This window comes from Peromyscus eremicus, chromosome 14 (genome assembly GCF_949786415.1).
Source record: "Peromyscus eremicus chromosome 14, PerEre_H2_v1, whole genome shotgun sequence".
NCBI classification, from domain to species: domain Eukaryota; kingdom Metazoa; phylum Chordata; class Mammalia; order Rodentia; family Cricetidae; genus Peromyscus; species Peromyscus eremicus.
The window spans coordinates 70,128,294-70,252,552 of record NC_081430.1 but is presented as its reverse complement, the minus strand read 5'-3'; the positions used below and the strand labels follow the sequence as shown (position 1 = coordinate 70,252,552).

General features: G+C 43.0%; 4 protein-coding genes and 1 long non-coding RNA gene across 5 annotated transcripts; 3 read left to right on the top strand and 2 right to left on the bottom strand.

The window, feature by feature from the left end:
* Positions 1–7,617: 7,617 nt before the first annotated feature.
* On the top strand, positions 7,618–72,621 carry Ccdc175 (coiled-coil domain containing 175). Its single transcript, XM_059279237.1, has 21 exons — positions 7,618–7,819; positions 8,385–8,470; positions 11,140–11,251; positions 15,250–15,385; positions 18,267–18,495; positions 22,792–22,914; positions 24,793–24,902; positions 34,032–34,113; positions 38,663–38,799; positions 41,631–41,741; positions 46,622–46,693; positions 47,697–47,832; positions 48,511–48,642; positions 56,420–56,558; positions 60,006–60,085; positions 62,018–62,170; positions 64,965–65,067; positions 67,721–67,764; positions 68,400–68,586; positions 71,830–71,958; positions 72,494–72,621. The coding sequence occupies exons 1-20, from the start codon at positions 7,660–7,662 to the stop codon at positions 71,913–71,915; spliced, it is 2,418 nt and encodes an 805-aa protein (XP_059135220.1). The 5' UTR covers positions 7,618–7,659; the 3' UTR covers positions 71,916–71,958; positions 72,494–72,621.
* Positions 72,295–91,243, bottom strand: Jkamp (JNK1/MAPK8 associated membrane protein). Its single transcript, XM_059279238.1, has 7 exons — positions 90,840–91,243; positions 87,990–88,084; positions 87,286–87,440; positions 84,607–84,813; positions 80,602–80,783; positions 76,078–76,154; positions 72,295–73,409 (listed from the first exon to the last, which is right to left on the bottom strand). The coding sequence occupies exons 1-7, from the start codon at positions 90,841–90,843 to the stop codon at positions 73,191–73,193; spliced, it is 939 nt and encodes a 312-aa protein (XP_059135221.1). The 5' UTR covers positions 90,844–91,243; the 3' UTR covers positions 72,295–73,190.
* A 299-nt stretch (positions 91,244–91,542) lies between these two features.
* On the top strand, positions 91,543–102,676 carry L3hypdh (trans-L-3-hydroxyproline dehydratase). Its single transcript, XM_059279469.1, has 5 exons — positions 91,543–92,221; positions 96,647–96,816; positions 98,880–99,002; positions 99,089–99,226; positions 102,285–102,676. Exons 1-5 carry the CDS (start codon positions 91,714–91,716, stop codon positions 102,408–102,410), a joined length of 1,065 nt encoding a protein of 354 aa, XP_059135452.1. The 5' UTR covers positions 91,543–91,713; the 3' UTR covers positions 102,411–102,676.
* LOC131924218 (uncharacterized) lies at positions 98,853–107,389 on the bottom strand. Its single transcript, XR_009382820.1, has 2 exons — positions 107,202–107,389; positions 98,853–99,519 (listed from the first exon to the last, which is right to left on the bottom strand). It is a non-coding gene; the product is annotated as an uncharacterized LOC131924218 (long non-coding RNA).
* Positions 107,390–107,466: 77 nt separating this feature from the next.
* Gpr135 (G protein-coupled receptor 135) lies at positions 107,467–109,784 on the top strand. Its single transcript, XM_059279935.1, has one exon. It carries the CDS (start codon positions 107,566–107,568, stop codon positions 108,937–108,939), a length of 1,374 nt encoding a protein of 457 aa, XP_059135918.1. The 5' UTR covers positions 107,467–107,565; the 3' UTR covers positions 108,940–109,784.
* The last annotated feature ends 14,475 nt before the right edge of the window (positions 109,785–124,259 follow it).

Sequence of the window (124,259 nt, the reverse complement as noted above, 5' to 3'; positions counted from 1 at the left end):
TGAGCCACCATGTGGGTGCTGGGAATTGAACTCGGGACCTCTGGAAGAGCAGTCGGTGCTCTTAGCCTCTGAGCCATCTCTCCAGCCCCGAGTTTTTGTTTTTAATTGATGGCTATAGTGATATTTTGGAGGCTGGGCTTTACTCTGTAGCCAAAGCTGGCCTCAAATTCACTCTTCCTGCCTCAGCCTCCCAAGTGCTGGGATTACAATTGTGACCCTCACTTTTCACCTCCATATTTTCTGTGTGCACAGTTTTATGTCAACTTGACACGAGCTAAAGATATCCGAGGGCAGGGATCCTCAGTTGGGAAAATGCCTCTACAAGATCCAGTTGTAGGGCGTTTTCTTAATTAGGGATTTACAGGGGAGGGCCCATTCCATTGTAGGTGGTGCCAGTGGTCCTGGGTGCTATTAAGAAAGCAGGCTGAGCAAGCCATGAAGAGCAAGCCAGTAAGTAACACCCCTCCATGGCCTCTGCATCAGCTCCTGCCTCCAGGTTCCTGCCCTGTGTGAGTTCCTGTCCTGACTTCCTTCAGTGATGGACTACAATGTGGAACTTTAAGCCAAATAAACCCTTCCCTCCCCCAAATTGGTTTTGGTCATGGAGTTTCATCACAGAAAGAGTAACTATAGTTAGGACATTGGCTTAGAAATGATATTAGTGTGGTAGATCTTGAGAGATGCCTTTTGTGTGTGTGTTTTTCCATTTCTAATAATACCTGAATTGTAGATTTTGAACTCTATGCTTTTAAAAATTACACATTAGGAATTTTTCTATCATCTCTTCAATAATATTTTAAGTATTATGATGCCTGCCTTTAACATTAACTTGTCACAAATTAGAACCACCCAAGTAGGAAACCTCCATCAGGGAGCTATTGTGATTGCCTTAAATAATTGTGGAAAGCCCACTCCAGATGTGGACAGCACCTTCTGGTTGCAGCCCAAAAAGAAAAGGTCAGGGCAGAAGGAAGGTTACACACCCTTTCCTCCTTTAGACTCCCTGTCACAGCTGATTTAATTTACTACTGCTGCTACTACTGATGCTGCTGCTGGTGGTGGGGGTGGGGGTGGGGGTGATGGTGGTGGTGGTGGTGATGTTGGTGATGATGATGGTGATGGTGGTGATGTTGGTGATGTTGGTGGTGATGGTGATGATGGTGATGTTGGTGATGATGGTGATGATGGTGATGATAGCGTTGATGGTGATGATTATGCTACTGCTGCTGCTTCCATAGAACCAGGATTTCTGGGCTTCCATCATCAACCGAGGACCAGTGGCTCTCTTGGAAACCTCTGAGTTCTGCACCAGATTGGGACTGTTGGAGGTACCTGACCTCCTAAACTGAGCAACTATGGGTTTCTCAGACTCTTCAGTGTGATTCAGCTGTTGTTACTATTTCCACATAAACTGATTTAATAAATTTTATACACACATGTATGGATATATCCATTTTATTGGTTCTATCCCTCTAGAGAACCCTGACTAATACATGCATCTATTACATGAAGTTTGATCCTGAGCACCTGTGTGGAAAAGCCAGACCAGTGGTACACACTTGTAATCCCAGTGCAGAAGAGACAGACAAGAGGTCCCCTAAGGCTTGCTGGCCAACCAAGTCTAGCTGAACTGACAAGCTCCAGGTTCAGCGAGAACCCCTGTTTCAAAAATTAAGGACAAAATCAATTGGGAAGATACCCAATGTTAACCTCTGACTTCCATACCCATGTACACACACACACACACACACACACACACACACACACACACACACACACACTGAAGATGAAGAAGAGGCAAATTAGGTTCAAAGTGAAGGGACATACCATAGTTAATATATAGATCACTCTTTTAAAAAGTTTCTGTGCTTGGCTACTTTTCATTGCTAGAATGAAATGCCCAAGGCTGGGTATTCATGACGAAGAAGTCTCACCAATAATTTTGGAGGCCCTGAGTCCACACAGCACAGCATCGGTCCTATTTGAGGGCAGGTGTTCTTGACTATCCCATCACAGCACATGTCCCTACCATAGCAGAAGCACAAGAGGGGAACGTCTCATCACCAGGAAGAAGGGAGGGACCTGTCTTGCCACCTTACCAGAGGTCCCACTTGTTAAAAGATTCACCTCTTCATTTCTACCACACAGAAACTAAACATCTGTTGGCGAATCCTTGAAGGTTAAGCCATATCCAAACCACAGCATTTGGTAAGGAAGGGAAGGTGAGGCACAGATTGAAGTAGAGCAAGCTAGGTCTGAGGTCAGAGGTTCACACGGGTGGACAGGGAGCTGACTGAGGAAGGCTCCTGAGGGGGTGGGGAGGAGTGTGAACCAGAGCTTGTTTGTGTTTCCACTCTCCTCCCAAGGGAGCTGCAGAGACAGTCAACTGCATCCACCCATGGTGGTCCTCCTGTGTTTCCTGGCATTTCGTAAGTTTTAAAAAGAAAGAGAGACTTTTAAAGTCAAGTGGGAAGTTTATTTTATAACTTTACTGGGTTACCTTCGTATGAATAATCCAGTCTGGTACACATTTTAAGAATAAGAATTCAGAGAAAATACAAAATAAAGAAAACTGAGAATCCTTTATACTTAAGAGTCTGAGCATTGGAAACTTTGGTGAGACTGGGAAGGAATGTTTAAAATACCATTACTCACCTTTCTCAACGAGGATGCCGCCTGATTCACGAGCCGCTTCAGACAGGGATTGTTGCTCACTGCAACACTGGCTGTTTCTGGCCCAGTTTAATTGCTGATTACTTGGCAAGTATATTTGACAAAGGTCCTAATCCCTGTAGTGGACACTTTATCCTACCCTGAAAATGTTATCTACGCCAGAAACAAGCAGCTGCCGGCAGGGGGCAGCTCCCATTTTCCCCGTGGAGGAAGCCACTGTGGGTATGTCTGCAGCGGAAAACCTACCCTCTTGGTTTGAACTCAAGGAAGGCTCTTCCCAGTGAGTGAATAGTGAACCTCGCACAGCTCTGGCTGGGAATCCCACTTCCCCTCTCATTAGCCACATGTTAAATTTAATGTAATTTTCTTTTCAAGAAATCATTGTATCAAGTACCCCACAGAGCTGTGATGGGGCCATGGAAGTTGCTGTTGTGTGAGAATGTGACCCTCTCTGCAGGCACATGCAGTAGGTATGGCTCGGCCCTGCTTGCACGAAAGACAGTGGGTTGAAAGGAGTGCACCTTTCCCCACCTCAAGGCCATTTTCTCAAGGACAGGAACCAAATCCACCCATGCGTTTACTTAAAGGGCTAGTTAGAATATTTCGTGTACGGTAAAACCCAACATATTGTCACTGAATGTGTCAGAACTGAACTTTTAGAGAAAGCCAAGTTGCTCAGTTCTTAGTTGCTGGACTAGGGAAAGCTCTAGAGAAGAGAGACCCAAAGGACAGACAGTTGACATCTCCAGGTGCCCACCTTTTCTTTCTCCTCTTTCTCATATTTTTCCTCTTCCTGACCCCTCTAGGGTTCCGTCTGACCTCCTTCAAGGTCCCATCCCTGGTACCACCAATAGATAGGTCTTTTTTGGCACATAAATGCTCTGTGCTGGACATAATACCCAGCCTTGCAGACACACAGCGAGGGTCAGAACCAATGAGTCTGGTGCCGGTTCGGGTGTGGCCAGGCCCGTGTCTGATAGCAGAGCAGCGTATTGTCTTTCTGTGCTGAGACTCACCTTGCAGGCAGTGACCACCACCCAGGAGAAATGGCATGGACATAAACCAATTTCCCATTTGTGTTACCGCAGCTGTTGGCTGACAAAATTGTCCCTGAGGTTTGAATAACAAATCAAGACATGGCGGAAAGTACAGTAGCATTTGCATCTCAGAAAACACTTATTTTTCCATTAACAGAAGGCAAAAATGGGAAATGCGTGAGGTGGGAAATCCTTGGCAAGTGTTCTGTGGTCAGGACGTCTTTCATTCTGCTTCGTGTTCACAATCCCAGGATACAAATTTCCACTTTACTCAGGAAGAATGAATGCAAAGGGGCAAATTACCTAAAACCATTAACAATTATGTGGCCCATGGTTGTTCCAAATCCACTGGGTCACTGAAAACAAATACTCATGAGAGAAAATTGAAGCAAGTCTCCTAGCTGAGTGTTATGAACACCGTCATAGCCTGTCCTTCCTTAGAAGCACCTGGCTTTCCTCTCTTGGCATAATTCTGTTGGGGTGCTCCTGTTTGCTTCACTGTTAACCATCTGGGACCACCTAGGGCACATGTTTCCTCTGCCATTTTGCCACAAATAACCACATGCTAGAGTCACTGTAACGGAGAACTGAAGATAGGCATTTTTTTCATGAACTTGTTTTAATTGACAAATTAGAGGGTTCCGTTAGAGCGTCTTCATACATATACGTCGCTACACTCTGGTCTAATTTGTGTCAGCTCCCATGCCTCCTGCCCCAGTTCTTGTTCACCTCCTTCCACCCCCAAATAGGTCTTCCTTCTGATTTCATGTCAAATCAATCAAAACACCTCAGATGCTACCAGAAATCCCAGGAGCAGGGATATTCAAATATATAAACATCCTACAGAGACCTGCCAGACGTGAAGCCAACAAGAAGGCTTAAATTTGGGAGATACACTAGACACAAACTCCCTTTCTATTCAGCCTGAGAAACTTCATTGATTCCTTCTCAGTTCTGAGGGAGCCATGAAGTCACAGCTAGCTTGGAGTTGACCTTGAGGTTAAATGTGAACTTGGTTGACTCCTGTAGAGATCCTCCAGCTCCCAGTTTGCCTGAAGCCTCTTGATTCCTGTCATGTCTGTGGAGATGACAGTGAGAACTCATTATTCTAACTCCCCTCCTGGGTGGCCTCGTGATTCCATTCTGGACACCGAGACAAGGAAACATGTGAGATGCTGGGCAGATATCCTTCCCCTGAAGAGAGGAACGTGGGACTTTCACACCTGAGAATTTTCTATTTCCCTGCATTGTACAAGTGCAGACCATTGTACATGGGCTGCAGCAATCATCGATGATCACGAAGGGAATAGGCCTGAAGATGAGACAACATGCAGATAGATAGATAGATAGATAGATAGATAGATAGATAGATAGATAGAATAGAACAGATAGATAGATAGAATAGATAGAACAGATAGATAGATAGAGACAGAATAGATAGAATAGAATAGAATAGAATAGATAGATAGATAGATAGATAGATAGATAGATAGATAGATAGATAAACAGAAAGATAAAAACACTGATGGCGCACAGGCCGATGTGCTAGACTTGCAGGACTTGGAGTGCGGATGGCAGAAACTTAGTTTGCTACAGTTCTTACTTCCCATGAAGACCTTGTACCTGTGCATGTTGTGTGTATGTGGGGGGGAGGACGCGGATAGTCCCTTAGGGATCAGCCTGGATTTGTAGACAGTGCAGAGCAGTGACATAAATGGGGTGATGAGAAGGAAGAATATAAAGGTTGGATCAGAATGGTCCAATGTGCACGTGTCCTGAGGGAGCTGTCAAAGGAAATGTGCCACAAGGATAATGTAGACCAAGGGGAAAATGTCAGAAAACCACCACAATCTGTATGGTTTTCACATGTCCAACACCATGACCCTGGATGGTATTCACGTGTCCACCACCATGACCCTATATGTTACCCACATGCCCACCACCATGACCCTGGATGATACCCACATGCCGATCACCATGACCCTGGATGGTACCCACATGCCCACCACCATGACCCTGGATGGTACTCACATGTCCACCACCATGACCCTGGAAGGTACTCACATGTCCACCACCATGAACCTGAATGGTACTCACATGCCCACCACCATGACCCTGAATGGTACTCACATGCCAACCACCATAACCCTGGATGGTACCCACATGCCCATCACCATGAACCTGGATGGTACTCACATGCCCACCACCATGACCCTGAATGGTACCCACATGCCCATCACCATGAACCTGGATGGTACTCACATGCCCACCACCATGACCCTGAATGGTACTCACATGCCCACTACCATGACCCTGGATGGTACTCACATGCCCACTACCATGACCCTGGATGGTACTCACATGCCCACTACCATGACCCTGAATGGTACTCACATGCCCACCACCATGACCCTGGATGGTACTCACATGCCCACTACCATGACCCTGAATGGTACTCACATGCCCACCACCATGACCCTGGATGGTACTCACATGCCCACCACCATGACCCTGGATGGTACTCACATGCCCACCACCATGACCCTGAATGGTACTCACATGCCCACCACCATGACCCTGGATGGTACTCACATGCCCACTACCATGACCCTGGATGGTACTCACATGCCCACTACCATGACCCTGAATGGTACTCACATGCCCACCACCATGACCCTATATGGTACCCACATGCCCACCACCATGACCCTGGATGGTACTCACATGCCCATATTTTCTGCTGAGCTACTGGAAACTGCTAGAATTCTGGAAACATCTCCTGCAAGGTCTCGGGTTCCAAACCTGAAGACCTGAGGTCCATTGCTGCTGGAAATGACTCCACCTCTAAACAGAAAGCGTGGCTTCTCCACCCTCTAATCTCTTCCTAGTGTCTCCTATTGGTTGAACTTACCCAGAAATCCAAGATCACAAGAGAGTTTGGGAAACAGGCCTCCCAGGCTTCTTGTATCCATCAAAGAGGAGATCGCAGAGACGCAAGAACAGAGCTGAATATAATTAGATTAACTCCAGCAAAAAGAAAGGACCCAAGACAGTGCCCACAGCCAGGATAAGGCTCTCCTGGATGGAGAAAGTCTAGGTTCTGGAGCTGGTTCAGCTGTTGTTGATATGCTGAGGCCTCCACCAGATACTGTAGCGTGATGGCGGATGGCAGGCTCAGGGCCCTCCCCTGGAAAGTGGGCCCAGACACCCGTCTCAAAGGATTACAGTGGTTATGTGGGTCACTGGAGGGGAAAGTATTCAGAACAGGGTCTGAAACATAGTAAGCACCACATAGTTGGCAGCTAACGACATTACAGTCAGTAAGACGTCAGTTTCAACACCTGCAAAGAAACCTTAGGAATGGAACTTAAATCGCTTCGCTTGTCTCTAGCCAGGCAGAATTGATCGTTACATTCAACGCTGAGCCTGATCTGTGTCCCTGTCATCAAATAGCTCACGCAAGGATAAAAGAACTACGGTTCAAGGCAAAACGTTTTCAGAAACAGTCCTGGGAGGATAGAAACCAAGTGTAACGATTCAGTGGACTCCTCTTTAGATCCAGAGTTGTCTTCCTATGGCCTCGGAAATTTCACTTTTTCGCCCATGCCTCAGTTTCTACCTCGGGATAAAATGGATATAGTAAGTCTGCCACATGAAGTCACCGTGTAGGTTAAGGAAACTACTATATGGAGAGGCCTGAGGCGTTCCAACGTGGTCCTGTGGTTCCTCAAAGCCTTGTGTAAGAAAGATATTGGAAACGGAACACAAAGGAGTAGCTGAAGAATCATTTAACCAGGAACTCTTATAAGGGGGGTTGGTGGTAAAGAGAACCGGAGAAGGCGCCCACTACAGGTGAGGGCCACAAGGGGGCGCATGGAGATGTTAGCGTCATCGTTGCCCCTGGCAACCGTGGTCCTCGGTCTTCGCCAGCGTTGGCCCCAGCAGCAAGATGGCTTTGCGCTCCTGGACCCCCGATAAGGGGTTTATCAGCGAGAAGATGGTGCGGCCAGCCTCGGTCTCCACCAGCCTCTCCCTGGAGCTGTGCACCTTCCCTGCCACCCTGGGCTCCTCGGTAGCGACCGCCGCGTTAGAGCAGCTCCTAGTTGTGGGTGAGAGTTCTACAGACTCCGGGAGTCACATCCTACCTGGAGATAGTGATCTGCTCCACTCTTGGCAGGAGCCTGGGCAGGCATTCTTCTGAAACTATAGCATCCCTGGCCAGGGTCTAGCCTTCTGTTCCTCGTTGGTTGGGGAGATGGGAGACAAGGAGGGGCTAAGTGTTCGGCACACTTGCCCAAGTGCATTTAGGGTGAACTAAAGTGATTTGGTGTGTGTGTGTGTGTGTGTGTGTGTGTGTGTGTGTGTGTGTGTGTGTACATATGAAACCTTTTAAACCCACATTACAGACATCTCAGCTTTTTCTCATTTGTAAATGCTTATTGCTATTTCATCTATTTGAAATCTCTTCTTCCTGTCATAAGATGAATTTAGTGAGAGATTTTCTTTAGGGATAATAAAACAATAGGAAACATATTCAAAGGAAATTCATAACGTTCACTAGACATTCAAAATAGTGTAAGGTTCAGCATTTGAACCAGATCATAGAGGCTGGACCAAGCAGGATTGGAGCAAATCCGTTAAGAGATCTTAATATTCTAATCTTTTCTTTTCCAGAAAAATCTCTGCAAGGTGACTATTTCACTTGCAATGAAGAAATTAAAACCTTCCTTAAGGACATTATTGTGGCTGTTAAAAAACTGGTACTGTATTATCTTTAAGATCTTTTTCAGACTTTCCCTTACACCCGCATTAACCCTTAACTGAGGAGCGACTCTGCTCAAGTTGCCTAAATACGTAAACAGAGAAAATATTTACCCGGAGTTAAAAATATTCTTTCTTCAATTTGCCAACCAATATCAGTACAGACTCCTGCTCAATTTTTTATGCAGAAAACTGAGTTATGAGGCCTGTGTCAGAGATGAAGACAAGCCCAATTAGGAAAAGCCACATGAGTGCTGAGAGAGCTCAATTAATAGGTGGGCCATGTGGTCAAAAGCTTGGACATTATATGTAAGCAAGGTTACAACCAACCAACCAAAAATATCAATCAGCCTAACAACCTACTACCAACCACCATCACCACTAGGCAGGGGTGGGGAGTGGGGGATGGAGGGGTGGGGAAATCATTTGTATGGTTACTACCATCACTAGACAGGTTGGGGTGGGGGTTGGGGAGATCACTTGTATAGTAACCACCATCACTAAGTGGGGAGGTGGGGTGGAGGGATCACTTGTATGTTTACCACCATAACTAAGCAGGATGGGGGTGGGGATCATGTGTATGGTTACCACCATCACTAGGCAGGGTGGTGGGAATCAGCTACCTGTAGCAATTCCCTTCACAACTGGTAAATGATTTCTTAACATCTGCTTCACTGAAGCAGACATCTGTGTCGTGAAAATGTCAGAAATTCTATCTTTATGTAGACCTTCCCCTAGAGAAGCCAGATAAAGAAACGTTCTAAAATTTCCTTCCGAAGTATCACAGACACACCTATTCATCATCTTTAGATGATGCTTAAAATGCTGTCTCGGCTGAAATAGTAGAGTCTTTATTTGATTTTTAAAAGTAGTGAATACAAATGGATTATTTCACAAATGTCCAAGAAGGCAGAAAGGGTGTGAAGTAAGTGACCTCAAGTCCACAGATGGGCAGCTTATTATTATAATAAAAATTTATATTTTATATAAACATATAATCACAACACAGAGCCACATTTCATTATCCCTCAAGTGGACCCATAAGAGCTTTGCTGCCCAGCATCACTGATAACCCTCCTGATTGCTTCTTCCTTTCAGTTACATTTTTCTTAGTATATATAGAAGTCAAGATTTTCATTGTGGCTAATTAAAGAATCTAGTCTCCATCTACTCAATACCTGAGCCATGAAATCTCTCAAGTAGCAGACATAAATCCCTCCACTTAAAAAACTGACCAATACTTATTATAAAAGTAATACACGTTTACCCTAGGCATTTTACAAAATAAATAAATAAGCAAAAGTAAAAAACTAAAAACCATCATCAATTCTACTACCTTCAAATATTCGCAATTAACTCTTTTACTTTTAGAGTACAGGTGGTACCTGCATTGAATTTTATTTTTTGCAGAAAATGTCCTGCAGCTTGATCTTATGGAGGCATTTTCTCAACTGAGATTCCCTCCATTCAGATAACTCTAGCTTGTGTCTAGTTGACATAAAACTACCCAACATGCCGCCACCCACCATACCCCTCTCCTCCACAGTTGACATGAGGTTGAGCTTTGGCAGTGAAGGATACTGGGAAGTATGGTAGAGAAAGAAGATTCTTTCTAGGTCCCAATGTTCAGCCTGGCAGGCTCCTCTCCTGTGCATGATAGTGTATACAATTATGCAATCTCATTTTCAGTTGGTAAAATGCAATAGAAGTTTCTCTGGATCCAAATTAGCTCTGTCTTTATTTACTTAAAAGATGGTTTTTGAATGTGTCTCTTCCTTTAAATGCATTTGTACCTAAAAACAAATGAATCATCACTCACAATACTGTTTAGATTTATAGATATAAGAAAAGATGTGCTGTTGTTGGTTGTTTTCTTTACTCTTTTTTGGGGGCCCTCCACCCAGCTCCCAAATAAATCACTCAAAGAGGCTTATTCTTTATTAATTATAAATTGTCCAGCCTCAGCTTGGCTCATTTCTAGCCACCTTTTTTTAACTTAACTTATCCCGTCTACCTTTTGCCTCTGGGCTTTTCCCATTCTCTTACTTCTGTAAATCTCACACTTACTCCGTGGCTTGCTGTGTAGCTGGGTGGCTGGCCACTGGAGTCCTCCTCCTTCTCTGGCTACTTCTCTCCTTTCTTCTTCCCAGATTTCTCCTTCTCTGCCTACCAGCCCCTCCTATCCTTTCTCTTGCCTTGCTATTGGCCATTCAGTTATATATATATATATATATATATATATATATATATATATATATATATATATATGTATGTATGTAGAAAGCATTGTTCTCTTTACTCCTGCATGGGTATTTATAGGGAAATTTTATTTTTGTAGTGAGTGACCTTCCTGGTATTGCCCTTCTTGGTGGAATCTTTCCATTTAGATGAATTGAAACTGGATATAGGAAACAGGTACACATAAGGAGGACAGTTCTGAGTGAAAGAACCAACAGGAATTAAGAAATACATCATTAGTGACAGATTAAAATCTGATTGCAGGTCCTCATCTTTCCCGGCCATTTCTACCATGTAAAAATGGCAGCAGGCAATGTCCGGTAGAAATGACGTTTCAAACCCCCAAAACAGAGAGACCCTTTCTTAGGAAAGAAGCATTGTTTTCATGCATTACCCATTTAACAATGTAGTTTAATATATTTTTTTCCAGGTGGAAATGAGAAAAAAGACAATTGAGCTTCTGGAAATTGAAAGCATGGAGCTGAGCAGACTCTACTTTCTGCTGGAGACTGTGCCTGACAGCATCAACAGGGAGCTGGAAGGTACTTCTGAGGTCATGAGCTGCAGGGCTTCAGGGTCTCCCATGGAAAAAGAGAGCCAAGTGCTTTTGAAACAAGGATTTAGTAGTTGTGCTAATATAAGCATCAAAAGAGAGATTCCCTGACATGAACATTGTGATCCGTAGCAACTCCCCATTTTATTTTAAGTGGAATAATATACTCTTTAGAAATTTAATTTGCATAATTTTGCTGTTAAATTGACTAAGAGATGGGTCAACCCAATTTCTGATGAATAGCTACACACATAAGTTAGGTACCATGGATATCCTCACCCACATTCTACTTTTTGTTTATGTGACGTTGGCAACTCTAGGTTCTTCAAATAAGCAGTCTTGTTATGACTGGCTTATTTCACTTAATGAATGTCTTCAAGATTTAGTCATATGGGAGTCTGAGTTGGGATTCTTTCCTTTTTGAGGTTGAATAACATTTCATGGTATATTATATACCCACCACACTTTGCTTATGTTTTGTGTGCTTCTTCTGACTTCTGGCCGCTGTGAGTAATGGTATTTATGAACCATGTCTGAATGCACAGATGAACTCCACTTTTAATTCTTTTGGCTCTATATCAAGAAAGGGAATCGCTGGATTGCGTGATAACTCTACATGTAGTTATAACAAGCCAACCATTACGTGTAGCCACCAGCCATGCACATGGCTTCATTTCTTCCACATCCTTGCCAACACTTGTTATTTTGTGCTTTTGTTTGTTTTAATGAGACCTATTCTATCAGCATTAATTAGAATCTCACTGTGGTTTTAATTTGAACTTTTCCAGTGATTAACGTCTTTGAGTGCCTTTTCCTGTGTTTGTTGGTTATCGCTGTATTTTCTGGAGAGGACTATCTACGCAGGCCCTTTGTCTTTATAGTAATTAATTGTCGTTGTTGTCATTGTTGGGCTGTGGAGTTTTTATTCCTCACAATGTTAACCTCTTACTAGATATATCACTTACAAATACCTACTCCAGAGCTTGCCTTGACCCTCTGTGGATGGCGACCTTTGAGGTAACCTTTTTGTTTGATGGTCTAACTTATCTATTTTTTCCTATGGCTATGCTTTGGGTGTTGTATCAAAGAAATCATTCTCAAATCCAATGACATAAAGATTTTAACTGAGCCTGGAGAGATGGTTCAGTAGTTGAGATCACTTGCTGCTCTTGCAGAGGACCTGGGTTCACTTCCTAGTTCCTGCACGGCAGCTCACAACCATTTCCAACTTCAGTTCCAGGGCATCCGATGCCCTCTTCTGGCCTCTATTGGCACCAGGCACTCACAAGGTTCACATAAACTCCCACAGGCTCACACATATACACATAAATAAAAAGAAATACATGAATTAAAAAAACTGACCGTAGCCCATCCTTTCCTCTGAGAGTGGCTCTTAAATGTTTGATTTGGACTTTATGGTACTGGAGATCAGCCCCCCCCCCCCCACACACACACGTGAGGAGCATCCCGTTGCCAAGCCACACTTCCAGCCCCTGAAAAATGTAAACCTTTAGCTCCTACATTCAGCTCTTGGAATCATTTTCACTTAAATGTTTGGTGTCAGGCCAGGATCCAACTTTATTTTTCCAGCTGCAAGAAGTGTCAGCCAAGACTCGTGACTGAGTTCCTCTCTAATAATCAATCACCTTGAGCAGGGAGAGCAGGCCCCACCACGTGACAGCCCCTCCCTGGGTCAGAGTTTGTCCAGTGATCAGCCAGTATGGCCCTCTTCTGTCACCCAGTTTGACTTCCCCTCTGCAGTCTCTCCACCTCCAGCCCACCAGAGATACCGCTGAAAGCATTACACATCTTCTACACACAAACCTTAGACTCTGTTTCCCAAGGAGCCATCTTGAAAGAACAATTCAAATAAGAAAATAATGTTTTGTTTGTTTGCATTTTATCTTTTAGCTTTGGTTGCATTTGTTAGTTTTAAATCAGGGTTCCATGAACCCCAAGCTGGCTGTTCTACTTCCCCAGTGCTGGGGTTATAGGCAAGTGACATCTCCCCTGGCATAAAACATCTATTTTTAAGACAGATGTACCAATTATCCACTTACTGATGCTCAATTCTAAATCTGTATTTTGATGTCCACTTGACAATAAGGGAGCTGAACCTTATAGATCTTTTATCATTAAAAGCAGTGGGGACAGGAACTCAAGCCAGATAGGAACCTGGAGGCAGGAGCTGATGCAGAGACCATGGAGGGGTGCTGCTTACTGGCTTGCTCATCATGGCTTGCTCAGCCTGCTTGCTTGCTTGCTTGCTTTTTTAAAAATGTATTTATTTATTATGTATACAGTGTTCTGTTTGCATATATCCCTTCAGGCCAGAAGAGGGAGCCAGATCTCATTACAAATGATTGTGAGCCACCATGTGGGTGCTGGGAATTGAACTCAGGACCTCTGGAAGGACAACCAGTGCTCTTAACCTCTGGGTCTCTCCAGCCCTCAGCCTGCTTTCTTATAGAACCCAGGACCACCAGCCCAGGGATGTCACCACCCACAATGGGTTGGGCCCTCCCCAATCCTAGTAAGAAAACGCCCTACATTTGGATCTTATGAAGGCATTTTCTCAATTGAGTTTCCCTTCTTTCAGATAACTCCAGCTTACACCAAGTTGACATAAAACTAGCCAACATCCTGCCACCCCTTGCTAAGTGACTGATGTTCAGCTTTGGCAGTAGAGGACACTGGGAAGTATGGTAGAGAACGAAGAGAGGTTTTGTTTGGGTTCCAGTGTCCTGCCTGGCAGATTCCCTCCACTGCACATGACATTGGCAAGCCTCAATCCTACAAGGACCCACTGCTTTCAATGCCCAACACATCCCCATTACCGGAACCCTTTGGACGGTTTCACAGCAGTGCCAAAGAGAGACATAACCCTGTGGAGAGCTTCCCTCGACTTTCCTTGAGCAATTATGCCCCATTTGTGTGAACAAGTCCTCTAGCACTCTAGAGAGATTTCCAGAAAATTCCAGCAGCCCAGCATTTCCTGCATCTCTTGGCCATCCCACAGAGCACAGCTTTCTAGAGAGGGCTGTCCCATCTGACTAGAGCTACTACTTCTTTGTTACATTAATCTTCGGCTGTCAATAGCAGCACTTTTAAAGAAACTTTTGTTGCTGAATTTTCTTTGAGAGTTCTGTCCTCCAACTGTATCCTAACTGGTACTGTGGGTTATATAATAAAGCAATAATATACTTAGTGTTACATTAGTTGAGAAGGAAAAAACAATAATACATGTGCACAGGGGGAAAAAAAGACTTATCAGAATCTGTATCAAAGGGAGAGCTAGAAAAACGTTGCTGGTTTACTTTCTTTAGTTGTCTTTCTTATTTTCTGGATTGGGTTATATTTACATAAACAGAAAAAAATACCTTCATAGGATTAATACACATCACATTAGCATGTAAGGCCCTTGCTGCAGGCTATCTGTGTAACTGAGAAAGTTTAACTGGCTTAATAGCAGCATCAGAAGCAGCAAGGGAAGATTTGATAGAAAACTCAGAATCTCCAGGCATCCTCCAGACACGCTGGCCCTGGCGATGTGTATTTGAGACCCAAATTTGAGACACTTTGTTAACAAAAACAATTTAACTAGTGACCTAGAGAAAAAGATACACTGGGGGTGAGGGTAATAGCCTCAATCTCTAAGGGGAGCTATCAACTAGTTGCTAGGGAAGTTGTTATGTAAGTGTGTTGACCCTTGGCCAACACCTGGAATAAGCCTCTAAAGCAGTGGTTTTCAACCTTCCTAATGCTGTGACCCTTAAATACAGTCCCTCATGTTGTAGTGACCTTCAACCATAAAATTATTTTCATTGCTGACTTATAACTGTAATTTTGCTACTGTTATGAATTGTAATGTAACTATTATTTAATAATAATAATAATATTTCAATGAAAGGCAATTCTCTTCGGGATAGGGCAAGCATCTACTGTTCCTCTTCCTCAATAACAGTCACATTTCCACTTGCTTTTAAGAATGTGTCCGAGACGCTCGCAAACTCAATATTTTGGAAGTGAATCAAATGAGAACCAAGGTGGAGAGGATGGATAATGAAGTTGAGTTTCTAAAGAAGAGAATAAGCGATCTGAAGGAGGTGAATGAAGCTCTGGGGTAGGTCACTCTTAATTCAGGTTTTGAGAGATTGGGAATGTTCATTGGTGAACTATACACTTACTTCCAAGGCACCTCCCAAGGTCAAAGCTGACGTTGCTTTTAGTTTCTGCTTTTATAGAATTAAGAATGCAACCCCACCCTGCTCCAAGGCAAGCCCTCTTGTTGGAATTATAAGTACATATCAATCCAGTTCTGTTCTCTCCAGTGCATTTCCTTAAAGGTCTTGCCTATAATCTACCAGAAGTTAGTTCTAGGGTTTATAGAGTTAATGGAGACCATGTGTGTAACTCCCTGCAGTCTGAGATCTCCCAGCACCTTTTCTTTATTCCCGAGCTGTTGCCTTGAACCAATACTTCATCCCATGGGCCTCATTTGCTCCATCTGTAAAACAGGATTCAGAACTCCTGACCTAACCTAGCTCAGAAGAGGAAATTTATTCTAGAAGGAGAAAACAATAAAAGATTTGCAGAATAACTCATCACTGAGCAAATTTGCAGGGCTAATTCATAAGTATCTGAATGCTGGTATTCCATATTGAGAAATTTTTAAAAAACCCCTCATAGCATGGAAGTTGGTTCACGGGGACTGGTAAGATCTCAATGTCCACAGGCTTGCTTCCAAACTAGGGCCTCAGAGCACTTGCCCTGGGAGATACGTTATGAATGAGGCTCATAATTATATGATTGGAGAATACTGAATACTGACTATTCTTACTCCTCCAAAGGATTCACAATGCATTTTATGCATGGACTGTACTAGGCACCATTTCCAGAGATAGCTACAAACTAGACTATTTCTAAACCAACAACCAGAAATAAAAGACGCAGCCAGATACACCTGCTCCAGTAATTTTGGGGCTTGAGTGAGCATCAGGATCCTGAGAAGGCTTGTTAAAACACAGACCTCTGGGATTTGGTAGGTCTGGCTGGTAGTAGGGTTGGGATAAAGATCAACACTTCTAATAGATTCCAGGTGATGCTCATCCTGCAGTTCCATCATGATAGGGGAATCTCTGCTGTAGATAAATCTTCAGGGAGAGAGAAGTGCAAGTAGAGGGTGGTGGATTGATGAGACAAGACTATAAAGCTATAATCACAAGCTGTTCTTCTACTTTTCAAAGGAAGAGCCATTATCCAGGTCCTCACAGACTCTGGTGAGCGACGGTGAGACCCTACTGGCTCCTGCTCACTGCTGGGAAACTATAGACTATGGAGGTCTTTGGGTGTGTTTTCCCTGGGCCTGCATTCTGTCTGTGAGTGCCTACTTCTCAAATCGCCACCACCACCACCACCACTTCTAACACCACCACCACCTCTACTACCACCAAAACCACCATCACCACCATCACCACCATCAATCACCACCACCACTACCACCACCACCACCACCTCCACCACCTCCACCTCCACCACCACCTCCTCTTCCTCCTCCACCATCACCACCTCTACCACCTCTATTATCACCAACAGTAGGTTTTTAGGTTGACTTGGTTTCTTCCCTAAAGAGCTGCAATCCTTGGACTGATTCTCTTTCTGGATTTCACATGCTCTAACTACAAAACACCCAGATTCACTCCCCCACCAAGCCTCCCACTCAGGCTGCATTTTATTTATCTCTCTTGTGATGTTTGGCCTCTGCCAAATTAATCTCCAAACAGCCTATGTCTAGTTTCCTGAGGCTTCAAGTTCCTTTCCCCCCACCCAAAGTCTCTAACCTGGACACTAAACAGTAGGAGAGGACTTTATGTTACAAGCGCTTTTAAATAATGAAACAGAAATGGTATCGATCTTTCCTTCTTCCAACCTCTTCATTATCTCCGTGCTAAATGTTTCTCCCAGAATTCAGATCTCCCTCAGGGAGATGCGGCCCACAGTGCATGTGTGAGACACATGACACATTTTGTGCTCAGGTCAGGGCGACAAGGTGAGAATCAGGTCTCAAACATCGTCCGAGCAGTAGAGTTGGTGGCGGCCTCATCTTTCCCTGGGTTCTGCCTAGGAAGGCTAGATTTCTCTTGGGCCTACCCCATAGGGCTATGGTATCAGGGGAAATAGAGACAGGATGGAATGATTGTCTTTCTTTGATTCAATGACCTGCCTCGAAACACTCATCTGGCCAGATTCCATTCACTCATTCAAAATGACTTTTGAATTATTTTATTCTTTAAGCAAAATCCCTTAATATCCTGGCACATGGGGCTAGGTGGGGGGGGGGGTTGCTGGTGGGGCCACATGACTGACATTTTAGCAGTGGCTAAAAAAGTTGCAAAGTGGACACTCGTCCTGTTTCCTTATATGCTTATCAAGTTTGAATTTAAACCACAAAGATGATTAGAAAATGAGTATGCCTTACAACATCCCTCTTTGTGAGGGCTCCTGCCACCAGAGTCTCTACATTCCTTCTTTCCTAAATGTAGACGAATTTCTACACCGTCGTATTAAATAAGAAACACAGAGCCAAATACAGGGGTGAAAGCCTTAGAGATCAGGGAAACAGTGAGAGCCACCAGCCAGCCTTAGCTCACCATGCTGCCGAAGCCTACGCCGCCATAGCTTCCCAAGAGAGCTACTACCCAGGCTTTTATTGCCTTGCTCTTCTGCCCTCTCATTGGCTCCTAGCCCAGCTTCCTCACTTCCTTGTCACTGTCTGTCTGTACAGACCTCCAGATCTCTGGTTGGTAGTGGGATTAAAGGCATGTGTCACCACACTTGGCTCTGCTCCCTAGTATGGCCTTGACATACGCAGAGACCCTGCCTATTCTTCTTGGCTTGTTGATGGCTTCATCTCAGTGTCCCATTCTTCTCGGTTTGTGGGTGGCTTCACCTAAATGCCGTCCTTTTATACTGAGGCTCGTTCTCCCCCCACTCCCCGCCCCCAGTGTAAAGCAAGAAGAGCTGGCAAAGCAGCATGCACAGTTTGTCCTGTTGCTGAACCAAACCCTGGAAGAAAAAGCCACAGCTACCATTTATATCAACGACACCTATACCAGAATAAACTTCGAGAAAGAAGAAATAGTACTCCAAAACCAATGTATGCAAGAGGCAAGTGACTTAATGGAAAAACACAAAATAGAGTATTATGAAAAGAAAGACCAGTTGGCTACCCAGGTAAGTGGTAGGATTTATTCTTTTTAAATTCAGAATTGTCTTGAATCTGAGGCAGGAAATGGGATTTTTTTTTTCTTCTGAACAAGAGTGGAGTGTTGTTGGTTGTTTTTGCTCTTTTAGGGGTATTGTGGGGATTTATTAAGGCAACTCCACGTAGTTAAAAAGGAGGTTTATTCTTGGGTAACTTACAGCCAGTAATGGGGTTGGTTATAGGATCCGGGAGAGGTGAGGTGCAGTCCAGCGGTGTTCTCGGGAGAACTCTGCTCAGTCTACCATCCAGCATCCAGGATCACCAGGAACCAAGAGACCTGGCATATCCGGATCTTGGGTCTTAAGGGCTCCCGTCTTCGCCCTGCTCCAGGGGCAGGTCATAGGTAGGTGTGGCAGTTACTAGGACCCTCACTAGGGGTAGTATTTCCAGGTCAAAGCTGGAACAGCTACCCACTACAAGGGGGTCTGTCACTCAGCTCCCAAACAAACCACACACTGAGGCTTCTTCTTAATTATAAATGCTCAGCCTTAGCTTGGCTTGTTGCTTGCCAGATTTTCTTAAATTATCCCACCTAGCTTTTGTCTCTGGGCTTTTTCCTTTCTTTATTTCTATATACCTTTCATTATTTCTTACTCCATGGCTTGCTTTGCAGCTGGGTGGCTGGCCCCTGGTGTCCTCCTCCTACTCTGGCTCCTTCTTATCCTTCCAGCTTTCTCCCGCTATATATTCTCTCTGCCTGCGAGCCACGCCTATCCTTTCCCCTGCCTTGCTATTGGCCATTCAGCTCTTTATTAAACCATCAGGTGTTTTAGACAGGCACAGTCACACAGCTTCACAGAGTTAAACAAATGCAACATAAACAAATAAAAGTAACACACCTTAAAATAATATTTTCCAACAGGGGAGTGAGAAACTCACAGTTGTATTTGGTTGGTTGCTTGCTTGTTTTGGAGCCTCCAGGAAAAGATACTCAGTTGGATACCTTCAGTTCACAGAACAGAATACAGGGCAGGGTCTATGTCTCTGTAGTGGCCTCATGCCAATGCAGAGATGAGGAATTGGCCACCATCTTACCCAGTTCCACTTCTATATCCACAGAACCCAGGAGTCAGGCAGAACACCTGCTCTTCCAGCAGTAGCAACCTGAGGCAGGAGTCACCTTCAGAGGGGCTGCCAGACTCCAGTGCACAAAAATCAAACTGTATTGTAAACGGAGGCTTTTCTGCCCCACCTGGCCCTGTAGCCACTTTAAAAATAATCACTCAGAGGCTTTATATTAGTTACGAACCATTTGGCCTATTGCTCAGGCTTGTTACTAACTGGATCTTACAACTTAAATTAACCCATATCTATTAATCTATGTTTTGCCATGTCTCATGTGCTCTAATACATCTTGCTCCTTTGGCAGTTTCTCCTAACTCCACCCTTCTTCTCCCTGTATCTCTGCTTGTGTTTCCCACCTGGCTCTATCCTGCCTTGCTATAGGCCAAAGCAGCTTCCTTATTAACCAATGGTAATAAAATATATTCACAGCATACAGGAAGACATCCCACAGCATTCCCCTTTTCTGTATAATCAAAAAGGAAGTTTTTAACTTTAACCTAGTAAAATTACATATAACAAAACAGTTATCAAGCAAGAATTACAGTAACAATATCTAGTCTATTTGTATTTGGCAAAATTAAAGAAAATATTCTATCATTTTATCTTATTTTTGTGAGTCTAAAGTTTCATATCTAATTTACCTTTTATCATAACTAAGGAAAACTATAATTATAACTATCTAGTCTTCAACTCCATCAAAGACCCCAGAAGGATAGATCACCTGAGTAAACAGGAAGTGCATTGCAAGCAACTTCCAAAACTCTAGAAATGACAGAGGCATCTGGCTGCCTGGACAGTCACCCAAAGTTCTTTTGTAACATTGGGGCATTCATCTTCAGCCAACAGACCTAGAGTATCTGGCAGACTTTTCAGTGCAGCAGGAAATTTGAAGGACTGTCTTGCCTATTTTGGCAAAGTTCATCTGTCACTTTCCTCTGTGTCCTGCAGAATGTCTGGCAGTTACTTCTGTGAAGCTGGAACCTGAAGGACCATCCCGCCTTGTTTTTGCAAAGTTCAGTGGCCATTTTCCTATGGGTCCTGCATGTCCAGTTTACACAACATACTGTGAAGCAGTCCAGGCAAGAGCAGTTTCTTGTCCAGATGGCTAGCCTCACCACACTGAAAGCAAACTCCATAAGGAGTTTCTTTGATGCTGATCATCCTCTTTGAAGTAATTGGTGCTGCCAAGAGCAGACATGTCTCACTGTCGAGAAAAGTCTACATTCTTAAAACATTTTAAATGCCACATTCTATAGGTCTTTGAAGTGTTTGAAGATTACCTGTCTAATTGAAATATATCTTTGTATACCTAAAAAAAAACCTAACTAATATGGTTATAAGTTTGAGTATTATGCATGACTAACTATTAATCTGTATTTTTAATTATATATTACATTTTTAAATGAGCTGCATGAACATAAACCTTAAACGAGAGTAGAAATATACATCTAATATAACAAAATTGACTTTAAATTTGTATCAATAAACCAAAACCCAAAGGCAAGACTGTATTATGAGGCTAACAACTTTTCGAGGTCAGAAGCAGAGGTGGCGCTGCTATATTAATTGAGGTCACTGTCCAACTGCTTAGGGTCCTTTTATTTCTCACTGTGCCTTGGTGGCTCTTGGAAAGGTAGAACCATCTCCATTCTTCCTCTACAGAAAGGAGCTGCACCTAAGATGGAAACTGAGCTTTGGTTGTTTCTTTCCCAAAGTGAGAATGGGCATAGGCTTGGGGACTTTCTACATTTTTCACCCTGAGCCACAAGTTTCTACCTTCAGACACAGGAAATCAAACTTGAGCTTAAATGGAAAGGGAAGAAGGAAGATTAATTTATTACATTGCTTTTTAAATTTTATGGGTTTTTCCCCTAATTTTCAACAAAATGTATCTATCGCCAAGTTTCACTCATATGTATCTGTACTCTGGTATATAGATATTGATTATGGTCACGTTCATTCAGAATAGGTAACAATGAAAAAAAGTGGCAAATGGCTTTCATCAAAAGACAGCCAGACATAAGTGTTCACAGAGTTTTCATTCACTATGCTTTCTTATGTCTCTCTGCTCATTATTGCCTTGTTCTTTCAGTTTGCTGACAAAAAGGTGTTGTATAATATTGTTGTAAGATGTGTTACATTTGTTTATGCTGTGGAACATTTGTTTAATGATGCAAGGATGTGTTGCATTCTTTCATGTTGCATTTGTTTAACTCTGTGAAGTTGTGTTACTGGGCCTGTCTAAAACTCCTGATTGGTCTAATAAAGAGCTGAACTGCCAATAGCAAGGCAAGAGCAAGGATAGGAGGGACTGGCAGGCAGAGAAAATAAATAGAAGGAGAAAAAGAAGGAGGAGCAAGAGAACAAGAAAAGGAGGACACTAGGGGCCAGCCACCCATCCACACAGTCAGCCACGGAGTAAATATGAAAGTAAGATATACAGAAGTAAGTGAAGGAATGCCCAGAGGCAAAAGGTAAATGGGATAATTTAAATTAAGGAAAGCTAGCTAGACATAAGCCAAGCTAAGGCCGGGCATTTATAAGCAAGAAAAAGTCTCTATGAATGTTTTATTTATGAGCTGCATGGCGGGCCCTGAAAGAGTAAAGAGTAAAAAAAACAGCCAATAATAAACAAGTTTGATTTTAATAAGCATCACTCATTCCCCTAGAGTCTGACATCGGACCAGATGTTTGATTTGGGTAAAAGAAGGAAAAAATTGTCCAAGCTCCTAAGCTGCCCTGTCTTCAGTGACTTTGTACTCTCTACCTTTAGTTGGGTTTTATTTTCCATTAGGGAGTGTGAACTGGGGTCTCTAGACAAGCGATTACTTCCTTCACTCCCCTTCTCTGCTTAATGTACCTTAGTGTGGTACCCATTGCTGGGATGCTGCAGCACGTCCCTCCAGTGGCAAGATGCTTTTACCCTTTCTTAGCAGTGGTCCCTGCCACATTGCTCCTGGAAGTGCACCGTCTCCACAATGTGGAGCTGGAGTTTGACCCGTAGGCTGCGTGGGTTTGTCTTTAACACCCGGAAACAAGTACACCCTGGCTTCGTTTCATTTTCTTTGAAAGTGTTAGTTTACTTAGGTGGAAAAATGGTGCTTTTAAATTAAACATGAGTTAGGCCAACAAGCTGAAAGGTCTTTCTCAACTCTGGTGTGCTAATAGACTTTTTAATTGGCTTCTTATTGTCGCTCTAGATGAAAGAGTTTAAGCAGTCCTGCGAAACGAGCAGAAAGGAAACGTATAGTAAGAAGAAAGAATTGACCAGACTACAGAATAAAATCATAAAAATGAAGCAAACGGTCACCACCAGCACAGTGGTAAGAAAAAAACAAACGCCTCCTTCCTTTAGCCCAATCTGAGCATATTTTTGTTTCTTAAGGTTTATTTATCTTCCTGTGCTTCTGAGAGGATGCCAATGGCATGTTAACATTTCCTGATGCTTTCTTTAAAGTGTTAGAGCATGTCCAGACTGCATTTGATGGACTAAAACACTTCGAACGTGATCTTAACAGCTGCATGCAGAACTACCGACATATATATTAATGCCTGCTCATCTTTTACCACAATTAGTTGAGTGAATGGGCCTATAGTATATCAGAAATCACAGGCAAAACCACACAATACAGCAATTACAGGGAAACAGCACACTTTTCTCCCATAATGCTTCACTAATTCCATCATATGTTACATGAGGTGCACATGCTAGCCTTAATTATGGTATGACCATTATGACATCTAATTTTTACAACATTGGTAAAATAAAATACTTTTCTCACATGTATGTGTTTGAAGAGACCATTATCTGTTTTTAGATTTCCACATGGCAAAGATGCAGAGGTCAGACTAGGCTTAAGAAAGTTGCTATGCAGAGCACTGCTTCGTCTGTATGCCAAAGCTCACCTCCACTTTGAGCCTCCCAAAGTATGAGGAAGCTCTCCACCAGCAGAGTTTAGGAAAATTAAATGTACGTTTTTAAAGTAGATTCCAAGATGTCTAAGGTCAATTTGCAGCAGTAACAATCTCCCCCCAGAGCCTGCTGCACCCCCTGCCATCCCCATTCTTGAGGGTCACATAGACCTGAACTTAAAGTTTGATCTACCAACCTATTAAATGGGGGGGGGGGGAATGCAATACTGCCTAGTACAGTGGATTTTTGTGGAGATCCCCAAAGTATAGACTGAGGCCACGGGAAAGTACAGACTAACATGCGCATGGAATCTTCAATTTAGACACCTCTTTGGCCAGGCCAAACTGGTGGAATGTTGGCCTAAAAAGAATTGACTGTGATTCTTCAAGCATGGGTGGCTGAGGGCTGGAGACAGTGAATATTAATTAGGCCCATCGGTTTTGCTGGCATGTGAGATTTATGAAACCCAAACTGGAAAATGTAAACTTAGGCAATGAACATTAGCCCTGATAACTGATCAGAGTCCTTTCAACATTCTGCTGATTTTGATGGCTGTTCTAGAATCTCAGTTAACTCTGGACCCATGTTTCTGTAGTCAATCACAGGGTGCTCTAGAGAGAGAAACCACTTTGAATAGCTTTTGCTCTGTTGGGTGGCTTTCTAGGGAGTTTCTAAATTAACATCTGTCCCCAAAGTGGTAACACACCAGTCACCTAAAGAATGACTCATCCAGTTACATCCTGATGAATACAAATGTGTTTTTAGAGGAGATATGTACACACACACACACACACACACACACACACACACACACACACACACACATATACACATATACTCATTATTGTATTTAGTCATCTATCCCCACCAAAGTCTGTGTTTTCTTTTCTTTTTCGGTTTTTTTGTTTGTTTGTTTGTTTTTTCTGAGACAAGGTTTCTCTGTGTAGCTTTGCTCCTTTTCCTGGAACTCACTCTGTAGCCCAGGCTGGCCTTGAACTCACAGAGATCTGCCTGGCTCTGCCTCTCGAGTGCTGGGATTAAAGGTGTGCGCCACCACCGCCTGGCCTGTTTTCTTATTGTTTCAGAATTGGGCTTTTTTTGCCAAGTTGAGTTTATTTTTTTTTTAAAAAAAAAGTCATAAAAATGACCTTTTCTGACTAAAGTGTGGCCCCACCATAAACATTGTACGATTGATGCATAAAATCCTTAGAGAACCTGAACTGCTGCTGTGAATCGTTTGCTGATAACTGGATGTCATATTTTTTTACTTTTGTTGACTTTCCAATAGATGCTTACCGATCACAATTTAGAGATGACTCGGCTGCAGGAGTCATTAGCCATTTGGGAGAGAAAGGTAGAAGACATGAAGAGAGTTTGCTCAAGTATAGAGGAAAAAGTGTAAGTGGGACACTCTATTTTTACTGAAGCACTTGAGATGCGAATTAGTCAGCTTTTCTTTGTCACCTTAACACAATACCGGGTATAGTGAGCTAGCCCACAGTTGTAGAGGCCACAGATCATGGTCATACGGCCCCATTGCCCTGCCATGTATACACAGTACATTGTGAGAATAGTATAGGATATAGAGAACCTGCTTACAACACAGGGAGCAGGAAAATAGGAGAACAAGAGACTGTGGCCCCCAGTCCCAGTGACCTTACACCTGTACTGGGCCCTGTCCCTTAGAGACCCTACAAGCGCCTCATATCCCCACCCTGGAGACATCGTCTTTGATTCCTTTAGGAGACCAGTCAAGGTTCAAAGGGTAACAACTAATATGTTACCTTCATTCTCAGGAACACATCGCTAATATTAAATGGAAAATATACTTTGTTTATGCAAATCTGTGAGACTGTAGAGTCATCCCCTCCCTTAGCCAGATTTCAGATGATCTGTGGTGGGGTGCAGGTGGGGATCGCCGGTGCTGTAGACACGTGGTAAATGAAGGAAGTCTTTGGAACGTATTAACCTAACTTCAGTTCCTCACTCTGAAAGTTTCCTATGGGGAAGGGCATTGGAGGGGCACACCCTGAGTCTGTAACACACCCGGTTACACTGTGAATACTTACTTGCCTTATGCTCAGCCAAGGGGTCTTGCAAACTTTACTGAGAAAACATAGGGAAGGCTTAGGCAAAAATCATTCTTACGTGAGGAACTACACCCAGAACCTGAAGAAAGTCTTCTCTTTGTCTAAAAGATCATGGCCTGCTTCCTTTGAAGAGAGTGTTTCAGCCTTCTGTCTTTACCTGTACCCAGTTCTCTCTTCTTGGTGAGCACATATAAATGTATGACTGTATCAAACCTTCTGAAATGACCTGTGACTAGGCTAGCACATCAGCCACAATTGACCAGCAGCCTCTGTGAGTTCATATCAGAATGTACGTGGCATGACTTTGCTTCCTGGACCAGTCAGGTCTGGCCATGGAAATGGAATCTTGTAATGTGGCTTCCAAGGCCCACCCCAGTGATTCACTGACATCTGGGGAGATAAACTGCAGTCCAAGTCACTTTATGATAGAATCATTTACACATATATTTTAATGCTTTTTAATTAAAATTGTCTTCTAAAACGGGAACAGCAGAATACAACGCTAATCTCCCATCATGGTTCTATAGATATGCACAAATCTTTATATTGGATATAAGATTTTTAAAATAGGAAAGCTCAGTTAATATTATAATTAAAACTTAGTGGGGAGCCGGGCAGTGGTGGCGCATGCCTTTAATCCCAGCACTCGAGAAGCAGAGGCAGGCGGATCTTTGTGAGTTAGAGGCCAGCCTGGTTTACAGAGTGAGATCCAGAACAGGCACCAAAACTACACAGAGAAACCCTGTCTTGAAAAACCAAAACCAAAAACAAAACAAAAAAACAAACAAACAAACAAAAACAAAACAAAAAACTTAGTGGGGGAAACGGTGATATAATAGTTTCAACTCATCAATATTTCTAAGGAAAACTGTCAAAAATGTAGAAGACATGAATTATTTCTTCCTTTTTATTTTTGAGATTATAATGTAATTATATGTCTCTCTTCCCTCCTCTCCATCCACACCCTTCCATATATCCCTGTCATCTCTCCTTAAAAATTCACGGCCTCTTCTTTCACTAATTGTTATTGCAGGCATATTTGTATCTGTGTATGTACATATACGCATGGTCCTAATGAAATCTATTCAGTCCATATAGTGCTGCTTGTATGTGTGTGTTTAGGGCTGGCAGTTTTGACAGGGGTCAAGCAATCGGTGTGCTCATTCCTGGAGAAGACCACCTCTCCCACTCCCAGCTTTCCTCTCAGTTGCCTGTATTTTTGGATGAGGGTTGAGCCATCGTGGGCTTTTCCCTGTCCACTTTGGCGTGCCCACTGGTATTATCTTTGTTCAGTCCACGTGTATTTTCCCTTCCCAGAAAGCTCCCATTTCCCTAATCAGATCATTTGTACCCTACTATTCATCTCTATATTGCTCCCAAATTCCCCTATCCTGGCAGTGGATCCTTTTTAATTTCTTGGTTTCTGAATTACTACAGGTTATGTACTCATATCTAAAGATTCAGAGCTAGGAGCCTCCAATGAGGAAGAACATGCAGCATTTGTCCTTCTTGGTCTGGATCTTTCTATTATTCACTTAATGTGATATTGTCTAGTTCCCTCTGTTTACCTGCGAAGTTCCTGATTTCGTTTTTATTTCCAGCTGAGTAGTATTCCATAGTGTACAGGTACCCCATTTTCCTTATTCATTCATTGGTTGAAGGACATTGAGGTTGATTCCATTTCTTAGCTATTGTGAATAGAGCAGCAGCTAACAAGTCTGAGCAAACATCTGTGGAGTGGAATCTTGAGTTCTCTGGGCATATGCCAACGAATATTATTATCATATGGCTGATGCATTTTTAGATTTTTGAAAATTCTATACATTCTCCATTCTGTGGGCTTCCTCTTCACATGACTGATTGTTTCTTTAGCTGTATAGAAGTTTTTTAATGTCTTGAAGTCTCACTTGTCTACTATTGGCTTTATTTTTTTCATTTTATTTATTTATTTATTTATTTATTTATTTATTTATTTATTTATTTATTTTTCTATTATCAACTTGATACAGTACAAATTCTTATCCTAATTGTGAAATGTTTCATTGAGGCTTGCCCGGTAATTGAGTAAAACCAAAACTTATTATAAGCCACAGTCATCCTAGGGTCCCCCTGCTATGTAGCCTCCTTGGTTCTGTGAGTTGCAGTCTGATTGTTCTTTGCTTTATAGCTAGTATCCACTTATGAGTGAGTACATACCATGTTTGTCCTTCTGGGTTTGGGTTACCTCACTCAGGATGATATTTTCTAGTTCCATCCATTTGCCTGCAAATTTCCTGCTGTCATTGTTTTTTCCCTGCTGAGTAGTACTCCATTGTGTATATGTACCACATTTTCTTAACCCATTCTTCAGTTGACGGGCATCTAGGTTGTTTCCAGGTTCTGGCTATTATGAATAATGCTGCTATGAACATAGTTGAGCATGTGTCCTTGTGGTATGATTGAGCTTTCCTTGGGTATATGCCCAAGAGTGGTATAGCTGGGTCTTGAGGTAGATCGATTCTCAATTTTCTGAGAAACCGCCATACTGATTTCCACAGTGGTTGTACAAGTTTGCATTCCCACCAACAGTGGAGGAGTGTTCCCTTTGCTCTGCATCCTCTCCAACATAGACTGTCATTAGTGTTTTTGATCATAGACATTCTAACAGGTTTAAAGTGGTATCTCAGAGTCGTTTTGATTTGCATTTCTCTGATGATTACGATGTTGAGCATTTCTTTAAATGTCTTTCAGCCATTTGTAATTTTGTAGGGCAAAAGACACAGTCAATAAGACAAAAAGACAGCCTACAGAATGGGAAAAGACCTTCACCAACCCCACATCAGACAGAGGACTGATCTCCAAAGTATATAAAGAATTCAAGAAACTAGACATCAAAATACTGAACAATCCAATTAAAAAATGGGCTAAAGAGCTAAACAGAGAATTCTCAAAAGAAGAATCACAACTGTTGGCTTTAATTCTTGGGCAAATGGAGTGCTGTTTATTAAATCCTTCCCTACAACTATATTATATAAAGTTTGCCTATGTTTTCTTCTAGAAGTTTCAGTGTTTTAGGTTTCATGTTTAGGTCTTTGGTCTATTTGTAGTTAGTTTTTGTGCAAGGTGATAGATATAGGTCTAACTTCATTCTGCTATATGTGGACATGCAGTTTTTCCCAGCACCATTTGTTGAAGATGCTTTCTTTTCTCCACCTTATGTTTTTGGTGTCTTTGTCAAATATTGAGGGTTTGAAATTACATATGCTCATGTTTGAGTCTTCATTTCTGTTTCTTTAGTACACATAAGTTTTTGTGCCAGTACCATAGTGTCTTTATTACTATGGCTTTGTAATGTATCTTAAGATCTGGAATTATATTCTCTTCAGCATTTCTCTTTTTGCTCAGGATTGTTTTGGCTATCCTGGTTTCCTTGTGGTTCCATATTAATTTTAGGATAGTTTTTTTCTATTTCTTCAAAGAATGAGATAGGGATTTTAATTGGGATTGCATTTAATCTGTAAACAGCTTTTGGTAAAATGGACATTTTCACAATATTAATTCTACCAATCCATGAGCATGGGATGCCTTTCCATTTTCCATTGTCTTTATCTATCTCTTTCTTCAGAGGTTTAAAGTTTTCATTGTATAAGTCCTACATTTCTTTAGTTAGGTTTATTTCTAGATAATTTATTTTTCTTGAAGCTATTGTGAATGGGAGTGTGTCCAACATCTCTTGTCTGTCTTGTTGTGTAGAAAAGCTATTGATGAGTGCAAGTTGATTCTGTATCCTGCCACATTACCAAATTTATTTACCATTTCTGGAAGTTTTCGGGTAGAATTTTCGTGATCTTTAATGTATCATATCATCTACAAATAGGGATAGTTAGACTTCTTTCCCTATCTGTACCCCTTCAGTTTCCTTCTCTTGCCTTACTGCTCCAGCTAGTACTTCTAGTACAGTGTTAGAAAGGAATGGGGATGGGGACATCCTTATCCTGTTCCTGACTTCAGAGGGATTGCTTCAAGCTTTTCTCTGTTCAGGATGATGTTGGATGTGGATTTCTCATATACAGCTTTTATTATTCTGAGGTATGGTCCTTCCAGTCCGACCTTCTCTAGGACTTTCTCCATGAAGGCGTGTTGGATTTTGTCAATTGCCTTTTCTGCATCTATCATCATGATCATGTGACTTTTTTCTTTAAGTCCATTTATGTGGTTCAATAAATATATTGACTTTCATATGTTGAACCATCCCTGCCTTTCAGGGATAAAGCCAACTTGGCCGTAGTGGATTATCTTTTTAGCGTATGTCTGCGTTGCAGTTTTAAGTATTTTATTGAGTACTTTTGAGTCTATGTTCAGCAAGAATATTCGCCTGTAGCTTTTTGCTGTGTCTTTACCTGCTTTGGGTATTAGAGTAACACTGGTTTTGGGAGTTTGGAACTGCTCTTCCTGTTATTATTTTTTTTTTAATAGTTTAAGAAAGATTGACTGTAGAACTTCTTGGAATGTTTGTTGGACTTCTGCTATGAATCTATCTGGCTCTTGATGTTTGTTTTGTTTTATTTTGTTATATCTGGAAGGCCTTTTATTACCATTTCAATCTCCTGCTTTGTTATTGGTCTATTTTAGGGTGTTTACTTCCTCTTGGTTTAGGGGGTTGGGCTGAATCTCGAAATTCGTTCATTTCTTTTAGGTTTTGCAGCTTAATAGAGTACAGATTTTTTAAATATTCATGTACAATGCTATGACTTTCTTTGGTGTCTGTTGTAATGTTCCCCTGTTTCATTTTTTTGTTCTGTTAATTTGATTCCTCCTTTTCTTTCTTTTGGTTGGTTGTGTCAAAGATCTGTCAATTTTGTTTCTCTTCTCAATGAAATCAGCTCTTAGGTTTTGTTGGTTCTATGTATTATTTTCTTTGTTTCTATTTCATTGATTTCTACTCTGATTTTTATTACTTTTTGCTCTTGTTTTTACAACTTTTTGAGTTGCATCTTTAAGACACTTATTTATGCTCTTTCTGATTTTTTTTAATGCAGGTACTTAGCGCTATATATTTTCTTTGTAGGAGAGCTTTCAATGTGACCCAGAGTTTTGTTGTATTGTGTTTTCATTTTCATTTAATCCCAGAAAGTTTTTTCTTTCTTGATTCCTTCTTTGATCCATCTAGCATTCAGTAATGAGTTGTTTAATCTCCATGAGTTTGCATATTTACTAGAAAACTTTAAAAAAATTTTTTTTTGGTTTTTGTTGTTGTTGTCAATTCTAAGTTTTATTGCATTATGATCAGATAAGATACAAGGACTGATTTCAATCTATATGGATTTGTAAAGATTTGTTTTGTGTCCCAGGATCTGGTCTGTTTTAGAAAAGCTTCCACGTGCTGCTAAGTAGAATGTGTATTCTTTGGTGTTTGGATAGACCATTCTGTAGGGTCCATTTTATGTATGATGGCAATTAATTCTGGGTTTTTTGTTGATGTTATTGGTGTTTCTTTTTGGTCTAGATGACCTGCATATGTGCTTAGGATAGGAATGTTTTCTTGGTTAACTGTTCTCTTGATTAGAACGAAGTGTCCTTCTTGATCTCCTCTGATTAGTATTAGTTTGAAATCTATTTTATCAGATGTTGGTTAGGATAGTGACATATACTTTCTTACCAGTCCCATCTGATTTGAGTACTTTTTTCTGTCCCTTTCCTCTAAGGCAGTGCCTCTCTTTAAAACTAAGATGTGTTTCTTGTAGGCAACAGATAGATGAATTTTGTTTCCTGATCCATTCAACCAGCCCGTTTCTTTTTATTGGAAAATTGAGGCCATTGATATTTAAAGTTATTGTTGAGATGTGTGCATTAATTGTGGTCATTGTAGGTTTGGGTGATACTGCTTGTTTTCTCAGAGGTATTTTGTGTTTTAGTTATTCTGGCTCTGTATTTCTTTCCAGTCTCTCTACTTCACTCATTTCTCTCTTTAGCCCAATATAATGCTTTCTATATTTTCTTTCTGTTTGTTTTGTTGGATACAGAGTTTTTTTTAGGCTGTTTAGGTTATGGTTATTTTATGGTTAGGTTTAGGTTAGTTTTTTTGTTCTCTTTTAATTATAGCAGATAGTTTTGCTAGGTATGTTAGTCTAGGTTGGCATTCATGGTCTTTTAGAACTTGAAATGCATTTCTTTAGACTCTTCTGACTTTCAACGTTTCCATTGAGAAATCAGCTGCTATTCTGATGGGTTTTCCTTTATATGTGACTTGTGTTTTTCTCTGGCAGCTTTCAATACACTTCTTTGTTATGGATAGTTAGTATTTTAACTATGATATGCCATGGCAATTCTCTTTTCTAGTCTTGTTTTACTTACTTATTTATTTGTTTGTTTGTTTGTTTGTTTTGGTGTTCTGTGTGCTTCTGTGGCAATATAGGTGTATCTTTCCTTAATTTGGTAAAGTTTTCTTCTATGATCTTTTTAAAGATCTGGTCTATTCCATTGACTTGGGATTCTTCTTCCTCATTTATGCCTATCATTTGAACATTTTTTTTTAACTTTTGTTTTTCATATATCTTGCTTATTTGGTCCAGATCTTCTTCTTATCTTCAAGATAAGCCTGGTAGGTCTTGGAGAGAAAATGCTGACTTGATCTTTCCTATTGTTGATATTCTTTCAATGAGATCTAAGCATTTCTTTGTTAGTTCTGAGTTTGTTAGGGGCAGAACAGTTTGGGGAAGAAGAACAGATGTAGAGGTAGGTTGGATCTAAAAGTTGGAAGTAACTTGGGAGGAATCGAAGGGTCCAGAAATATAAAAATATAAAATTGTAAACCTAAAAAATAAAAGCTGACAGTCATCAGCTCTAAAGGTTAGCTTCTAACAATGGCACTCTGCTTACAGCCAGCTCCTCTGTCAACAGCCAAGGCTTAACTTTTAACCCCCTTGCTCCTTATAGCCACCAACTGCCTGGACCAAAGTTAACTTTTAATAGATGTTACTACGTGACTCCTACCATGTACCCCATGCCTGATGCTTTCCATCTTACTATAAAAAGGGGGCCAGAACCCACCTCCATTGCCCGAACACTGGCTGTGATCTCAGCTAGCTGATAGGCTTTTATGCCTCGCAGTGAATTTTCCCCCTTTGTTTATTTCTGGAATAAAGTTTGCTTCTGGTTTAATAGATTTTGGTGGTCTGTCCCCCATTATTGTGTGACCCTGGACCCAATAGAATGAAGTCAGGTGGACAGAGGGAACTAGCCTGGTATACAGGATGTGCTTCCTGGACTTTGTTTCTCATGCCAAAAGCCTAGGAGTCACCTACAATTCAGACTTTCCTCACTACCTACCTACAACGCAGCTTGAGTGCTAGACAAATCTACTCTTCCTCCATAACCCGCAACCCCGCAGGTCTAGCCTGGGTCCCACAATCAGTGCACCAGCCTCGTCTGAGTTCCCTGTCTGCACTGTGAAGGAGCTCTAGGTTTGGGCCAGGATAATCCCTCTAATTGCCACAAGCCACAGGACTCTCTCGTGCCATATTCAACCTTTCCACCTAGCCAGATAAACCCCACACTCCAGGCTTAAAACAGGAAGCACAGCCTATATACCAAGCATTCAAATTATATGAATCTGTGGGGGCCATTCTTATTCAAACCACCATACATGAATACACCTACATATGCCCGCTTTCTACTATCACCCTGCCTGATTAGACTACAGCTATCACTGTCAGTATGGTTCTTTCTCCATTTTGTCTTTTTCTCTAAAGACATCAGAGTCCTCTTTACAAAGTCTAGAATAATTCATGATGCTTCTCTGCTCTAAAGATTCCTTCCTGATTCCCTTTACCATCAAATATGAAATCCTGCCTGACCTTTAACATCCCACATGATCTAATCACCATGTCCCCCCTCCAGTCAGGTCACCCTTCCATCTTAACAATACCAGTCTATCTCTAATCTCTGGGTCTTATCCGTGCCAAGGTCTTTTAGATCTGTATGTGGCTGGCTCCTTCCCAGCACTTAAGTCTTTCATGGGTCAGCCCTGTAGAGATCCTACGAAACCGCTTGTCACTTGTAACACTCTTGTTCTCAGGGTATTAATATCCTTACCTTAGTTTGCATTCTTTGGAATATGTAACACTATCTGAAATATAGTTTAACTTTTGTATGTCATTTTTATTCTGACCACTCACTAGATTTAATTTTCCATGAGAGTAAGGATTTGATGTATTTTGTGTCCTTAATACCTAGAACAAATCTTGTGCAGTGCAAGTGTTCAATAATTTCTTCTCAAATACATGAATAAACAAATGATATATTAATTAATTAATTCAATGGAGTAAAAACATAGAGTGCTAAATAAAAAAATAGGTTGTACAGAGATGGGGCAAAGAATTTAAGATGCTGTAAGTAGGTGTGGCTTTGTGGGGAAACATGTTCTAACATTCATGGGTTTTGTTTCTGTGTTCATAAGGTCGTTTTTTCAGACTCACCAGGAACACCTGGATAATGCATCTTCTTTCAAGAAGACTGGGATCTTGAATAAAATACAGCAGGTAGGGTGACAGAAATGACTTAGCAGATACTTACATCTTATTTTTTAGTTAATATGTTAAATATACAATAAATGTTGAACATTTCCAAAGTAGGCTTTTCATAGACCACTATGATAATTCACAGAAACTAATTCAAACAATTTAGCTGCTAGCCGAGTTCTGAGTGTATGAAACAGCAAAAATTGTCTGTGTGAAATGAATCAGGACCCAGATTTGGTTACTTTTCATGTGGGTTGATAGTTTTATATCAGGAATAATTATGTTTAATGGACATGTAAATTACTTAGGGAAATATAACCATCATGCTATTGTGTGGTATCTGTAAAGCATGACAATCATTCTATTCTACGTTTAATAACATTAATGTTATTTAAAAGTGTTTGAGTTGGATTTATCACCAGGAGAATACTCTAGATATTTTATTTTGCTTCTTTTTAATCTATTTTTGTCTTTTAAATTTTTCCAAAGTTTTGCTTTTATTTTGATTTTTTTAAATGTACACCAAATTCACCCTTATGGAAATTCAATCTAGACATTTTCTAAACTTAAGTCAAAAGAAATTGAATAAGTAAGTAACCATGAATATAAACCAAGATTTAGCTATGAGATACTCAATGAAGTGTTCATTTGGGATAGTAATTAGGGAGTAGGAAATATGAATTAGATCTAACTCACTCACTTAAGTAAGTATTAGTATTTTAGTATTGCTCACAATATGTTATGGAATGGCAGGTGTGTGGTGGTATTTTACTTGTACTGAAATGTGATTTTAATTGTATGTTAATAAATAAAGTTGCCTGGGGGTCAGAGCTATTAGAGCCATAGCAAGTGCGTGGCGGCGGTGGCGCACGCCTTTAAGGACCTGGAGGGCGGTACATACAGGCAGTGACAAGGCAGTCACGTGTTTAGGTTTACAACCAATGAGAAGGCAGAACAGCTAGACTATATAAAGACATACACACAGGAAGTAGGTCCCTTTCAGAGAACTCTCTTGACTGAAGAGGATCACTGAAGCAGGAAGGGTGAGGCTCTTAGCTCTGACCTCTTGGCTTTCTTCTCTGAATCGGCTCTGTGTATCTTATTTAATAAGACGGTTGGTTACATCTACACAGGTGCTCCGCTATAGAACAGTATACATAGTATGGTCCACTCATTTATGTATACACGCAAATGCCTGAGCTGTTTCTTATTACTGGCATTGAGAGAGAAATGCCCTTGGTCCCTCTTCTCTATCCACATATAATCACACCGAGTCTTGCAGTCCACCCTTAGCATGAGGACCCTTTTCTTACAGCTTCTCTTTCTGTTTTGCTCCAAATCAACAAAGACGTAAAATTTAACTTTTCAATGAGTTTTAGAAGCAAATTTAACAGCACTGATTACTCTATGAGCTACTGCAAAAATTTTTAGTGGGTGTAGGGGAGATCTCCCACTTCACTATCTCCCAAGTCTTCCACCCTGTAATTAGCCCCTGGTTACTACAATTTTACTTTCTGCTTCTATAGATTCAACATTTTTTTTATCTTACATACATAAATGTGACCATGAAATATTTATGTCTCCACCTAGATTATTTTACCTAACACATTGCCCCAGTTTACGTTTTTTTTTTTGTTTTTTATTTTTTTTCGAGACAGGGTTTCTTTGTGTAGCTTTGCGCCTTTCCTGGATCTCGCTCTGTAGACCAGGCTGGCCTTGAACTCACAGAGATCCGCCTGGCTCTGCCTCCCGAGTGCTGGGATTAAAGGCGTGCGCCACCATCGCCCGGCCCAGTTTACGTTTTTATTAACAACAGGATTTCCTCCTGCTTAAAGGGTGAATAGTGTTCTATCACGCTTGCATGCCAACTGTCATCTTTCCATTGAGAGACACTTAAGGTTGCCTGCATACCTTGGCTATTGTAAACAATATTGTGGCAAACATTTCTTTGGCCTGGTAATACATTACTAATCTAGCCTGTTTATTATAAAATACCATACATATATATAACAGTAAATAAGTATGCATAAATGTACAGTATATATATAATTTTCTGAAGAATATAATTTATTAATTTTAATGATGTACATTTATCTTTTTCTTTTTGGTTAATTTCTTTTTTTGTAGCCTATGTCAAAAGAATATTCTCTGCCATTATCTTCTAGCCCTTTCACATTTAAGTCTACAAACCGTCTGGAGTTTGTGCATGTGTCTATGTTGTGAGATCAAAGTCAAGTTTTCCCAATTAGTCAAAACAGTTCTTTTGTCAATGATACTGCTTTTGTGCCTTTGTTACAAATCAAGTGGGAATCATATCATAAATATATGCACAGATTACAGACTTTCTCTTCTGCTCATCTGAACTATTTATCCCTCTCTCAGTATAACAATATTATTTTAGTAAGTTTAAAATAAGTCTTCATAACTAAAAGGAGACAATTTTAGCTAGTCCTAGCCCTTTGAATTTCTAATATAGTCTGTTAAGAAGCCTGTTTGGATTTTGACGGGCCTTGTCCTAAGACTATGAATGATCTTGAGAAGGATTTCATATCCTTACAGTATGGAAGCTTCTGGTCCATGAAGACTGCCTATATCTCCTTTGTATCAAATCTTCTTTATTTGTTTGTTTGGTTGGTTGTTTTGTTTTTAACTATTCAGCTTTACTGATGTATCCAGTCTTTTCTTTTGATTACTCCTCATTAAGAGTTCTCTCTTTGACTCTGTCTGTTCATTTGTTTGATGTTATTGGGCTTGTTCACTGTGTGGATTTCTGTGTCTCATAAGCTCTGCGGTCACACGTCCACATGGCTGCACCACTCCATTTTCTTCATCAGACTCTGGCTGTGTATGTTATTGCTCATGCTTGTCCCTGTACCTTCAGTTTGTCTTCCATGCCGCTCTGTGTTTCCTGTTCTCTTCCCACCGCAGCACGCTCGAGAGAGAGCAGCATTATTGGTGCTTTTTATTTGGGCTACTATATTTCTCAGTTGCTAAGTATTTGGTACCTCTTCCAATCTGCTATCTCACTCTGCCATTTCTCATTCCCAGTCATAGTTGTCAAGATACCGTACTTCTTTGGTCATAATAAACAGTAGTTTATTGTGTGGTTTAGTGTTTAACAATGCTAATAGCAGATGTTTTCATGGATCTGTTGTCCATTGTTTCTCCCTCTTTTCTTGGTGAAATGCTGGCTATTGTGCATTTAAAATGTTTGTAACAACATTTTGATACCTATGATGATGATGATGATGATGATGTTTTCCTTGGGAAAAAGATCATCACTGACTTTATGTCAGATATGGGAGGTGTTAGCAGTTCCAAGTTACCTTAATTCACCATAAGTTTCCCTGAAAAAGCCCTTTGGCATCTCAGCCTACATTGATGGAGGGTTCACCAGGCCTGACATCTGGATTTTCTCTCTGCATTTGGCATTTGTCCCCTGAGCATCCAAGAAAACTAAATCTCTGCACGGCACTTTCCATATTGATAAATGCCCTAAGGGCAGAAATAGTTTTATATGGCACCCATTTCACTCTATATTCTTTCTTTTTCCTAGGACAAGGCTGACTCCTACCTCACTATATTATTAGTTATTTAATACTCACAAGAAGACAGTTCCCATCATATTATTTTCATGGCACTCAGCCAGAGGGTTGTTTTGAACTGCCCACCCTTCCTACTAAACCTAACTTTATCTCACTTAAAGCATTTCAATATAGACTTCCAGCTACAGAATCTTACCTCATGAAGAACATCAATGGGCATGGGTCATGAGGAACATCAATGGGCATGGGTCATGAGGAACATCAATGGGCATGAGTGGTTTTGTTTGTTTGTCCTCATTTAGTACCACAGCCATTTTCCTGAATCTGTCAAGGAATTAGGCTCAAAACATTTCTTTCAAATTCAAAAACCTTTCTATAAAATATCACCACAGTTCTTGCATATAACAGTGCCTATCCTCCCATATTCTGTATCTCTACAGTATTTACAATACCTTACATATATATCACTTCATGTGAATTCCATCGATACATAGAAAACTCAAAGTTTGCTTTTTAAAAGCTTCTGGGATTTCTTATTCTTCAAACATTTCCCATCTGTATTGGGTTGAAGAAACAGGTTCATCATGCTCACACTTTTCTGGGGAATTGAAGGATGCAGAAGGTTCAGTTCTGCTTACCATGGAGCAAGCATGGTCAGAGAATCATAGCTTCTATGAGACTATGTTTTCTTTGCCCTATTACACCTTATATTCTTGGAAAGGGACACCAAATTGTTACTTCATGATCAACGATTGTTAATAATATTCCCTTTCAGCAGGAAGTATTATTCTATGGTTTCATGTCAATGTTTACAACAATTTGTCATAATTCCCAGAAAAATCTCCAAAGCATACAGCCATATATTTGCTGTAGAATTAAGTCGTTTGCCCTTTGTGTGGGATCTGCCGTGTTATGAGCAATGTATGTGGTACTATTGATACTGCTCACCACAAGACCACTATCCCCAAGGAAGCACGAATCGATTCCTTTAATTCTATTTCTTTCTCTCTCCTTTTATTTTCTAGCTGGGAGAAAAACGACAGAAAGCCCAAGCAGAAAATGAAAATCTCCTAGAGAGACTCCACTCACTCATGAAACAGTTTAAGGTGGTTGAGAAGGAGGAGGATGAAGTGTTCTTGCAGAAACAGAAGGTCTATGATGAGTATGTCTTTCCTCAGCTTACCACAGCAATGGGTGCCTGCCTTGCTGTCCAAGTGGTGACTGTCCACCTAAGCTCATCTTAGTTTTCAACTCTGTTACAACAAGATACCCTTCATTCTGTAATCAATAGGCACACTTCAGATCTGCCTCTACGGTGCTAAGAAATGCTTTTCTCATCTAGATCAGCTCAAATCCATAAAAATTAAATGCATCATTAACACTTGTAAACCAGGCTTGGGAAACAATTATTACTGTGTGAGACTTTCCAGTGAGCTATAATATCTACCTTTATCAAAAGCTGACTCAACATATGTGTTCCGTTTCTCAGGCAGGAGTTTGGTTACCTACAGTGACTTCAGAAAGTACTCAAGGGCCGGGCGGTGGTGGCGCACGCCTTTAATCCCAGCACTCGGGAGGCAGAGCCAGGTGGATCTCTGTGAGTTCGAGGCCAGCCTGAGCTACCAAGTTAGTTCCAGGAAAGGTGCAAAGCTACACAGAGAAACCCTGTCTCGAAAAAAAAAAAAAAAAAAAAAAAAAAAAATCTTTCTTGTTCACTACCTATTGAACTCTATTTGGTCACCAAGGCTTGGTAATTCTACCTCCCAAATATTTCTCTGCTCTATCCCTTCCTCTTCTCTCAGCCTCTTACATTGACCTGCTTCTCAAAACATCTTTTCTTCTGCTTTTCCAGCGCCAACTTACCTACCTCCAACTCTTTGATCCAACACCGTCCTATAACAACTGTATACCAAACCTCTGGTCTTACCAGGCTACAGAGAGAGGGTATTCTGTCTTATTCCATCCTGTACGCCCAGGACGTCATCCATTGCTGTGGAGGTGGCCAATATTCACTGGTGCCTTCTTATGAATATTAACAGAGTGGTATCTAGAAAAAAAATAAAATTATGTAAGAAAAAGCCCACGGAATATAAATGCTGTGTATACACAGGCCCATTTATGTGAAGCTGAGTTCACATTTGTTCTTGTAGCATTTAAGCTATAGAGTTGCTACAATCATTGTGTCTCATCTGACTGCACAGACTACCAGCTGTTACAATTCCTCCAGTGCAAACCATCCCTAGATCAATACTGGAGTCGTCACCTAGAATAGTAAATTGTGCTGATGGCAAAGGACCACAACACTAAAAACTCACCGTCACCATGGCCTTTTGTCTTCAGCTCAGTCTCCATAACGAAACGTCATCAACTGACTGTCCTAAACAGAAATTTATTTTCTCTCAACTGTAAGTGCTGGGAACCTGCCAGGACAGTGCCAACATGAACATATTTAGGTTTTAGGTTCTAGTGAGGACCCTCTTCCTGACTTAAAATAGTGCTCTCTCTCTCATCTCCCTCTCCCCTCTCCCCCCAACCCTCTCCTCTCCCCCTACCCTCTCCTCTCCTCTTTTCTCTTTCCTTACATAGAGAGTGAGTTTTCTTCTCTGTTCTTAGAAGAACACTGATCTCATTGTGAGGACCCTACCCTCAAGACCTAATCCACACTAAATCACTTCCCACTTCCCAAAGGTCCCATGACAATATGTGCCCCAAACATTATCAAATCCTTATGTCTCTGCATGATTCGTAAACATCGAAGTATGTAACGTAGAAAGCATAAGTTACTTTGCTTGCTGCATCACATTACGACGGTTTTGAAGGTGAGTTACTTAAATAGGATGCTTTCTCTACCAGAGTGACAACAGTTGTTGTCACTGTTGGGCCATTTAAACAAAACCATAAACTCCTCCGAGCTTCATTTTCCCTGCTGTATATCAGGACAAAAAAATGCCAGTCATAAGTTCCAAGCCTGCCAGGATGACACAGTGAGCACCAAGAACAAATAAAAATAAACCTTATTTCTCAAAACTAATCCCCAAAGAAAAGCATGCCTTGGCAATGAAATCAACTCCACTAACGCAACTAAAAAAAAAAAAAAAAAAAAAAACAAACCAAAAACAAAAACAAAAAAAACAAAAAAAAACACAAGAAGTCTCATTGATCTGCACACCAGTCAGCAGTGAGTTAATCCATTCTATCAGTGAGACAAGTCTTATAGCCCTCATTTGTGAGATGCTGAAATGGAGACTTATTCACAAGGTTTCTTGTCCAAGGTCCCTCTGCAGTTCAGATGTTCAGCCCATCCTCAAAGTCAGTCTGACTGTGTTCCTGTCCTTTCTCAGAAAAACCTGATGGAAGTTATAATGTATTGAGAGAGGCACAGCCACTTGAGGCAGATGGAGTGCTAGACAACTCCCCATGCTGTCTTGGGTTAATATTGCAGTTAGTGTTCTTTTGGTGACTTGAGAATTGCAAATTTCATGCAAGTTCTATGTGTACATTTATATCAATCCACTGCTTGAACAGAAATTTGTTTCTGTTTTTAATGGTTTATTTGGTAAATTATTCATAATCTAAGCTTCCCCAACTCCTTTTAAAATTTTTTTAAAGATTTACTTACTTTGTTTTATGTGTATAGGTGTTCTTATTGCATGTGTACTTGTACACTACATGTGTGCCTGGTGCCCACGGAGGTCAGAAGAGGGCATTGGATCCTCAGGAACTGGAGTTACGGATGGCTGTAAGCTGCCACCTGGGTACTGGGAATCAAACCCAGCTGGTCCTCTGCAAGAGCAAGTGCTCTTAACCACTGAGCCATCCTTCCAGGCCCTGGTTCCTTTCAAAAGAATTTATACACGCAATTTATTTTACAAAGGGAAATAATGGTAATATTTTGCCTGCAGTGTCTAAGCCTCTGCATTCAAACTTCCAGCTCCTCAGGACGATCATTCCTCAATTCAGGGAAATGACTGTCACTTCTTCTTTTCCTGATAGAAATCAGAAGCAGATTGCACTTATTAACATGAAAGAAAACTTCCTGGCACAAAGAAGACTGGACATCAAAAATATGGAAGACGGATATGGAACCCTTCAGGATCTTCTTGAGTATGTTTTGTGCCATTTTAAACTTCTGCTCTTCTCTGTGTTTATTTCTTTAAACAGGAACCATAAGTCTATGTGGCCAGGCAGTGTATTACAGGGAAGTAAGTTATAACTGGCTCTCTCCGTTCCACAGTTTCGAAAGGTCACGGTCAATGTATACTTCACTAAAGGGGTAGACGGGTGCTCCAGAAGCTGGTGACAAAGGCATAGACCAGATTTAGGGCCAGGGACAAGCACGTGCCTGACCACTGTCTTCGCCAATATCCTTTGTTTCTACATCCTAAGTCATTTACATTTTCCCTCACAAAGTAGTGCCTATTCCCAAATTTAATTTTTAAAGGTAAAAATGTATAATTTATGGAAAGTTACGCTAATTTCTCCATCTCACCACAGAAATAATTACTATTAATAGTTTGCCACACATGCTTTACATGTATATCAATATAACGAGATATGTATCTATTGTGCATATTTAAAACTGGATTTTATTACTCTATAACATGATCTTCTACTTAAAATTTTATCTGTGTAAAGACAGGAACATGGCTCAACACACTTGTGGCACACTCAAACTCTAGGTTCAATCTCCAGCCCCACTGGATCCAACAAAGCAGAAATAAAAGACTGAGGAAGACCCAAGACTTGGAGATCACTACAAGAAAAAGGAAAAACATTTTAAGATTCAGGCACAAATAACAACTTTCTGAATAGGACTCCAATAGCCCACGGACGACAACAAAAACTGTCAGACAGGTTATAAAGTTATAAAGCAGCAAGTTGTAAAGTTCCTGAGCAGCAAAGGAAACAGTGACCATTCTGAAGAGAAAGACCACAGGGGGAAAAAAATCTCCACCAGCTATTCATCTGACAAAGGATTACTATCCAAAATATATAAAGAACTCAAAAAATTAAATACCCAAAGAACAAATAGTCCATCCAATGAGTGTGCAAATGAATTAAACTAACTTCTCCAAAGAAGAGACACAAGTGGTGGATTAATACATGATAAACTGTTCACCTTACCCACAAGCAAATGCAAATAAAAACCTCTCAGATTCCATTTCACCTCGGTAAGAGGGACTATCACGAAGAAAGCAACAATAACTTATTGGGAGGATGTGTAGAGAAAGGAACATTTCTGCACTGTTGGTGGAGAGACAAGCCAGAGAAATAACCCATGAAATAGCTCATGAACTATGTATGCTGTGAACAACACAGACTAAATGATAAAATAACAAGCTGAAGAAGGACCAGATTGAACCAGTCTAAAAAAGAAACAGAGCCAGGCAGTGGTGGGACATGCCTTTGACCCCAGCACATGGGAGGCTCACACCTTTAATCCCAGCATTAGGGAGGTGGAGACAGGAATATAAGGTGGGTGGAGACAGGACCTGCCCATTCAGTGTGAGGATTCATAGAGACAGAATGCTGTTTGATCGGAGATTTTGTAGAGGTAAGAAGTCTCTCCAGTGGCTGGCGGCTCTGCTTCTCTGGTCTTTCAGCTTTCACCCTCCATATCTGGATCCGGGTTTTTATTGTTAAGACTCATTAGTGTTGGGCTACATCCTGTGTCAGGGGAAGAGCGCAAATATTTGTGCAGGACATTTGTGTACTAATTTTGTTTTTTAAATGCCTTCTCCTTTAACCCAGTAGTCTAAATGGGACTTTATTATTAAGAAATAGCTGCATCAGTGGGAGAAGGTAAGTTAGAAGTCTCCTGAGCACCATATGTTGAAAACGTTATGTCTTCTCCAATATATATTTTTGGTGCCTTTGTCAAAAAGCAGGTGTCTACAGCTGCTATGCACTTCTGAGCCCTCTGTTCTTCCCTGGACCTATGTGTCGGCTTTGTTTTTACGTTTTTGTCTTTGTTTTTGCCAATACCCTACTGATTTTGTTAGGGTGGCTCTTTATCATAACTTGGAACCAGATATCGTGATACTTCCAGAACCGTTCTGTTTGCTCACAGATGCACAGCCAAGCGTTAAAGTGCGAGCCTGCTCCAAGCCTACTGTCAGCAGATGGAAAGGCACAGTGGAGACCCCGGTGTAAATCAGTGCAATGGAGACTACGAGAAGAAAAGGAAGGATCAGGGACAGAGAGGTGGCTCTTCGGAAAGATTTAGGGCACCAAGCACTTAGCAAAACTCCGCAAAAGAGAAGAACAAAACTGTGAGAAGGAAGGGCAGACATTGCAACAGATGCCACTCACGTTCAGGGGAACATTATGGGGTGCTCCGAAAATGTATAGTCCAACAAGTTAGCAAATGAACAAGCTGACAAATTACTAGTGTCCTACCGTGCTACATATGACCTGCCCACATTAGGTCAAGTAGAGACAACTCAAACAGATCTGTACTGAGCAAGATGATCAGAACCGTAACCAAGTGTCTCCCCAAAAGGAAAGCCCAGAAGAGAGCAGATGGTCCACGGTCCAATGGGGAAGGCATCCAGACATCTGAAAAGGAACTAAACTCTTCAAATGACTCAGTAAAACAGAAAGGGAAAAGATGCTGCCAATTTCACTCTTTAAAGGCAGTATCACCTTGATCCCCAAACCAGATAAGAACACAACAGCAGTTAAAGGAAGGAGCTGTAGAAAAGTTCTCCTTACGCGCTTAAGTTAAAAAATTCTCAGTAAAATACTTGCAAACCAGATTCACCAAAACAGGTATAAAAGATGATACTTCTTGACTGAGTTGTTTCATTCCAAATATGCACAGCCAGACAGACTCGGGACCAGGAGTCACATGAGCATCCTAATAGACACAGAAAAGCCTTTCGACAAAGTTCAAAGTCCTTTCCTAGTAAAACCCCCCAAAGAAGCCAGAGAAAGGCCATGCCGAACCTAAATCCAACCGTATACTTACTGAAAGTATTTTCTCTGAAGTCAAGTAAGTAGTCACTCTTTGCACACTTACTTAATATAGCACTCAGCCACAGCAGGAAGACAGGAGGAACAACAGAATGGATGCAAACAAGACACAGAGGAGCACATTATTTGAACGCAGGGCAGTGACAAAGCCAACTTCCACAACCAAGACAGGTGCCAGTGAAAACCGCACACAGCAGTAGAATTCTGGGGTGTGACATTGTAGTAGACAGGGTAACTATTGCTGTGATGAAGCGCCATGACCAAAGCAACTTGGGGAGGAAAGGGTTTATTTGGCTTACACTTCCACATCCTGTTCCTCATCTAAAGAAGTCAGGGTAAGAACTTGAACAAGGCAGGAACCTAGAGGCAGGAGCTGAAGAGCCATGGAGGGGTGCTGCTTACTGGCTTGTTCTCTACGGCTTGCTCAGCCTGCGTTCTTATAGAACCCAGGACCATCAGGCCAGTGGTGCCCCCACTCACAACAGGCTGGGCCCTCCCACATCAGTCACCAGTTAAAGAAATGCCCCACAGGCTTGCTACAGCCTGATCTTTTGGAGGCATTTTCTCAACCTTGGTTCTCTCCTTTCAGGTGACTCTAGCTTGTGTCAAGTTGGCATAAAACTAGCCAGCACAGACATGAAGTGTAGGTTCTTTGCATGATTGTCTCTGCATAGACAAGCAACCACTTAAACATCTACTTTTCATTGTGCCAGCTTTGGAAGGAAAACCACGAACTTCAACAAAGGAGCAGGAAAACAGAATTTGCTTCAATCAGATTTTATTTTTCTAATGAATAATGTAAATGTATTAGTTAGAGATTTTTTTGAGATAGCCCTGGCTATCCTGAACTTACTATGTAGACCAGGCTGACCTCAAACTCACAGAGATCCATCTACCTCTGCCATTTGAGTGATGGGATTAAAGGCGTGCGCCACCACAAACCCAGCCCTTTTGATCAGTTACTGTATGGTTCTTGCTCTGGTCACTAAGAAGCTCAGGATCAAATGTGTAGCTCAATGTTATTATGAACTTTGATATTCCATGGTATTTTTACCTTATTTTAAACTGGCTCAGATCATTCATTTGTGGAACATTTTATGTATATGTGTGTGTGTGTGTGTGTGTGTGTGTGTGTGTGTGTGTTATATTTATATATGTGTGCAGTGTGTGTGTATGTATGTATGTATGTAAAGAGAGGTAAAACTGAAAAACCTTAGAGATTGAAAATAGGCTGTTAGATCATTTCGAATAGACTGTGAAGCGTAGGTATGGTTGTTTCTGGTTGATTTAATTGCATTTTGAATAATTTACATTTCTGGACTTCAAAAACTTACATAGCTACACTTCAAGTCTGTTTCATTTATGAGTATTTCTGTCTTTGAAAAGACACAAAGTGGGGTGTGGTTTGTTTCTGTGTCCGGAGCCCTGGTGGGAGGAAGAATAGACACAAAGCCTTCTCCTGTGTGGGAGTCTGCATTTCCTTCCAGCCCGCCACAAGAAAATCACACCCCCTTAAGACCTTCCCTTCGTTCAAGAACTTGTCTTGCCTTTCTGCGTTCTGTATTGTAGAACTGTCTAGAATGCGGAGTTCCTCAACAGTTGAGCTTAATCCCTCTCATAACCCAGCACTGTGCTCCCTTTCACAGTCCCTGGGCAGCCTGTGCTGTGGCAGGCTTCTGGCTTTCTCTCCTTTCTTCTGTATCTTTGCAAACGATCACATCCTTTCCTTGGTAAGATCACGCCTTCATCCTGGCCATCCACACTCCGCCCTATTAAACAACAGCCTCCAGAGAGCTGCCTTCAATCCTTCCCTAGACTCTCTTCTTCATCCTTGGCTATCCAAGCCAAGGCCTGAAGGAGCAGCTCAAATGCCCTTCTGTAAGGCGGCCACCAAAATTTTCAGTTCTTTTACAATTAGCCATACTTATTATAATAAATATGTTAAGACTTTCGCATGTATTTGACAAACTACAAATCCAAAATCCAAAATGTGTATTTATTGTTTTCAGAGCAACAAAGGAAGTATATCGAAAACAAGTAAAAGCCATGATTGCAAATCTGGAAAGAGAAACTCAGAGAAGGTAACGTGATGTGATGTAATGTGATGTGATGTGATGTGGTGGTGATGGGGTGTGTGCGTGTGTTATCAGTAATATATGTTATCTGGAGTCCAATAGAATTACTGTCCTAAATTACATTATATATATAAATTCACTCAGTTCTAGATGTGTTTGTTAGATTGTGTTTCATTTTTGTCTTGAAAATAACCGGAGTGTTCACCAAAGACTATGATCGCCAATATCAATCGCCAATATTGGTGCAATGTCTGCTGTCCATGCAGACTCTGGGTCAATTTACAGGAAGGGAGATATGGGGGACAATAATTAGGATGACGACAGACATTCACAGGGACCACTCTCTCTTATTAGTTCGAAGCATGGCTCAGTCCATCTCTTCTCACTGCCTCACTCCTGTAGAGCTGGCAATGATCGTGGCCCCCTCCTTACAAATTTTGGTGTGAATGTCAGGGAGACGATCCATCAAAAGTATGTAGATCAAATGCACCTAGCAAGCACTCACTGGCACTTAGGCATATTGTTAGTACTGTGGTTGTTAATACTGTATAATGTATAAAACTCAAATTGTACATTTTTACCGTTCTCCAAAGATAGAGCTTTTTTTTTTTCTTTTTCTTTAAGTGTGAGAAGCTAAAAGCTTGAGGTTTCTTATTAGAACTTTGGGTGCTTTGGTGATTCCATTACTATTCCCACCCATGCCTCTCCTTTCTCCCTCTTCCCTGGCGCCTTCCTCATACCCATGCCCATCCTGAAGGAGGAGAGCAGCCCAGTGTGGTTTCAGCACTGTTCTGATGGGCATCAGAAGAGCCCCTCCCTGGGAAGCTGCCGACGGGGGCAGGTACCGAGGCAGCCAGCACTCGGTCTTCTCTCTCAGTTAACAGCCAGAGTGCACCTCACTGATGGCCCAGGCAACACGGTGAAACGGTAGTCTCGCTTGTTTCGCTTCGTGTTTTGCCTAAGCTGCTGGGCCAACGTAACGGCACTTGGGTTTTGTTCTGCTCTCCAGCGTCGTTACCCAGTGGAGAATAGCCTGTTCGAGGAAAAGGCACGCGCGTTGGCTGGTGAAGATAAAGGTGACCATGCGAAAGATCATAAGTCAAATTGAGCAAGCAGAAAAGAGTCGAGTTGATTTACTTGAAGAGGTGAGGAACCCTAGAGGGTTTAGAACTATGGTAGTCCCCACCAAGAAATCAGCCACACCCCTTCAATATTTAAACGAACCTTATTTTACTAAAGGGTATTTTCCCTGCTCCTGATTTTATGGTTAGTGTAATCACTAGTTTTCTTTCGTTAGAAATCTGTCCGTTTGGTGTATGCTAACTAGAGATGTTTAAATCTTCTTATTTTATTATATCTATTTATTGGTGTATGTATGAGCCCTAGGCTCAAGTGGAGGTCAGAGGACAACTTCAAGGAACTGGCTTCCTCTTTCTACCATATGGATCCCGGAAATGAAACTCGGGTCATCAGCCTTGGTGGCAGGTGTAGCGGCTTGGCGGCAAGCTGGCCCAAGAGAGATTCGGCAAATTAAGCAGTAGTGCTCCCTAGGGTGTGCCTTTTCGGCGTGGAAGCAGATCCTCACTTCCCAAGCATCCTTTATGATTCCTGTGTTTACCCTCTGTACAAGCACCACTCCCCAACCCTCTTATTCTTTGTCCTGTTTAGATATTGTTTGGTGGAAGACTAACTTTCTAAAGGAACAAGGTCAAGGGTCATCCTCCTCCGTGTTTGTTGAGAAATCCCACAGTTTGTCAGGCAGTTTAGACATAGAAAACTCACCATGACAAGAGAAATGATAAATCTCATTCTCCTCTACTTAGACAAGACGAAGAGAACAAGAGATCCTTATATTTGTGGCTGAAATCGAGAGACTTAAAGTGCAATTAGTGGAAGAAGAAAGTGAATTTGTCAGAAAAGAAAAAAGGTTAATGCAAGAATTATCCAAGTATGAGGTAATTTTTATTTTGCATCTAAGGATAACTTTGGAGAATTCTGTGAGGGGAAGGGGAATGACATTACATGTGATGATGATCACGTAAATGTAAAATAAATCTTCCAGTATGAACGAAGGTAAGGTCACAAGCCTGTTCTGCATCTTCTTTTTCTGAAAAAGAAACAGAAATAGGTTAGTTTCTTTTTCATTAAAACAACAAAACACAGCCGGGTGGTGGTGGCACACGCCTTTAATCCCAGCACTTGGGAGGCAGAGGCAGGCGGATCTCTGTGAGTTCAAGGCCAGCCTGGTCTACAGAGTGAGTTCTAGGAAAGGCTCAAAGATACACAGAGAAACCCTGTCTTGAAAAACCAAAAAAAAACAAAAAACAACAACAACAACAACAAAACAATAACAAAAACAAAGCCACCCACACACTTTAAGTATTGCCAAGCAGCAAGCAGTGAGCAAAGCTTGGAAGGGTGGGGTTGTGTAGGAAGCCAGTGGGAGCAGGCATGATAAAGATGGGGAGAACGCTGAGGAGTGATCTCAGAACGCCTTTAAAGTTTCCAAAAGCCAACAGGGGTCTGTCAAGGAATGGATGCTAGAGAAAGTGGGGGTGACAGACATCAAACACATCCAGGCTTCCAGATATTGCAGACTGCAGGCACCCCCGCCCACACCGCGCGCGCGGCACACACGCACGCACGCGCGCGCGCGCGCACACACACACACACACACACACACACACACACACCCCACACACACCAAATGCACCTTTTCGAGGTGATAATATGAAGTAAGGGCATGTGTCTTGGAGGTAGCCACTGGAAGAACAGCTGGAGAGTCTGAAGTTCTGGGTAGAACCAAATCAGTGGGCTGTCATGATCTGGGTCAGAAGTAGGGGCATACATGACGACCAAGACAAGTGTAGAGTTCGTCCCAACATGGAATGTCCGTGTTTCTCATTGTCGATGAAGCTCTACACACCACGCTGCTTGTCTTGTTTTAATTTACAGTGTGTCGGCTATTGTATTATTCCATTTTCTGTTGCTGTGATAAAATACCCTGACCACGGTAACTTATGGAAGAAAGATTTTTTTAGCTTGCAGTTCCAGAGAGATAAGAGTCCATTCTGGTGGGAGGCATGGCAGCAAGGGACAGGCATGGTGGCCTGAGCAGGCAGCTGAGAGCCAACATCTCAACCATGAGCAAGAAGCCGGGAGAGCAAGTTGAAAATAGGGTAAGGTATCGAGACCTCCAAGCCTGACCCAGTGACCTACTTCCTGCAGCAAGGCCACACTTCCTAATCCTCTCAAATCACACCACACACTGGGGACCATGGGTTCAAATGCCCAAGACTATGGGGGGACATTTCTCATTCGAACCACCACAGGCATGTTAATTAGCTTTTCACTGCCGTGATGAACACATAGGAAAGCAACTTAAAAGAAAGACTCTTCTTTTTTTTTTTTTTTTTTTAATTCATGGTTTCAGAGGCTCAAGTCCATGGCTTGCTCCACTGTTGTGAGCTTGTGACGGCACAGAACGTCATGGCGGCAAGAGCCTAGGTAGAACAAAGTTGCTACTTCCGTGTGGCCAGAATGGAGAGAGAGAGAGAGAGAGAGAGAGAGAGAGAGAGAGAGAGAGAGAGAGAGAGAGGCAGGAAAGGGTCAGGAGCAAAACACCAGTGAAGGGCATATTTCCCTATCACCTGCTCTGTCCAGCTAAATCCCACCCACTCGTTTCCACCATCCCCCTGGTCCCCAAAACAGCACTGCCCACAGGGAGCTAAGTCTTCCACACAAAGGCTGTGGGCAGCAATTCTGACTCAATCCTGACATTGTGGAATGATGACTAGTGTTCCTCAGGGGCACTTACGGTGATTGCAACTCAAAGGGAGCACAGTTATATGCAGCTGAAGCCCGGGACCTACTCATGCTTTCCTGACACTGGTGAACTCCAAAGAGGAGTCTCGGCCCGTGCCAAACGTGGCTTTCTCGGAAGGAAACAAGTCCCTTACTGTGTCAAGCAAGTAGAGAGCTGTTATGTTTCTCAAGAATAGCACTTTATTGTGGCCTGAACTCACTTCCCCTCAACCCCATCCGACCACGTGGAAATCCTTTTATAAACTACCCATTCAGAAAATAGGCAGATGCCAAAACAGACCATCGATGTGGAAATGCAAGAGCCTGGAGAAGAGATGTCAGGCAGTGACCACAAAATTAGGCTGCCGTGAGTTAGAAATGGGAGGAGCTCAGGAAACAGATAAGCCAATGAAAGCACTGTTAAACACAACAACAACAACAACAACAACAACAACAAAAACCAGAGAAGTTGCGGGGCAGAAAGCATCCTCCACTCAGCTGAGGCATCCTCAAGCAGCATCCTTCCACTAATTGTAACATCCTCAAGTGCTTTGGCATCCTCCTGGATGCCAAAAAACACACTGACTACTCCAGAGAGGGGCCTGGAGAACAACTCAGTGGTTAAGAGAATGCACTGGTATGGCAGAGGGCTGGAGTTCAATTCCCAATACTCACATCAGGTGGCTCACGACTGACTGAACTCCAGCTTCAGGCAATCCAACACCTCTGGCCTTCACAGACAACAGCACTCATGTGCACACACCACACAGAGACACACACTCCTATGCACAATTAAAAATAATAAAGTAAGTACGTTTTAAAACTCCAGAGAAGAGAGACCAGACATTAACAAGATGGGAAGAGCGTGTAACACACTGAGCGTAATAAACACTACGGAGAAAAATCAATCAGGAACATGGGACAGGGTGGAAGTGTGGTATCATCTGAGTGTTGTTATAAATAGTTTAGAGAATGGTCCAGCTCTAACAGGGTCAAGGATGTATGCCATCCATGTCTGCAGTTGTCTCCGGACAGAGGACATGCCACAACCAGAGGTCCTACAGCACAGAGGTCCTATCTCAAGAAAAGTGTTGGGTGCTGCTAAATAAATGATCCGGCATTCTAGAAGTGATAGAGAGTCATCTCCAGGAAGCAGAGGCTGAGAGTGAATCAGGGATGCAAAGGTTTGTTAGAGTAATTTCTGTGAAAGAGCTATGCAGCAGAAACCATTTGGCCATTACATAACTTGACCGAGGCTGGTAAGGGGAGGGTTCTGAAGGATTGGCCATTAGGAGAGTGCTCCTGGGTTGAAACGGCTGTACTCTTGAGCCATCCTCTGGCACAGTCATGGACTGAGAGTTGATCCCTAGAAGATCAGGATATTAGCTAGACAGCCGATAGAAACCCTGGAGGGACCAGCCATTTGAGATTCAGCTAACCACACTCCTCATTACATGGTAGCCGACTCCCTTGGGTAGTGATCCCCAAGTCTGTCACACATTTATGGACCATTGTAAGTAATTTTTTCCTTTGCTCTACCTGGGCATGGAAGACACAGGAGGGCTCTAAAATGACCCAGCTTTTATTTAAGTAAGATCACACTACATTGCTACATTGAACAGAATTCAGTAAAGCAAGAGTAGATTCAGGAAATTAATGGAAAGTTATAGCAACAATACAAGTAGGAAACAAGGGTCACATAGATCAAAAAAAAAATGCTTGAAGGTATTAAAAGGGCATCACCCCAGAATTCTTGTTTAGATTTTGAGGATTAAACCCAGAGCTTCAAATGTGCGAAATATGACCTGTACCAGTGGGCTACATACCCTGCTCTGTCGGGTACTTTTTTACTACGACACTGACAGTTAACCACCATGCTTAAAGGTAGAATGGGGACAATCCTCATAGCATCATGAAGATACAGGAAAAGAATCCTATTCAATAATGTTCACTACTTTATCCAGTGGAAGGAGGCAAGTTAAACCAAGGAGAAATGGAAGATTTTCATGGATAAAAAAGATTGCCGTGTTGCAAGAACAAATAAAAAATGAAGGGCAAGACCATTGCAAATGGTCCCTCAGCTTGCACTTGGACTGCCAGAAAATGATCCACATCAAATCTGCGTCTGTACACACTAATTCACAAAAGGCAGGGACTGATGGCAGCTTGTGCACCATCATTATAGGAAAATAATGCCACTTCCCCCTTGATAATCACTGTCAGTAACCCCAGACGCACTGTAAATCTGTTTCTGCCTTTGTTCAGGCAACAAGGATTCCCCAAGTAGAAATGAAACGTCATCTCAGGCTCTGATCTATGGAATCATAAAATGTCCTCAGTGGGACGATTGCTCTCTCCAGCAGTAAGATCTCTAAACTCATGGGACTCAAAGTCAAGATCCTTAGGCTTCATAGTAAGAAGTTCTGTTGCCACTTAGATCACTGATGCATACATCTTAAGGCAAAAGGCCTTAAATATTAGTCTGGTTCATAAAATACAGTTCCAAAAATTGGGAAGTGTTACCTCCCAGGTTTTTTTCCATGGTGTTAGGAGCTCTGCCGTTATTCTCCTATCCGAGTATTCCACACGCTTTGTACATCATTGTGATTCCTTGGGTCCGATAAACTGGGTAGGATCTTAGAAGCCCAGAGCCACTGTGAAAGTGTTTAGCATAGGATTTCATCTTCTGAAGCTAGGGGGACCCATCACAGTCTGTTGACCCGTCACAGTCAATTCTACGCCCCATGCTGGAACCTGAAGTCAGCAGGGTAAGCACTTGAAAATGATACATGGACAGTCAGTGGCTGAAACCAAGACCAACTGCGACTCTCAGAATAAGCCTCAGCCCAGGAGCATGGACAGTCTTCTGCCTTCCAAGGCTCCAATCTCAGGTAGGGACCCTCAGGAGAAGTGAGAGCTTCTGATTGCCGAGGAAAACACATGGCTTAGGAATCAGGGATGCTGAAGAAAAAGCTAGAAGGGTCTAAGATGATTCAAACCTGATTGGCCATCCCATGCCAACAACCTGATCTCGCAGACAAGCGACAACTTCCCTCATCTATGCCGAACCTGGGACCTAGAGCCATTCCAAACACAAAACAAGTGCGTAGTTTCTTGTCAAGATGGCGCCAATATCCCAGGCCCTATACAGATGACAGAGATGAATAAATGTTCTCAAGTGTGTACCTGTAACTCCCATGTACCCTTTTTTTCAGAAGAGCAATATAGATAATACAAAACTGAATTTCTTAACCTACACAATGATGAAGCCTGGAGATAGTTCTCTGTCTCCATTATGATATCTTTAAATTGTAGTTAAAACATATCTTCCTGGCTTTTCTCAAAAATATTCTAATGATAATTGAGAAGGAAGCATATAAGCTGTGAGCAAGATGCTGTGTCAAAGAGCTGGAGAAGCAAGCTGTTACTAAAGAGTTAATCATCCTCTTTCCTCTATACTGAAAATTGACCTTGGGTAAACTTCTGGGTTTCTTAACCCACTAGCCTGAAAGGGTGGGATGAGATAACCACAGTATTACCCTACAGCATTGCTTATATTAAGGATGACCTAATTGTTCTGTGGGAATAATCGGTGGGAAGCCAGAGACTAGGGCTTAGCCCTTTCAGTGACCTGTAAGATGTGTACAGATGATGTTGTCTATATTTGAACATGAGGTCACTGAGGCAGGAAGACTATGATGTCCACCCATGTATCCACCTTGCACATCTGACTTGTCGTCGTGGTGGAATCCAAGATCACCAAAGTGCATTGGGACTGGGTTATGAGAATTGCCCCCCCACCCCCACTAAAGACACATCTTTGGCTTTGTTTGCTCTTGCTGGGCCATAATCCTTCCTTCAACAAGTACACAACTTGGATAAAAATTAAAACTAAAGTACAAGTTTTTAAACAATAAACTCTGAAGTTGGCCTTGTGGACTTGTACGCAACTGGCTGTCTAGCTACCCGATATCCTAAAGCGGTCATTATGTAATGGCACAAGGTTCAGTGGAGCCTCCTGATGGATCCCGTCAATCAAGAAGTAGAGTGACAATAAAGGAAAGACCTTTAGTAAGGAGACAGAGGCGCTTGTCTTTTGATGACCATCTTCCCAAGGGAAACTCTTCTACATGATTTTTCACAGAAAAATATGAGTCCCAGACATCTCAGTTGTCTATATGAAAAAAAAAGCCTCTTTTGGAGTGTGAGTTGTGTGCATATTATCTCTTTAACATAAGTCAGTAAGAACTGCAGTCCAGTACATACAAAGAAGACATGAATGACTGTCTCTGAGTTAATAAGAGGCATTATGTCTAGTTTTTGATGTGTTTCTGGTGAGCACCCTTGCAGGTATGACCTTCTCCTGCAACTTGGAACTGAGGAGTGTTCAAGGGAGTGTTGATGCATTCCAGAGTAATTTTACTGTGTAGTTAATCAATAAAAAGTAGACTTGAGGCAGGAGGATCACATGTTTGAAGTAGCCTGGGCTAAGCAAGATCATGCCTCCTAAAAAAAAAAAAAAGCCCCAACAAACAAACAAACAAAAATATAGACTTCAGTGGGAAGCTAATCCTTAAGAAAGATCAGGTGGGCCGGGTGGTGGTGGTGCTCGCCTTTAATCCCAGCACTCAGGAGGCAGAGCCAGGCGGATCTCTGTGAGTTCGAGGCCAGCCTGGGCTATCAGGAATGGCGCAAAGCTACACAGAGAAACCCTGTCTTGAAAAACCAAAAAAAAAAAAAAAGAAGGATCAGGTGGGGGCAAGGGAAAGTTCTGTGAATTGGTCTTGATGTGGGGGTGTTCATGCGGTGGTTTGAATAGGAATGCCCCCCCCATAGGTTCATAGATTGGAATGTGTGGTCCCCAGGGAGTGGTACTACTTGGAAGTGTGGCCTTGGAGTAGGTGTGGCCTTCATGGAGGAAGTGTGTCACTGGGGGTGGCCTTTGAGGACTCAAATGCTCAAGCCAGGAACAGTGTCTCCCTCTCTCTTTCCGTTGCCTGCCACTCCAGATGCAGAGCTCTCAGCTCCTCCTCCAGCATTGGAACTAAATAGAGCCTGAGTTTGATGAATGTATCGGTTAGGTTTCTATCGCTTCGCTAAAACACTGACCAAAACCAACCTTGCCAGAAAAGGGTTTATTTGGCTGGCATATCCCAAGTCATACAATCAATCCATTGAGGGAAGTCAAGGCAGGAACTCAGTGCAGGAATCTGGAAGGAGGAACCTGGAGGGCGGAACTGAAGCAGAACCCGCAGAGAGACACGGCTCACTGGCTCCCTCCCCATGACTGGCTCAGCCTGCTTTCTTATACAAGCCATCTGCCCAGGGATGACACCTCCCCCACACAAACACACAATAGGCTGAGCCCTCCCACGTCAATCATGGGTCAAGAAAATGCCCCACGGGCCAATCAGGTGATTCTCTCTTCCCAAGCGATCCCAGGCTTTGTCAAGGCGACAAAGGTCAAGCAGGAAAACTAAGTAAGCAGACATCGTCACACTTTCCTTGGCATACCTTTTCCTGCTTATTCCTTTATATTCAGTTGTTCCCACATTGTCCGCGTTTTTTGGAACATGCATGAAAGGTGGACAAGGTAGACAAACGCGAGCAAACCTTTTCATAGACCGTGATGCGCCAAAGGCGATTTTTTCTCCAGCATGTTTTGGTTGCATAGATAGTAGGAACAGGAACACAGCAGCAGAGATTCCGAACTCACAGCATCTTTGCAGATTGAATGACAGATCTCCAGGGTGAGTGACTAGGTAGCGCCTATTTACCAAAGAAGAATGTGTGTCAGGGACTGCTCTCTGCCCCCTCACCCTCCACCCCATGGAGACAGGATGCTCCTCTTTGGAAAACACTCCTTCTATTCCAGGCTGTGTAACCGGTCCATACCATTTTCCTCAATCGGCTTTACTTTCTTTAAAGGATCTGATTATGAAGGAAGCGCAGATTAACAAAGAAAAGGAAGAGGAACTCGGGGACAGCCTCCCACAGCTTCAGGTAGCGGAAGAGGAGTACAAGGAGAAGAACAGGGACCTGAAGTCCCTCCACAATGATATTTCCGGTGTGTATGAGACTTTGGTAACCAACTCCCATCCTCTCTGCTCCGCCAGCACAAAGCGGGTGAGGCTCCATCACACACCCAAGGAGAAGCACATCTATTTTCCTATCTTATTAAGTCTACTTTCTAGCTTCTTTCATCTACCATTTTCTCTTTTCCACACCAAGTTCTTTCTTCCACTCAGTTCCCTCTCCCTCCTATCCTTGCCTCTTCCATTCCGCCTCCCCTTCCTTCTCTTCTCCCCTCCCCTCTCTTCTCCCTTTCCTCCTTCCACCAAGTAGATAACCCCCCCCCCCCACTAACCTACCCCTAAGGCAAAGATAAATAAGACTTACCACAGATGGAGCTTTCAGAGAGATGAATCATGTCCGTAAGTATGCATCTTTTGCATTCCATCACACAGCACAACATGTTACACAATGTGTGCACATAACCATGTGTGTTCAAATAAAAACAACTGTTTCCACCACAAAAATTAGATGTGGCCACCTAACCCTGCACCTAAGGTCCAGAATGTTTGACTCTTGCCTACATGCTGGAAGTGGAGGGCAGTTATCCGGGAACTCTGCACAGGTCTTTAAGCAGTTACCCATTTCAGATGCCATGTCTTCTAGATGATGGAAGAACCGTGGAGATCAGAAGGCCAGAACCCAAAGTCAAAGAAAGGACTGGAATGGGAACAATAAAAGAACAATCTTCTGGGGCTGGAGAGATGGCTCAGAGGTTAAGAGCACTGGCTGCTCTTCCAGGGGTCCTGAGTTCAATTCCCAGCAACCACATGGTGGCTCACAACCACCTATAATGAGATCTGGTGCCCTCTTCTGGCCTGCAGGCAGAACACTATATACATAAACAAACAGACAAACAAACAAAAAACAATTTTCTGGGGTAGGAGTGGAGTGAGCAGCTAGTAGATGATGATAAAAATATGGGGTTACACAGCTTGTATTAATAAGATAAACTCTGAAGCAAATAAATATTTTAAAAAGAATAGTGATTATTTCCAAGAAGTTAAAATTTCAGGAATATGTAAATATAATACGAAGAGCCTGGGCAGTCAGTCTATCTGCCATTTCTGGGTTGATTTTATATTTCTTGTCAGGTTTTCATCTGATTGACTCAGGTAGGCCTTCACTTGACGCTTTTACCTGGATTTGTAGGTACTTCATTCCACGTCTTTCCACGTCCCCTCTCAGTACAGAGTAGAGGGTGAAGAAAACAGTCAGAAGACACGTGAGCAACACTTCACACGCTCGGAATCTCTTCCGAAGGAAAGAGGGGTGGGAGGGGATAGCAGCAAGGAAGAAGAAATTCGAGAGTGAAGCACTCAGTGCCTGCCAAGACAAGATGGACAGCACCGGCAGTGTCCTGTCCACACAGGGCCAAGGGCGATAGCGAAATACAGAGCCAAACACACGCATACATCTTAGCTCCATCCCGAAACCTGACACCAATGTGTGTAAAAGCATGCTTGTAAAGTTGTAGCTCTGCCAGAGGAGGGGCACCAGCGAGGAAGAGATCCCTCATCTGTTGACTGTCTACTTACCCGTTATCTGGTTATCAACATCAGAAGATTGGGGGAAAGAATGACTAGACAGGGGAAGGTGAACAGAAAAGCCCACAGAAAAGGACATCACAGAGGCCAAAGTGCTCTCTACAGAGTGTAGATTGTAGGCATTGCAATCTGGATCTCAAGGTTGTGGAGGTACAGCAATAGAAAGGCTAACTTACGCAGCCACTGGGCCCCCAGGGCAAGCCCCTCCTCTGAGTCAGAGCTGAGTAACTACTTTCTCTTGATTCTGGCAAAGAAATCAAACTTGGGGAATCCAATAGGCTGAGGGCAGAAGACAATGCTGTACAGTGTCCCTTCCCTGTCTGGCTAGAGGAGCGCAGCCAGCCAGTTGTGCCAATTTTAGGATTAAAAAGCTGATTTTCATAAAAAGTCATCAGAAGGATATCAAGTCACGGAAATAATAGTAAAGGACTTTTTATCAAGTGTGGGCTAGAAATAACCCACCACAGTGACCGAAATTCTTCACCTGAAATTGTCTTCGGAGGAGATTTGCTTAGGGCTGGAGAACTGGCTTCGTGGTTAGGAGCATGGACTACTCTCAAAAAGGCCCCGGGTTTGAGTCTCGGCACCCACATCACGTGACCCACATCATGTGACTCACAGGGCCTGTCATCCCAGCTCCAGGGAAACCAATGCCTTCTTCTGGTCTCAGAATACAAATGCATACACAGACATACACAAAATTGAAAACTAAAAAGAAATAAATCTAAATTTAAAAAAAAAAGATTTGTTCCCCCCGACACTGTATTGCTCTACCCAGAGGGAAACTGAATGATTCTTCCACTGAGGAAGCCTAACCATTCATAAACCATAACAGATACTTAGAATGGACAGACACCTTTCTCTAAAGTGGCTGGGTAATAATTCAACATGTTTTACAACTGTGTTGCAGACCGTGGTGTACATTCATGATATTGACATTTGACTCACTAGGGTGACCAATCCTTACACTGTTGTGATGGTCCAAATAGTGAAAATTTGTTGAAACAAGAACCTCAACTTGACGGGGAGCTTGAAAGGAAGAAACCTAGATGTGGGTGGGGTTAGAGAATGTGTGGACAGGAGTAAATACATTAAATCTCCCGATGCTGTGCTAAGAAATGAATAGAAAATGTCTGAAAATAATCACAGCTTTATTAGCATATAATTTAAGAAAATTGAGCTAAGCAGAAGCCAACTAAAGGGACTTTTCTTAAAATGTGGCTGAGGGGGCTGGAGAGACGGCTCAGTGGTTAAAGGCACTTGGTACACAGTCACAAGGACCAGAGTTGAGATCACAGCGCCTATGAAATAAACTAGGCATCCCTCAAACCCCAGAAACTCAGCTCTGATGTCATCATCTGACCTCCATATACCGTTGAGCACACACATATACGCATACGCCCTCTGTCTCTCACACACATGTACATAAATAAAACAAACCTAAAGGAAACAAACAGATGATGCAGTCGGTTCTGAATAACCAGACACAGGAGTAGATGCACTGGGGAGCAACTGGCTGCCTTTCAATGTGGTAACAGTTTATCACACTGTGACTGTTAAAACTATGCATAGCCGGGCGGTGGTGGCGCACGCCTTTAATCCCAGCACTCGGGAGGCAGAGGCAGGTGGATCTCTGTGAGTTCGAGGCCAGCCTGGTCTAAGAGCGAGATCCAGGAAAGGCGCAAAGCTACACAGAGAAACCCTGTCTCAAAAAAAAACAAAAAACAAAAAACAAAAAACAAAAAAAACAAAACCAAAAAAACAAAAAAACAAAAAAAAAAAAACCTATGCACGGCTTACATTGATGAATGTTTTTTAAACTAAACAACTTTGTGGACAGTTATTCTCTCTCTCTCTCTCTCTCTCTCTCTCTCTCTCTCTCTCTCTCTTTCTAGCAAAGAAGCAAGAGGAGAGCTTACTGAGCAGCTTCATCTTCCGCTTTCGAAAGGATATCATCAGATACACAGACAACACGGTAAAGAATCACTGTGACTTTCTGTTTTGTGCTGTTCACAGGGTCAGGGATTGAATTCCAGATCTTCTTCATAAGCTGGACTGCTGGAACTACTCCTCAGGCCTTGGTTTTCTTAGACAGGGTTTTTCTGTGCAACCGAGCCTCAACTTAAATTTACGAATCTCCTGCTCTAGCCTTCAGAGTGCCAGGATAAAAGGATGCTACCACCCAGAGCCCCCACCTCCTCCTCCTTCTTTACATTGAAATAGTGGTTAAGCAAACAATACTCAGTTTTCATGAACTTGACTGTTATTCAAGTTATTCTACCAACATCGGTGTTTAAAATTGTAGTCAATATATACATATGGGGGGGGGCAGTTTTCCACTACAGACCTGAGAAAACCACCTTAATGGAGGGAAGATTTATTTGATCTCAGAGGTCCGTGATTGGCTGGCTCCTCTTGGTTCTGAGCTTTCAGCACCAAAGGCAAGATTGAGAAAAGTCTTTCACTTCATGGACACCAGGGGGCAGAGAAGAGTAATGGGAAGGTGGGACTGAGACCAAGCTACACCATTCAAAAGCACACACCTAGAAATCCATTTCCTCTGCCCAGGCCTCACTGTCCATAGTCCCATCACCTCCAAATACTCCGTATAAAATTTGAATCCATCAGTGCACCAAATTTGTTAAGTGAGCATCCTCATGATCGAATCATTTCTGAAACGCCCTCAGAGAAACACCCAGAAGTAAGTTTTGCACATCTTCTAGGTATTATAGCTCTCAATTCCTCAGATTAACACTAGATTAAGAAAATAGGGGCATCTGGGACCAATTCAAGTATAATGGTAGAAAAAAATCATTGACCTGTGAGGAGACCTACATGCTCTCTTTTATAGGGTGGGGATTGGACTGTGCTCTTTGAGGAGGAGTAGGTCAAGATTGTGGGAGATAGAACAGAGCAGAAAGCAAAGAAATGCTTACTTATTTCAAAATACACAATCTATAATCTCATTATAATTTTATATGGAGTTGGTTAATTGAACATGGAATTATCCTATTCTTCTACATATCTGGATATCAAACGTAATTTTGATATGCTGTGGGTAGGGAGAAATATGGATGAGAACATTACAAGGAATTGTAATGCACACAAGCACACATGTACAAACACACACACACACACACACACACACACACACACACACACACATCCTTTTTTCTAATAAGATGCTCCTGGTTAGGGATATGATGGATAAAGACCACAAGGTTTATAATGCTATAATAATTAATAACTGCATAGAGAATTCTGCAAGAAAAATTATCCAATAAATGACTTTCTGAAAAAAAGAATCAGGATAGATGATATAGATGTGTTGGAAGAGTGCTTGCCTGAAATGTGTGAGGCCCTGGGTTCAGTCCTCAACACTGCATAGACTGATCTTGATGGACCTCAATTGTAAACCTAGCACTTGGGAAATGAAGACAGGACTATTAGAGGTCCAGAGTCATCCTCAGCTACAGAGGGAGTCCTGGAGCCAGCCTGGGCTACTTGACACCCTGTCTCAAACAGACAGTAGATAAATAAGCAGGTAAATAAATATCCATAGAGTAAATACCTTCCCCTTCTAGGAACATTCAATCTTCCTTTAAAATCTCAATGAATCCCTCCCCGTGCTCCCCATTTTGACCAGGCGATTATTCAAGTATCAAAGCATGTGCTGTTTTGTGTTTTGTTAGTGTGTAGGATATTTCACTTAAGGTCCATGCACAACCTTACCAGAGCCCACAAATAAGTTCTTAAGAAGCAGCTTTGGGGATTTTCTACTGGAAGATTGCCATGGTCAGCTGGATGGCTCAGGGATGAATGCAGAACCAGGTGACCTAGGTAGCCTAATGCTGGTGTCCTGCCCTTTGACCCCTGGGAGATAACTGTGGCTTTTATGTTTGGGCAGGAAAATTTGAAGCAAGAATTAAAACATTTACGAGAGTATGAAAGTAAAAATATCCAAGAGCACTTTGAATTTCTGAAGAACTTAGAAAATGAAGTCTATGTAAATGACCAAAAGGCAACCCTTCTCATCCTGGAAAACAAAAAATTAAAAGAAGTAAGTTCAAGAGCTTTTCCTAATGGTTTTGATTGATTGCCTGGACCAGCGGTACTTACGTGAGAAAAGACAAGAATAACTCTTACAACAAGCTTTAGAAGGTTCCAGTCTTCCACATCTCTCCAGCCACTCACACCTCTCCCCACAAGAATATCACTAGCTTCTAACACAAGAGACTCATTTTTGCCTGGCTTCAAACATGTGAAGAATGATGCTGCATACATGATTTTGCTCAATCTTCTCTCCCTGAGGTTCATCCTCATTGGGTGTAATTCTTTATTCTCCATTCTGTATAATATTCCACCATCTGACTCGTATTTATTTCAACAGTACTATTAGTGGGATTTTTGAAGAATTTCTTTTGGCTACTACTAGCCCTGCTCATAAGCCCATTCAAGTATAATTGTTTTGATAGACAGACATATTTCTGTTGGGTATAGATCCTAACTAAAATTGCACAGTCCTCAGGGTTTGCATCTCCTATAGTCCTGCAGAGTGCCAGACTCTCAAAGGCATTGCCCTGAATGCCCATCCCACCAGCAACGTGTGGGAGCCTTGACATTCACAACTTAACCTCCATCGATGTCACATTAAGGAATGAAAACACAGACTTCCTCTTGGATTAGTTTGACCATGAGCAAGCCCAATTTTGGATTCTCCACTCTTCTCGCCCTGTCTTCCAACTGTCCGTATCTTGTCTCTAGACAGTCTATTGTGTGTATACCTGTTATGTCCCCGTTGCCTGTCTGTTGTGTTTCTGTCTGGTCTGTGGCTGTGCCTGTCCCTAACAAAAGAGCTTGCTCTATATTTATTGAACAGCACAGAAAACATAGTCTGGGAAAGAGATGAAGGAATCCTTCACAGGAATCCTTAACAGAATTTTACATGAGATAAAGTTGCTTTACTGACCCAGAATAGTAGTCAAAACCTCAAAGAGATGTTATCAACCAATAGCCACATATTGCTTCCAACATTTATGGGGTATTTGTTTAGTTTAAGGCTGCTTTGAATCTGTTAGCTGCTTTCAGAAAACAATTACCACAACACACACATATATTACTCTAGGTCGAAGGCATGGGAGAGTTAATAATTTAAGATCAGAACTATGAATTTACCTTGGGTTGTAAAAGCTGATTTCATGGGAAGTCCAAGGCACAGAAAATTTGGTCGCATTGTTCTTTTCACTGCAGGTTAAACTTACACAGGCTGAGCACATAATAGGACAGCTGGTTGAGAGCATAGTTTTAAAAGGTCTCAAGGCATGTTAGTGAGGTGGTGGCTAGGCCTGGGGAAAGATTCGTCTCTTTGGCCTCAAGAGCCATTTGCAGAAAAATGTGTCCTCACATTCATCTAATTGTCTTCTTTCAGTTCAGATGTTCTGGTGGGTGTGTGCACTCCTGTCCACAGATCTGAGTCCCTTTGTCATCTAAAGAAACACCTGTTCCTGTCTTGTTGTCCACTCAGACATTTTCATGTGAAAATTTGTGTTCAAGTTCTCTTTGCCTAGTTAAGAAATGAAGTTGTCTGTAACCATTTCAACTGATAGTTCTACAGCAAATAAGTCTGCTCATCTAACTCCTAAAGTTACAGTCTCAATTTATGAACACTGATTTTGGGGCTTATCTCTCAAAAGAGTAAGGCTTGCCTGTTTATACTTAAGATTTATTCTTTCTAACTTTAGAATGGTATGTTCAAAGGTTAAATCTACTAAACTCTGATTTTAATGCTCAGAACAGTTGAACCCAATAGTTTTTATAATACATGAATAATACATAATTTCTATATTTCATGATCTGTTACAAGACAGTAATCACAGAGATTTATATAATATTCCTTTGTTTAAAAGACGTGAGTTAGAGTCTGTCACTCATTGGAGACACTGTCCTTAGTGTCTCATAGGGTGAATGTTTCTTTTTTGTAAACATTTTCCCCCACTAAACTGTAATAACCTCAAAGTTAAGGTCTGCATTGATGTCCCAAGAGTTGTGAGGCTTCCTTTCATTCAGTGTTCATAAGAACTTCAAAAGTCAGATAGTGCATTATGTACCTTTTAGGCAAAAAAAGGTTCTGGTTTTGTTTGTCTCTTTGTTTGTCTCAAGAATTGTTAATAGCTAGAGAAGAATGAAAAACATTCATTCAGTAGGAGTCTGATGAGGGACGTAGCCTGGCCATTGACTGGCCAACAGCATTAAGGAAATCCCTTTACGTCTCTGAATGATTTATTTGCGTCTGCTAAACGTTAAGAGTTATCCCACCCATCTCACATGCTTCATCTAGGAGAACTAAACAGCTTCAGGGCTGGTGTTTTCCAGAAGGATGTGTGTACTCTGAAAACCTTTGCTTCCTCAGTAACCCTCATACGCTCAACACAACATCGTGCAGCTAGGTTTTGACACAAACTCGGGAAGAATTTTATCCACCCATTGAAGTGTCCCACTAGTCTCTCCTCCTACAGAGACAACATCCAACGTTTACTAAAAGGATGAGACTTTTCTATTACTATATTTTGCACAAGGAACATTTTTCTTGTGGACATGAAGCATTTGGGTAGAAGGTCGTTTAACCTCTTACTGTGTCCAGCCTTATTCAGAGCACCGAGTTCTTTTCTTTGGCTGCTGAAATAGTAAGAAAGCAGGACCCTTTGTCTTCTCCCCTGAATGGAGGAAGACACAGAGGAACAGTCAGTGGCCTCGTGAAGCATTGCTACACGTTTGCTTATGACTGCACGGCCATTTCCCTAACTCGGTGCACAGTAAACAGGTGCTGATAACTGTCATGTCCTCCTCATTTCCAGCATCTTGCCTACCTGAAGAAACAAACCGAAATGTTCAGAGATAAACAACAAATCACCGTGCAGAACTCAGGGGACCTGTCTTGGCAACTGATAGTTCAGCACAGTGAGTAACGCATCACTCTTTCCATATTTTATTAATTTGCATATAATAAAATGTGGCTATCTTAAGGTCAACGAACCTTGAGGATTCTATGGACCCTGGCTGCCATTGCCACCACCGTGAAATGTAGAGCATGTTCGTCCTTGTCTACCTTGTCCTAGCTTAAATCTGAAATGTCCTTCCCAGGCTCCTGTTTTGAGTTTGTGGAGCTGTGAGGAAGGTTGTGGACCCCTTTGGGGGGTGAGGCCTGGCTGATGGAATTCGTCTTTAGGAAGGAACAGGCCTTCAAAGGTTATAACCGTCCCTGAGTGCAGCCTGCATTCTGTTTCCTGAGCTACCAATAAACACGACATCTCCACCACACAGTCTCGTCAGCACAGACAACTGCTGCATTGCACCACGGGCAATGGAGACGCTGTGAAACTGTAGGCCTTAACGGCCTCCTTCTTGAAGTTCTTCCTGTCAGTCTTTTGGTTACAAAAGTGACCGCTGCCTCCTGTCCCTTCTAGCTGGTCTTTCATCCCACCTCCAGTCTCTGGACACCACCAACCTGCCTTCTAACACTAACAGTTAACACAAAGAAATGACACGATACGCACACTTCCGTTCCTGGCTTCTTTACCTCTGCAAAATGGATTTTTAAGATTTGTTCACGAAGCCAGGTAGGTGCGTGGGGTGGGGGTGGGGTGGGGCGCTCACACCTGTAATCCCAACACTTAGAAGGCTGAAACAGAGGAACTGATGTGGGTTAAAGACCAGCTTGGGCTACATAGTAAGTTCCTGTCTGCCTGGACTAGTGTTTTAACCTGTCTCAAAACAAACACACACACACACACACACACACACACACACACACACACACACACACACAAATTCATCTCCGTTCTTTCTGGAGCCACAAGCTGCCTCCCCCTGGTGCAGGACAGTGGTATCAGCTGTACATACTCCATCCCTTTACCAGCTATGAAGAGACACCATGACCATGCTTATAAAGGAAAACATTTCGTTGGGGTGGCTGGCTTACAGTTCAGAGGTTTAGTTCATTGTCATGGCAGGAAGCATGGTGGCATACAGGCAGACATGGTGCTGGAGAAGGAGCTGAGAGTTCTTACATCTTGACCCACAGGCAACAGGAAGTGGTCCGAGACACTGGGCGTGGCTCGAACATATATGAAACCTCAAGGCCCACCCCTACAGTAACACCCTGCCTCCAACAAAGCCACACCTCCTAATAGTGTCACTCCCCATGAGCTTATGGGGACCATTTTCATTCAAACCACCTCCCCAGCTGAGGGACATTTGCCTTGCTCTTCGTTTATCATAAGTGAAGCGACTAGTGACATTTGTTTGCAAGTGTTTTTCTGGATTGTGTTTATTTGTTTCTTGGGTGATACTCAGGAGTGGAATGGCTGGGTTGCATGGTTATTGTCTGAGTACTTTTTAAGAAATTGTTAGTTTGCCACCATGGTGCTCAAATGTCTCATCCACCTAGTGATGTGAAAGAGGTCCTGTTGCTCTGACTCCTCACCGACATTTAAAAAGCTGAGGACATTGGAAGCATTAACATTCAGCATTTGCATTAGCGTAGGATGGTATGGCATTGTGGTTTTGATCTGCCTTTCCCTGTGAGGGTCGTTAGTTCGTGTGGCTCTTGGCAGTCTGAAAATCATCTCTTTTGAACCATCTTGAACCAATGAACTCTTTTGGCATAATAAATATCAAAGAGCACTTGCTGCTCTTTCAGAAGACGGGAGGAGTTCAGTTCCCAGCACCCACATCAGGCAGTTCACAGCTGCCTGTAACTCCAGCTGCAAGGGATCCAGTGCCCTCTCCTGGCCTCCATGGGCACCTGAATACATGTGACTTTCACTCATACATGCATACATACACACAAAAATAAAAAGAATAAAAATAAATCTTTTAAAAAACAAATAAAAACCCAACAAATATCACAGCTTTAACAGCTTAAGGCAAAGAATTTACTTTGTTCATGAAGTGGTGATGTGATTAGAGCTTGGAGACAACCTGCCTGTTCTGTGGCCAATTCAGGATCTGGGAGCTGGAACTGTCTAAAGACCGGTTCCTATGCTCAAAGTTGATGTGGCTCTCAGGTGTGCCTTGGGGAAACTGTTGGCTAGAACACCTCCTCATGGTCTCCGCACGTAACTGCTGGGCTTCAAGAAAAGCAAGGCAGGAGAACTGAGCGGAAGCTCGTGGTATTGTCATGACCTAGCCTTGGAAGTCAGAGTATTAGTCCCACGTGACTCTCGGGTTAAAGTAACTAATTCTAGAACAAGGGGAGGATGTCAGCACCGAGATGCAAGAGACTTGTACAAGCAGGTCCTGTGTGGAATTTGCGGTCTGCTGCATGTCTACTCAAGTTTTTCCCTTGCTGCCTTGTGTTTTTAGTGTCCTGACCCTTGAGCTAAAGTCTTCATATGTTCTGAAGTTTAGTTTTCTTTCAGTCTGAGGTTGGCCACGAGGTCAAGTAAAGGTGGAATTTCTCCTTCCCCTTCTCCTTCTCCTTTCTTCCTCTCTCTCTCCCTTCCCCCCATTATTCTGGAAGTAGAAACGTTTTGATAAAAATAATTTTTAAACTTTTAATTATTAAAATACTAATGTTGTTTTAGTAACCATTATATTTTAAATATTTCAGAACACTATTCAGATTTCCTGGCACAATTTCAGATCATAATTAAGGTGAGGGTTCTTCTTGCACTGTTTTGTGGATCATGTTTCCAAAGGAGTTCAACTACCAGTGTGTGTGTGTGTGTGTGTGTGTGTGTGTGTGTGTATGTGTGACACACGCGCGCGTGTTCGCATGTGCATGTACTGGTATGCACTCCCGCACATGTGGACAGAATTGTGAGACTACGGAAGGATGATGGGATGGTGTTAGCATCACATCCATTGTGCCAAATGCCACTATAAAATCTCAATCTTTCAGAAACTATCTTCTTATACTACCAGTCAGTCAAGATGAACAGTCCCTCCCTCCCTCCCTCCCTCCCTCTGTTCTCTCCTTGTGCTCTCTTTTTCCTTTGTCTTTGCAAGCCCACATACAACACAGCTGTTTTGAAGTCTGTGTTGACAGCCCTAGAGTCACTCTGTATTTATTAGCTGTCCAGCACCTCCTTCTCCTTCTCCTTTTTAGGGGAGGAATCAGGCAGGTTGCTTTGAATCTAGCCTCTGCATAGTCCTAAAAGTTACTTCGTGCGACTAATGACAATTTTTCATACATAACATTATTTTGGAAAGAATCCACTCAGAATGTTACTCACTTTATTGTAATTTATATTCATATCTCCCCCCCCCCCCAATGCCATTCCTTTAAGGAAATGATGAACGTTGGAGAAGGTACTCTGCAAGAAATTAAGACTCTAATAGAGAAGCTGCAGTACAGGGGTTTTAGAATCGAGACCATTAGTGCCTGGCTGCAAGGGAGCATCGAAAGACTGCGTCTTCTCATGGCCGAGGATTCACCGTCCGAAATTCTTCGTAAACAGGAACTCGCCAAAGGCGGTAATGTAGAACTTCCTGCTGCCTTATAGTAGCTAGTGACATCAAAATGAGGGATTCCTCGGGGACTGGTCATCAAAGGAAGGGGAGGACAGTGCTCACTGGAGTTCGGCATCCCACCAAACGCAGGTACTCACTTTGGGTGGAGTTTGTTAGAACACTATCAATTCTTCCTTTCACTTGGGATAATGTTCAAGAGAACTGATCTTTAATCTTCTTCATGATAAAAAAAAAATCCTACATAATCTATTTTTGAGACGGGTTCTTACTGTGGAGTCTAGTGTGGTAGTGAACTCAGGGTCTTCCTGTCTGAATTTCCTGAGTGCTAGGAGTATAGGCAGGAACCACCACACCTGATTGAGAAACACTGTGTAAAAAGGCATTTAATTCCTGCATGCTGGGACTGGAGAGATGGCTCGGTGGTTTAAAGCACCCCTTGCTCTTGCAGAGGACCTGGGCTCAATTCCCTGCACCCACATGACGGCTCACAAGCATCCCAACTCCAGCTCCAGGGGACCAGTGCCCTCTTCTCATCCCCATGGCTACCAATCACTCAAACATTAGAAGTACATGAAGGCAAAACATTAGAAGTACATGCAGGCAAAACATTCAAACTCACAAGATTACATAAATTTTAAAATAATAATAAACTCCTTACATTCTTTTTTTTTTTTTTTTTTTTCCCCGAGACAGGGTTTCTCTGTGTAGCTTTGCGCCTTTCCTGGGACTCACTTGGTAGCCCAGGCTGGCCTCGAACTCACAGAGATCCGCCTGGCTCTGCCTCCCGAGTGCTGGGATTAAAGGCGTGTGCCACCACCGCCCGGCACATTCTTAAACAGAAAAAAAAAATGAATATGATTTTATCTCTCCTTCCTCAGCTGAATTTGGTGTTTAAAAAAAAAAAACAAAAAAACAGCAATTGTTGTCTTCTCTGAAAAAAAAAAATCTAGGGATGTCTTCTGAACGTTTCTGAGATGTGGATGTACAGCCTAAATGCTGACCTGAGCTTCACGGGCAAACAGCCCAGGCATCCACCTCACTCTCAATCCCTGTGACTGTGTCACATTAGACTGGCCCCCAAACTCTGCTCAAAATAGGGATGCCATGAGACATGGAGGGAACCCTTGCTTGGCTCCAGCCTGGAACTCCCAGAGAAAGAGTCACTTGGGCAGATGGGACATTGGGAAGCAGCTGTGAGGACGGGATGAAGAGGACAGACAGACTAACGGGATGATAAAACACCGGCTAGCAAGTGTGCAGTACTGTGGGGTTCTCTGGGTTGACTACCAACGAGTATCCATTAGACTGTGTGTAAAGGTAGGTGTAGAAGGTGGAACGGGATGAAAGGAAAGCAAGGGGATGCACTAGGGATAAGAAGCATTTCCAGTACTGGGGACAACCTGTTTTCTGGAGGCTTCCCTGGGTAAGACATGGTTTTTGAGCAGCCAGGACTCAGCGGGTCCTCTCCTCTGCTGAAAGCTGTTTGTACAGACCTGGGGGAACCTGGTGAAATGCACTGCACACACGTACGTGGTCCCTGACTACCTGGCTGCTCTCTACACTTCCCTGGTGAGGCCCAACCACATCCATCACAATAGATGAAGCAGAGTTCAGGAACCCACTCATTCATCGGTGTCATGTAGTTCACAGCAGGGGCTCATTTGTCTCCTGACTCCATCAGGGCACTTATCCAGACCTAGACGAAAGCTTGCATGTTAAAATGTGGCTGTAATGTGGGTTCTAGACCATGGTTTCTAGTTCTTGGATTATAGCTAATAAAGCAACTGGTGGTCTCCAAACATCAACTCCCACTAAGGAAGCAAATATTAAAAATTCTGTTTGTATTCAGTATTGTCATCCTTTAAAATTTGTGCTTTTGACTATCAACATATAGAAAAATATAAATTGCTAATATGTGAATTAGCTTATGATCCAAGGTAAGGGGTAAATTAAACTGGGGACCACTGGCCTCCATATCCTGTGGTCAAAAGATCTTTCTAAGTAGGGCATAGTGGTGCATGCCTTTAATCCCAGCACTCAGGAGGCAGAGGCAGGAAGATCTCCATGAGTTTGAGGCCAGCCTGATCTACATAGTGAGTTCTAAGACAGCCAGAGCTGCACAGTGAGTTCTAAGACAGCCAGAGTGAGACCTGCAAGAAAAAAAGAAAGAAAGAAAGAAAGAAAAAAAAAAACTACAACAAAAAGTCTTTCTGGCTATCCTTGAGGAAAGCTAATAGACAAGCGGGAAGTGTAGCAGAATTGCCGGCTGCTTTTAGTTTTGAACTCCTCCTCATATTCTTAGGGATGTGCCATTTTTCCAGATACTAAACACGTGAAGACATCTGAGCAAGTCTATTATCTTCAGCAGAGGTCAGCATCCAATCATCGGGGGGCCCAGAAATAACAATGAGTTTTATACTTTTAAATAATCAGAAAAACTCAAAAGAACAATAGCATTTCATATCATTGCCTCACATGAATTCCATCCCCATGCCTATTATGATCCTACAGAAACATAGCCCTGTTCATTCACGTATTACATATGCCTGTGTTTTTATGCCATCAATGACAGAGTGGCTGTGGCACAGGCCATGTGACCCTCCAAGTCTAGACCATTCACTACCGAACTCTCTAGAGAAAACATCTAGAACTAGCATATTGACATTGGCATTCCCTTGTCTGGTCCCACAAGAGGCTCCTTTGGCGGAGCCCAGGGTCACACAGGGAAAATGAATCCCGAGGGCCTCAGTCAAGACCAAGTTGGACTAGGATAAGGCTATTTTGTAGCATAGCAGTAAAACCTACAATGTGGCCTGGAGTGCTGAGCCAGGATAAGGGCTATTTTGCACATCTTTAATAAACACATTTTACCAAACTATTTACTAAATATAAGCAACCAATGTGGCTACGATATTGATAACCTTGTTTCTATGAAAGCAGATTGTAAAATGCAGGTATTAAGTAACCTGACAACCTCTGCCTTTAGAGCACTGTAATTAATTTTTTATGACTCTTCCCTTTACACGTACTTTTTTGCTAGAACGGCACACAGGAAGGTAACTGTTAAAAACAGCTCCAAATGCAATGGGCCCAGTGGTGGTCTTGGCAATTTGACACACTATCTCTCAGGTACAGACTTCATAATTAGCCACTCAAGGGTTCTTGGAACAACTCAGGATTTTAGTGGACATTAACAACCAAAACCTGTGTAAGATACAAATAGAACTTAAAACTTCCTTCTTACAGGCAAGAAGAAAAAGAAGAAGAAAATGGTCCGTTTTCCTCCAGCCATTCGTATTAGGAGAAATGCCTTACCGAGGAGCAGCAAATAGCCCACAGAAACAACCGAGAGAATCCCAGAGAACCACAGGCAATGTGAGTGCACCTAAGTTCGCATCTCACAGCATTAACGTAAGTCTTCAAAGTTGCCATGGAACAGAATCAGTGAATAACCTTTCAAACACTACAAATGGATACACATGGCCAGATCATTAGACTAAGTGGTAAAATTTTTATTTTGTTTCCATGGCTGTGACATGAGTCTCTCAAAGCCTTCAGAGTATGAACTTGACCACTTACCTATCCAAAACCAGCCACAGGGGATCTGTCTATGTAGTCCTCTATTTTATTATATCTCAGATACTTTTAGTTATAAGAGCCTGACTCAGAAATTTCACGACCTGGAAAAAAAAAGTCTCTGAATCAATAAAATGTGGTATAGGTATTTTATTTTAAGAAATAAAATACGAGAGGATGAGAGTATGTGTATTTATTCAGTAGACAAAAGAGATATTAATCTTAATACTTAACATTTTTAATTACTTCCATAAACACTATGGCAAAAAAGACTCAACTGTCAGAACACTGAGTTATTTTACAGTTAAACTCTTTATTGTTTTCTTCTTTACAGGAACAATAATCTGAACACGTCTTCAACCAAACTGTCTATAAACAGAAAGCTCATATAAATTACGCTTTATTTTTGTAATATTACTAAAATACTGTACTGGTGAAAATAAATAGACATTGACAAAAACCTCCTTTGCTTCTGTAGTTGACCTCACACTCCACAAATATGCTTGCCTTCATAATTCCTTACAGGGGAAAGTCAACGCACAGATCACAAGCAGGAATAATGATGTCACAGCAAAGGAGTTCCGAATATACTTGATAAAAGGTTTTCACACGAAGCCGGGAGACTCCCAATAGCACAGGTACACAGAAACACGGCTGTGCTCCAAAGCAACTGAAACTTCCTGTTCGGGCTTCCAGTGTGATAGATAATATATGCAGAGCACAGAGCCATGATGCTGTGCAATTTCCAAGTCTAATCACAAGGTCCGTTAAATCAAAAGATAAAAAACAAGCATTAAGATATCCAGACATTGTACTTTTGAATAAAGACATTAGTACATTCCTAAAAAAAAAAAAAAAAAAAAAAAAGATATCCAGACACTCTTGTTCCCATGTATGACCTAATGCTATTAATACATTTTAATTTCTTCTTTAATTTATTAAGAATACTTTTTAGGGTTTTTCTGTTTGTTTTGTTTGGTTGGTTGGTTGGTTGATTTGGGGTTGTTTCGTGTTTTTTTGGCATATTATAGTCAGTGTCCATTGGCCCCTTCTGAGAGTATCCGTGATGGTTCAGTAAACTTTGCAGTGAACAGGTAAAACAGAGCTGGGGTCGGCACCAGAGCCAAAAGCGGTAGGTCATGTTCAAGCCTGTCCGCTCTGGAGATGGAGACTATTCCATAGGCGTGCAGCAGCCAGTGACTGAAGAGAACAATGAGTCTTTTCTTCCTGACCAGGAGATCATAGCAGTTCTGTGATTGTGTATGAGAAAGAAGAGAAACACAGATTAACAAAACTCAGCTAACCACTGGTCTTCATACACAGTCACGGCCCAGGACTCTGAATGTTTGCGTTAAAAAGGACTCAAGAACTGCCCCAATCGCCCAGTCTAGCCACCCCCCTGTCCAGATGGTCACAAAGGCCCTCAACAGCCACACTGAGCCTACAGCCCATCTCTTGGTCCTCACTCACATCAGCATTCCCTCGGGGAACATGAGCTTCTTCAGAAAGACATGAACTAGAAGAGGAAGTCCACAGTGTATGTTCTCACCTCCAGGTCCACTGCAGCTCCAGAAACCTCACCTTCACTACTCTACTGTTTCCAGTATCTGCCGTCTGAATGCACTCAAGACAACACAAACACTCACTAACTACCTGATGTTCTTTTCATTGTCAGTGCTGTGTGATAACACGGAGAGGCCCAAGGGATCAAATCAATATAAAGGAACATGTAGATGTGGGACAGGGAATTTTCAGAGAGTTACTCTTCAACTATTTCTTTCAGTTAAGTGACTCGTGGGCTCATCTAGACCCCAGTGTCTTCTGGATTCAGAGCCCTGTACTCAACTGCTGAGAACAGAGCTACCTGAAGGATGCCAACATCTTACAGAGGAGACACATGGAGACAGAGAACCAAAAGAGTTATCAGCTGATCTAAAAGAGCATTGCTCATTTGTAAATACGCATATTTTATTCAAATATTCCAACACACACACTGATCTTTTCCTGGTTGATGAAAAGTCAAAACTAATTTCCTGTCTTCTCTGATTAATCTAATGGCAAAGCTGATTAAAGATTACAAAGGAGCAATGAGGCTAGTCTACGAACCGGGTGGGCTGAATAATCACCATCAATCACTCCATTCAGTTCCTCCATTATCAACCCTACCTAAGCACTGTGAGGAGTTCCAGGTATGGCCCCATCTCACACTGCCACCAATGTATCAGAGAAAGAGGCATCAACAACTACCTCTCAAAAGTTAACTTGTTTTCTCTGGCGTCCTTTTGAACAAAAGAAGTTTGAGAAAGCACACACGTTAACTGCCGTGAGCAGCAGAGCCACAGCACAGCACGGAAGGGTCTATGAATCGGGCTTTTCAATTCTTGGGAGTTCTGCTTCTGATAGAGCTTTGTAATCAGAGCTGTGAAGGTACTTAATGGCAATCATGTAAATGTGCTGTCTTAAGATAAAGAATCTGAAAGCCACGTAATTAGAAAGAAAATTACAGATGTACAAAACTGCCCACTTTGATTAAAAGTTTTATGAATACACCTGTCCTAGTTAGAATGTCAAATATATGGCTTTTTCTCATTTACTGCTCATACTGTAAACTGATAATACCTTAGTTCCTTAAAAATAAAGTATTTAAAAATGTGTAGGTCTACTTTACAACAATGACCTACCTATCAAAGAATCAAAATACATATTTTTGGCCAAAAATACTCTGAATTCAAAACATAATGGGGCCAACAAGATGGTTCAGTGGGTAAAAGCAGGACCCACAGGATAGAGGAAGAGAACTGAACCACCCTCCACACAGACACTGAGGCTTTTGGACACACACACATGCACACAAGTAAATAAATAAAATGTTATAATGAAATAATTTGAATATACTATAACAAAATTAAAACAACATATACAATGCAAAACTTTTAAAAATATTTAAAAAATAAGGTTCCTCGTTTGTTCCGGCTAGTTTTATGTCAACTTGACACAAGCTAGAGTCATCTGAAAAGAGGAAACCTCAACTGAGAAAATGCCTCCATAAGATCAGGCTGTAGGGCATTTTCTTAATTAGTACTGATGGGGGTGAACCCAGCCCACTGTGGGTGATGCCATCCCTGGGCTGGTGGTCTTCAATTCTATAAGAAAGCAGGCTGAACAAGCCATGGGGAGCAAGGCAGTAAGAGCACCCCTCCGTGGCTTCTGCATCAGCTCCTGCCTCCAGGTTTCTTGCCCTGTTTGAGTTCCTGTCCTGACTTCTTTCAATGATGAACAGTGATACGGAAGCATAAGCCAAATAAGCCTTTTCCTCCCCAAGCTGCTTAGTCATGGTGTTTCATCATAATAATAGTAACCCTAACTAAGACACTCATTACAGTGGTTTTCCACTGAAATGCTAAGAAATTAAAAGTACAAAAGGCTTATCCCAAGGAGCCAATCAGAACTAAAGTACCAGTATCAATGTAGTCAACAAAATTGTGTAGGGCACAAATATCCAAACCAAACATGAAACTGAGAGGGAGATACAGCGGGTATGGAATTAATAATTACAGACATCTCTAGTAAAATTAATTTAAAATCAGTTCTGTGCGGAGTAGAGCATTTCTGTGTGTATTTCAGAATAGTGTCAATGTGTGAATAACTGCATGTCTGCTATACGGGTAAACTATGCTGGACGGTTTTTCCTCATCTCATTGGGTAAGATCACTGACTACTTCCCTAATTTCCCAAGATACAATGCAGCCCATGCAACCGCTCATAAAATTATCTACGAAGGTACAAGTGACATCAGTTAGCCAAGGACCACTGAACCAATTAGCATAGCTTACCATATCATATGTACTATTCCATTCAATTGTCAGTTTTTATCTAAAAGACAAAGCAGAAGTGTAACAAAGGAAAACCAATTCCTACCTCTATTTCAGAAGCGGACATGTACACAGCCAGAGTAACCAAAGATAACACTAATATAATGTATGGGAAGGCATAATCTGGAAAACAAACACAGAGACTGCATTAGAAACTAACAAATTAAACCATCACATAAAACACAGCTCTTCTGAATTCTTTCTCAGCCACTTCAGAGACTTGAATCCTATCACCCTAAGACAGGACTGACAGCCAATTCTTACTGGATTATAACTATTTTTGGCCTTCTAGGCCACACAGTCTCCATCTCAACGCCTCAACTCAACAGATGTGGTATATGCAAACAGCACAGGACGCATATAAATGAGCAACTATGCCTCTGTCCCAACAAAATTTCATAAATAATAAAATAGGAGTTTCATATAATTTTCACACGATAACAAATTTGTCTTTTGATTTTTTTCAATCTCTCTCTCTCTCTCTCTCTCTCTTCTTTTTTTGGTTTTTTGAGACAGGGTTTCTCTGTGTAGTTTTGGTGCCTGTCCTGTATCTCGCTCTGTAGACCAGGCTAGCTTGGAACTCACAGAGATCCGCCTGGCCCTGCCTCCCGAGTGCTGGGATTAAAGGTGTGCGCCACCACCGCTGCTTGGCCTGTAATTTTATTTTTTAATTTGTATATTTTAATTCCAGGACAAGACAATACAAAAACAATATACAACACCCAATCCTACTCTCAGGTGAGGGAGGTAATTGATTTTCCTGCCTTAGACACACAAGGATAGAAGAAAAAGAACACTAGACATTAACAAAGGGAGCCGGGTGAGCCAGGGCCCCCCGAGGCTTCTGCAGGAGCAGTAAGGAAACTATACAGAGGGCCCAGGCTTCCCAGGGAACCCCAATCTGCTTCCATGTGAAATGATGCATCCCATCATACTCAAGCAGGGGGTACCATCAGGAACAGCAATGCTGGGCTCCTCTGCTGGTACCTTATCTTCATGAGTGGCCAGGCATTATCACATGAACATGGATGGGTTTGGCTGGAGTGTCTGGCGATTCTCAAGCAAGAAGCCAGAAGAAAGCCGAGAGACTTCTAACAGCAGTGTCCCAGGTCCCTGACATCCCTGTGAGCCTCAGCCTTCTACAGGCCTACACAATGGCGTGGCTGGGGTTCATCTCCAGATGCCCTCTGGCAGTCAAACAGCCCACTACAGTGATCTGTTTGACATTGGCCTGAAGGTGGCTGCTAGTTAACACAGCAGGATGAAGACACAAGCCTACAGGGATGATCACTTCCTCAACCTTTTTACCCAAGACATCTTCCATGAGTGTGCAGAAGTTCTCAGACTCCGCCCTCCTCTCATCCTCCTTCTCCTCTGGTAGCTCCTGATGCTCCTTGGTCATGGAGAGCAGCCTCCTCCCATCAAACTCAAGCTGCTGCCTCCAGTGCTCACCAACGAGGCATCACTTAAACATCCATTTTCGTTCTCAAGAGCAGGGTTGGTCAGCTCCTCTTTGCTCTCACTGGAGTATACAGACTTCAGGTTCCTTCCTGCAAGACCTGTGCTGACAGAGAAGTCATCTCGGGACTGGAGGGGTGGCAGATAGCTCAGCAGCTCGGAGAGGCGTGGCTGCTTAGAGGGCTCTTCAGGGACTCCAAGCTTTTGACTCTTAGGATGCCCCACAGAATCACTTCCGGTTCTTTGTTTTCTGGCAGCTCAGAGAGGAACTCAAGGTGCTTCCATACAATGCTTTTGTGGAAATTTTCAAGATTTTGCTCTATTGGAGCATCTTGGAAGATATTCAGGGGCAATCTCCAGTCAATAATGACACAGATGTGGGCACAGAGATGTGGGCATCAACTCATCACAGCTGCCCACGATGAGCACTGGGCGAACACAGAATTCAATGTTATTGCACTTCTTATTCTCAAAGTCATCAAAAGCTTGCCCAGGGAGGAAGAGCAGTGCCCCAAATTCCATCTACAACTACAGAGAAGTACTTCCAAGAGGCCTCCCCAGTCACTGGACAGGCTCTTAGAGAATCTGTCACACTCCTCCGGAGAGGTGTCCTCAGAATCGCTGTCCTAATGGGCGTGGTCTCGCGTGGCGTTTCCTGACCAATGCATTCACCCTGAAGTCCCCTCGAAAGTTTCTTTTTCTTTTCCTCACCTGATCTTCAGTCTGAGGGGTCACTCTCCTTACCTTCCTTTTGTTCTCTTCTACCTCGTCATCACTCATGTCCTTCTCTTCTTCCTCCTCCCAACAGAGGGTGACGGATAGCTGGTTCACAGTCCAGAGTGCTTTCTCACTACTTCCTCGACCCCTTCACCCTGCTCTGCACATTCACTGAAGCCCCGCCATCACAAAACCCTCGGGCACACTGCTCCATCATCACTGTGCTTTGCGACCACAGACACTCCTTTGCCACGAAATAGGCTGAATAAAGTCCAACACCAAACTGCTCATTCATGGACATATCTGCCACAGCCTGAGAGCTTCCCTGAGGATTTTAGTCAGACTTAGCAGTGGTTCCCAAGTTATCGATAAACTCAACCTTGGTCACACCAGTGCCTGAGTCCACCAGAGTCAGAATGTGTTCCTGAGGGTTGAGAAGATCAATTTTTAGCTCTTTACTGCTGTCCAACTTGGAAGGGTCTAGTGGGCTCTCCTAGTGAATCTTGTCCAAGGATCAGAAGCATAAAAGATCCTAAAGGAGAAGTTCCTTGTTGTAATAGGAAGTATTAATGACAGAAGAAATGAGCTGGGTAGTATTTGCCCAAAAAGCAGCGTCCCTCCCTTCCACTCTGCATGGAGTACTTCCTCAAGCATCCTGAAGAGAAAGGATTGAAGCACTATGGAGCAGGGTGGGCCCAGATCATCTCTGACTAGGAAGGCACCTATTATGTGAGGGAGCGACTCAAAAGTGAATGGGTGACAGTGCTTACCTCCATCCTAGACTGTCCCTCCAAACTCTACCCACTATAAGTTACCACCCGCAACCTCCCAGACATGCTACAAGTGCTTCAAATTAATTTCCTCGACTGTTTACCCATCTATCAGTTATTTAAAGAGAAAGTTCCTTGATTAGATTTCCAGTTCATTCCCAGTCCCTGCATTTAATTTACTACTTGTCTCAGCAATCCTTCCTTGGAAATGGCTCTGAATCCTGGCGCTGCTCTGTTTAGGTCAGTCAGTCAGACTCGGTTTACTGCAGTCATCTCCAGGAAGATCCCAGCTTTTCTCCTCCTCTGACAGTCCACTGTGCTATCAACTTAGCTTTCTACAATGGAAATCTGATCACGTCACTCTTCCACCCAAATCTCTGTAAGGTCCCTGTGGTGGTCTTAATGAGAACGTCTCCCACTGACTCATGTTTGAATACTTGGTCCAGGTGGTGGTCCTACTTCAGAGGTTGAAGAGGTGTGGCCTTGTCGGAGGAGGTGTGGCCATGTCAGAGGAGGTGTGGCCATGTCAGAAAAGGTGTGGCCTTGTCAGAGGAGCTGTGTAAGGAGGCTGACTTGGAGAGTTGGAAGACTCATGCCATGTCTACTTCACTCTGCTTCCAGCCTGCAGTTTGAGATGTGAGCTCTCAGCTGTTCTTGCCCCCATATCTACCACTTGCTGCCACAATTCCCTGCCTCGATGGACTCTTAACCCTCAGGAACCTTAAACCCAAATAAACTTTTTTTTTTTTTTCTGTAAGTTGCCTTGGTCATGGTGTTTTATCACAGCAATAAAACCTAACAAAGTCCTAACACCCTAGATTCTAGGACCTTGAGCAAGAACAGCTGTCTGGCCAAGCAGGAATACTGAAGTGGGCTGACACAGAGAACTCCAGGAGCTGGAGGATGCCTGCCTGTTCTCAGACACCATGCAAGTGAGATGTGATCTGTGAGCTAGACCGTGAGGAGGAACAGGTCCCACCTAGCCTCCAATTTCCTTTCACCTTTGCCTTGAACCAAATTACATTACCAGGCTATATAATCCCCATCCCTGCCTGTTCCTGGGCCAAAAGGCTTGTCCTCAGCTTCTTGGAAGACTTCTTAGAAAAAACACTATGCAACACGCAATGTTTTTGGAAAATGGAAATGCATTCAAAAGTCCCCTCCTATGTTTCCTCAGCTATCTGGAGTCTGTTTTACCTCCTGGAAGTACGTTTGAGCCTTCTGATGATGACTTATCTCTCGTTCTTCTGAGATACAGTTCAATCTAAAGAGTTGTTAAATGAATGGTTAATCCTACCAAACACCGTTTTAACTATACAGAAAGGACTTTTATAAAGGACCTTAGAGATCTAAGACGACAGGAAACAATACTTACTGCCAACACAAATTTTCATCTACTGTATACAAAGCTACTTTTAAAACTTTTATGCTCAGAGTTTTAAATCTTCCAGTTTGGCTACAAACTTCCGTCTCATTTTGTTGAGAAGCTCTATTCCACTCTGTTTTTAATAACACTATGTTTCAGCAAAGATCTACACTATGGCCTGCCTTCAAAGCTTAAAGGGTGCCTTTAAAGAAAAAGCTGTAGACTTTAGTTGGGAGGAGAACACTGGCGTCAAACTTACACAAGAGGCCTCCACCAACGGCCTGCAGCACGGTCAGAATGGGGAAGAAGTAAAGAGCGGCATAAATGCTCTTGAACCGCTCAGACTTCCCTAGTCCACAGGCGATCTTCTTCACCAGCAGAGGCCGGAGAAGCATCATCAGCACCAAGCAGAATGCGTAATAAACAAACACGATAGTGTATCTGCAAAATGAGGAATGCATCGAGACTGTTTAACACATTTCCATCCTTGCAAACTGTTTTGTTTGTTTGAAAATATCTCAAAAATCCTAAAGATGGTGTTGGAGAGACGGCTCAGCATTTAAGAGTATTTGCTGCTTTTGCAGAGAACCTGGGTTTGGTTCCCAGCACCCACATGGCAGCTCACAAGCTCTGTGACTCCAGGCGATCTGACACCTTCTTCCAGCCTTAGCAGGCACTGCACACATGTGGTGCACATACAGACATGCAGGCAAAACACCCGTACACATAAAAGTAAATACAGCTCAAAAAACAATCCCAACAATGTTTATATATTTTAAAACTTTGTACCTATTTGGGGAGGTGTTATGCATGTTTGTGTGCAGGCATGTGTGCCCACACATGTGCCGGTGGAGGTCAGAGGTTCATGGTGGGTGTCTTTTGTCCACCTTATTTTTTGAGACAGGGTCTCTTACTGAGCCTAGAGCTCAGCAACTGCCTACACTGATTGGTTAGGGAGGCCCTGGCATCCTCCTGTCTCAGCCTGCCCAAACTGGTATTTCAGGCTGCTTCACCCAGCTCTCTACATGAGCACTAGGGATCTGAACCCATGTCCTCATTTACACCCACTGAGCCATCTCCCAGCTCAAAATGTTTGTTGTAGAGTCAGAAGTTTTACTCCCAGAAATTTATCTGAGAAACAATCAAGAATAAACAAAAATTATTTTTTGTTTATTGGAGATTGTTTATTGGATGTGTTATAATAAGGAAAACTTAGAAATAAAATATTCAATAACAGCAAAGCAGTTTTATGGTAAACTCATACTGGACACTACACAGCCATGTACATAGGCAACATACAGCAGATACATGTGAATGATGTATCTCAATCAGTATGACTGGACATGTCAATTAAACAAAAGTCGTAAAGTTCAATAGAAACAAAAAAACATAAGTACTTTTCATAATTTACATAAGTAGTTTGAACTATAGATTTGATTTAAATTTGACTTTTAAAATTTCTGGGACTAGAGAGACGGCTAGCAGCTCAAATGATATAATGCTCTCACAGAAGACCCAAGTTCAGTTCCTGCAACCATGTCAGGCAGCTTACAACCAGCTGTCACCTCACCTCCAAGGGATCTGGAACCCTCTTCTAGCCTCTGATGGAACCTACATACATGGCGTATACATTCTACAGATATAAATACACAATAAGGTAGATCTTTCCTAGAGATTCATTATTATTATGTATATACGTGTATTAATACTTCAGCTGATTTAAGTACTAACAAAAGTAACAAGACAAGAGAAAGTAATGACAGCTTGAATCACCTAGAGAAGATTCTGGAATGTGTAATTAACTTTATCAGCACAAAACAAATCTTGTAGTCCCTTACATAATCACCTATAACTCAATTACCTTTTTAGCTGATATAGCTAGCCATATTTGGACTCTATCCCTATTTATAAAGCTATTTGTGCCCATCCTGAATTAATGAACTTCTACAATTCCCATTAATTGATTTATCACCAATAGAATTTTAAAGGACAACAGAAGTAAAAATGGGAGTAGCTGTTATGGGCACAGGAGGAGGGCCTAGGGCATCCATTCGCCATTTTCTTTCTAATTTGATATTTTTATCATAAATGCCATTTACGTAACTAGTAGTAAATGAGTCTGATTTAATTTTAAATAAAATGAGTACATATCTTAAATGATATTCAATTCCATTCTTAAGTTTTCTACATATAAAAAGATCAAATTCTATAGGTCCTTAGTATAGTAATATGACAAAACAATACTTGAAGCAGAGTTACAGTTCTATAATAAATCAACAGAGGTCATTATTAGTTTTTATGAAATACAGTTACATAGATGCATGCAAAAGTAACTTGAAGGTCATAACGCTTGGCAGTAAAAAGATTTTCGTATTTCTATATCTGGAACTTGAGAATCACTTTTTATATGCACGTCTCCATGTGTTTGACAATTTACTATTAAGAAATTGATTGGCCTAGTGGTGGTGGCACACGCCTTTAATCCCAGCACTTGGGAGGCAGAGCCAGGCAGATCTCTGTGAGTTCGAGGCCAGCCTGTTCTACAGTGTGAGTTCCAGGGCAGGCGCAAAGCTACACAGAGAAACCCTGTCTCGGAAGAAAAAAAAAAAAAAGAAATTGATCCTGGGGCTGAAGAGACGACGGCTCAGCAGGTAAGAGCACTGGTTGCTCTTGCAGAGGACCTGGGTTTGATTCTCAACACCCACTAAGCAGTTCACAACCACCTGTAACTCTAGTTTCAAGGGACCTGATGCTCCTTTGTGGTCTCCATGGGCAACAGGCACACATGCAGTATACACAATATACACACACATATACGCGCAGGCAAACATCTGTACATATAAAATAAAGAATAAAAAAAGTCTTTAGAAAAACAACTTGATCAAAACTAATTTCATAGAGCACATTATGTAGTGGGAACCTTGCATCAATAAGCAAGTTTACTCCAACAAAACAATAACTTTTCTATTCTGTCTTTACCAAGAAAAACATACCAAGTTGCCAATAACTTTAAAAAATTCTAAAATGGAAGAGTATGGTACAGTGCACAAAATCTTATGAATTTCCCTTTTGAGAACAGCATTCTGGGTTGGCAAGATGGCTCAGGAGGTAAAGATGTTTGCCACCAAGCCTGATGGCCTGTGTTCAATCCTCAGGGCCCACGTGATGGAGGGCGAGAGCTAACTCCTGCAAGCTGTACTCTGACCTCCACACACGTGCTGTGGCATGCAGACGCATTCACACACATAAACTATAGTATTCTGATGAAGATTACATTAATCACAAACCACAACAAAAGACAAAACACTAACCGAAATAATCGGACAGTAACAGCAACTGCTACTGAGCACCCGCGTGTGCAGGGCACACGGCATCTAATACACAGAGTCATTTCATCCTCACAGCACCCTCTGAGGCACCGTTCCCACTTGCCAATGAACAACCTGGAATTGTGTAACACTGTTAACATATTCATGTTAGCGTAACTCACAGACCCAGAATTCAAACCCAGGCTCTTTTTGTTTCCAGAGCCCACACTTTTTTCCTGTACGTCAAATATTGTATCTCTATTGTGTATCCCCAGAGGTTTTTTTTTTTTAAACCTCTTTAAACATAGAAAACATATTCCTAAGTATCTATGTGTGCCTGTGTGTGTAAGTGCATGTATATTTTTTACATCAAAAAATATTTTCCTTTCTATCGCTATGATGTACTGAGCTGACAATACAGTTTAGTGGTGGAGCCCTAGCACGCCTGAGGTGCTGTTTTTATTCTCCAACACAATACACACACATACACACTCTCACACACTCTCTCTCTGACTTTCTGAGCATGGCAGTACATACCTGGAATCCCAGTACTCAGGAGGCTGAGGCAGGATAATGAGATTGAGTACAGCCTAGTACATATAGTGAGACTATGTCTTAAAAACAAAAACAAGCCGGGCGGTGGTGGCGCACGCCTTTAATCCCAGCACTCGGGAGGCAGAGCCAGGCGGATCTCTGTGAGTTCGAGGCCAGCCTGGTCTACAGAGTGAGATCCAGGAGAGGCTCATAAGCTACACAGAGAAACCCTGTCTCGAAAAACCAAACAAACAAACAAACAACAAAAACAATGTTTCCTCCTATTACACTCTGTATGCTTTCAGAGAAGAAAATTCTTTCTACTACCTCTTCTGCACCTAGAAATTTACAACGATCGGTCTTTTGAAATGGAGTCTAAAGCATTTCCTTCTCAGAGGTCTTGGGTCTACATAAACACTTACAGCGGGTAGACTGCTTCGTGAGTGCAGTGCACTGTGGTGATGTAATCTGGACTCGGGTTGTAAAGCATCGTGTACCAATCAGAGAGCATCAGTACTCGGCAGGAACGGATGTACAGGACGCCCACTGGATCGCTCACGAGTAAGGTGATGATGGCTGCCATGCTGCACTCGAACAGCGCCGTGATGTGCTGGAAGAGAGCGCTGGAGCTAGAGAAACAGGGGCACAACCCCAGAGCGACGTCAGTGCTTCAGTCTAGCAGGGCACAGTTCATATACCGGGTCTCAGTGTTTCACCTCAATCTGGAAGCTACTCTTAAAGATCAGACAAGCCAAGCATGCTAGCACCTCAGACAACCCCGCTGCTATGGTCTGCAGGTCCGTCCACTCTAAAATTCTTACAATGAAATACACTCTCTAGTGTGATAGTGTTGGGAGACTGGGCCTTCGGGAGAGAGGCCAGAGATGTGGAATCCTTAAGGAAGAGATCTGAATTTTTTTTTGAGGAAGTCAGAAGAACTTTCTTTGTCCCTTCTGCCATATGAGGACAGAGATGCACCACTTCCCGGTTTCCACAGATGGAGTAGTATATTTGTGGTCTAACAGGGTGTCATGGCTTGTGGCTGCAATCTCAGCACTTGGAAGGCCTAGGCAAAAGGAGTACTGCAAATCTGGAGCCAGCCTGGGCTACATAGTGAGTTACACATTGGCCTGGACTACAGAGTGAGAATCTGTCTCAAAACATCAATTAACCAGTTAATCAATCAATTGACTATTATTTACCTAGTTAATTAGCCAGTTAATATCTAATTATTAACTAGTTAACTAACTAGTTGACTAATATAATTAATATCCTATGTATATGCATGCATGCATGTGCACTTATTAGTGAGTGCCTGGAGTAGTCAGAAGATGGTGTTGGATCCACTGGAACTGGAGTTATGGATGAAGGGGTCAGATGCTGGAACTGGAGCTACAGATGGTTGGGAGGCACCATGTGGATACTGGGTACCAAACCTGGGTCCTCTGCAAGAGCAACAAGTACTCTTAACACTGAGCCATCTCTCCAGCCCCTTGTCCACTTTTTGGAAGAGAAGAATCCCTAGGGATCATTTCATGTCTAGTTTTTTTCCAGAATTCAGTTATTTCATGAGGGTCCTATGAGCTCCTAAATTAGCAGAACTGGACTACTTCACAGACATAAAAGTACTGAATGTACAAGTTTAAATAAGCTCATACTATAAGTCATAGTGACAGGAATCTTTTCATCCTGTTTCAATCCATCTATAGTCAACCACATGATCTTTGAAAATAAAAGTGGATTCCCAAACTCCACTTCTAAAACCACGGTCATACACTGCACAGTATTTCAGTCCACAAAGGACCACATCCATGACGGTGGTCCCACGGGACTGTATTCTCTATGTACCTTGCAGCTGTCATTGTGGAAGTATGTCCTGTGAGCCCCTCCCCAGCACAGTGCAGGAACATTTAATGATACATCCCTCAGATCTGTGTCACTACAACTGATGTGAGACTGTACTTCAAGATCTCCTGCATTTCAGAATTCCCATATAACCCCTCGGCCAGGCTACACTGCTTCAAGTTCCTCCGGCAGGCTTCACCCTCTACCTCAAAACGCACTCCATCTGTGTGGATGACCGTGTGCTCTTTAGCATAAGCTCTGGAATTACGCTCCAGCTTTATGAACTGCCCATGAGACTTCCCACTCCCAGGCCTCTGGATCCAGGCTCAGTCCTTCTTTGTCAGTCCACTCTCAGCTCTCATTTCTCAACCACACCACACCACACTCCCATCTGCCTCCACAATGCCAGGCAGCAAAAAGAGATTGGAGCAAGTGGAAAGACCAAAGCAGGCAAAACTCACGAGAGTGGAGGAACACAAACTGACAGCTAAGGAAGACTCTGTCTCCCAGTCCCTGTAGGGGACCAGGCACAGACTTGTCAAGAACGTCTGCATTCTGGCCTCCACCCGCCTTTATTATTACGTTTCTTTCATTTACAACCCACACCTTGACCACTTCAGATCACATTACCATCTCTCCATCTTTTTTCTACCAGAACTGTTTTAGCATTTCTTTTTAAGTCTTTTAGATCCTATTAGGCATAATTTCTCTCCCCATTCTTTGTGACTCCAGATGTTGACAACACAGTATTTCACTACCTCTCTAAGATGGATTTATAGTGTCATCATGTACCTGTCTGTTTTCTCTGTATCTTCTCTCTTCCTTTGATCTTCCAAACATAAAATACATTGCTCAATAAATGCACTAACAGTGCACTAGTCGTCTCTCATAATTATACTAGGTCACTAGCATTAAATTAAGTTATAAAGTATCTGTTCTAAAACAGTAACAGCTTGTGATCCTAACCAATTTTTGCAGAAACTAAGTAAGCATCATCGTTGAGAAACAATATCCTGTAGCAGAGTGTCATTAACACCTGCTAGGATGTGTCTTACCATTGCTTTCCCGTTTCAAGAAAAAACAGTAGAAAGAGAGGAAAAACAGGTTTTCCCCTCTGAAACAAGGGAAGAGTAATTATTCTTCTAAATGACAGTCGGGCTGAGGGTGTAGGTCACTAAAGATTGTGTACTCAGCATCACAATATGTGAGCAGTATCCCAACACTTGTCCATCCCAATGCAGTAAGAATGTGCTCACCTCTTTTTCCCTGAGTACCACTCAATGAAGAACCAATGTAGGACAAGAGGAAGCATAGCCATAAATCCAAGATAGAGCCAGTCATAGAGTTCGGGGGACTCTGTGCAAGGTTGACAGTATTTCTGTGCGTTTGTCCTCTGTCCTCTTGGGCACACCTACAACATGTAAAAACACTGCTTTATACACAAATAATATTTTAGGATCTTCCTATAAGGGATCCCATTTTATTTTAAACAGTTTAATATTTATATGTAGCTTTTAGAAATTAAAAAAGAAAACCTGTAAGCAGAATAGAAAGAAATCTAAAAAAGAAAACACTTTAAGAAATTCACATCACCTGTGCTGTCTGCAAAATGCTCAGTGAAGACTCCTTCCACTTAACTGCTAAAACGGCTAATATTCAATGAAAACCCTTGTTAACAGCATCATATAAAAATCACTGAAGAAGTGTTCTCGAGTTGTCATGTTAATTTACTATACAAAACACTCTGATAGATCATTAAACAGTAATTAGACATTATAAAATTTTTTTTAGTATCTGTGACTATCCAGAAAGATTTTAATTATCAGCATGCAAATATAAACAAGGCTTTTAATACCACATTCTTACACATATTCATGAATATATTTAAAAAATTCTACATGCAAAAATGTTTCCAAAGTAAGTAGGTCACAAAATAAAATAATACTAGCAGAGGACTTACCCCACATTCTCCATAGATTTCACTTGAGCCATTTTTAAATAACAGGGTCTTCCCACAGTAGAGGCCAAGGCATGCTGGTTGAATATCGACGACAGCTTTTTAAAAACAAACGCCAAGAGAGTAACATCTTTGGTGGTTATAAGTAACAATAACGTGATAAAAGCTGAAGTCACGGGCAGCAGTCTCTCAACCTCTCTTAAATAAGATGTAACAGACAAGTCTTGTGCATTTACTTTTAAATTCTTTCCCACTGGGGCACTACAGAAAATTACACTTGCATCTTATTGCTCACCCCTATTGCTCATATTGGTCTTCACCGAGCACAGCAGGTTCTAGCCCAGGCACCTAACCCTGAAGCCTCCCAATGGCTCCAGGAAGCAGTCCCTATGACTAGACTTGGAATTTCATTGATTATAAGGTCATAAGCTTTTTTTTTTTTTTTTTTTTTTAAATCACTGATAGAGGGCCTGAGAGACGCCACTTGAGCAAGCCTGAACTACCCGAGGAGTTTGATTTCTAGAGCTCATGGTAAAGGGGAGATCTCCAGAAAGCTGTCATCCTCCACGTGTGTGCTCCGATAGGCACCCCAGTGCCACACACATCACACAATTTAAAACATTAATTAAAATACATGACTGATAGAAGGTCACTAGTCTTCATTTTGCCCAGCTGGGACATTGGGTGCACACACAGGGACAGTCTTTGCTCATAACAGAATACATTAGCAGAAAGGCTGAAGGAGAGGATTCCAGAACAGAGGGTCGGTCTGTAAAACAAATCACTTCACCTCCATATAAAGCACAACTTAGCTTTTATCATGTTTGTTGAGGACAGGGGCAAACTTCACCAGTGCCGGCACTAAGCTTCGGACCAGTTACTTCAGAATTGCTGTCTCACAATGAAATTCTTAAAGGTACGGGGAAAATTAAAAACAGCTCCTGTTAAAACAAAACCCCGAGGACCTCCCAATCATCTTGGACCCCATCCAGGAGAAATTACCGAAGGCATCTTTTGAACCAGTGACACCTGATTCTCCTCACTACTCAATAACCATACATGGAGTGTGCGGCTCAAGGGCCATGAAGGTCCCCAGAGGTCGTGACAGTGTGGCTGTCTTCTCGAAGAATCTGCCCCGGCCATGAAATAAGTCCAAAACAATGGCGGCCTACATGCGAATTCACACACTTTATTATTATCTCTGAACAATAATCTCCTCTGCCTTTTCACGCATTCACAATGTGGAGACTCTGGTTACAGTCCTTTCTCCTTTCAAATTCCTGTAGACTGGACTTGTCTGTCCTTACGTTTTCAAGGGCAAACAAACAGAAAAACACAGCCTAAAATGCCTCACAGTTGGTATTTAGACGCAGTCTAAAATGTCTCATGTTTGATATTTTCACTTTTATCAAGTACTTGACATCTCTTTTTAACCCATGCTTTTTTTAAAAACAAAACAACAACAACAAAAAGCCCTGCTGTACCTTTAGAAACAGACATTATGCCGGGCGGTGGTGGCACACACCTTTAATCCCAGCACTTGAGAGGCAGAGCCAGGCAGATCTCTGTGAGTTAAAGGCCAGCCTGGTCTACAGATCGAGATCCAGGACAGGCACCAAAACTACACAGAGAAACCCTGTCTCCAAAACCAAAAAACAAACAAACAACAACAACAACAAAAAAAACAGACATTAACAAAATATAGTCATTCTACCTTGTTTCTACATCAGTAAACCCATGCTTCTTTATTTTAGACTATCAAAAGACTTTAATATTATAGCATGTGTATGCGTTTTGCCTGCATTTATGTCTGTGCATCATGTACCTGCCTGGTGCCAGTGGAGGTCAAAAGACAGGTCGAAAAGGATATCAGATCCTGGAGTTACAGAGGGTTCTGAGACACTCACTGTGTGGGTGCTGGGAATCGAACCCCAGTGCTCAGGAAGAGCAGTAAGTGCTCTCAACTGCTGAGCCATCTCTCCAGCCAGCCCCTTAACATGTTTTTTACAGCAATTGAAGTCTAATGAACTAAATACATGGAATGAATGGTTTCAGGTTTTCTGAGAAGAAAGTTAAGGTACTGAAAAAGCCCCTTCTCGATGGGCTTTGCATCTAAAAGATCTCAAAACCAAGGCCTGAAAATCAGTACCACAAACAAAAGCAAAGCTCATTTACCTAACAACTGTACAAACACCCTTCATAATCTACGGCTAAAATGCTGGACTTGTTTTTGTCTGCAAAAGTCTGGCCCCTGGTGAATGGCTCTAACGTATTTACATTTGATGCCCGGTGTGGTGGCGCACGCCTTTAAACCCAGCACTGGAGAAACAGAGGCAGATGTATCTCTGTGAGTTCAAGGCCAGCCTGGTCTACAGAGTGAGTTCCAGGGCATCCAAGGCTACACAGAGAAACCCTGTCTCAAAAAAACAAAAACAAAAACAAAAAACAAACAAAAAACAAAAAACAAACAAAAATTTACATTTGAGGTTGAAAAAACAAGTTATGTGGCAACTTGCTCCTGCTTCCCTGCACTAACATCCGCACTTCTAATTCTCAAGTCAACCATCAGGAACGCTTTCCTGGACAAAGGAACAAAGGAATGAATGAAAGAACATAGGAAGAGCACAACAAAACCTCAGCCTTCCTTCTGCACACGGCCCCGCGCTCATCTCCAGCCATTCCGGAGCAGACCATCCCAACCCCGGGAGAAGTCAGAGCCCGGGTGCAGGGCAGCAAAGGACGAGGCTGCCCGCCACGCGAGAGCTGTCAGCCGGGGGCGAGGCCGAGGCAAGGAGGTGGAAAAGCAGCAGGCACGAAGACAAGAGCCCCCTCGCAGCCTAAGCGGCCACTTACCCATTGGCCAGGCTAGGTTCTCCACAGGAGCCCGGGGATCAGCCGGTCCGAACGCAGCGCCCGAACATCCGGGCCACAGCGCTCCCCGCCGCTCCGCCTCCCGCTGGCCTGGCGATCGCAGTGGAACCCCGCCCTTGCTACATCAGGTCCCGGGTCCCGCCCCACCACGGCCTTCTCCGCTGGGCTGAGATGCACTTTGCGGACTCTCCGGCCTAGGATCCCAGCAACCTGGTTTCCTAGTCTAGGCTTGGAAACGTCTCGGTCGCTTCCGGGTCTGAGCTCAGAGGCTCCACCCTTTCCGGGTCCAGACTCACCGGGCCTCGTCTAAGCTAAGGCCGGAACCGAGGCCCAGCCTCCAAGCCGGCCAAGTCTACACGGCCTCGAGCGAGTCCTAGACTGGACCCAGAGGTCCCGCCCCGGTTCCTAGATAAGGCTTAGTAGCCCCGCCCCCGCCGTGTGATTAAGCCCCCCGAGGCCCCGCCCCTGGTGGGTGAGAGAGTCTCCGAGGCCCCGCCCCGGCCCTGTGGTTCGGTCCCTGGAGCTCCGCCCCCACGTGCGGGCAGGTTTTCGAGACCCCGCCCCCGCCGTGTGGTCCAGTCTCTGGAGCTCCGCCCCCATGTGCGGGTTAGTTTTCGAGGCTCCGCCCCTGCCGCGTGGCTAATCTCCGAGGCCCCGCCCCCGCCGTGTGTCTTGCTCGGAACCCCGAGGGCTCGCCCAGTCTAAGCTTGCAGGCGCTTGTGGCTGGGGGGTCTCCGCTCCGAGGCCTGGCCCAGAGGTTGCCACCGGCCTTGCACGTTCTCCCGTGGGGCTTGGCGTTTATCCCTCGCTTGGAGAGAGCGTCGCTGTGCTGAGCGGCAACCCCTGCACCCAGACGATGGAGGCGGCGCTGCCAGTGGCCCGGGTGCCCCCGCACGACCCCAAGACCCCCGCACTGTCGGTGGTGGACATGCACACAGGCGGAGAGCCCTTGCGCATCGTGTACGCCGGGTGTCCGGAGGTAGCCGGGCCCACGTTGCTGGCCAAGCGGCGCTACATGCGTCACCACCTCGACTACGTGCGGCGGCGGCTCGTATTCGAGCCCCGCGGCCATCGGGACATGTACGGAGCGGTCCTGGTGCCCAGCGAGCTGCCCGAGGCGCACCTGGGAGTCTTGTTCCTGCACAACGAAGGCTACAGCTCCATGTGCGGCCACGCGGTGCTGGCGCTAGGCCGCTTCGCGCTTGACTTCGGACTGGTGCCCGCTCCCCCTGAAGGCGCCCGGGAGACCCAGGTCAACATTCACTGTCCGTGCGGGCTGGTGGCCGCCTTCGTGGCATGTGAAGGTGGCCGCAGTTGCGGCCCTGTGCGCTTCCACAGCGTCCCAGCCTTCGTCCTAGCCTCAGGTAAAGGGTGAGACACTCCAGGCCCGATTGGGACACACTCGAGACGAATCTAACCACTGTTCTGTGCTGAATAAACCTGTGCAACTAACCCACCCTGCCTGCTCTCATAATTCACAAAAAGGTAGTTCCAAATTACTGCTAACACGCCTCAGCATCGTGGATGCAAACCAGAGCCTATCTGTCCATGCAAGGCTTGGGGGCGCTTTGAGTGGAGTGGTGAAGAATTCTGTGCTTGCTTTACACAAGATTCCAACTCCAGGCTTGCAGGCATTCGTAGATATTTCACAGCAGAATGAAGTTAAGAGCAAAGGGCAGTGTGTGTGCCAGAGTTCATCTAGTTTAGAATATGCTTGGTAAACACGTTACCCCTAATAAGTTACTGAACATGACCTGTCTTTTCCTCGGCTGTTAAGTGCCTTCCCTCTGCAGGGGGGATAATGTCAGTTCCAGGCCAGCATGGGCTACACAGTGAGACCCCTTGGCTTTGGAGAACCAAAGGACTATGAAAGAACTAAATTTGCAAGTGAAAATATTGCTGCTCTTGCCTGGATGCACAAGTACATAACCCATCAAATCCCTTCATTTATTCCCAGAGCTTCTTAGGGGTAAAAGGGGAGCCTGTAAAACATTCTTAGAATTTTACTTTTTTGTTGTTGTTGTTTTATTTTGTTTTTCGAGACAGGATTTCTTTGTGTAGCTTTGTGCCTTTCCTGGAACTCACTTTGGAGACCAGGCTGGCCTGGAACTCACAGAGATCCGCCTGCCTCTGCCTCTGCTGGGATTAAAGGTGTGCGCCACCCCGGACCAGCTAGAATTTTACTTTTTAAAGATAAATATGTGTTGACTGTTTTGTTTTGAGACAGGGTCTCATTCTGTAGCCCAAGCTTGAATGAAACCCTGGAACTTCTATATTGACCAGGCTGGCCTCCCTCACACAGAAATCTACCTGCCTTCTGTGTCCTGAGTGTTATGCCCAGATCATGACCCCAAAGAGACCACTGAAGACCGTGGATGTCCAGAATGCAACAGCAAGGTTTATTCTGTAGATACAAGCCTAGGCAGGGAACTCGTTCCTACACCCAATACAGTGAGGCAGGAGGAGTTGCTCTTTCTTTGTGAGGCTAGCTATTTAAAGGCAAAAAGCACAAGCCCTTCAGGGTGGTTGGACAGGGCATGGGGGTTTGGCACGGGTGCAACTCAGATTGGTTTATTTTTATTTTTGAAGGTCTCTGTTCTCTTTTAATTGGGTGAGGGTATATAACCTTTGAATTTACTGGTTGGGGGTTACAATTATCATTTTGGGGGCAGTCTGGGACAAGTCCCAGGCTTTGTCCTTGAGCTGCCATGGGGCCTGGCTGGCCTAGAACATACTGTGGGGGCTGACTCAGTGAGTGGTCCAGGCTCTGTCCTTGACTCATGCACTAGCTCTAAGTTGATGAGGGATCCCAGACAGTAAACAATTGGCTGAACCTTGAGCAGTCAGAGTACGTGCAGAAAGGGAGCTACTGCAAGGACTATGTCTTTTGTTCACGGCCCTCCCAGAAACTGCTTGCTCAAGTCTCAGGAAACTGAAATTGAGGCCTGATCTCTGAGAGAAGACTGAGCAGCCTATTATGGCATCTGCTTGGTCCTTTCACTGAGTGCTGTTAGAATTTCTTAAATATCTGAAAAAATATTCAAGAAGCAGAGACTTCAAGATATATGGGCTTGTTTCCTGGACTTACAGAAACGTGAACAGATATTCTAGGTTCTCTAGTATAGATCCTTTGTTATCTTTACAAGCTGGTCATCTGTAGAGGAACATACCTCTTTGGAATCACCTGGTAGCTGGTGTTTTCCCCCCAGGTGTGCCTCTAGTGGTTCTCAACCTGTGAGTCACGACCCCCTTTGGGGATGCCGACCTTTTCACAGGGGTCCGCCAAGACCCTCCAAAAACATAGATATTTGCTTTACAAATTCATAGAAGTAGCAAAATTACAGCCATGGAGTTGCAACAGAAATAATTTGATGGTGGGGGTCATCACAACATGAGGAACAGTGTTAAAGGGTCACAGTGTTAGGAAGGTTGAGAGCCACTGCTAGCAAGAGCATCCAGCCTGCAGCTTGCAGGGCCCATGTGCCCCAGGTTAGCTATGAATGTGGCCCAACATAAAACGTAAAGTTACTTAAAACATTGAATTTGGTTTTTTTTTCCAATGGTTTACCTGTTTCTTAATGTCTTGGGAGTGTGTAGCTCTCTAGCATGAACTTTGCCATAGTGGAAAACCGGATACACCTGCAGGATTGAATTTTTCAGTGCAGACATTTAATATCTGACTGGAAGTGATCTGGGAGCTCATTTAGTCAATCCAAGAATAAGGTTACATAACACTGCTTTTCTCCCAAGTCTTCAAGCCGTGCAAACATTCTTAGAAAATCTGCTCTTGATCTTCCGGGATAATTAGACTCTAGATCAGCCTGGCTGTGAATGCCACTGTAGCGGAACAGGCTTGGAGCAACCTCAGTAGACAGACACTCGTGGTAATAAATGCCTCTGTGGAATTCGATGCCCTTTGAATGGGTATCACAACCAGATTGGCACTTGAGGGAGATTTAAAAAAAAAAAAAAAAAAAAAAAAAAAAAAAAAAAAAAAAAAAAAAAAAAGCTGTTTAGCTAGCTGGCTACCTAATTTCTCCCTAGGCAACTCAGACAGCAGACTAGAGAAGTCCCCTCTGGAAGACCCAACAACTGGCGGCAGCAGCGTCACCTGCATATTAGTCCCAGGTTGGTAAGGAGAGAGCTAGCCAAACCTTTAGGTACCAGAGTTCCAGATAGCATCCCTGTGCGACATCGTAAGAGTTAGTGGACTTGAGGGTCACGCTGAAGCATTAGAAAAGGAACCCTTGCATCCTCAGAAGCACATAGAAGGCAGGCAGGGGGATGGTGTTGGAGAGCCTTGATCTGCCCCTTCCCATCGCAGTGACCTTGTTCAGGAAAGTCACCATCTGTGAAATGGAGGTTCAACCAGTACCCACCTGCACCCCTGCATGATAAATTACATTTGTTTTGTTCACTGTATCCTAGGGGTCTACAACAGTAGACTTAGCAGTAATATTACAGTAGACTGTAATGAATCGTAGTTGAAGAGTAGCTAAGTCAATGAAATTTGGAGAACGTGCGGACTGGCATTTGTGGCTATCTGGTCCTCTTGAGAATGCCATTCCTGTTGGAAGTTAAAGTTTGGCTTTCACATTAACATTCGCCACACCTACTAACCTCTGCTGGATACTCTCCACGTATTACTGCATGGAATTTTCAAAACGGCTCTTGTAGGGGACATAGCAATTCCATTTTCTGCCCAAGGACAGCAAAGCTGCACTGAGTGGCAGAACCAGGATCCAAACCCAAGCCTGGCAGATTAGCCTTTCATCCTTAACACTTTTGCAGTTCACAGAGCTACATCCCGATTTTCTGGAAAACTCACATATCCAACCTCACTCATACTATGTGATACATTTGAAATTTTGTCTTTGTCTAACTGAACTTGAGAAAAGGCTGTTTTCTTCATCCTGTAACCCTGCAATCTTCCACATGGTGTCTACTCTTCTGGTGGGTATGTCCTAAGGGCTACCTGAAGGAAATCAATTTAAAATCCCAGTGATGAGCTTGCATAGACAAAAGGAAAGATAATTTGAGTTCTAAATGCAGGTTACATATTTCAGGGGAAAGGGTTGGGACGTCAGAGTCAACTGCTTCTGAGGTTGACTCCGAAACCTGCCACTTACTTAGTGGGTTTCTCAGAATTATGGGAGGGTTTTAAATAATAGTACCTGTCTCTCAGCGCTGAAGTAGTTAAGGGGCTAGTGTAGGCAATGTTCTGGCCCATGGGATGTACCCATGGTCTCTCAGTTTCCAGTGTCGGTAATTTAGTTATTTAAGAAAAGTGGCAGCCAGGCATTTCGGTGTATACCTGCAAGCCAGGGCTGCTGTTATGGGCATGTGCTACTATACCCAGCTTAAAAGGAATCATCTCCTGAATTCATGTTGGCATTGTAACTGAGGATTACCAGTGTGTGAATAGCATTCAAATCCCATTTGAAGACTTCCCTGCTAGTATGTATTCCTTCATGGTGTTCCCAAGTGGCTGTCTCAGAGCTTCCCCATCTCTTGCTCACCCTTCGTGATGTTTCCTACAAAAGAACCTCAGAGCAGTTAACAGATATGTACGTATAATCAAAGAGAAACACAACATCCAGATATATTCTAACTTACGCAAACTGCCAAGTTAAACACGGAAATGCACATCGCTCTCATTTACCCAGCACTTATTTTGAAAATGAGTTTCTGCTTCATTCCTTTTTATTGTGAAAGTTTCTCCTTTAAACATGATTAAAGCAATGTGATTTTTTTTTCTAACAAACTTACCTGTGAAATGCCTCTTTTAGACCTCACAGTGGATGTTCCCGGACATGGAAAGGTGGTGATGGACATTGCGTATGGTGGGGCATTTTATGCTTTTGTTAGTGCAGAAAAATTGGGACTTGATGTGTCGTCTGCAAAGACGAGGGACCTTGTGGAGGCCGCGAGCACGGTGACAGAGGCCGTGAAAGCCCAGGTGAGTCCCAGTACTACTAACAAATGCCTCCTTCGGTGCTTAGATACATACAAATGATCGCATCCGTAAGGAAATTAGACATAAATGCACCCAAGTCTTTATCACGCTAAGAATAGTGTACTGCCTAAAGCGCTCTAGCATGGCACTTGTGAATTCTCGCTCTGACACGTGAGAGCACTCATAACCTCACCTCCACGTGTCTTGGTTTTCCTACGTTTTAAAATCACGTCAGTTTAGGTAGTAAGTGACTCTAGAGTATTCTTTCATTTCTAGCAGAGTTCAGCCAGCCCACCTTGAGCCTGGACTCAGAGGAAAGAACAGTACAGTATTTGAATGTTACGTGACAATTTAATTAGTGGTCACAAAAAACAGCAGGGTGGTATCTGATATACTTGTATTGATCATATTATGGGCTCACTTAGCAAGGCTTGTCAAAATTTATAGCGGGTAGAAAAATGAAACTATGTAGCGTAGAAAAATGAAACTATGTAGCATTGGGCTGGAGTGATGGCTGAGGGGTTAAGAACAGTGGCTGCTTTTGCAGTGAAGCCAGGTTCATTCCCAGCACCTACGTGGCAGTTCACAACCGTGTCCTTAACTTGAGTTCCAGGGAATCCAGTGTCCTTTTCTGGCTTCTTGAGTACCACGCACACATGTACATAGACATGCATGTGGGCCAAACATACATAAAATAAAATTAATATTTTTAAAAGAAAATAGACAGCATGTTACTGTTTGAAATGACCATTTTCTGGGGCAATCAATACCAGTATACAGAATTGTGCATGGTAAAGTCTAACAATTTATATGTTTTCTACCCTATCAGATAGACAGCTAATGGCTTAAAATTTTAATACAAAAAAATTCCACTTTGTTTTTGAATGAAACCAAGAAAAGGGGACCTCATTTACTTAATACAAGGAGTAATTCTGAGCTTCCTGTTAAAGCTTGAACTGCTCAGGGAGGTAATAATGGCAAAGGGTGGACTCAGAGAATCCGGAGTCCTTGTACTTTGAGAGAATTGATGTCCCATCATGGAAGTATTGGGCAGAATTCCTTTGTCAGTTGTTAGCCATCCATATTGGAGATTTAGGGAAAGACCTTTTGTAGAGCAAGGTCCAAAGTTAATGCACTCTAAGTTCAGCATTACTCTCTTATTGAGTATTTAACAAGAATGTACTGCATATGTTGGACACTAAGCTAGATGCGGGAGACTCCAGGGAAGGGCAAACTTCAGTGTCCCAGGAGCTTGATCCAGTGGAAGAAGCCAGCACACCCATGACATGCACAGTAGTGGAGGGAGGCATGGGACTTTAGGCAGTGATAAAACAAGTTTGTAGGTCTCTTTAACTTGGTTTGATAGACTAGACTTTAGGAACCAGGTCTGTTTAAGTGGTACGTGGTAAATGTATGAAGATGAGTATGGTGATCTCAGACATTACTGTCAGATATCACAGAAATCCAGAAAAAGCTCAGCTACTGGACCTCCCGAGTACTGGAAGCATTAGCATTATGCCTTTGGGCCTGGATATACTTTCCCACAGCCCTGGGCTGTGTGTCTGCACAGTCACGGCTTTTCATGGAACCTCTAATTGTGTTCTGTTTCTCCCTCTTCGTCCAATTGTTTCTTTCTTACCAGTAGCCTCTGAATCCTTTTAACTTTCTTTTAAAAAAAGTTTTACTCTCCTGGATTCCCCCCACGTTCTCCCCTCTCATGTGATGGTTTTAGCTCAGGCATAGCCAACCTGTGGACTAACCATCATGACTTCCGCACTTCACAGAGGGTGTGGGCTGGGCATGCGTATAAAATAGGACTGCTCGGTGAGTTGAGGCTAGAACAGCTTCCTCAGCAGAAACTCAACGTACGAATCATAACTGCCAATAAAACTGTTTATATCTAGAGAGTAATATAATATCAAGCATTTATTTAGACTTATCCCATAGGTAATTTCAAAAACGATACATATTGAGAAAATTATGTCTTGAGAGTCTGTTGTGTTGACATTATTTGTAAAGACAAAATTTGAATCAAAACATTTTACATATGGCCACTTTATTTGCAGTTTAAAATCAACCATCCCGAGAGTGAAGACCTTGGTTTTCTGTATGGCACTATTTTAACAGACGGAAAAGATGTCTACAGCGAGGAGCCTACCACCAACATCTGTGTCTTTGCAGATGAACAGGTATCAGGACGGCAGCTGTTAGGCTCAAACACCGGAAGCAGCTGATGGAGACCACTCAACTCCTGTCATTCCTGATTCTGAAACAGGTCGACAGAAGCCCCACGGGCTCGGGAGTGACAGCCCGAATTGCTCTGCAGTATCACAAGGGCCTTCTGCAACTGAACCAGACCAGAACCTTCAGAAGTAGTGCCACAGGCTCAGTGTTCACGGGGCGTGCTCTGAGGGTGAGTGTGACGCTGGTGGCTATGGTGAGACCAAGGAGGCGGGAGCTGGGCGCTGGGTAAGTTTCTTCACTGTACTCTTAGGCGCTTGAGAGCAGGCCTGGAAGAACTTCTGTCCAACAACCAATTCTCAGAGTGTAGTGCTGGCACCTCTGTTTTGACCCACTGAGCTTTCCAAGGGTCAGAACTATGTTCATCATAACACTAAGACATGGTTTGCTTTTCACTCACTTGCTACGTCATGAGCCAAACACATGAATGACTGAATGCAGAAGCAGGTCAGAACCCAGCTGTTTCTATTGAGACAGATGAGAGACAGGCTTTCAAGATTGTAAAGTGATGCCATTTTTCTCATTTAAAACATTTCAGCAGACGGTTATCTTTATTTACAAAAAGTGTGATATTGCTGGGCGGTTGTGGCGCACACCTTTAATCCCAGCACTCGGGAGGCAGAGCCAGGCGGATCTCTGTGAGTCCAAGGCCAGCCTGGGCTACCAAGTGAGTTCCAGGAAAGGCGCAAAGCTACACAGAGAAACCCTGTCTCGAAAAACCAAAAAAAAAAAAAAAAAAAAAAAGTGTGATACATTACTGTGTAATCAGTTTGTTTCCAAATGAAACAATGAACAAATATCTTTAGTTCCCAATAAGTACTGAGAGATATGGCATGCATAAAGAACTTCTGGAGGCCCTCAAGTATTAGGTGTAAAGGGATCTTGAGACCAAAAGACTTGAAAAGTGCTACATTAGAGTTCGGAGCCTTTTGGGTTTTTTTACTTGTTCTGTGAAAGTATTGTAATTCAAAGAGTAGTACCTAAAAGATGTGAGTTGTGAAGAGGAGAATTTGTGTAATGGATTCAAATGCAAATGTACTAACAATGAGTCTACTCAGTAGTGAATGAAACCTGTTATAGAGTGATTAATCTACATTAGTGAATGAATGTACTCTAGAGAGTCTTTACATAGGAAGATATCTACCCAGATGTAGCTGCTTTTAAGTTGTTGGTTTTTTTTTTTCCTGAATACCGAGTTATCTTTAAGCTAGGGATCCACATATCACACAGTGATTTTATAATATACCACACCATTTATTCTGTATGCAATAATGTGGAACACAATGTCTTCAAAATCTAAGACTGGAGATAATAACCATCAGGATTTATTAGGAACTTTATGGTGTGCCAGTTTCCAAGCTAAGAACTTTAGGCATGCTATTTCATTTGAACCTCACACAACTCTAGATCATCATAGGCACAGCAGCAGGAGCAGCTAAAAACTCACATCTCCAGTGGCAAGCAGGAGGCAGAGGAGTCATTTAAGACCTCAAAGCCACCACCCCCCACCACCCCTCACTCCCCCACCCCACCCTCACCCCCATGACATACTCATTCAGACTACCACAGTGGTAGAGCACTGGCTCAGCAAACATGAGGCCCTGGGTCCAACCTGTACTGCCAAAATGGTAAATAATGAGCCAGGTGGCGATGGAGCATCCCTTTAATCCCAGCACTCGGGAGGCAGAGCCAGGCGGATCTCTGTGAGTTTGGGGCCAGCCTGGTCCACATAGTGAGAACCAGGACAGGCACCAAAACTACACAGAGAAACCCTGTCTCCAAAAACAAAAACAAAAACAAAAGATAATGAGACTACTGTACCTTGATTTTGTATTTGTCATTTTACCTCTACTTTCAGTTATTCTTATTTTAAAAATTAGAAAATCAAAGACACTACAGGTAAGATTTTGTGTTTACTACTTTTATGATTTCTGTGGCCAGATACCCAGTAGAAGGCTTTATTCTGGTTTACAGTTCAGGGGCATGTGTTCCACGATGGCAGGGAAGACCCAGCAGCAAAGGGGAAGCCTGGTGGCAGGAGGCAGGCTGTCAGGAAGCAGAGTGAACAGGAAGTGGGCTGGGTATAAAAGCTTAAGGCCCACCCCCAGTGGCCCATTTCCTTCCATGAGTCTCTTCCTCCTAAAGGGTCCACACTTTCCCCGAAGAGCACCAGCAACTGGCAGCCAAGTGTTCAAATACATTAGCCCGTGAGGGACAATTCTTATTCAAAACACAGCAAAATCACAACTATTGATTTTATGCCTGCGATTCCTCAGTGCACTGCGCTCCTTCCCTGTGCAGAGGAGCGCTGTGTCTTCCGGGATCCCTGAAGATGCCTTCTCAGTTTCACTCCCTGTCCTTCCAATTCGGTGGTCCAGCGCTTGGTCCTTAGCTTCCTTCTAGTCTTTCCCCAGTTTGATGACACGGGACAATTTCATCTGTTTTTTGGACTTCAGTTCTTAGCCATCTGCTGAAGATAAGTCCCAACCTTCATCCCAACTCTGTCTGTCCTGTCCTTCTATCCAGTCTAACACTTGAAAAGTTCACTATGCTCATCTCTAAGTGACTACCTAAGTATCTTAAATTCTGCATACTTCTATCCCTCTTTGCTCTCTCTCTCTCTCTCTCTCTCTCTCTCTCTCCCTCCCTCCCTCTCTCCCTCTCTCCCTCTCTCCCTCCCTCTCCCTCTCCCTCTCTCCCTCCCTCTCCCTCTCCCTCTCTCCCTCCCTCTTCCTCTCCCTCTCCCTTTCCTTCTCCCTCTCCCTCTCCCTCTCCTCTCTGTTAATGGCTTAAATGTCACTTCCAGGCTAGAAACTACAGTCAAATTTGTCATAGTCACAGTTCCCCTCTGTCTGCATTGTCCGGCCATCAGTTCTACCTCCAGATCAGCTTGTCTTCTTCCTCTCCCTCCTCACTAAATACTGCATCATGACTCCAGGTGTCAGTCAGGACACAGAATTCTTTTTTTTTTTTTTCTTTTTGTGACAGAGTATCACTGTGTAGCCTGGGGTTCCCTCTCAGCAGGTTTCTGGGTTGCTAGTCCCTCTCCCATGTGCCCTCTCTTTCCAGTTAACTAAAACACACATCTGACCTTGTCACCCCTTAAAAACCTTCCTGTGCTGAGGGATCAGCATGTGGGTTTCTCTAGGTGTAAGAGCCAAGAGCCCAGCCCTAGAGACACCAAACAGCTGCAGGATTCTTAGTCTGCTCCTTTTGTCTTCTTTCTCCAGGAATCCAAGTGTGGGGACTTCAAAGCCGTCGTAGTGGAAGTCGCAGGACAAGCCCATTACACAGGGACAGCCAGCCTGACCGTGGAAGAGGATGACCCGCTGAGGGATGGCTTTCTTCTCAAGTGACCTTTTCCAAAAGTCTCAAGGTTCTCCCTCTGAAGTAATTACCTCTGAGTGATACTTTCTCTGTACCACGTGAAAACCAGCATCCAGTGACACCTGTAGGCTAATTTTTACACGTTCTAAAACAGTACACTCTGGCTAAATGCGTATACTTCGTATTTGCAAACCTCTTGGGCATACATATCACTGATGTGGCATACAAAGTGCTAAAAATTCAGAAACTTTGTAATCATTAGTATACAGGGCAAAATTAAAACCTAGTTACTTAATCCGTGCTGTGGAAATGAGTACTTTGTTTTAAAGTTTCTTTGAATGATAACTTCAGTGATAGACCACACAATAATAAACTTGGTGAGTTTGTTATCTTAATGTTCCAGTTTGAGTAAAATAAAGCAGCATGCTGAGGAGGTGGTTATTACAAGGTTCTCAACACTTGGCATAAGTAATCTTGGAAGGATCACATGGGGTCAGGTTCTTTGGCAGGCGCTGTTATAGGTGCTGCTGGGGTATTGCCTTTGCTGCGGAGCCCCCATCATCGACACCCTCTGGTACCCAAGTGCCACAAAGTCACTGACTGATGCTGCGAAGACCAACTCGTAACCAGATTTTTGCCATCTCTAAGATGGTGCTCTTTTGGGTTTGGGAGTGGTCTTTTGTTTGTTGTGTGTTTGGTTGGTTGTTTTTCCTTTGCTGGTTCTAAGGATTGATTCTTTTTTTTTTTTTTTTTTTGGTTTTTCGAGACAGGGTTTTTCTGTGTAGCTTTGCACCTATCCTGGAACTCACTTGGTAGCCCAGGCTGGCCTTGAACTCACAGAGATCCGCCTGGTTCTGCCTCCCGAGTGCTGGGATTAAAGGCGTGCGCCACCACCGCCCGGCTAAGGATTGATTCTACAACCTCATGCTACATTATTGAAATACGGATGTGAAGTAAAAATTAATCTATGAGCCTTTACAGTGAAATGAATCTCATGTTCTATCGGCTGACTTTGGCCAGTAAGTTGTTCTTCAGTACTGACGAGGAGAGTCCAGGAGATCAGAGACCAAGAAGGTAGAAAAGGTGGGCTCAGGAGGTCTCGCACAAGCTCTGTCTTATGCCAAGCAAGTTTATTAAGAGGTATGCCATCTTGTATACTGTTTGCAGCGGGGAAATGGGACAGAGGCAGCAGGAAGCTATCATACAGTGGGACAGAGTCAGCAGGAAGTTCATCAAGCAGTGTTGCACAAGAGGAGCACAGGATACCTCAGGGCTATCACAGGCCAAGCACACAAAGTCCTTGGGACTGATAACTCGGATCTCTTCAGTGGGGAAAGCCACATTCCCAGGAATGGAAACTGGACTCCTTCTAGGTCCTGGCTCCAGTCCCAGACTGGACTTGGCCAAGTCTGCCCCTGCGCAAGGACACTGAGCTAAGTTCCTTTTGTCCTTTTCTAAGGCCCTCTGAGAAAGCCTTGGATCAACCTGACTCTCAACAATCAGCTGCTTGCTAGATTTAGAATTGAAAAAAACAAAATAAAACTGAATCACTCGGGTATTGTCAGTCCAGAGACTGTGACTCCAACAAACTGGTAATACCTAACATCCCACATCTAATCCAGTGGTTCTCAACCTCTGGGGGTCTTACGACCCTTTCCCAGGGGTCGCCTAAGACCACCAGAAAACACAGATATTTACATTACAATTCATAACAGTAACAAATTACAGTTATGAAGTAGCACTGAAAACAATTTTATGGTTGGGGGTCACCACAACATGAGGAACTGTATTAAAGGGCCGCAGCATTTGGGAGGTTGAGAACCCCTGCTCTGATCTATCCTGTCATCGCTCTGCCTCCCTCGGAGTGAGAAAGACTAGGGAGATCAACTCCACCTCCTTTGGCATTCGCAATGTTGATTCTTCTAATACTGCTCCCTGCAACCCAGTCCATCTCAAGGCTTACCTCATCAACAAACCATAGCACCCACCACCTCCTTCCCCTCAGTGGCATCCCCCCAAGCATGTAAATGTGTTCATGATAAAGATGGTGACAAGCACTCCTGTCCCTCTTTCTAGCTTGCTTCAACCCCTAACTCCTTCCCTCGGGAGTCAAACTTCTAGATACACTTTCCTGGTGTAGTCAACCATTGTCTGGCTTCTGCATCATTACTCTCTGGAAACTGCTTGGCCTGTCAGTTCTAGGTGTCACCAAAGGGTTCATCAATCCCATGCCGGACACTGCTGCTGGATTCTGGCAGTCAAGTGTGGTACCCATTGGAGCAGGACTTCTAACTTTTTGATGCAAAGGTCACCCACAGAGTAGCTCAGTGAGGCTCCCCAGACCATTGGGTTGGTAGTCAGCCCCCAATTGCACATGATGCTAGAATTATGTGAGCCAAGATCCATACCCCCTTCTTGTTCCAAAGCTTCTAGATTTCTTAAGAAACAGGCCACCCTTCAACCCTCAAAACTCGCACATTGTGTCCTATTCCTCTTTGAGACAATGTTCATACTTCTGTGTAGCTCTTAACCTGAAGGCCTAAAGTGAAGAGTCTTGTTGACTGGGCTTAGGTTGAGCTATTTCGAACACTCTGAGGTGTCTGGAGGGAGACTCCCCTTTGGTAGCAAAACTTTTTGGCAAATCTATGTTAATTACCTGATGGGGCCCAGGTTTCACCAGTGAGTGTGCCCTTACCAAGCAACTTCTTTTTGCTCTAAAATACTCGAAAAGTCTTGTCTTTTAGGTAAAGGATGGAGCTGACCTCCACAAGCCGCTTTCAAACTGAGATGACACCGGAAAATTTACCATTGTGTCTTCCTACCTGTATCACCCACCTGCCATGCTTTGCCCCCTTAACGGCTTCTAGTTTTAACCACCCCCTGGCATCCTATTCAGTATCTGTTTCTTTTTCACTCACTGTCCTGCCCCTGAGTTACCCAGTTCATGCCCATGGATGTAGTTAGGAATGGCGAGTCTTTGAAGTCTTGGAAGTGAGATGAGGTGGTTCAGAGGGAGGAGGACTGGGCTCCAGTAGGGAAAGATCAACTGGCAGAGAGGACACTGGAGCAGACAAGGAAAGGAGCAAACACAGGGCGTGAGGTCCCTGTTGCCTCCTTGAACCACGTACCTGACTATGATGACCCTTGTTTGGCAAAGGTCAACAGCTAGTTTGATTACACCCTCTTCCTCCACCAAGTTCAGCCTCCATAGCACAGCACACAGGTCCTGTCCCAAGAGGACCATACACATTTCCCTTTTACTCCCCCAGTTGCCTGTTGCCTAGAATGCAGACACCAACCACTTCAACATTATCTTCTTGAGGTCATGTTTGCATCCACCATAGCTCTTCTTCTCCACTCCCCCTTCTCAATAGTCCAGTTTGGTATACAAAGTCTTTATCAACTACCCTAGCAACGTAATCGCCATTGAATTCCATTCTTGCATTTTTTTAAAAACAGGTATTTCCTTGTAATACGTTTGTGTTTGCAGAAGACTGTAAGTCTTTTGGGGGCAAGGACCCTTATTTGCTGTTTCTAAGAACTAGGCATTAATGGTTGGAGATTGAATTTACTGAATTAATCTCTAGGTACTGTATTTGCATATTGAATGGTGGTCAGCTTGGGGTTGCGTCTACCCTGAAGGGGAATGTGGCAGTTTGTGGAGACAGTGTTAGTTGTAGCTGGGAGAGTGCTGCTGGCATCCAACTGGCAGGTACTGGAAATGCTGCTAAGGACTCTCTGCATGGAACAACTCTCACCAACAACGAATGATCTGGCCCAGACTGGATAAGGCTGATACCAAGCAATCCTTAAATGTACTTCCATTGAGACTCTTAAGTTTCCTGTAGCATACATTGAAATAATCCCCTTAGCACTAGTACGGACTCCAAGACCTGCGAACATCCTAGTCATTCTTTAAGAGTTTCTCAAGCTTGTGGGTGCGTAAGCATCTCCTGGAGAACTTACCGAAGCACAAGCATCTGGACCTCTTCCTAAGTGTCAGATCAGCAGATTTTGCATTGCTGACAGTTCTCCAGCAATGCTGATGATGTCACTGGCCCCGGACCCACGTTGCAAACAGTTGCTTTAAAGAGCACAGGTAACCGGAGGTTTGAATGAAGCTTTTCGTCCTCAAGGCTATAGCCACAGTCTAGAGATGCAACTTTGCTGGGCAGCCAGGCCTTTCCTGGTCCTGTCTCTCCCCATTCAGTATCTGCCAGAGTGCCTGTGGCTGACAATGCCTTGTATACCGACATGACATGAACCACATTCCAGGGGCCAAATGGTAAAGGCGGGGGAACCTATGCCTCTCTGCCCTCTCTCCATGCCTTAACCAGTTACTGTCAGAGGTTCAGGACCTTGAACAGTAGATGCCATCTTCCCTCCTAGATCCGCATGTTAGTCTTTGAGAGCAACTGTTCAGAATCGGGCTTAAAGGAGGAGCCCAGACTCAGGAATATTGAGTGTCAGCAAGACAGCTATCGAAACAAGTTCGTGACATCAGTAGTTTTCAAAGTGTCAAAATGTGGCCCTTGGACCATCCTCATCACCACTCATACAAATTCTTGGTCCTCACCCCAGAGCTACATCATCTGAAACAGATTGGAACCTAGTCACGTGTAGCACGCCCTCTGGGTGTTTCTGTTGCTGGCTCAAAATATAGAAGTACTGGAAATACCCCCGCCCCCCAAGTTTAAGAACTCCAGATGTGGACTCTTTTCTTTTTCTACCTGCGTACACCAGAAATACCCACAGCATCAGTCCCCTCACAACGCCTTCCCCGTAGGGTATCTGCGCCCGACAGGAAAGAGCAAGCCCACCTCCGTTGAATCTGCCATTCGTATGCGGGGTGGTCTGGCTGTCTCTGGCATGGCAGGGTGCCGGAGTTGGACCATACCAGCCCTCAGACACGCAGACCCTGGCTGGGTCACCTCGGACTGGGAAAGAAGATGATGTGGGCCGGTTTGCTGGGGTACCCGGCTGGCGTCCCGCCCTGCGTTCCTGCGTAAACAGGCGGTTCCCTCGGCAACGCCTGGAACCCACGTCAAGGTTCCACCAGTCCCGGGTGGTGACCGCCCCGTTTCGGCCGAGCCCCACCCACTCCTCGCGGCGGCGGCCGCTCGGGTCGGCTCAGCCCATCACCCTGCTGCGGGATGAGCAGAGCGGCGGCCCGCGCGGAGCCCCATGGAGGAGCCGGCTCGGCCCCCCGGCCGGCCTCCCGCGAGCGTGGCCTTACCAGGCAGCGCGCATCCGGGCGGGGCGGTTTCCACGGCCACCGCGGCCGCGCTGTCCTTCAGCGCCGTAGCCACGGTAACGCTGGGAAACCAGAGCGATGCGGGCCGGCCGGAGGCGGCGGGGCCACGGGGACCCGCGCCGCTGCTGTGGCACGGGGCGGCGGTGGCCGCCCAGGCGCTCGTGCTCCTGCTCATCTTCCTGCTGTCTAGCCTGGGCAACTGCGCCGTGATGGGGGTGATCGTGAAGCACCGGCAGCTGCGCACGGTCACCAACGCTTTCATCCTGTCGTTGTCCCTGTCGGACCTGCTCACCGCGCTGCTCTGTCTACCCGCCGCCTTCCTAGACCTGTTCGCGCCCCCGGGAGACTCGGGGCCCTGGCGCAGCTTCTGCGCCGCCAGCCGCTTCTTCAGTTCGTGCTTTGGCATCGTGTCCACGTTCAGCGTGGCGCTCATCTCGCTGGACCGCTACTGCGCCATCGTGCGGCCGCCGCGCGACAAACTGGGCCGGCGGCGCGCGCTGCAGCTGCTGGCCGGTGCGTGGCTGGCTGCCCTCGGCTTCTCCCTGCCCTGGGAGCTGCTTCGGGCGCCCCGGGAGCCCCCGGCTCCGCAGAGCTTCCACCGCTGCCTTTACCGGACCTCTCCAGACCCCGCGCAGCTGGGCGCCGCCTACAGCGTGGGGTTGGTGGTGGCCTGCTACCTGCTGCCCTTCCTGCTGATGTGCTTCTGCCGCTACCACATCTGCAAGACCGTGCGCCTGTCGGACGTGCGCGTGCGGCCGATGACCACCTACGCGCGCGTGCTGCGCTTCTTCAGCGAGGTGCGCACGGCCACCACCGTGCTCATCATGATTATCTTCGTCATCTGCTGCTGGGGCCCCTACTGCTTCCTGGTGCTTCTGGCTGCGACTCGGCAGGGTCAGGCCACTCAGGCCCCCTCGCTGCTCAATGTGGTGGCTGTCTGGCTGACGTGGGCCAATGGGGCTATCAACCCTGTCATCTATGCCATCCGCAACCCCAACATTTCTATGCTCCTAGGGCGCAACCGTGAGGAGGGGTACAGGACTAGGAACATGGATGCTTTTTTTCCCAGCCAAGGCCTAGGTTTGCAGGCCAGAAGCCGCAATCGTCTTCAAAATGGCTGTGCCAGCAGGTTAGGGGCTTGTAGCAGGATGCCTTCCTCCAACCCGGCTAGCGGGGCAGGAGGGGAAGTGGTCATGTGGGCTCGCAAAAACCCAGTTCTGCTCTTCTTTGGAGAGGGACCACCAGATCCGGTTATGGCAGTTGGCAAACAGCACAAATCTGAAACCGGGGACAGTAGCCTCTAAGAAGGGTTGGGGTGGACAGCTTGTAATAGCAAATTTCCACCCCTTTCGTTTAATGATGCGGGAATCTGGGGAGAATTGTGGATTTCGTAAAGCTAGACATTTACAACTAAAAAGGCAGAAATGGTAGGGTTAGGGTTATCACTTCGTTCTCAAACATAAAAGACGCAAGGGAACATCCCCTTTCTTCAAAAGTGCCGAAAAGAATGTGAAATGCAAAAATTAAAACAATCTTAAACCACACAATCAAGCATTGTGAGGTGTAAGTGCTAACAAGCCACAACATAAAATTCACAGTTACTGAAAAGCTCATATTACAAGAATCACCACACTGTGAAACAAACAAAAATCATTGAAACTGAACAGAACAGATTTACTCAAATACTGGTTTTTTGAATGAGTTAAGACCCTCGGATCTGTTTGAAGGGCCCCCTGTACTTCACCAGCATTCAACGAAACCAGATTCTGGAGTCCGACCTGCTTTGGGTGCTTAGAGCTGAGAGTCGAAACATCATTACACCGATTGGTGCCCTCCCCTGGAATTTTTGTGCGAAATTTTAAATTGAGTCTATTTTAAACAACTTCAGGATTTTTGAAAAGGTCGTTTATTACTAGATATAATTCAGTGGTCCAAAGGGCAAAATGAACATAATGTGGTGTTTAAACAGAAGTCCAACATTATACATAAAAACCCATGTTCCTTCTAAGCCCGTTTTAGCCCCCAAATCATCTGTCTTGGGAAACCTTTTTTGTCCTTACTCTAAACCATTGTTCCTGTCAGATAGCTTGATGTGGATGCCACTCCAAATGCTTTCATTAAAAAAATAGTAACTTTCATACTAGAAAAATCTTTGTCTATTGGGGCAACTCTGTGTTTTTGTTTGTTTTTTGATAGAGCCCAAACTGTTATTTGAAGTCAAATTGCTTGAATAAGGTGAGTCCTGCTAAATATGTATATAGGCATGTACGTATTATACATACACCTTACATATTCAGTACTGGCTGGCCTACCTATCCTTTAACTTCCAAATGTGATTCCAACGAGGAATTCTAAAAGTAGTTCGAAAAGTATGGCCACATTCTTGGAATAGCCATAGAATGTCCTAAGAGGACATACTTTCTATTTAGAAGGCTGAGTATTTTTTAGTAGCAAATATTTTAGTCATCATTAGAAAGATAATTGGTATGGGATTACAAGAGGGGTTGTAAGTCCATAGGCACAAGGTTGGAGAGATACCTCAAGAAAACTGAAAATATTTTCAGAAACTTGCAAAAACAAGTTTTTTACAGTAATTCAGAAGCACAATCTATGCTTTGTATATGCGAAATTTCTTACACCGAATGTCACTTCAATTTTTTCCTTCCCTCCTCCTGCTTCTCTTTAATTCAGTAGTCCGTGGCAGTAGCTGAATAATCATTTTTGAAAGTATGAGAATGCATGCTATGTGAAGATTTCATTGTGAACTAGCCAGCATTATTTTTCTTGTAAAGTATTTATTTAAGATGTCTGTTAGTGTGTCTTTGTGTGTCCAGTGAGTGCACAACATTACTTTGTAATCAAAGATGGAAATACATGATCCCTGTCTTGATGAGCAAAGGATGTTTTAATTCTTCTTATTCTCCAGGTGTCACAGAGTCAGAAGTCTGTAAATTATCTGGTTATGTTATCGCAACAGTCAATGTGGCAAGAAGATGATGAGGAAAAGCCCTCCTTTCTAAAGCCTGTTGTCATAAGGTTATAGGCTTAATGCAACCAGAAGGACAGTTAATGGGTACCTGCTGTCTTTGCCTGACAGTGTGTGAGTGTGTGTGTGTGTGTGTGTGTGTGTGTGAGAGAGAGAAAGAGAGAGAGAGAGAGAGAGAGAGAGAGAGAGAGAGAGAGAGAGAGAGAGAGGGAGAGAGAGAGAGATTGATTTTGGGTCATGTGAGAAAACGGAAGTCACGTCTGCTTTGAGGAGATATGATAGTCTTGTCATTATGAAATTGCTAGCACAGGAATTCTGCTTATATGTTGTAGAAAGAGTATGGGATTAGATGAAGGAGGCACGCGTGCTACAAGGTGGAGGAGTGTCACCCACGAAGAACTGAAGGAAGAAATCGCACAATCGAAACGATATGGAGTAAACCTGCCTGATGAGTGCAGGGGGTGAAATCCAACAGATTGGAAGTGACAGGCTGCTGGGCCTCAAAGAAGACAGGGAATTCCTCTCTCCATTGTCAGGGAAAGGACATTTTAGGGAAGCAGTGGTCATGAAAGAGACGATTCCAGAAGCCATTCTGGTAGGCGTGATCAGAATCATAGCTAGTAACAAAAGGGGGAAAAGAAAAAGTCCCGATCTAAGTAGGTGAACTGTGCATGCATGAGTGAGTGCTTGCGTGCGTGCATGGTGTGTGCGTGTGAGTGTGCGTGTGTGTGTGTGTGTGTGTGTGTGTGTGTGTATGTGTGTGTGTGTGTGTGTGTGTGTGTGTGTTGACTTTTCATTGGCAGCTGTATGGCTATTCAGTGGTAAAAGCAGCATTTGCCCTGCACTCTGTTTAGCTTCAGAGCCCTAATTCCCTTATCTGTCTAACGGCAGAGAAAACAAGGATGAGAAGTTCAGATACCATATCCCCATCATCCTGTGTCACTTTATTTTTGCTTCATCTAAGGCAGTTTTCTTGGTGCTGAAGCAGCTAACAGGTGGAAACCACAGAGCCTGCCTGCAGAAGGCTTGTAGCCTCACAGACAGCCTTGTGCTTTGTTAAGAATCATCCACAGTCAGGACCCCTTAGCTGAGGGGAAGAGAAGGCATGTCCTTTCAGAAGCGTTTCTTTCTTTTGGGCTGCAACAGTAACAGTAGTCACTACTCAGCAGCTATGTACATTGGCCTGCTTAGTTTTCATAGCAGCCTTGTGGGTAGGGTACTGTCATTTACTCTGACTCACAGATGAGAAATCTGAGGTGCAGAGGTGTGTGATCTGTCTGAGGTCATACAACTGGCGAGCATTAAATGCAAGATTTATATCTGAAAATGTTTCCCATAAGTCCCTTTGACCCCTGTGCCTTACCACCTCTCTCATTTGTAGAAGACAGTGGGAACAAAAAAGATAGACAGCTATCAAAGGAATAGAAAGTGGGTATCATAAATTTAAAAGAAATGATGTGTTTAATGTGGAGAACAGCTGTGTAAAATATGTGGGTTTTGTTTTGTTTTCTAATGTATGAAGCCATTTCAAGCAGTTCTTTTTCTGAAATAATCCCAATCCTTGGGCTAATGGTCCCAGTCATCCATATTCACCACGCCTCCTCCAGAGGAGAGGAGCAGAAATGGAGAAAAGATTTAGGATCTCCTTGATTAGACCCTATGAACCCAGACTCTGTAATCCTACCTGGGACCTTCTACCCTGCCCCCTTAGGACTTTTTCACTTGTCAACTCACCCTTCCTACGTTTGTGACCTTTCAGTATACCCTCAACCATTTCATCAACTCTATCGTCTTGTAAGATTACATTTTTTACTTGTATGTATGGGTGTATACATGTATATGTATATGTATATGCATATATATGTACATATATATACACACACATATAAAGATTGATAGTTCAGTCACCAAACTAACCTGGACTTACAGCACTTCTCAGAAAGTAGGCCCTATCTTCAGCCTCAGGAATTTCATTCTCTCAATCATTCCTTCCTTGGGCACCCTCAGCCTTACTGCTCCACCAAATCCTGTTCATGAACACCCAAAGTACATTCTATCTCTCACTCAAGAAGGGAGAAATGTTTCTTATCTGTCTTAGTTACTTTTATATTGGTGTGGTAAGACACCATAACCAAGGCAACTTATAAAATGAGTTTAATTTGGGGTTCATGGTTCCAGAGGGTTAGAGGTCATGACCATTATGGGGAGCATGGCAGTAGGCAGACATGGAGCTGAAGCAGTGACTGAGAGAGATCTTATATCCTGATTCATAAACAGGAAATAGAGAGAGCTAAGTGGGAATAGCTGTGGGCTTTTGAAATCTCAAAGCCCTTCCCCAGTGACAAACCTCCTCCAACAAGGCCACACCTCTGAATCCTTCCCAAACAGTTCCACCAACTAGGGACCAAATATTCAAACATATGAGCCTATGGGGACCATTCTCATTCAAACCAACACACTATCTCTCCTGCTCCCTTGCTCTTCTCTGTCTTTCTCTCTCTCTCCTCTCTTCTTCCTCTCTCTTCTATCTCTCCTTTCATCCATCAGATAAACTTATCAAAACAATTGTCTATCATTTTACAGTTGATCTAAGTCACAATCCACAGTTTTAGGGCCACAAGAAAGTCATTATTTTTCTGCAACTCAATGTTTTCTCTAATCCTTTATTCTATCTGAAAGATTAGTTCAGGGATAGGGACTTATTCAGTGTCAATGTTTGGTGGGCATTATTCCCCACTGGTCACCCATCCATGGTGTCTTTGGGGCATCCATCAATCTGCCTCTGGTCTTTCACCCATTGTTGCTGCATAATCATACCATGAATTCTCTTAGTATTGACCTAAAGACATAACAGAGGATGATGGGATGCTTATTCAAGAAAGTTTACTGAAGGGGGAGAGATTATTAAATCTGCAGCACTTGAATTATGCCCCAACCTCTTTCTGCTGCCAGATCAGTCTACCATCAGACATTCTACCGACCCCAGGTAGGACTTTCCAAGAGTGCATGGCTCTCGTCTCCCCCAGCTCTTGGAATTACTATGATAATTACTACAATGACCATAATTCCAGAAAAGGGAAAGTCCTGCATTCTCAGCTCCTCAGCCCTCTGATGAACTAAGGGCCAGGAGAGTGCAGCCAAGAAGATGGTTCTTCTACCTCGGCCTCCAAGGCCTGATGTTTCACCTCAGCTGTGCTAGATCAAGAGCAGGAGGGCCACAGTTGTTTCCAGCCCAGCTCCCTTTTCGGATGGAGTCCTAATTCTAGTATAGGCATCCTGACAAGGCTGGAGACTGCTTTTGCTGCGCGGCCCAACCTAGAGTAAGATTTCACTGTAGAGGAAGAAGGCCGCTCTCCCTGCCGGGCTTGGGAACCGTAGCTCTCTCTCTCTCTGGGCTTCAGCAATGTAGCTCAGAGAGTTTGTCCAGGCATAAAGACAGGTTTTACATAAAGAGTTCTGAAGTCCTCCTCGAAGGAGTCAGTGTTGTTTGAAGCAGAATCTAGGTAAGCTCAAGTCTAACAGCATTTTTTAAACCAATGGGCCAGCGAAGTTACCACAGAGAACCAAGAAAAGAGGCATGGCAGGAGACTCCTCCTGATGGCTACTATTAGAACAAATACTGTAGCCGGGCGGTGGTGGCGCACGCCTTTAATCCCAGCACTCGGGAGGCAGAGCCAGGCGGATCTCTGTGAGTTCGAGGCCAGCCTGGGCTACAGAGCGAGATTCAGGACAGGCACCAAAACTACACAGAGAAACCCTGTCTCAAAAAACAAAAGCAAAACAAAAACAACAACAACAACAAAAACCCAAAAAACCAAGCAAACAAACAAAAAAGGACAAACACTGTAGCAACTAACTCCCTGTGTACTAAGATTGTGGAGCAATTTATACCCCCAAAAAATAACAATAGAGCAATTATCAAATTTAGTGATACCAAATCATTAGATGTGATCTGGTAAAGGAACAGAGATTCTTACCAAGACCACTGTCATCTATGAAAATGGCTACACTCAAGGCTGTGCTGAGGAATACTACCTGAGGCTTCACACAGCAGGGCAAAAAGCCTGCCCAGAGCACTCCAGACAGTTACTAAATAAACAGGCAAGCAACAACGAACCCCAGGTCAAGTGTGGCCCAAGCCTGTGCTTTGAACGGCTGCTGGATTTTCCCAAGATTCCCAGATCTTCTCCTGTGTCTAAATGTCCTGCTTGCAACAGCAGATGCATGAGAAATGTACAGAAACAAAACGTGTAAACCATACCTGGCATTGGAGAGCGAACAACAGAAACTGCCTGTGAGGGACCGGATTTCAGATTTCACGGACAGTTGTCAATGCAGCCATCAGAAACATGTTCAAAGAATTCGTTCCTAAAAACATGGGCTTTGACCAGGCATGGTGGCACTTGCCTTTGATCTCAGCACTCAAGAGGCAGAGGCAGGCTAGTCTCTGAGTTTGAGGCCAACCTGGTCTACCCAGTGAGTTCTAGGCCAACCAAGGCTATGTAGAGAGGCCCTATCTCAAACAGCAACGACAACAACAACAATAAAAATCTGGGCTTAAAGAAGTAAAAGAAGGCATATTGACAATTTATTACCATTATGAACTATTGGTAGAGATAGAAACCATTAAAAAGACACATAGAAATTCTTGAATTGAAAGGTACAATAACTGAAATTTTAAAATTAACTGGAGGTGCTCAAAAGCAAATTTGACTTTTGCAGATAGAAAATGGTGAATTTGAACATAGTCCCAAAGAGATGAGAAGTCTGAAGAACATAGAGAAGAAGAATGAAGTGTGAACACAATCTCTAAGACCATGGTGTAGCACGAATTCTAATTGGTCTTAATAATAAAAACCCAGAGTCAGATATCAGGATAAATGCTGAAAGATCAGAGAAGCAAAGGAGCCAGTCACTAAAGAGGCTTCTTACCTCTATGGAATCCTCAGGCCGAAAGACAGAACTCCTGTCTCCACCCTGCCTTATCACTTCCTTTCTCTGCCCATCCATATCACTTCCGGTGTTGTTCTAATAGGTCAGCCTTTATATGTTACTTGGGCTTTTCCCCTTGCTGCTTTGAATATTCTTTCTTTGTTCTTATATTCAGTTTTTTTTTTTTTTCAAGACAGAGTTTCTCTGTGTAGTTTTGATGCCTGTCCTGGATCTTGCTCTGTAGACCAGGCTGTCCTTGATCTCACAGAGATCTGCCTGGCTCTGCCTCCGGAGTGATGGGGTTAAAGACGTGTGCCATCACTGCCCAACTCAGTGTTTTCTTATGGGTTGTAGAGAACCTCTTTTCTGGCAATATTTGGTGTTCTGTACACTTCTTGGACCTTGCTAGGCCCCTTCTTCATTGTTAGGGAAATTTTCTTCTATGATTTTGTTGAAAATATTTTTTGTGCCTTTACCTGGGTTTCTCTTCCTTTATTCTCATGAGTCTTAGCTTTGTTCTTTTTATGGTATCCCAGGTTCCCTGGATGTTTTGTGCCTAGAGTTTGTTTTTGTTTTTAATTTGACATTTTCTTTGACAGAGGTATACTTTTCTTTTACTTTGTCTTCAACACCTGAGAGTCTCTCTTCCATGACTTGTACTCTGTTGGTAAGGCTTACTTCTGAGGTTTTCATTTGATTTCCTACATTTTTCAATTGCAATTTTATCTCAGTTTGGGTTTTCTTCAGTGATCCTACTTTTATTATCTTGAGTTCTTTTCTATAATTCATCATTCTACTATTTGTGTTTTTGTAGATGTTAAAAGATTTATTCATATCCTCTTTCAGGTCCTTGAACATTCATAATTACTATTTTGAAGTCCTTGTCTTGTGCTTCAGAAAAATTGCATTTCTCAGGGCCTTCTGTAGTAGGGATACTGGTTTCTGGTTGTTGTCTTGGCTCTTAATATTTGTGATCTTATGCTGGTATATAGGCATCTGGGGTTGGGAGGATTGAGATGATTCTGGATGTTGATTGGTGGGTGTTTTGTTTCTTGGTTCCTATCGCTCCCTCGTGATCTTAGGGAATTGTTGTGGCAGTGGGTTGTCTTGAGACTGCTTCTGCAGGTCAGTGGGTGGCAGAGGGGAGGGGCTCCTGTGAACAGGCTGTTGTTGGGCAATGGAAGTACTCATGGAGGACCAGAAGGACAGTGTGAATCACCAACTTGAATCCCTTCCAGAACCCACTGGAGGTTCCAGTTAGAAAGTGTTTCTAGGTAGTGGGGGCTGACAAAGAGAAATGGCTATGGGGTAGGAAGTGGGGGTGAGGGGTTCTTGGGAAGGAGGAAAGCTTCTTCCACACCAAGGTTTGGCAGAGTCCCTAGAGAATGGTTGTGGGGTGGAAAGAGAGACACTTGCAAGCAGGCTGCTACAGGGCGAGAGTGAGACTGGAGAGGCTGTAACGGAGGACAGGAGAGAGTGGCAATTGCCTACTTGAGTCTCAGCCTGGTGTGTCCACTGGGGGTCCCATGTAGAAAATGCCTCTGGCTAACAGTGGCTAAGACAGAACGATGGGGAGAGTGTAAAGAGGGTCTGGGAGGAGGAGAACTGTCTGCACAAGGTTCAGTGGAATCCCTGGTCAATCTGACTTGCTCTCTTGATGGTAGACATTCTGACGGGTTAGACAATCTCAATGCGGTTTTAATTTTCACGTCCCGGGTGGCTATGGACATTTCTTTATTTATTGGTCATCTGGATATTTCTTTTGAGAACTATCTATTCCGTGTGCTTGCCCATTTGTTGATTGTGTATAATTTTTGGAACTATTTATCAAACCTGGATAATAATCCCCTGCCAGATATATATAGTTCACAAAGATTTTCTCTCACGATGTAGGTGGCCTCTCCATCTGCTGACTGTTTTCTTAGCTTTGAGGAAGGATGTTAATTTAATACAATCCCCTGTGTCAATTCTGGGAATTCTTTCCCAAGCTATTGGAGTCTTTTCAGGAAGTCTTCACCAAGGCCTGTGCCTTAAAGTGTTTTACCCTAGCACGTTCAGAGTTTTGAGCCTTACATCAAGGTGTTTCTACCATTTTGAAGTGTGTGTGTGTGTGTGTGTGTGTGTGTGTGTGTGTGTGTGTGTGTGTGTAGAGAGAGGAGAGAGAGAGAGGGGAGAGAGAGAGAGAGAGAGAGAGAGAGAGAGAGAGAGAGAGAGAGAGAGAGAAGGACTTAATTTAATTCTTGTATATATGAATGTCCAGTTTTCTCAAAACCATTTGTTGAAGAGGCTCTTTTCTCTACTGCATGTTTTTGCCAAAAATTAGGTGGTTGTAACTATATGGGTTTATTTCTAGGTCTTTATTTAGTTTATGTGGCTATTTTTGTGTTATTATCATGTGTTTTTGTTACTATGGCTTTGTAGTATAATTTGAGCTCCGGAATTGTGATAATTGCTCTTTTAATTGCTCTTTCTACCTGAGATTGCTTTGACTCTTTAGTCTTTTGTACTCCATAGAAATTTTAGTTATCTCTGTGTATAAGGCCATTGAAATTTTGTTGGGAATTTCTTTGAGTTTGTAGATCGCTTTTTATGATGTCATCACTTTCACAATATTAATTCCGCTGATCTGTGAGGTCTTTCTAAGCTCTAGTGTCTTCTATTTCTCCCATCAGTGGGTTCAACTTTCCATTGTGGAGGTCTTTGACCTCTTTAGTTATTCCTAGGTATTTTTTTTTAAGAACTATCGTGAATGAGATTTCTTTCTTGAATTGTCTCTCACAATCTTGTTATTGGTCTATAGCTCCTGATTCTTTATTTTGACTCTGTAGCCTGATACTTTCCTAGGATGTTTATCAGACCTGAGAGTTTTCTGGTGGGACTTTTAGGGTTTCGTAAGCATGTAATTGTGTCATGTGCAAATAGGAATATTTTAGATTTTTCCTTTTCTTTTCTTCTTGCTTTATTATGATAAGGCTGCAAGCACATTATTGCATAAGAGTCAATTCTTTCATGTTTTGATTGTGCAGGAAATGCTTTCAGATTTTCCTCATTTAATATACTACCATTAGGTCTGTCTCATAGAGCTTTTATTATGTTAAGGTGTGTTCCTTTCTAGTTCTAGCTTTTTCAGGACTTTTACTGTGAAGTGATGTTGATTTCTATTTTCTCTTTTAAACGAGTTGGGTTAATTCAAGGTGGTACAGAATTCAGAGTAAAGCCAAAATAGCAGGCTCTGGCAGGATTCCAGACTGGGTTTACTTTTACAGCTGAGGTAGGAATAGCTGCATGAAAGCTGGAGACAATGAGCCAGTGTGTGTGTGTGTGTGTGTGTGTGTGTGTGTATGTGTGTGTGTGTGTACAAACAAAAAAGTTCATTAAAATGTACAGCAGTCTCCAGGATAGTTTATTCTAACTATAAGTGGCAAAAATCATTATGGGAGAGAATACAGATGTTAAATAGGCACAGGAAAGGGTCACCACCACCTCAGGACAAGGAACAGTTTTTAGCCAGGTTTCTTTATTCCAGCTATGGCCGGTCCTCTCCTTCTGTTCCTGTTTGTCTTCCTCGCCCATCTCCTTGGCCTGCTTCTTGGGCCATTTCAACAGCTTCTTTTTGCCACCTTCATGGCCCAACATGGCACTTGTGGCCCCTTCCCCAGACTCAGGGGATGCTGAATTCTGACAAAGGTTTTTCTGCATCTATTGAGGTGGTCATAAATTTTCTGTTCTTAAGTCTTCTTATGCATTATATTACAGTTTTTGGTATGTGTAGGTTGAATCATCTGCATCCCTAGAATGAACCAACTTGATTGTGTATGAGCTCTTTAGTGTGTTGTTGACTTCAGTTTAAAATATTTTCTCTAAATCTTCTTTCAAGCAATATTTTATTAGTTTTTAATAGTTCTATAAATGTTTTGATCATATTTTCCCTATAATTCCATCAAATAGATTTCCTATGTCTTTAGTTTGTTGTTGTTTTGTTTTATCAGTTCCCTCTACTTCATGGATTCTTGGGTTTTGTGTCTTGCTCAAATCCTAGAATTCTTCGAAGTTGAGATTGCCTGCTCCATCCCCCACTTCTGATGCCTTGATGTGATAGTTTCTCAATTTTGTCTTCCACCATTGATGTTCTTTCTTCCATATGGCCCAGTCCATTGATTATACATTCTACTGTTTTTCTTGAGTCATTGAGTTTTTCATTTCCAGCATATCCATTTGCTGCCTCCCCCCCTCCACAAAATCTCAATTAATCATTGCTTAATTTCCACCCATAAGCCTGACTTTCTCATCTAGGTTACCAGCTTTCTTCTACAAGTCTTAAATTGATTTTTTTATTTAATTCATCTGCTTTTGTGTATTTTCTTTGAAGTCGTTGATAAATTTTTGCAAGTAAACTTCTAAATTCTTTATCCATCATTTTACCCATGTCAGTATCTTTGGATTCTGTCACCAAGGAATTGGAGGAGTTACATGGCTTTGCACGTTCGCATCTCTTGTGTTCATCTTCCAGTTTGCACATCTATTGGTTTGGACATCTCATTTGAAGACCTTCTTAGTGACAAACCTGCTCTTCAGGACTCAACCCTTGGTGACATTCCTAAAGGAGAAAATAAACTGCTGTGACATCAAACTGAATTAGATAAAAAAAAAAAAGACAAAGAAAACTTATTAAATCCAGCTCATATACCCCTGATGACCTTAGGCCAGAAATGTTTAAAGTAATGTTATGTGTGCTATGAAGGTTAAAATTACACACAGTAACTAGAAAGTAGCAAATGAATGAAATAAAGGAAGGAGACAAGAAAAGAGCAAATGGAAGAAGAAGCAATACTAAAAGAAAGGAAAAAACAAAGATTGTTATAAGATGGGGAGAAGCAGTAGAGTAAAAACACAGTTCCCCAATGGCGAAAAGAAATACAATCAAAATTAATTAAGTGTAATGTGGTGGACCAGCCCCCACATTTATTTGCCCCAGGGACTCTTGAGGAATGAGGAATAAGAGACTTAGTTAGAAATAAAGAGGGGAGAGAAACAGAGAAACACAGGATAGACTCAAGTGGGCTTGGATCCTTATCCACTGGCCCAGAACTTTATTCCAAAGGTCTGTTTATAACAATGCCAAGGGGTGGAGCAATGGACCTCCCCCTTGCTAGTTACATTCAAGTGTAGACCCTTACAAACACCGGATACTCAGGCCCATGGTCCAATCAACCTCTTATGCAGTCCTGCTGGGTACAGCCACTAGGAAATCTAAATAGCTACAACAGGTCCCTCTTCTTTATATTTTAAAAGAAAAAACTCTTGATGCAAATGCATCAAACTTTAAGACTCCCTTAGCCTCATCATTAATATTAACAGGTTAACATAATTCTAACATAAATATTGCTATAAATAGTTACAATTCTCTCACTCTTACATCTTAAAGCAAACTCTTAATAGAATCATTTGAATTTTTTGCTAACAAAACATAGGATACACAATTATAATGCCTACAAACCTACTTTCAACCTTACATAATTATAATTTTTACAAACCTACTCTCAACCTACAAACCTACATTGCCTAAAGCTTATGCTACCCTAAACCTATATTTCTCAAACTAAATTTATGACTTATTTAAACATATTCTATGACTTTTATAAACCTTAACTAAGACTCTCTTCACTTAAGCCTATATAATAAACTTACATTCTATAGGTCTACTTTATAAACCTTACCTAAGTCTTACTTAAACCTTAACATCTAGAAGAAACCTTACCTAAGTCTACAACTAGCATCTTTACTTCTTACAGGTTTATTATAGGACTACCTTAGACATTCTTAAAGAAGCTCTATAGGATTACCTTAGCAAAGATACTTCTTATATTCATAAATTCTATAGGACTACCTTATTTAAACTTACATCATGTCCATTTACTACATGTCTTATTTCTTACATGCTTATTATAGCTACATGTCTCAAAGAAATTCTATAGATCTATTACATAGCTAACTTAACATCTACATTATTTTCCAACAAGACAGAGAGTAATTTTCTACTTTAGAAAGACTCTCTTAACAAGACAGGAAGTACACAAATCATTTCTAAAGTTTAGAGTTTATAGTAAAGTTTAGAGCTTATAGTCAGCTTTGATATTATTCTAAAAGGTTTTGAGAGTTTGAAACAAGAGTCTAATTTGGCAATGGCTCTTCTCTAACGCTGGGATTCAGTGAGTTCTGTTGCTATGGAGTTGTAACACTTGTTGCTAGGGAGCTGTAACATTCTCAGGACAAACACCACTCCTCAAAGTCACTTTTCTCACTGCTGACCTCTCAGCTATCCCAGAACTGGAAGAAATGTGCTTCAATTCAGACAAATGTTTTTGTTCCAGCAGTACTTTTGGTTTGATCTACCGAAAAGCTTTGCTTCAGGCTGAGGGTGAAATTACTGTATTGAACTTCCATAAAGCTCTTAGCGAAAACTCCTTGAGCAGCTATTAGACAATATAAGTCACCATTTCAAACCTGCATTGATACTACACTTCCCAGAAAGCCTTTTGGGTACACTAGCAAACTTTCTGGTTCCCTATACAGGGTTTCACTTTTGCAATGGGAGATTTTTCTTCCCTAAACTTGGTTTAGGATGCCTGCACCCCCCTCTTAACAGGTGTACTTCTCCAGTTCCCAAGATTTGCGTCCATTTTTCTGTGCACTCAGGTTGTGGCTTATTGTCTGAGGCAAAATTCCCTCGGGGCTTGCTCTTCAGCAGTACCAGGTCAGTGAGGGAAATGAAAGTACATGAAACAAAGGTTTCCCAAAAAGATCCTCTGTCTGATAGAAAAGAGAGCTTCTCTCCTGGACAGCTCTCCATCCTGTCCTGGCTCCTTCCCCAGATAGTGTCTCTGATGCTTAGCTTCCCTGCCTTCTCCACAACGCAGCTTTCTCAAGCTACCCTGCACTTTCTCATCAGGCCCTTGCCTCAAGGGATTTTCCCATTTAGGTGAAACTAATTTTGTCCTTACAGAAAGAGAAACAGAAAAGTTCTGAAAGGATTTTTAGTTTTTTAGAGAGAGATTAAGTTTTTTCCAAGAGAAAGAAAGACCATCAAGTTTCCCCAAAACTTCTGTTTTCTGAGCTTTGGCTTCAATGGTCAAGAGGAAACTAATTCTGTTGGTAAGATGTTACACTGCGGACAGAATCCACCTCAGGGACGATTCCCCCTGCTTCTCTGGGCTTAGATCTAGACCATCCAGAATCAACACCCACAGGCCAAAAGCTTCCATGGGAATCTTTTCTCTGCCCGTTAAGTTCTTCTTTGATAGATGTTTCCTCTGATTCTTCCCTGATTTTGCGTTCACAGCCCCATAGTTTTTCTATCTAGTTGCTTTTTTTATGCTATATTCCTTCATTTTTACTCTACCTTATCTAAATTTCTTCCTGCACTAAATTACTACACTCTACTTTCCTTAATTTTTGTAGATAGCAGAGAGAGAGAGAGAGAGAGAGAGAGAGAGAGAGAGAGAGAGAGAGAGAAACAGACAGAGAGACAGAGAGAGAGACACACACACACAGAGAGAGAGAGAGAGAGAGACAGAGAGAGAGAGAGAGAGACAGAGAGAGAGAGAGAGAGACAGAGAGAGAGAGAGAGAGAGAGAGAGAGAGAGAGAGAGAGAGAACCTATATAGAGAGAAATCTAATGCTGCAGCCTTGTGGTATTTCAATTCCTAGCCTATACCCCAAGAATAAAATACCATTGCCCTCATTTTTCATTCCTTATTGGCATGCCTACACTCACAACACCCCCTTAATCCTTTTGCTAAGTCCCAGGGTTATTTTTTTTCTTTTTTGTCCCTTTCTTTATCTCTGTTCAGTGGTGCCATCTGTGACAGACCAGCCCCCACATTTATTTGCCCCAGGGACTCTTGAGGAATGAGGAATAAGAGACTCAAAAATAAAGTGGGGAGAGAAACAGAGAGAAACACAGGATAGACTCGAGTGGGCCTGGATCTTTATCCACCGGCTCAGAACTTTATTGCAAAGGTCTATTTATAACAATGCCAAGGGGCAGAGCAAAAGACCTCCCCCTTGCTAGTTACATTCAAGTGTAGACGCTTACAAACACCAGATACTCAGGCCCATGGTCCAATCAACCTCTTATGCAGTCCTGCTGGGTAAAGCCACTAGGAAATCTCGTAGGCTACAACAGTGTAATACATGGAGTAAAGTAAAAACAAAAGTTTTAAAAATAAAGCATTGCTAAAAGCATAATTTTAAAAGTAGGGGGATTACACAGAAAGCTGAAATGTTAGGGTTGGCTTTCTTGGTTCTCTAAAATTAAGAGTCTGTCAGGTGGACATAGGAGTTGTCACTTGAACTTGAGGACTCTTCTCCTTCCTACAACAACCTACAAGTTCCTACAAGTTCAGTTCTGTACTGAACCTGAACTGGAGAGATATCCGATGTCCACAGAGTTCCCTTCAAGTTAGTAGCTTCCTTTCTTTGCGTACCAGTACCCTCTGCTACCACACTGACCCTTATCATCTGTGGACCAGACAGGTTCACCATGCCCCTGAGACTCCTTGTTTTAAATGCTCTGTAGTGGCCAGTGTTTTAGTGAGGGAATAACAGTCAAATGTACTGGAACTCAAGGAAGCAAACACAACAAAGATCTCTACAGGTAACCCAGTCTCCATCCTTTCAAATCTACTCACATTTGACACCACCCAG

Bases quoted from the DNA above. Each gene is read 5' to 3' on its own strand.
- Ccdc175 (XM_059279237.1), top strand. From the start codon at position 7,660: ATGGCTTTGCGCTCCTGGACCCCCGATAAGGGGTTTATCAGCGAGAAG. The intron at 48,643-56,419 runs GTAATTTTTATT...CTTTCTTTAAAG, and splicing joins AAGAATTATCCAAGTATGAG to GATCTGATTATGAAGGAAGC. The intron at 67,765-68,399 runs GTGAGGGTTCTT...CATTCCTTTAAG, and splicing joins AATTTCAGATCATAATTAAG to GAAATGATGAACGTTGGAGA.
- Jkamp (XM_059279238.1), bottom strand. The intron at 80,784-84,606 runs GTAAGTGTTTAT...CTCATTTTGCAG, and splicing joins CACGAAGCAGTCTACCCGCT to ATACACTATCGTGTTTGTTT. The intron at 73,410-76,077 runs GTAGGAATTGGT...ACACAATCACAG, and splicing joins TGTCCGCTTCTGAAATAGAG to AACTGCTATGATCTCCTGGT.
- L3hypdh (XM_059279469.1), top strand. From the start codon at position 91,714: ATGGAGGCGGCGCTGCCAGTGGCCCGGGTGCCCCCGCACGACCCCAAG. The intron at 99,003-99,088 runs GTATCAGGACGG...ATTCTGAAACAG, and splicing joins GTGTCTTTGCAGATGAACAG to GTCGACAGAAGCCCCACGGG. The intron at 99,227-102,284 runs GTGAGTGTGACG...TTCTTTCTCCAG, and splicing joins TCACGGGGCGTGCTCTGAGG to GAATCCAAGTGTGGGGACTT.
- Gpr135 (XM_059279935.1), top strand. From the start codon at position 107,566: ATGGAGGAGCCGGCTCGGCCCCCCGGCCGGCCTCCCGCGAGCGTGGCC.